Source organism: Mytilus californianus, unplaced genomic scaffold, assembly GCF_021869535.1.
Source record: "Mytilus californianus isolate M0D057914Y unplaced genomic scaffold, xbMytCali1.0.p SCAF_13, whole genome shotgun sequence".
Taxonomy (NCBI): Eukaryota; Metazoa; Mollusca; class Bivalvia; order Mytilida; family Mytilidae; genus Mytilus; species Mytilus californianus.
The window spans coordinates 5,280,712-5,415,003 of record NW_026262615.1 but is presented as its reverse complement, the minus strand read 5'-3'; the positions used below and the strand labels follow the sequence as shown (position 1 = coordinate 5,415,003).

Below are 134,292 nucleotides of genomic sequence, written 5' to 3'. Positions count from 1 at the left end.
AAGAGGCAATTATGACTATATTTTGACAAAAACAACTATATCTTTTGAACAGACGATACATTTTTAGTGACACACATCAGATTTTATAGTTCTCATTTGCCTTTGCGCGATGAAAAATGGTACCAATGTATTCGTTTATAAAATTTTATATCATTTTCTAAATGTTGAATTAAAATGAAGTTAAATAACTGGCAATAAGAAACCACCGCACTAACATGACTAAGTCGGCTCCCTTCATTTACAGCAAACTGATAATTAATCAAACACTCAAGGAGACTAATTAACATCTATCTGTTTGATGATAATATTTGTACCCATGATTCCATAGTTATAAAACGAGATTTGGGAGGACCACCTATGGGGCTTTCCACTGATAATGGGGACATCATGATTGCCTTACTATATAGTACAGCTTGCACACTTCGTCTAGTAATGGACTTCTGGTAATACTAATACATACTTAGCTATATATATTCATTTCTAAATGCCTCAACCAAATCTTTTAAAGTTATAAACAAATTATGTAACTGCAATTTTTGCTCAGTATTGTAAAATGGCAAAGTTTGCTGAACTCAGATATGATTTTAAAATGAGAGCATCATGTTTCATGAAACCCATTCATCTTTCATATAACTCAAAAATAATCTACATCACATATATATGTTTGAATCAGTTATATTTCAACCTGTAGATGAGTGATGCATATTAAAGACTCCATTGGTCCTTATTTTAGGAGAACATTAGTATACTCTACTAATACTCTTCATATTGATATTTGAATTGCTATTTTTTAGGAGCCAGTTGGCACCACATTACATCACGTGACCTGATGATAGATTGGCAGAAACTCTGTAAACATGTGAAGAATCCTCCAAGTTTGTCAACTGAGAGTCCAGATCTGTCTCATAATGTTGCTATGGTAACACCATTACAGGTAATTTAAGCATCTCAAATAAAAAATAAAAAAAAACAATTGAAAAAGTTGTGTTTGACATTATTAAACCGAAAATAGGAATAGCTTGTGTAAATTGCAAACAAAAAAAAGAAATCACCAATTCACCAACATTCCAACTGACTCCATTTTCAGAAAACGACATCTGTAACAAACATAAACTTTTAGCTACCGCTTTACAAGCAGAACCAAATACAATGAAAGTCCCAACTATGTATTGGCTTCCGAAGCTACACAAAACACCTTACAAATATAGATTCATTTCGTCTTCAAGCCATTGTTCCACTACTAAATTGTCTATTCTTCTTACCAGTACACTTGGTACAATAAAGAACCTGATAATAAATTGTTCAAATAAGGCCTTCGAAAATAGTGGAATTAATTACTTTTGGAGTGTCAAGAACTCGTTGGAAGTACTTGATAAATTGCATGCATATATTGGTGATTTTGAATCTGTTCAAAGTTTTGATTTTTCTACCCTATATACCACATTGCCTCACATTCTCATTAAGAAAAAATTCACACACCTAATTAAATGGGCATTTAAAAAGTCAGAATGTGAATATATATGTTCAAACTCTTTTAGGTCATTTTTTAGTAGCAATAAACAAAAAAACTATGTCAATTGGACATGCTTTGATACTATATATGCCCTTGAATTTTTACTAGATAACATTTTTGTTCGCTTTGGAGATTCCGTATATTGTCAGGTTATCGGAATTCCAATGGGGACTAACTGTGCACCACTTATTGCAGACCTTTTTTTTGTATTGCTATGAGTTACAATTTATGACAAAAATCAGTAAAGACCCATCGAAACAACATCTGATACACAAATTTAATAATACTTTTAGATATTTGGATGATATTTTGGCTCTCAATAATGACGACTTCAGTATGTATACTAAAGAAATTTATCCTGTTGAACTTACTTTAAATAAAGCTAATACTAACAATGACCACTGCCCTTTCCTCGATCTTGATATCTATATCATTAACGGAAAGCTTAATACTAAAATATATGATAAAAGAGATGATTTTTCATTTCCTATCGTTAATTATCCATTTTTAGATGGTGACGTTCCCTTGTCACCATCTTACGGTGTTTATATATCTCAACTTGTACGATTCGCTCGTGTATGTAACAATGTTTTAGATTTTAACGAGAGAAATTTATGTATTACTGAAAAATTATTACACCAGGGTTTTCGATATCACAAACTAGTCAAAACATTTACTAAATTTTATCATCGGTATAAGGACATCATTCGTAAATATAGCTCAACATGCAGACTTCTTACACGTTCAGGTATTTCACATCCAATTTTTTATGGAAATATTCTTTATAAAGCACAAAAATGTCAGTATTCACCTCTGAAACTAACAAAACCTTTAAACAGACTCATTAAGAAGGGATATAGTTACGATACTGTTGTCAGGTCATTAAAGATTGCATATTTTGGCGTTAATATTGATTCACTTATAGGGTCTTTGCATCGGCACTAAACACATTTATTTAAAAACCAGTTGTTGGCATGACACGGGTTATGTTCTTCTCATATATGTTATGATGGTATGATACTAAACCCCTAACGGGAAGGATTGTGCCTGATATTCATATGATGAAGACATAATCTTTCAATCAGTTTAATTGAAGTCTGGAGCTGGCATGTCAGTTAACTGCTAGTAGTCTGTTGTTATTTATGTATTATTGTCATTTTGTTTATTTTCTTTGGTTACATCTTCTGACATCAGACTCGGACTTCTCTTGAACTGAATTTTAATGTGCGTATTGTTATGCGTTTACTTTTCTACATTGTCTAGAGGTATAGGGGGAGGGTTGAGATCTCATAAACATGTTTAACCCCGCCGCATTTTTGTGCCTGTCCCAAGTCAGGAGCCTCTAGCCTTTGTTAGTCTTGTATTATTTTTAATTTTAGTTTCTTGTGTACAATTTGGAGTTTAGTATGGTGTTCATTATCACTGAACTAGTATATATATTTGTTTAGGGGCCAGCTGAAGGACGCCTCCGGGTGCGGGAATTTCTCGCTGCATTGAAGACCTGTTGGTGGCCTTTTGCTGTTGTCTGTTCTGTGGTCGGGTTGTTGTCTCTTTGACACATTCCCCATTTCCATTCTCAATTTTAAATACAGTGAGAGTGAAATCTAAACTGAACAGATACACTAAAGAATATGATTTGAAAGTAAAACAGTTCCATTCTTTAGTTAAATACTGTTAAATATATAATATTAATGTTTGAAGGACCTTTATCTTAAACAAAACACACGCAGGGGTATCAATGTACCAAAACAAAACACACGCAGGGGTATCAATGTACCAAAACAAAACACATGCAGAGGTATCAATGTACCAAAACAAAACACACGCAGGGGTATCAATGTACCAAAACAAAACACATGTAGGAGTATCAATGTACCAAAACAAAACACACGCAGGGGTATCAATGTACCAAAACAAAACACATGTAGGAGTATCAATGTACCAAAACAAAACACACGCAGGGGTATCAATGTACCAAAACAAAACACATGTAGGAGTATCAATGTACCAAAACAAAACACATGCAGGGGTATCAATGTACCAAAACAAAACACATGCAGGGGTATCAATGTACCAAAACAAAACACACGGGTATCAATGTACCAAAACAGAACACACACAGGGGTATCAATGTACCAAAACAGAACACACACAGGGGTATCAATGTACCAAAACAAAACAAATAACTGATAACTATGGTAGTAATGTTTTGATTTAAACAAGCAATATGCATTGATAATTGTTAAAACGTTAGCTTTTGCTATGCTTATGATGAATAAGCCGTAAAAGGTTGAGCTAAGGAAGTACTTCTTTAGCTCAGTCGGTATACACGCTGCCTTGTAACACAGAGGTCCCGGGTTTCAGTCCTGGTGGAGACAAGCAATTTTGTAATGAAATTCATGCTCTCCGATTACATTAGCATCAAGGGTCCGAAAACGCTAATATTTGCCAGTCATGACCTACACAAAGCTATTTGTCCTAAACGGCAGATTGGGATTTAGAACAAATTAATTTTTTTACAGAAATAATTTCTGTCATTTCATTGAGATCAGGTTTCTTTTTTTCCCATTTTGCACTTGTTTTTGTTTTGTTATCCTTTTTCTGTAATAAAACTGTTTCTCCAGTATAGTATGATAATCCTGAGGGCCCTCCTAATAACCATATTAATACCTCCAGGAAATATTGGGTGATGATCACTAATCATTTTCTACATGTGATTTTATTCAAACCTACAGTGATCATAAGCTCAAAACTAATATTATAAAGAAATTAAAATTCCATGACAACTTTCTTCATTATTTAATTACTTTTCAGCAAAGACAATCGACAATTCTGTTTAAAATTAAAACTTGATTTAATTTGTGTAGAAAAAAGTAATTTTGCACGAGTCAAACGTGTGCTTTATTTACTATGTAATAGGCATGCATGGAATTGTCTTCAGCAGATTAGACATTTAATCTTAAACTGCAAAATGATTTCATGCTAAATTAAACAAGCACAACAATTATCTGATATATTCAAACACTTTTAAAGGTAATAAAATAAAAAATGCTGTGATTTCCTGTCAGTTTGATAAACAGAATGAATCCATAAAATGAATCCGGAATTACTCTTACTGTAGTATTGTTGTGAAACTTCCGTTTTTAATTTCCTCTTCAAAATCGAAAGAAACGTTAGCGATGTTGGAGAAATTTAACATTTTGAGTCATTAAAATCATTTTAATTTTATACTGTTGCATTCCATGCATTAACTTTTAGAAAAACAGTAAGAAAATTCATGAAGTAAATGTGATGAAACAGTCAACACAAGTTACTTCACAATGATGGTATGAATCTAGTGTGAACAATTTCGACAGTTTGAGAAAAAGGGGCACAACTTTGAAGTCATCTCAAAATGACCGAAATTGTGTGAAATAAATGTTTGGATCCATGATTAGCATACTTTAATTTTGACAGTCTAGAATATAATACATATTCATAAAAAATACCAGATTTAATGATCAAACAATAAAAAAGTATAATTGTTACTTAAGGCGAAGTGTACGTAATTAACTACTCCACAGATTTTTTAAAAATTTTTCATATGGATTCTGCTTGTAAAAATACATCAGAAAATAAAATAAAAAAAGGGGATAACCGTTTTCGTGTTTTAGATACAAGCTATTGAAATCAACAGCACGATACGCCAAAAATATAAAGGATATATAGGATAAATCATAAAAATAGGCAGATATTTTTACTTTATCAAGATTTTCTATTTCGTTGGTCCACACAATTTTTTTAAAAATCGATATACGATTCAAAAATGAGCGACGAATCCATTGGTGCAAAGAAAGTCCTTAGCCACTGTGCTAGTTTTCAAGCTATATCCTGTGGAAGTTTGATTTTTAGCGGAAAAAAATTAAAATATTCGGCGACGTTATCAATGTCTACTGTAACGTCACCACAACTTCTACTCTATAACGCTATTATACCGTACAGTGTCTTAACAAAATCGTGAGTGTGTATAACCCATTTTCCTAATTATTGCAAATGCTTAAGCGTAATCAATTCATAAGAAAATAAACTGACTAATTTTTAAAGATATTTCTGGTGCCAAAAAAAATGCAAATTGGCAAATAGATATACTGCAAGTGAAAGAAAGTTACTGTATAGACTTTAACTCCATCTTTTCTAAATTAGACAGGGTTCCACATCTTTTTTGAAATGCTTGTATTGTTCTAATTTTTATGAATCAAATATCGAGTTTGAAATTGTCCCTGTTAACACAGCGTTGACAGAATGATTCTATACATATCTAAATAATCGGTTATAATATTGGGATCGCGTATAAACGTCTTTTTTAAATCTTATTTCTGCATGTTTGTATTTAAAAAGGGTAAATATAATTTTCTGCATCTTTTCATCCTCACCGTTTTCAGCCCTATTCAAGGTATTGCGCACAAAACCCATTCTATTTGTCAGGTTCACACACGTGCACATGACACAACTCTGCAATTTTATTTTAAAAAATTTCCTGTGTCGATCGCTTTCCCTTTTCTTCAACTACACGATAAAGCATATAATGTTTGCCGGAATTTGTTAAATATCCACATCCAAAACATAAGAAAACTGCATCTGCATATTATCTTGAGAATTTTTATGGCTGTAATAAGGTCAAATTTAAAGAAGAACCCGCATATGAATTTCAGCAAAATAAAACAGATCGGAGTTTTTGATACAACTTCCTGTAGCGCAGATAAAATTCCCAGTGTTATGCCTATGCATTGTGTATATCGTAATGCTAAAGCTTTGTGTATATATAGTGATATGCTATAAATGTACTGGTGTAATGCTATAAATGTACTGATGTAATGCTATAAGAATGTACCAAGGGCGATGTTATGAGAATGTATCCATCCAGTATGATGCTAAAAAAATGTACCTAGTGTAATGCAAGCTTAAGGAGACTGTTCATAATGTAATGCTATACGAGTTTACCTAGTGAAGTGCCATACGAATTGTGCCTGTATACAATGCAAATGAATTGCTTTTTTGTTAATATAATATAAAAATAAGGAGATGTGGTATGATTGCAAATGAGACAACTATCTGCGACAGTTTGAGGTAGATCGGGTGTCTTTTTTCTGAGTGTCCGTTCTGGTCATGTTGCAGAAATACTTTTTTGTTTTAAAAATATTTTACCAAGTATCATTCAATATACAACAAAATACCTAAAACTTGTAATTTAAAGATTGAACTATCAAAAATCAAGTGTTGCAAAGTAAATTTAAATATTTTAGGGATTTTTTCAAGAAAATAAGGCCCGTGCCCCCCTATTTTTATTTGATATTTCAGAAGTATTAATGAAAAGCAATTCTCTCATCGAATTTTAGCCAATTCTATCGTTTAATGTTTCCTCGATAAGGAAAAATTAAGTTTCCCCTATATAAACAATATAAGATAACCCAAATTTCGTGAATTTCAATGTATTATTACGAAAAATATATTGTAATTTCAAATTACATTAACCCAGAAGTCTTTTACAGAAGTTTAAGAAAAAATCTATCGGCGAACATTTAGACACCCCAGCTACCTTAAATGAAATGGATGTAAGCAATTATCATAGGCAACCATACGGCCTGCAACAATGAGAAAAATCCATACCGTACAGTCGGCTATAAAATGCCCCGACATTGTATACATTATTTTCTTCATCCCTCCCCCTTCTTCCCCTACCTTATACTCTTATACTCTATTCTATCATAATCTTCAATTGAGACTTGAGAAGAAAAATTTTACTTCAAAATTGTATTCGCTACTTCGGAATGACACAAAAGCACAACAAAAGAAAACAAATTTCGCTATCCCTTCGAAATTGGAATTTGATAAAGAAAAAAAATAACATGTTCTATTTTTATCATACATGTGTAGTTTCAGTTTCAACCATGGTTCTAAATTTAGATTTTACTTTCCCCAAAAATTGCGGACGGAATAGAAGACACCTGTTTATTTTCTTAACCTTGAAAACAGAGATTTGGATGACATAGATTTTACTTATTCTGAGATAAATGTTATGTGCTCAATTCTTAGTTTCTGTGTAATGTTTTGTGGACGGGAATCTGATGTAATTTTTTTGCTGTTGGCTTTGTTCTTTGACTTACAAATGTTGCACTAGTGGTCAATTACCCCTTAAAATCTTTTATACTTTTTACAAAAACGGACATGCTAACGTCTTTCTAGTTCAACACACAAATTCACATGCAATATAATTATTCGTTACCTACAATTTTACGATACACTGTGAATTTCATTCAAAACTATGGTTTTTCAAAAAATATTGGGGGGTCAATTCTGGTTTAATTTTAATGAATTTGATACGAAAAGAAGCAGAATTGTCACTGGTTTATTTATTTATTTGGTTATAATTTTGTTGTTAGGCGTTTTTACTTTCTGTACCTGCTCCTGTGTGTATAAAACAAAAACAGTGGTAATAGAGTCAACCTTACTCACAATTTTTCCTTTCTTGGAGTATGGGAGATGACTCGCGTAACTACTGATGCACGTTTTGTATCCAAAATTCCGCTAGAGGCATGCAATTACGTATACTTGCCTTAAAGCAAAACGTCTGTTAATCAAAACCAATAGTTCCTTAGTTTGTTATATTAAAAAAAAAATTACAAGATTTTTTATTTCAGATTCTTTATGACACAGAAAACGACCAACCTCAGTATGGCAGAATCAAAGATTCATACTACAGAGGTGATAAGTCATGGATGAATGCCGATAATACCGGACAACAGCAACAAAGAAAGCCTGGACATCCTCCCTCAACTGGTCAAATAACACCAATGAAAAATTATGTCAAAATACTGCCAAAATCTGAATTTAGCCATGGGACACTGCAGATTCAACATTCTCTTTCCCAGAATGGAAATTTAAAGCCGAGTATAAATAGGTCAGCACAAATTTCTGTTAGGGATCAGAAAGTGGACAATGTTGACCTCCCTCCAAGTTCACAGAGCCTCAATCAGCCACAGCAGTTTACACATGTGCAGGGAACCTTTCTTGGCTATGGGAAAGATGGTAAAAAGATAATACTGCTCAACCGGAATACCAACGATGAAAGTACAACAAATGGGTCTAAGTTAGTAAACAGTAACAAGTTACAGATAATTGTAACTAACAACCACTTATTAAATACTGGAGCTGAAAGTCAAAAACCAAAGCAGTTCATATTTGTAACACCCCAGAAAATTAAAGCAACAGATCAGACATTATCAAACGAGACAGTTGTTGCGACTATGGCCAGTGTAAAAGAAGAGAAAGTTCCTGTCACACAAAATGATACAGTAAAGCAAAACATTGAGGTGAAACAGCAAACTGTGGTTCTCAAACCTGAGCAGGGGAAGTTGGTGTCAGAGCAGACGAGAGATACCACAACAAATGGAATCACAATGAGAGAGAAATCAGATGAAAAACAGCAATACAAAGATGAAGCTGAAAAACAAGACCAGAAGCCATCAGTTGAAAGTAAAAAATTGGCAGAGGAAAGTAGAACTGAATTAAAAGACACGAAGAAAAGTAAAACTATTTGTCAGCAATATCCGGTTGAATCAAAAGTATTTTCGGAGACAGATGAAGGAATGCCAAATAAAGTGAAGGACCATTTTGATGGACTGAAGACCAAATTTGACTTGGAGCAAAAAGATGTGATTGGTAAAGTGTCAGTTATAAAATTTAGGGTGAAGAATGCAGGCAAAGATATAACTGATAAAGTGTCAGACATAAAGGGTAGTATGAAAAATGACATCAAAGATGTAAACGGTAACATTATCATCAATTCTGCAAGGGAAGCTCATAACTATAAAAAAAATTACCATGACAACAGCCTGTTTTATAAAACTGGCAATAGTAATGATGCACCTGTGACTAACAGTATACATAGTGAATCATTGGAGCGAACCAAAAGTAAGAAAACCACTGTTAAAAATAGCATGAACTCTGACCTTCGGCAGAAGTCACCAGTCATAACTGATATCAATTGTCCTGCGAAACCTCTTGTATTTAAACAAGCTGATTTGAATACCGACAAAAGAAATTTGATCCAAAACCAGAATCAGAAATCATTCATAGATAGAAAAAAGGACATTTCTCATGTAAAGACAACAAACAGAGCTGTGGTCTTACCCGTGGCTAAGGCAGGATTTACTAACCACTGTAAAGATAAACAGTCCAAGATTGGACAACGAATCATTCAGAGTAAAACTGTGGATATTGTTGGATCTATCCTTAAAGATTCAATGTCAAGTCAGAAAAGACTTGAAAAGTTAACAGGAGGAACATCTAAAAGTAAATCAAGTAGTATAAGTAGAGAGGCACCATACAGGGAAATATTGTTTGACAAAGACCAACAACACCAACGTAATTTGATGGCATTGGCATCAGCTAGTCCGTTTGCTCCTAATAGTCAGAGTACATGGAAATTGCTGAATTTGTATGACAGTCAGTATATTTCACACCTAAGTAAGAACAAAAATCAGATTTCATGTCCAGCCAATGACAAGGAACTTGATCAGGTAGGAAGTCAACAGAAAAGTTTAGTATCATTACCTTTGATATCTAAGAGCTGTGATCTCTTGCCATCATACAGAAGGATTAAGTGTGAAAAGAAAGAAAGACCGAGGAAAAGTGTATCATCTCCATTGTTGGATTCTGAGAAAGCAAAGTACAAAGTCAAATGTGATGATTTGAAATTGACATTTTATAAAATCAAGGAAAAGAGACAGAGATCCAAAGATAATCAGACGAAAAGCAGTGGTCAACACGTTAATAAAAAAGATTTGACTAAAGCTTTGAATCAAGAGAAGACAGTAGATGATGAAAACAATAGCCAGACAGAAGATCAGGTTGGGGTTTCGGGAGAAATAAAATCTGACCACAACAGTAAACCATGCAAGAAATCCTGCAAAGTAGTTAGGGCAAGAACATCGACTGATTTGGCAGGAAAGGAAAATAATATTGATCTTCATAACAATGGAGACGTTAAGGCAAGAAAAACGAAGAAAAAGATTTCAAACAAAAAGAGTGTTAAGATTCAACAAGACAAGAAAACTATTGAAGGAGGACCAGTGAGAGGTATTGTGACAGCTTCAGATTGCTCCACCACTAGAACAGATGTCTGTAGCCTAAAGCAAAGTGACATTATGTCGAAAGAAAATGAGAAAATACTTAAGGAATGTCACAGCAGATGTAGACCCAAGAAAAAGGTAGAAAATGTTGATCCATTACCTGAAGATGACCTCCAGCATATTGATTGGTCATTACAGGGATCTGTTTTTGTTCTAAATAATGACCTTGGGGAAGGAAATCAACACATTCTTCGCAGAAGCTTAAGGTCAATTCTTACTCCAAATAAACCCAAAATACAGATGAGCAGTGATGATGATATAGAAACTGATGAGGCTGACAAGAAACAGCCAAAAACCACTAGGAAGGGAAAAAAGAGGAGAACTAAAACAAAATTTAAGTTAACAAGACCTGTTGCTTGTGATGAAAGCAGTGGAGATAGTCTGTACAATCCACAGCTGAGATCTACATGTGAAGGAGATATTGTAGTTCCACCATTAATGCTTAAAAACTCCTCAGATAGTTCAGAGGATGTTGCGTCACCCAAAACAGATCATGATGACGTCAGTTCTGATGAACTTCCAGATGTAGGAGTATCTGAAGGTGATCATGACCTTAATTCTGTTACTACCGGTAGTAGCTTAGAAAGTTTAGGTGACTCACAGGGCTTGAGTGATAGTAGTGGCAGACTGGAAACCAGTCAAGGAGAAAATAGAAATGAAATCAATAACAACAGAGCAGAAAGGTCAGGAAAGAAACCAGGATGGAAATCTAAAGCAAAAGGAAAAAAGAAAAAAATACAAGTGAAAATAGAATCTGGTTTAACTGAACAAAAGAAAGTCCCTGACAGAGATAGAGACATTCTCAAGGTTAATTACATGGATAAAGTTATAAAAGAACAGCAGAGAATACTGGACATTATCACAAATAAGTCTCTATTGATAAAGAGAAGAGGTGGTTTACAGAGAAATCAAAACAGGCAAACAGGGAATAGTGATGCACTACAGGAACAGGTTGGAACCAGTACAGAGAGTGTAGAAACCAGTACTCAAATCACAAGTAAACACAATTTGCTTGATGAAAACAATAATGATGCCAATATCGAAAGTAAATACGATACTTCAAGTCAAAATGTCAGTGAAAATTCAGTCCGTTTAAATAAAACCACAAGACCAAAAAATTCCTCCAATAAGGAGATTGCAAGAGGAAACCTTGTCACTGATTATTTAACTAAGACTGACCAGAATTATTGGCATGACAGGGAAGGCTGCGATAATGGCACAGAGGACCTCGATGGTAAGGATATGCTTTCTGATCAAAGTCAGACGAACCTTTCTACAATAAATGACAAAACTCCAACATCCCTGACACACCTTTCTGAATTCATAGAAACAGGCATTTCTGATGGATTTTGCGATGCAGATTCTCAGGATCAGACCACTGATCAAGATATAATATACATTATTAGTGATGATTCAGATGGGGAATATCCTGTTTTGCTTGTCGCCCAGGATGACAAAGAGAATATCACACTTAATCACCTGCTTCAGGAGAGAAATATATTTGATTGGGCGAAGGTGGAGTTGTTAGGACGAACTTTGAAAAATGGTGATCCTAATGATACAAGTAATTACTCAAGTCCAGAGAAGATTAATGTAAGTCAACACAACATCCAGGTTCAAGATGGAAATTGGTTACCTAGTGGCTTTGTTAAAACTGAATTTGAAGATAATTCTTGTCCAGATATTGACCATGAGATCACACTGCCTCATACAGTAGATTATACTGACCAAACAGATGACCAAGCACATGAAGGTATTTCTTACTCTGAAACAAGTATTAACAATCTCGAAGAAGATAAGACATTGGTATACACAGAGAATGTTGACAATTTTTATGAGTCTTACTCAGAGGAAGATGTTACATTAACTGTACAGGTGGGAAACAAAGAGAATTCAGACATTGATCCGCTTAATATTTGTCGTTCTCACAGTGGAATTACTGATAGAACAAATGTGTATGAAGGAGAGCTGAAGACAATGTCAAATGTAACAATACCAGCCATTGGTACAAATAGCAGCGTGTCAAATGAAACGGACTCGCTCAACGGTGGAGAGAGTAGCACAACAAATGTAACAGAGTCTACAGTTAGTGGAGATTCCAGTTTGCCAGACCTTTCATCAAGTGCTTTTGATCTTATTAGCAATACATCAAATGTAACAACATCAACAATTATTGGAAACCTAGCCTCATCTGATATTACAAATGATGTCAATGGTGTAGAAGGTAATTTGTCAAGTATAAACATTGGTGGAACCATGCCAGACTTAACCAAAACTAAGATATTCCAGAGTGATTCAGATTTTACTGTTTCATCAGTTGACAGCAGGGATGTTATAAATGAGAATGATGAGCAGATTACCATAGCATTAGATGACAACAACAACAAACATATCACGGTGGATACCAATGGAATCAGGTAGGATGTCAAATATTTTTTGTCTTCCATATACATGTGACAATTATATTGAAGCAAGACATGGTTTATTATTATACACTTCCACTGTTGTCATCGTCTTCAACACTTAATGTTTAGATTTCTGATTGGACTCATTTAATCTTAAGTACTTATGATACATACTGTAAACCAACTAATTTTCGCGTGAGATCTATTTTTGCGACTTTTGCGAGAAGAAAAATAACACGAAAATAATTTGCCCTGAATACGTAAAACTTGGATCTTTCCTATTTAACTACATCAAATATATTTGAAAGTCACAAAATTAAATCACGGCTAAGTAGGAGAGAAATGGCTTAATGTTAAATAAGTATCCCTGAAAAATAAGTTGTTTTACAGTAGTCATACCTACCACACACAAAGTTTGGGGTGTACATAGGAATCTGTCTATATTTCCGTCTATTTGCCTGAAAAAACTTACGAGTCCCTTTGTCCATTCTAAAAGCATACAATACAGTAGCAATGAATGATAGTACTCCATCCAAATTTAACGCGTTGTTTTTGCAACTTTGCTAATGATAAGCATGCACAATACGCAGAAAAATCAACAACATCATTAAATCAGTTATGGGAAATTTTGCCAAAGTCGGCATAAAAGCCAGTATGCAAAATGTGTTTTACATTGAACATTTAAAATCATGGTTTACAAATATTCATAAATTGGTTTCCCATGAAAATAAAAATCCACAGTACTATAATTGTGATTCTCTTGTAATAATGCATGAAGTTATCTCCCTTGTTTTATATTTCTACAGACATTTACCAGATTTTGACAAATCAGGGGAGACAAATAGTGGATTGATTTTCTATGAAAGCTGGACCATTCCATATGTCCTTGTCAATGGATACAAGTACACCATATCAAGAGATGTCCTGCCTCTGGTTAGTAAACAGTGTCAACCAAAATGTCAGATCCCAAAGAATGTCATGAAGAGGTACCCAGGAATACTGAAGACTTTCTGTACATGGGAACAGGTCAGGGTTTATAATAGCATTAAAACAATATTAGATTAGAAAAGGTTATTATAAAATTGTGTACAGTCAAATTTTCAAAGTTGAAATGATGAACAGATATTGGTATAAGTAAAAAGCATGCATTAAAAAAAAGAAAAATATCCTATAATGGAAAACAGACACATATGCTTTAGAAAATCTATATGTTCAAAACCGTTGAAAGAATATACTGAACAAATAATTTGTGCACTGCTACATTGGATTTCATTTACAACTAATCTGAAATCCCCCCAAAAATAAGGTTTGCATATAAAATTTCAACAAAATCTGAACAGGGCATATTATATAATATTAAGGAGATGTGAAATGATTGCCTATGAAATAACTATTCACCAGAGACCAAAGGATGTGAATTTAGGCAACTATAGGTCACCATACAGCTTTCAACTATCAGCATACCCATACTGTATAATAAGCTATCAATTTAAAACAATTCAAACGAGAAAAACCAACAGGCTGATTTATGACAAAACAACTATTTCATCGAAGGGTGACAAACCTGGGATGAGATGTAGCCATGAATTTCCTCGAGTTGAAAGACCATCGTTAATCCATTTATTGCTATTTTCCTGGACAATGTAAATGACATTGGATAATCATGTCATAGTGTTCTCACTCAAGAAAACCCATTCTTAGTCGAGTAACAATTGAAAAATATCACACGAAAAGATCTAGCAAAATTTAAGAAAACAGTGATAAATGGTGCATTTATAAACAATTAGTCTAACAAGGTATACTATCCTTATATATAAAATCGAGACATGTAGATTAGACTATCCAACAGAGTCCAAATGAAGTGGATGTAAGCAATATAGATCACCATACGGCCTTCAACAATGAGCAAAACCTGTACGGTATAGTAATTTATGAAAGGCACCAACATGAGAAAATGTGAAACATTCAAACAAGGAAACAGACAACCTGATCTAAGGTTAACAATTTAAAAAAAGTACCACTACAATAGACATCAACAAACACTGAATAACTAACAAGCTCCTGACTTGGGACAGGCGTATATTAAAGCTGTTTTTGATTTAGGAATAACATTTAATTGTTTTATTATATTCAGGTGTTTCAGATAGATCAACTGATTTGTAGTACACAAAGAGGTCCTGTGCGGACTGGAGAACTGATGCTGAGGTTTGATATGGTTGTATCTAAGATAACAGACATCAGGGCCACTATCAAAGACAAACACAGGAATACAAAGCTTAAAAATAGTCAACTTTGTCAGTACTAAATATTATACTACAAATAAAAATAATTAAGAAGATTCTCTCCAAATGTCATTAACAGTGAAATGAAATTTTATTTTTTATGTCTTCAAAATATTAAATGTTTAAATTGTGGGGGGAAAATGTTTAAATCTCAAATTATCTTTGAGAGACATGGATAGAGATTTTTGTTATAAAACCATTTTTGTTGTTGTTGATTGATATGTGTATTGTACATGTTATATATTTATTATTGTTAATGAAAAAGTCAATTTATTTATAATTGCTATCGAAACAATTTTTTTTTTTTTTTCATTATTGTTATTGAAACATTACAATGATTTTTTCATTATTGTTATTGAAACAATGTTTGTTTTTTTTTATTATTATTATTGAAACAAAGGGCTTTTTGTGGAGCCTGCGACAAAAACTTTTGTCGCAGAAAGCACGACATAGGGATAGTCATATGTCCTTTGTCCTTGACCTCATTTTCATGGTTCAGTGACTACTTTAAAAAAGTTAAGATTTTTTGTAATGTTAATTTCTCTCTTATTATGAGTAATAGGATAACTATATTTGGCATGTCCGTACCTTGCACAGTCTCCATGCCTGTCAGACAGTTTTCACTTGACCTCAACCTCATTTCATGGATCAGTGAACAAGGTTAAGTTTTCGTGGTCAAGCCCATATCTCAGATACTATAATAGGTCTACTATATTTGGTGTATGGAATGATTGTAAGGTGTACATGTCCAACTGGCAGGTGTCATCTCACCTTGACCTCACTTTCATGGTTCAGTGGTTAAAGTTAAGTTTTTGTGTTTTGGTCTTTTTTTCTAATACTATATGCAATAGGTCAGCTATATTTGATGTATGGAAATATTTTATAATGTACATGTCAGTCTGGCAGGTTTTATTTTACCATGACCTCATTTTCAAGGTTCATTGCTCAATGTTAAGTTTTTTGTGTTTTGGTCTGTTTCTTAAACTATAATCAATAGGTCAACTATGTTTGATGTATGGAATGATTGTTAAGTGTACATGTCTGTCTGGCAGGGTTCATTTGACCTTAACCTCATATTCATGGTTCATTGGTCAATATAATGTTTTCATGGTCAATTGATATTTTATAGTGTGTCTTTCTATGTTGTGATGTTACACTATTGTTTCAGGTAGGATGGAGGTTGGCGCCTATAAAAACGTTTAAACCTGCTGCATTTGTTTGCACCTGTCCTAAGTCAGAAACCTGATGTTCAGTGGTTGTCGTTTGTTGATGTGGTTCATAAGTGTTTCTCATTTTTGTCGAGCCTGCCACTTTTGTCGCAGAAAGCTTGTCATAGGGATAGTGATCCGGCGGCTACAGCGGCGGCAGCGTTAGCTAACTTCTTAAAAGCTTTATATTTTAGAAGGTGGAAGACCTGGATGCTTCATACTTTGTATATAGATGCCTTATGTTACGAAGTTTCCATCTGTCACATGTCCATTGTCCTTGACCTCATTTTCATGGTTCAGTGACTACTTGAAAAAAAAGTTAAACATTTTTTGTAATGTTAATTTCTCTCTTATTATGAGTAATAGGATAACTATATTTGGTATGTGCGTACCTTGCAAGGTCCTCATGCCCGTCAGACAGTTTTCACTTGACCTCGACCTTGTTTCATGGATCAGTGAACAAGGTTAAGTTTTGGTGGTCAAATCCATATCTCAGATACTAGAAGCAATAGGTCTAGCATATTCGGTGTATGGAAGGACTGTAAGGTGTACATATCCAACTGGCAGGTGTCATCTGACCTTGACCTCATTTTCATGGTTCAGTGGTTATAGTTAAGTTTTTGTGTTTTGGTCTGTTTTTCTTATACTGTATGCAATAGGTCTACTATATTTGGTGTATGGAATGATTGTAAGGTGTACATGTCTAGCTGGCTGGTGTCTTCTGACCTTGACCTCATTTTCATGGTTCAGTGGTCAAAGTTAAGTTTTTGAGTTTTGGTCTTTTTTTCTAATACTATATGCAATAGGTCATCTATATTTGGTGTATGGAAATATTTTATGATGTACATGTCAGTCTTGCAGGTTCATTGCTCAGTGTTAAGTTTTTGTGTTTTGGTCTGTTTTTCTAATACTATAAGCAATAGGTCAACTATATTTGTTGTATGGAAGGATTGCAAGCTGTACATGTCTGCCTGGCATGGTTCATCTGACCTTGACCTCATTTTCATGGTTCATTGGTCAATGTTTAGTTTTCTTGATTAAGTCTGTATCTTAGAAACTATAAACAATAGGTCAACTATATTTAGTGTATTTAATGATTGTAAGGTGTACATGTATTTCTTGTTTGGTTTATATGACCTTGACCTCATTTTCTTGGATCATGTTAAGTGTATGTGATAGTTGTAGTAAAGCTTTATATTTAGGACTATCAACATAATATCAATGATTAGTAAAGAAGGCGAGACATTTCAGCGTGTGCACTCTTGTTTATATAGATTAGACCTTTGGTTTTCCTGTTTGAATGGTTTTACACTAGTCATTTTTGGGGCCCTTTAAAGCTTGTTGTTCGGTGTGAGCCAAGGCTCTGTGTTGAAGGCCGTACTTTGACCTATAATGGTTTACTTTTACAAATAGTGACTTGGATAGAGAGTTGTCTCATTAGCACTCATACCACATCTTCTTATATCTATTTGGTCTGTTTCTTGTATACTATAAGTAATAGGTCAACTATATTCAATGTATGGCATGATTGTAAGGTGTACATGTATTTATGGCTTGGTTTATCTGACCTTGACTTCATTTTCTTGGATCATGATAAGTTAATATGATACTTGTAGTAAAACTTTATATTTAGGGCTATCAACATAAAATCAATGGTCAGTAAAGTAGGTGAGACATTTTAGTGTGTGCACTCTGGTCTATTATTGTTATTGAAACAATGTTTTTTGTTATTATTGTTAGGCCAAAAAAAAATATATGTCTGTTTAAGGTTACCCGACCGACCCTGCATTTGAGCGCCGACCCTAAGTCATTTTATTTCCATCTTAAAGTGAAAATTAATTGAACTTGTGTCAAAAGCGAAGTTTAGAGTTGGCAATAAAAGAAATCAATTGCCTGATACATCTTAATGTTCACAAACGTGAATATGACAGCTGTTTTAAGGAAATTCATGACTCGTCTGATGAAATAAACACTTTGCTGCCATTTTTTTCCAATCAATAACAAAGGGAATTAATCCTATCATTAAAATATAGGTAGACTTGCCCCATGGACAACTCGGACCACGGCAAGACGGACCACATGACTCATAATCATGTCGCCAAAAATAAAATGGAAATAACGACCTACTTACCCTATTTTTTGTAATGATGTAACCTTAAACAGATATACCGGGTATATTTTTTTTTCGCCTTTATATTGAAACAATGTTTTTTTTTTTTTATTATTGTTATTGAAACAATGTTTTTTTTTATTATTGTTATTGAAACAATGTTTTTTTTTATTATTGTTATTGAAACAATGTTTTTTTTTTATTATTGTTATTGAAACAATGTTTTTTATTATTGTTATTGAAATAATGTTTTTTTATTGTAGTTATTGAATTATGTTCTTTTTATTATTGTAAGTGAAATTCAAATTTATTTATTGTTGGTGAAATAAGGATTTGTTTATTATTGCTAGTCAACTGATGAATCAGTATTATTTTTCATATACCAGTACTTATATTCATGAGTAAGAGAAAACCATTGCATAGAGAAAATGACAAAAATAACTTTAACTGAAAAACATAATGTTAAACCATGAAAATTGGTTTCATGAACTTATCAAGTTTTGTTTCTTTACTGCTGAACTGTGATATTGCTTGTAAAGTTGTTCCGTGATATTGCTTGTCATGTTGTTCTGTGATATGAATTGATTTTTATTGTATTTAACCAAAACTGTTACAAAATGTATTTTTAGACAAAAAAAGAAAAGTTTTATTGAGTTGTTGTTTTATATTCAATTTTAACAATTCAGATTTTTGTGGTAATAAAAATAATTCATGAACGAAATAAGTCCTTGATTTCAATTTTACAATGTCTGGTGAAACAAATAAATTTGTGATGCACGAAAAAAAAACTGACAACGAAAATAAAAACCAGAACATTATGCCTTTTAAATATTTGGTGAATAAGATGGTGGGTGTTCCTCACTTGTTCATCAACTTTGAATCGTGGTTTTGATGAATAAAGGAAATCATGTATAAGTTATTGTGTACCAATCTCAAGGGTTACTGGGGAATAAAAATATGGTCACTACAGGTCTACTTCCGACTGGCTGTAAAACCCTTGCCAAAGTGAAGCATCCATTTGGTTGGGCGGGATGTACAAGTACGTAGCCACGTCCGATCAGAATTGGGACGTTAAATCCAATGCCTCGTGTTCAAAGAGTGCCATGCGCTCTGCACATTAAGAACTGTTGTAACAAATCTTTCAGGGGTCCGTAGGTGGCCTGTTGTAATGCTAAATGTCTATCCCATATCCAATATACTCTCATTTTCCATTGACATTATAAATTCCCCCGACCGTCATCCCGAACGGCCTATATCACAGGATTTAACTTGTATTTACTGCTCATTTGTTCCTGTCTAGAGCATGCATGCAATATTTGCCACTGGACGTTAAGCAACCAATAATCAATCAATCATATCACTGTGTGCCAAGTTGTTTATATGGTTATTATGAAATTTTACGAAGAAAATATTATTACTGACAAAATACACAAATTACGGAAATCTTAATACCTTTTTACTGATTGCACCAAAAGGAGGTTGGCATCTTTGTCAAGATATGTTAACATCCATTGATAATTGACAAATCCTTGATAATTTATATGTGTAAATTAGTATTTTTCCCAGGTTTGGCATGTGACATTTATATTCTCCTTCACACAGTGATAACACCTCACCTACATCCTCTCTTAAACAGAAATTAATGTAATGCTTGACATAAATATTTGTATGGCGTATAACTAGCATTGGACGTACATATTGTCTCTGGCTATGCAAGAGGAATGACATCTGACATACAAATTTGACACAATTATGACGTATAACATGAATTTAACATACTGACAGAATTAAAGAACTTGTATTTATATATATATATATGTAAGTCTAAAGATTTACACAACGGTCCTAATATAAGATGGTGATATACGAAGATGATGTTATAAAATCGTGTTGATAAATATTTCAGCTTAACAAATAGCCTTCATCAGTGTCAATAGTTTTAACAATATTATCAGTATTGTTAAAATTATTAACACTGACGAAGGCTATTTGTTAAGCCCAAATATTTAACAGTAGTAATATTTAACATAGATACTGTTTTGAAACATCAATGACATCTGACTGATTAGCAACATATGTTATGGATACTCTGACACATTAATGACATATGACTGTCTGAAACAGTATTAACAATAGACATAGATACTCTTTGACACATTAATGACATCTGACTGTCTGACACAGTAGTCATATTTGACATAGATACTCTTTGACACAGTAATGACATCTGACTGTCTGACACAGTAGTCATATTTGACATAGATACTCTTTGACACATTAATGACATCTGACTGTCTGACACAGTAGTCATATTTGACATAGATACTCTTTGACACAGTAATGACATCTGACTGTCTGACACAGTAGTCATATTTGACATAGATACTCTTTAACACATTATATATATATAATTACTGACATCTGACTGTCTGACACAGTAGTCATATTTGACATAGATACTCTTTGAAACAGTAGTAACATCTGTCATGGATACTCTGACACATTCTTGATATCTGACTGTCAGACACAGTAATTATACCCCCGCCCATCCGTCAGTCCGTCCGTTCATCCCATGAACATTTTTCGTCTCATCTTTCTCAGGAACTACATTACAAGGATTTCTGAAATTTGGTTTCAGGGTTTATATAAGTCAGCTATATCATGTGATGCATTTTCAGATACATCACTCAACAACTTCCTGTTTACCGTCAAGTATTTGGGCAGGGTTTCATCAGTGAGCAGTAGCTCTCAGTTTCGCTTGTTTCATTTGACATAGGTACTCTTTGGCGCATTAATGACTGTCTGACACAGTAGTAACATCTGTCAGGGATATTCTGACACATTAATGACAGCTGACTGTCTGACATAGTAGTCACATTTGACATAGATACTGTTTGAAACAGTTATGACATCTGACTGATTAGTAACATCTGTTATGGCTATACTTTTTGTCCTTTTTGGTTTATAGCTCTTCATATTTTTAATAAGCTTTGGGTTGTCAAATATTTTGTCTAGATCATTACTGCAATGACATTTAATGTTAAAATGCCCATCTGGTGAAGAAAAATTGGTATCATTAATGTTAGGGACATTCTTTGACACATTGATGTCTCATGGTACTTTGACTTCTGATTGTCTGACAGCAAAAACATCTGGCATGCTTATTCTCTGATGCCTTAATGACATTTGACACATATTCTTGCTGAGACAGTAATGATATTTATAATAATAATGATAATAATAAATTATTTATTTAAAGAGGGTAAACTCAGTTAGTTACAATAAACAAATCTTCCCTGAGGCCCTCAATGATGTACACATTTTAACAAAGTGATGACTTTAGGCATGCATAACATATCCTCTGACACTATTGACATCAGACTTTCATATTTCACAATAATGATATCTAACACACATTTTCTTCCTGAGTTTTTTTGCCTTAGTATTCTCCCTGAAACTAAAATGACATGTCACATATTCTCCCAAAGAGCATTATGACAGAATACAGATATATTTATCTGATACACTGTAAAGCCTCCTCAAGAACATTTTCTGTCTAATTCAATATACCCCACTAAAAATTTCGTACTGACTGAAAGAGTAGTTCTAAACATCACAGGATTAACATTTGTAATATTAAAGAATAAACATTATTTTTTGGCTCAAACATGGAATCTAACAAATTAATTATTTCTCACTAACAAATTTTTCTTGACATAGTTTTCTTGGCATTTGATATTTATGGTCTTCTTCGATTTGTCCATCTCGGGTTTGTAGAGTTTCAGTTGACCCCCCCCCCCCCCCCCCCCAAGTTTGACCTATTGAAACTACCAAAGTTAGCTCAACATCAACTCTGGGTTGAAACAGGTTTAGTAGAGTTACAAAATGGGGACTAACTAAAACGGAAAAGAAGAATATGATACAAAATAACTGAATTTTTACAAAATACAGCCAAAGGAAGGGGCTGTTATGTGAAATTTATTTTGTGAATGTATTTTGGCATTAATAAACTATTTTCGTGTTGAATACTTTTCTGACACAGTAATGACATCTGACACATTTTTCCCAAAATAGTATTGACATCTCACAAATAAATTCTCCCTCACACGGAAATGACATCTGACATAAAACTCTCAGTATTGACATTTTTGATACTAACGAAGATATTTTCCCTGACATAGTAATGACATCTGACATACCTATTCTCCCTGACATAGTAATGACATCTGACATACCTGTTCTCCCTGAACAAGTAATGACATCTGACATACATATTCTCCCTGACCTAGTAATGACATCTAACATACCTGTTCTCCCTGAACAAGTAATGACATCTGACATACATATTTTCCCTGACCTAGTAATGACATCTAACATACCTATTCTCCCTGAACCGGTAATGACATCTGACATACCTATTCTCCCTGACAGTAATGACATCTGACAAACCTATTCTCCCTGACCTATTAATGACATCTGACACACATATTCTCCCTGAACCGGTAATGACATCTGACATACCTATTCTCCCTGACCTAGTAATGACATCTGACATACTTATTCTCCCTGACCTAGTAATGACATCTGACATACCTATTCAACCTGAACAAATAATGACATCTGACAAACATATTCTCCCTGACCTAGTAATGACATCTGACATACCTATTCTCCCTGACATAGTAATGACATCTGACATTCCTATTCTCCCTGAACCAGTAATGACATCTGACATACCCGTTCTTCCTGAACAAGTAATGACATCTGACATACATATTCTTCCTGAACAAGTAATGACATCTGACATACCTATTCTCCCTGAACAAGTAATGACATCTGAAATACCTATTCTCCCTGATCCGGTAATGACATCTGACATACCTATTCTCCTTGAACCGGTAATGACATCTGACATACCTATTCTCCTTGAACCGGTAATGACATCTGACATACCTATTCTCCTTGAACCGGTAATGACATCTGACATACCTATTCTCCCTGACATAGTAATGACATCAGACATACCTATTCTCCCTGAACCGGTAATGACATCTGACATACCTATTCTCCCTGACATAGTAATGACATCTGACATACCTATTCTCCCTGACCTAGTAATGACATCTGACATACATATTCTCCCTGACATAGTAACGACATCTGACATACCTGTTCTCCTTGAACCAGTAATGACATCTGACATACCCATTCTCCCTGAACGAATAATGACATCTGACATACCTGTTCTCCCTGACCTAGTAATGACATCTGACATACCTGTTCTCCCTGACATAGTAATGACATCTGACATACCTATTCTCCCTTAACAAGTAATGACATCTGATAACAACAGTCTCCATGATACATTAATGACATCTGACATACATATACTACCTGACACAGTAATGACATTTGACAAACATATTGTCCCTGATATAGTATTGAGATCTGGCCTAGTAATGACATTTGACAAACATATTCTCCCCGATATAGTATTGACTTCTGACGACCTAGTAATGACATTTGACAAACATATTCTCCCTCATATAGTATTGACATTTGACAAATTTAGTCCATGATATAGTGTTGATATCTGACCTAGTAATGACATTTGACAAACATATTCTCCCTCATATAGTATTGACATTTGACAAATTTAGTCCATGATATAGTGTTGATATCTGACCTAGTAATGACATTTGACAAACATATTCTCCCTCATATAGTATTGACATTTGACAAACTTAGTCCATGATATAGTGTTGATATCTGACCTGACCTAGTAATGACATTTGACAAACATATTCTCCATGACATAGTTTTGACATCTGACAAACATATTCTCTCTTAACACAGTAAGGGAGCTACCATTTGATTTTTAGGGGGGGCTAGGATGAAATTTGAAAAAAATGGGCAGGACAGGAGTTTTGTGTGAAAAAAGGCAGGATGAGATTATTTGCAAAAAAAAACGGCAGGATGACAATTGATGTATTAAAAAAATTCAGGATAAACTAAAAAAAAAAAAAAAAAAGGCAGGACCGAATAGAGTGAAAAATAAAAAGGCAGGACCGAATAGAGGGGAAAATAAAAAGGCAGGAAAATTTTTCATCCTAGCCCCCCCCCCCCCCCCCCCCCCCCCCCTTAAATATTTATCCTGACATAGTAATGGCATCTTGACAAAGTATTGATATCTGACAAACATATTTTCCCTGACACAGTAATGAGATCTGACAAACATATTCTCTCTGATATTGTATGAGATCTAACAAACATATTCTCTCTGATATAGTTGTGAGATCTGACAAACATATTCTCTCTGATATAGTAATGAGATCTGACAATACGTATTTTCCCTGACACGGTAATGAGATCTGACAGACATATTCTCTTTGATATAGTAATTAGATCTGACATACATATTTTCCCTGACACAGAAATAAGATCTGATATACATATTCTATCTGATATTTTAATGAGATCTGACATACATATTCTCTCTGATATAGCAATGAGATCTGACATACATATTCTCTCTGATATTGTAATGAAATCTAACAAACATATTCTCTCCGATTTTGTAATGAGATCTGACATACATATTGTCTCTGATATTGTAATGAGATCTGACAAATATATTCTTCCTGACACATCAATGTCATTTGGCATATATATTATTCAAGGCATAGTAATGACAACTAATATACAAATATTGATGTCTGTTTTGCAGGGTTCATCTGACCGTGACCTCATTTTCATGATCCATTAGTCAATGTTAAGTTTTTATGGTTATGTCTGTTTCTCAGATACTATGAGCAATAGGTCAACTATATTGTGTGTATGGAATGATTGCATGGTATTCATGTTGTGTAGTTAGGATTCATCTTACTTTGACCTTATTTTTTATGGTTCATTGGGTCAATGTTAAGTTTTAGTAATAAGATCTGTTTTTAGAAGTTATGAGCAATAGGTTAACTGTATTTGGTGTATGGTATGATTGTAAGGTGTACATTTCTGTCTGGCAGGTTCATATGACCTAGACCTCATTTACAAGATCATTGATAATGTTAAGATTATGTGATACTTGTAGTTGAACCTTTTATTACAGACTCAACATAAGATCAATCATGATAAATAATACAGGCGAGACATTCCTGCATGTGCACTCTTGTTTTCAAAATGGCCACTAAATTATGTTAAGTTTCAAAGTTGTTGAATTCAACCAAATTAGATATCTAGATAGAACATATGTATCATGAAGTGATTCTAGCTGTCAAAATTTATTCATCTGCACCATTTAAATGAAATCCTTGTTTCACCGTTATCAAAATGACATGGTTTTCAGATTAGTACATTACCGAACTCATTGGAAAATATGTATTTTATCAGGCAACTGATTTCATGATTTGCTTGTAACATAAAATCTGTGGAAATTGATGCTCCAGAATCTTTGCATCAGTATCAATTATTTGATTCTATGCCTTACATACCCCTCGCTGAAATGTCCGCCTTCGAGTTGCAATTTGAATGAATATTTTTCCTGGATGCAGTCATCTAAACTGATAAATTCTTATATTGTAATGGGGGGGGGGGGGTAGGGGTCCCATTAACATGTTAACAACACCTCGATTTTGGCAAAAACAGTTAACAACAAATATAAAATGCTCATAACAGTTATCACCAACTTTAATTGTGACTTAAGGAATTCTTTATGAACACCACATGTTTCAGTAGTGAAGCAAACACTGCTTACTCTTCTAGAACACCTGAGTCCACCTTAATTGGTTTGGGTGGGTTTCGTCAATATTTAAGTTTTTTGTTGGTCTTTTTTTTGCGGATTAGCACTTTTAGTCCTAGATGGCGGGACGCTCATCCTGACATTAAATGGATTTTTTATTTTTCTTATTTGAACATAGGAAAACTACAGTTGCTTCCATTTTGGCCATGGTGTTGGCTATATTTCATTTGAACTACGGTTTTTGATTGCACCCTCGGTTGGTATCTTCTTACATTAAAAAAAAAAGAATAGAGATTCTAATGCAACATTGTAACGTTCATTTTGATTGGATAACGTCACCAATTTTCATGGCATCAATTCACAATTGATACTATGAAAACATACGCACAAGCGCAAACGACGTATGACAAATTTTAAATGTATGATTTGACGTTGTTTTCTGTCAGTTTCATTAGAATGGAGATATTATATTTTAAGCTCCGACGGCATCAATTGATATTTGATGGTCGCAAATACCCGTTTACTTGCTCCGCTACAAGTCTCCAGTAAACTTAATTTGCGATCATCAAATCACCAATTGATGCCATCGGAGCTTAAAATACAATACAGTTATCTCCTAATTCTTTTTTTAACACCTTCAAGAGTTAACACCCCAAACTTTATTCTTTAAATTATCTTTATTACCATCTGTTCGAATCTTTATTTTATTTGCCCCTTAACCTGTGAACACTATCGAGACCATTATGATTGTTACTCGGGATATGACATTAGTATCGTATGACGAGTAAAGAAGACAACAGATACCGATCCTCAATAAACCCATCTGATCTCACTTTGTTCGGATATTACGCGATTGCGTCTGTTTTCCCGGCCTAATGTTTGTCAGTTAATACCTTAGTAACCTTCATATTATCAACCAACTTACAAAGTGGTGAAAATATTGTGATTAAACAAATTTAAAATGATAAAGATATTGCTTTTTTAATGAGCCTTCTAGTATAGTCCCATTGTCTTTATACATCTTTAATTCGCATTCTGATGTGATACATATATGCTGTTTATGTTACTCCTTTGAGGGAGCACCGTAAAGAAAGAGATTAACAGCAAATTTAATGTGATTAGTGTCCATCTTAAAAATTCTTGTAAATAACAGTTAACAGAGATAAATTATTTCAAAAACAGGGAACACTTTAAGTGTCCAGTAACAGATAATAGGAATCCCAACTTCATATAAAACAGTTTACAACATTGCCAATCTTAACAGAACAGATAACAGGCAGTGGGTTGAAAACAGTTAACAGTTCATATATATTTCAAATAACAGTTAACAACACCTTGAAATAGCCCAAAACAGGTTAACAGAAAGGGGTATTAATAGCCCCCCCCACTTTTCTGTAATAGACGCCAACATTCATTTCTTCCAAATGAAGATATATTTTTGCTATCTTACAGACATGACAACCAACATAAAATGTACATACTCTTGATGCATGCAGTAATTGCATATTCTGACTTTGTAATGGAAAAGAAGGCGTATCATTACTAGTAGTTTATTATTATACTGAAGTGACATATGGCAAATGATGCAATTTGATTGTTTACCCTGTTAGGGGATAACAGCTCATATCTCCTCAGATTACAATGGTATAAAATGTTGAAATAAGGATACTCCAGTATAATATATTTGTTATTTTGTCTTAATAGAGGCTTTGGGCTCATATGTCCACTTTGCCAGACAAAACATATCCCCTTTGATGATTCTACAGTGTTTTATAAATAACATATTTCAATGCATGACAAAAAAACCATGAAAAACAAACACTTATCAAATCTTAAACAAACAACATTTAAAGCTGTTCTAGATCCTAATGTAAAGGTTATAGTAACGGTCTATAAGTACTCATATAAGTATCTTAATTGTAACTAAAGTCCTTATATATTTTCTGTAACTCAGTTTGCGTCATTAAAATGTCAATGCTCGATAGTTATTCATTATTCTAAAGTTCATTTTGATAGTTTTAAAATACTATTAGTGAAAGAAGCTCACAAAATCCTGTTACAGTTTAGCACTTTCTGTTAACAATGAAACATTACTTAATACATAAGTTTTCATTCCTTTAGAATGAATTGTGTATATGTTATTGAAATGGTTTGAATAAAGCAGTTTATTATAATAACCATTGAAAACTTTGTGACAGTTTGTGCATTTCACAGTTTTTAATCATAATTAAATAGAATTTATCACTATTTATAATTTTATCTATAATTATGACCACCTACGATAGTAGAGGGGCATTATGTTTTTCGATCTGTGCGTCCGTTCGTTAGTCCGTCCCCGTCCGTCCGTCCGTTCGTCAGTCTGTCCCACTTCAGGTTAAAGTTTTTGGTCAAGGTAGTTTTTGCTGAAGTTGAAGTCCAATCAACTTGAACTTAGTATACATGTTCCCTATGATATGATCTTTCTAATTTTAATGTCAAATTATAGTTTTGATCCCTATTTCACGGTCCACTGAACATAGAAAATGATAGTGCGAGTGGGGCATCCTTGTACTATGGACATATTCTTGTTTCATATATAATTTTAGGTTCATTATATTTGTATAAATGTTTTTGTAGATGTTCTGTTATAAAAAGTTATTTGCCAAAATTATATTTTGAAAGTTTTTATGGTGATTGATTGGGGCGGGGGGGGGGGGGGGGGGGGGGATTGATGGGGGGGGGGGAGGAGGGGGGATATATCAATGCAATTTTACCGAGGAAATATATCAATAGGTAGAAATTGACTAATTGTGATATATTTAGGTACTATTTGAGCTGATAAATATATGAATGGATTATGATTTCGCTGTGAAATATATGTATAGGTAGGGATTTCACAATTATTCAATATATGAAAGGGGGGGGGGGGGTGTTTTTTAAATCCCAGCTGCACAACTGTACCCAAAATCCCAAGTTGAGGACCCCCCCCCCCCCCCCCCCGCGCCCGTGGTTACAGCACTCTTCTTGACGATACTTGCTGTTCTTCATCTTGTTAAGATATTTAAGAAAAAATCTGCCTTTCCTGTAATTGCAACTACATTGTAAAAATTCTACATTGATTAGTCACAAATATTGTAACCAAGCCATTTGAGACCTTGACCCATGTTTGTTTTCTTTGTTTTGTTTTGTTTTGTTTAATTTTGGTAGGGGGTTGGTTGGTGTCTTGCTATAGGTTTGGTAACTTTAAACACAAAGAAATTACTGAAATGGGAAATTGAAGGAAAAAGAAGATATTCAGTAAACAACAATAAGACATAGACAAGACAATCGAAAGAAACTAAGAAGTTATAACTTTAAAATTAGATTCAAGTATATACAAGCTAAATAAAACAGAAATGAACAAATATCTAACAATATTTTGTAATCCCTAAATTGAATATATAGAAAATATTAAATGGTGTTGTTTTTCTTCAAATATCACACCCTTATCAACCCCAGGTTTATTATCTATTTTTGGAGTTATTTACACAAATTTTCTCTAATATTATAAATGTATGAATATAAACTTCCAATACCCTCCTGTCCACTAGAAAAACTGGCTGTTTTTCCTAGTCATTTAATCAATTGATTACAATCCTATATTTGGTATTCTTAATGATTATTTTCTACATTTGGAGCTGTAATAGATATATCAAGACTTTGCTCAATATTTAATCATGTTTATAAACCAATATAAAACTAATATATTACATATAGCTGTGCAACAAACATAACTTTACTGTATGCTGATGTGTTATCCTCTTGAAAGTATTATTTTTCTTGCATCTGTTTTATGTCCTGGCTAAAATAAGGGTCATTATGTTTTTGTTTTTTGTCTGTGCATCCATCCTTCCGTCTGCCGGTTAGTCTGTCCTGCTAAGATCAAAGTTTTTGTTTCAAGGTAGTTCACCATGAAGTTGTGGTCATTTCACATATTCATTATGATTTAACTTTTTAAAATTTTATGTCAAATTATGGTTTTGACCCTGATTTCATTCATCACTGATCATGGAAACATGATACTGTGAATCCGTTCTCAGGTAAAATGTTTTTGGTCAAGGTAGTTGTTAACCATGAAAGTGTGATCACGTCATCAGGATACATACTACACAACAACAGGATACATACTACACATCATCAGGATACATACTACACATCAACAGGATACATACTACACATCAACAGGATACATACTACACATCAACAGGAAACATACTACACATCAACAGGATACATACTACACATCAACAGGATACATACTACACATCAACAGGATACATACTACACATCAACAGGATACATACTACACATCAACATGATATATACTACACATCAATATGATATATACTACACATCAACAGGAAACATACTACACATCAACAGGTTGCATACTACACATCAACATGATATATACTACACATCAATATGATATATACTACACATGAACAGGAAACATACTACACATCAACAGGTTGCATACTACACATCAACATGATATATACTGCACATCAACAGGATACATACTACACATCAACAGGATACATAATACACATCAACAGGTTGCATACTACACATCAACATGATATATACTACACATCAATATGATATATACTACACATGAACAGGAAACATACTACACATCAACAGGTTGCATACTACACATCAACATGATATATACTGCACATCAACAGGATACATACTACACATCAACAGGAAACATACTACACATCAACAGGATACATACTACATATCAACAGGATACATACTACACATCAACAGGATACATACTACACATCAACATGATACATACTGCACATCAACAGGTTGCATACTACACATCAACATGATATATACTGCACATCAACAGGATACATACTACACATCAACAGGATACATACTACACATTAACAGGTTGCATACTACACATCAACATGATATATACTACACATCAATATGATATATACTACACATCAACAGGAAACATACTACACATCAACAGGTTGCATACTACACATCAACATGATATATACTACACATCAATATGATATATACTACACATGAACAGGAAACATACTACACATCAACAGGTTGCATACTACACATCAACATGATATATACTGCACATCAACAGGATACATACTACACATCAACAGGAAACATACTACACATCAACAGGTTGCATACTACACATCAACTTGATATATACTACACATCAACAGGATACATACTACACATCATCAGGATACATACTACACATCAACAGGATACATACTACACATCAACAGGATACATACTACACATCAACAGGAAACATACTACACATCATCAGGATACATACTTCACATCAACAGGATACATACTACACATCAACAGGAAACATACTACACATCATCAGGATATATACTGCACATCAACAGGATATATACTACACATCATCAGGATACATACTACACATCAACAGGATATATACTACACATCAACAGGATACATACTACACATCAATAGGTTACATACTACACATCAACAGGATACATACTACACATCAACATGATATATACTACACATCAACAGGATATATACTACACATCAACAGGATACATACTACACATCAATAGGATACATCATACACATCATCAGGATACATACTACACATCAATATGATATATACTACACATCAACATGATATATACTACACATCAACAGGATACATACTACACATCAACAGGAAACATACTACACATCATCAGAATACATACTACACATCAACAGGAAACATACTTCACATCAACAGGATACATACTACACATCAACAGGAAACATACTACACATCAACAGCATACATACTACACATCAACAGGATACATACTACATATCAACAGGATACATACTACACATCAACAGGATACATACTACACATCAACAGGATACATACTACACATCAACATGATACATACTACACATCAACATGATATATACTACACATCAACAGGATACATACTACACATCAACAGGAAACATACTACACATCATCAGGATACATACTACACATCAACAGGAAACATACTTCACATCAACAGGATACATACTACACATCAACAGGAAACATACTACACATCAACAGGATACATACTACACATCAACAGGATACATACTACACATCAACAGGATACATACTACACATCAACAGGATACATACTACACATCAACATGATTGTTGTAAACATTCAATAACGCGGTTTTACCTTTGTGTTAACGTAACGTCGTTCCCGGCAAAATTGGCAGTTGCCGATTTAGCGTTACGAAATTCCGCCAACATGTGGCATTCGAATAACATCTTTGTTTTCTAACTTGTTATTAATCCTACATTTCTTTAGTTACTTGTATTTATATGCTTTATATTGATAAATCGGTGTCGAGACGTATGAAATCGTGATTGCTTTCTTTATAATCCAATATTTACGTATGTATTGACAGTGATTTATATGATTAACCTTGACCAGTAGCGACCTATTTTCTTACGCGCAAGGATAAGGCGTGATAAGTATTATAAAAAGGGGATTTTCCGAACAGCAAAACGAATTTGAACTCATCTTTACAGAAACTTAATAGGTAAATACTTCACGCACGAAAATCACAGAAAACCGTTAAACATATTGTACTTTCATTCTTTGTAGTAATTTATAGTAATAATAATAATTTCTATTTCTTGAAATAGTAGTTTAGTTGTTATTTTATTTAGAAAACCTGGCTAAGATATTTCGAAAAGCTATTGAATAGAATTTGAGAAATAGACAACCTAGTATGTCTACGGGATCAATGTCTTTAGGAAGGGGAAGAGGAAGGGGATCTCGAATAAACCCACCAAGTAGTTTAGCCATTCCCAACCATGCCATATCATCTGGGAATATGGAGGCCCATTTTTCAGGGGAATCTAGAAACTCTCATGATTATTTTAATGCAAGGTTTAATATCCCTGAATTCAGTAATGGGGAGACAATAGATAAGTATCCAAATATATTGCCTACTTCAATTAATGAAGGAGAAAGGGAGATAACTCATTTGACTGATGAAAATCCTTGTACCATGGATCATACTATCAACTTACCTGCTATAAGTAAAGAAATTGAGAATAACACTAATCCGTTCCTTGTTCCAACTCAAAGTCGAAGTGATAGCGCTTTAATTTCAAGATCAACCAATTCTGATAGTGATGAGCTCACACAATTAAGAAGACAATTAGATGCCTTAAAGAATGAAAATTTTGAATTAAAGAGAACAGCCCAACAAAACAGCCGATACCAAGTTCAAGTCAAACAAACCCTAATCAAAATCTGGACAACACAATTACCCAGTCAACAGAGTATATAGAGCCAAATGTATATGCTGGTACCCATACCCATGTAAACCATGATATTGTTAGCAGCAATATTTCACAGAATCCAGTTCTTAACAAGAACTTGTATACTCAGAGTCAATTTGTGAGCAACACCTATCCTCATAATACAATGCAAAGAAGTAACTATTCGCAAAATACAGTACAGAATAGCCGATATATACAAAATCAAGCCCCGAACAGTAATTTTTCACAATATCCAGTTCAAAATAGAAATTTCCAACAGTATCAACCAATCACAGAGCCAAACTTGTTACCAATGCAGCATCCCAGTAGACCACAGTATATCAATACATCAGAAGTTCCAAGATTTAATGATAATGGACGCAGAACCAGAGTGCCATTCTATAACGGAAAGGATGCATGGAACGCATATATGATGCAATTTGAACTGATTGCGGAAATGAACAATTGGACTCCATCAACCAAAGCCAAAGAACTGGTTACAGCCCTCAAAGATGAAGCAATGGTATATGCCTCATTTCTTACACCAGAGACAAAAAGATCATTTTCAGCACTTTGTGCAGCCATGTCAAATAGATTTGGAGATCATGGGTACCCGGAAACATACAGACAAGAGCTTCATACTCTGAAAAAGTATGATAGAGAAACAATTCAGGAGTATGCTTCAAGGGTCGAGATGTTGGTCAGGAAGTCTTTCCCCACAATTGACACAGCAACACACAGTACACTCAGTGTGGAGTATATGCTTAGAGGATTGCCGGACCAGAGTATTGCTATTGAGCTACTGACAAAAAGGATTACTAGCATAACAGAGGCAATACACCAAGTAACGCTATATGAGACTTACAAGAGAGGTTCAAGAGACAGAAACATCCGTCAGCTTGGTACAACAGAGGACAGTTATAGAAATAATTAAGGGTCCGAAGATATAGAGGTCAGAAAAGTAGGAGGAAAAAGATTTGTAACAGAGGAAAGATTGACTCAGTTTGAAAGAGGAATTTCGGAGTCACTAGAGACAACCATTAAAAGAGAAATGGCAAAGTATTATACACAACAGGATCATGACAGTAGTCCATGGCAAAATAAGCAAGTGTATAGAGACCATACGACCAAGATGAAGAATTCCAGATGCTTTAACTGTAATGAGGAAGGCCATTACATCAGAGATTGTCCAAAAGAAAAGAGAAGCCCCTATCATAATCATAAAGAAAATAGAGGTGGTTTTATAAGGAATAATGAAAGGAGTCAAAACCAAAATGAAGAGTCTTTAAACTGCTAAGGGTTGAGACTATCGACCAAGTGTCAGCCCCTAAACATGGTAAAGAAAAAGTTAAAGAGAATAATTTGAAATATGAAGAGAAACATTGCCAAATGAAAGAGCATTTGGTTGAACCGAAAAAATCAGTGAATACAGCTTATATAAAGAGATCATTTGAAGAAGATAGCCTAGATATACGGGACCTAGATTTAAGCCTAGAGATGTTGTTTGAGGAGTCTAAGGAGATACAACAGAACACACCAGAGAACACACCAAAGGAGGTAATGGGTAGTGCAGAACCGATCAACGGGATAGAAGGAAATATTATCATTGCTCGGGTGACAGCAGCTAGCATTACAGTTCCAGTGGTCATTAACAAGATTGTGACGAATGCAGTTATTGACACTGGAGCAGAGGTGACGGTTCTAAGTGAGAAGTTGTATAATCAGATTCCTGGGAGTAAACGGCCAAAACTAAGGAGAGCAGCAAGAAATTTGGTAGTTGCTGAGGCCAGTAAGAACTTGACAACAAGAGGGATTACAGAGGTGGAAGTTAATCTTGGAAGTGAAACCTTCAAATGGCCAGTTTATGTAGCACCCATTGGAGATAACATGTTATTAGGTTGTGACCTAATTGATGAAATGAATATCACAATCAATCCTAAGCAAGGCTTACAGTTTAATGGTCAGTGGATTGAATGTGAGACTAAGAGACAAACTGATAGAGAAGCCAGAGTCGGAGTAAAGGACACCAATTCTGGGCTTATCATTGACAAAGAAGCGGAAAGAAGTGAGTTCCTGTCAATCAGAGATTCAATAGTAGAGCCGGTAATGGCCGATGACAGAAAACCCATGGTAGCAAGTACGCAGGACATGCATGTACATGTACATATAGGAAATATTACCAGTACAAGTTATAAGGGTACACAGACGGACAAGGTCGATGTCCAGATGTTGCCTGAGCTCTTGCAAGAAGAAAATGTAAATGTTACAGAAGAAAATGTAAATATTAAAGGAGACAATGTAAATGTTACAGAAGAAAACGTTAATGTTACAGAAGAAAATGTTAATATTACAGAAGAAAATGTAAATGTTACAGAAGAAAATGTAAATGTTAAAGGAGAAAATGTAAATGTTACAGAAGAAAACGTTAATGTTACAGAAGAAAATGTTAATGTTACAGAAGAAAATGTAAATGTTACAGAAGAAAACGTTAATATTACAAAAGAAAATGTAAATGTTAAAGAAGAAAATGTAAATGTTAAAGGAGAAAATGTTAATGTTACAAAAGAAATTGTTAATGTTACAGAAGAAAACGTTAATGTTACAGAAGAAAATGAAAATGTTACAGAGGAAAATATAAATTTTACAGAAGAAACTGTAAATGTTACAGAAGAAAATGTAAATGTTACGGAAGAAATTGTGAATGTTCCAGTAACAGAAGAAAATCAAAATATTCCAGTTACGGAAGAAATTGTAAATGTTTCAGTTAAAAAAGAGGATGGAAACTTTTTCTGTCAGGTGGAAAAAATAAGTCAACTGAAAGAAAGTTTCCGTGAAACAGATTTAGACCAAACTAAGAAAGAACATGAGAATGAAAAACAGGTAACTCAAGACACACAAAAAGATTGGAGAAAAAGGAAGAAAAGAGCAGAAGAGGACACAGAAAGAGAAAAGAACAGAAGAGGATACAGAAAGAAAGACAAAAAGAGACGAACCAATAATACAGTGAAGTTGTTGGACAAAGAAAACATTGAAAATTTTATAAACAGTTTATTTATTATATTGAAAGACACAAAACTACAAAATTGTTGACATTATTTATATGTATATTGTTTTATATATCATTGGTACACTTTTATTATTATACGTGTCAAGAATTGTGATATATTCGTGATCTAGTCAACATTGACAAAAACAAATTTTCTTAATTTTAATATTCTATTGAGATAGCAGGTGCTTGATTAGATTTTGTTTAATTGTATCTAATGATTTAATATTTCGCAATTATTTAAATTTCGAGACGAAATTCTATTTTGACGGAGGGCAGTGTTGTAAACATTCAATAACGCGGTTTTACCTTTGTGTTAACGTAACGTCGTTCCCGGCAAAATTGGCAGTTGCCGATTTAGCGTTACGAAATTCCGCCAACATGTGGCATTCGAATAACATCTTTGTTTTCTAACTTGTTATTAATCCTACATTTCTTTAGTTACTTGTATTTATATGCTTTATATTGATAAATCGGTGTCGAGACGTATGAAATCGTGATTGCTTTCTTTATAATCCAATATTTACGTATGTATTGACAGTGATTTATATGATTAACCTTGACCAGGAGCGACCTATTTTCTTACGCGCAAGGATAAGGCGTGATAAGTATTATAAAAAGGGGATTTTCCGAACAGCAAAACGAATTTGAACTCATCTTTACAGAAACTTAATAGGTAAATACTTCACGCACGAAAATCACAGAAAACCGTTAAACATATTGTACTTTCATTCTTTGTAGTAATTTATAGTAATAATAATAATTTCTATTTCTTGAAATAGTAGTTTAGTTGTTATTTTATTTAGAAAACCTGGCTAAGATATTTCGAAAAGCTATTGAATAGAATAAATATCTAGAGACTAAAGGTATTGTAAGAAAGATTGAGAACAATCTTTACAATGATACATACTGCACATCAACAGGTTGCATACTACACATCAACATGATATATACTGCACATCAACAGGATACATACTACACATCAACAGGATACATACTACACATTAACAGGTTGCATACTACACATCAACATGATATATACTACACATCAATATGATATATACTACACATCAACAGGAAACATACTACACATCAACAGGTTGCATACTACACATCAACAGGATATATACTGCACATCAACAGGATACATACTACACATCAACAGGAAACAAACTACACATCAACAGGTTGCATACTACACATCAACATGATATATACTACACATCAACAGGATACATACTACACATCATCAGGATACATACTACACATCAACAGGATACATACTACACATCAACAGGATACATACTACACATCAACAGGAAACATACTACACATCATCAGGATACATACTACACATCAACAGGATACATACTACACATCATCAGGAAACATACTACACATCATCAGGAAACATACTACACATCAATATGATATATACTACACATCAACAGGATACATACTACACATCAACATGATACATACTACACATCAATATGATATATACTAAACATCAACAGGATACCTACTACACATCAACAGGATACATACTACACATCAATATGATATATACTACACATCAACAGGATACATACTACCCATCAACATGATATACACTACAAACCAGTAAAAGTCTGAAATGGCCTATATTTGTACTCGACTGAACTGATTTTTACTCGACCAGTCTGAATTGGTCTGAAATTTACTTGATATTACTCGACTGTAGTCTGAACCATACTAAACAGTCTGAACTTGTACTTGACCAGTACTTAACCATTTTATACGAGTCTGAACCATACTCGACATAGTCTTAACCATTCTCGACCAAGTCTGAACCATGCTCGACCTAGTCTGAACCATACTCGACCTAGTCTGAACCATACTCGACCAAGTCTTAACCAACCTAGACCTATTTTTTGTATCTATCTATATTATTTTTTCATTAATTTAGGAACTGTTATTCATATATATATATATATATATATAAAATGTATATCACATTTAAAATTAAAATAAAACAAGGTGATCAAATTTCTGGTTGGATTAAAAAAATATCATGTAATAAATTAAGTTCGTTAAATGAATTTTCATATACATGATATCATGTTCACATTGATTTATGCATCAAAAATACTATAACTTTCAACCATTATTCAAATATCTTAAATGTTATTCAATTTTTTTTTATCAAAATATATATAAAATAGTATATAAAGCAACTTAATAAATGTTAGAATTGACACCTTTGTTTTGTAAAATCAAAAATTTAATATAATAATAATAATAAAACTTTCATCTTTTTATCCTTGATAACCTTTTAAAAAAGGAAATGTATTCCAAAGTTGCAGTAGAAATTTATTTTAATTAAATTTAAATACGTTTTGTCAAAATTAAAGACATGGCATACAAGAAGCAGTTTAATAAGGTTTAATGGTTTAATTACCTCAGTACAGGTGTTTTACAGGTAAAAAGAAAACCATATTTTCTTAAACTCGTGTATTACTTATCTAGTGAATTCAAAGGCCTTGTTATTTAAGTTTTACAGGATGTTGTAATTTTCAATGGATGTTATTTAAAATTTATTACTCTCTGACCAGGTGTGATCTTTTTAATCAGTGTGTGTCAAGCAGGATATATTACTTTATAGTTTACCCCTAATCAGAAGAAAAATTTTATTCATTTCTTGAATTTTTTATCCCTTTTAAAATATATATATATATCCCAAATTATGAATAGGAATAGATATATTTCTGATATAAGGTTAAACAATGTCAGTGATTTTGTTGGCTGTTGTTACCTCATGAAAAAGATAGTTATATAACTATTGTATATAACCATGAAACCTAAGTACAGAAAGTCACAGGACAAAAAGTCACAGGACAGAAAGTCACAAATTTGATAGGACAAAAAGTCACAAATAATTTGTATACAATTGATTGAATATTTATGAGAAAGATCTTGAAATGTTTACTTTTTATGACACATATTCATTTTACAGTTTAGGAAATTGTTCATAAGACTTAATTTGATAAATAAAGATTTATAAAATATTAATCATGCAAAGGATATATTTCTTGGCACCATGAAGCCATTTAAGTACCAAGACATTGTAACATTTTGTTTTCTTAACAATTATTTGATCATTATTGATATTGTTTCAAGAAAAATACAAAAATGTTTTTTTAAAAATAAGTGTTCTATTGTTCAAAGAAAAATAACCTCAAAACTGAATTGTGACTTTTTGTCCTGTGACTTTCTGTCCTACATTCGTTTTTATTTAGGAATTTAGGAAAATCAAGTTTTGTTTAAAAAAAAAACACATGCCAAACAAAAAGCACCTTATTTTTAATAAGGTTTTATTACCCTCAGTATAGGTGTGGTTTTCAGGTAAAAAAAGTCTTTTATTTAACAAGACTCAGACTTTAAAATAAGATAATTTAACTATCTTGATTTGCCAAATCTAAGAGAATCATGTATTATTAAAGAATGTAAAAAATGTTTTTATATATATCTTTATTTAATTGTGGCTGTTGTCATATAAGTTAAAGAGAAAGTTATTTAAACAATCAAAATTATAAAGAAGAGGTTATTTGGTCAAGTATGGTTCAGACTGGTCGAGTAATGTTCAGACCTTTGGTCGAGTATGGTTCAGACTGAAAAAATAGGTCGAGAGCTGGTCGAGTACTGGTCCAGACTGGGTTAAGACTGTTTCAGACTGGTCGAGTAATAGTTTAGACTATTTTCAATAGCAAAGATAAGGGTCAAGTACTAATCAGTACAGTCGAGTATGGTTAAGACTGGGTCGAGTAATATTAAGTAAAATTCAGACCAATTCAGACTGGTCGAGTAAAAATCAGTACAGTCGAGTACAGATATAGGCCATTTCAGACTTTTACTGGTTTGTAGTGATATACTACACATCAATATGATACATACTACCCATCAACATGATATATTCTACACATGGTCATTATGATGTGAACTTTTAAAAGGTTTTGCCAAATTGCGATTTAGACCATGATTTCCCAGTTTACAGAGCATGGAAATGTGTTTCTGTTCAGACAGCAATAATGTATAACATAATCTGTTTTTAGTAACTATGACCTTGACCAAGTGACATCAAATCAATAGAGATATATTCGACTACCCAAGTAAGTTGCAGTTCCATATGTAGTATTTGAGTAAGGATCCTAAAACCACTGTTCTGAGCAAATTTCTAAAAAATAAGTTTTTCCTTGACTTTAGACATACTGACCTCAAAATCAATATAGATCTGCCTCTTGTTTTATGTGACAAGACCATATATCCAAGTAAGTTGAAATCCAATATGTGTTATTTGATTAGCATGTTAACCCCTTTTCTGCATAAATTAAGGTCTATATCTAGTGCCTAGACCATGACCTTGAGGGACCTCAAAATCAATAGAGATCTTCCTCTCATTATATGTAACCATGTATCCAAGAAAGGATGCAATCCCATATGTAGTAGTTGATTAAGTATCTGCACACATTTGTTGGTCTATTTTTACTTACCTTGACCTTAGCTTTGAGGTATTCAAAAAGAAATCTTCATTATATGTGACCCTATATCCAAGTATGGTTGCAATCCAAGGTGTAGCACATGCATTTGATTAGCATGTGGAAACACTTTTCTGCACAAGTTTCATACTACTTTTAGTAACTACAACGATGACCTTTGACATAGTAACCTCAAAATTGATAGGGATCTTCCTTGTATTATATGTGACCATATCCAAGTAAGGTTGTTATGTGATCTAAAGCATTTGAGTAGGCATCTTGAAATGAAAACGACTGATGGACTGACTTATATGACAGACTGGTTAATAAACTGCTTCGCTGAGCGCAGCTGGATACACCCACAGAGGTCCAACCCTGAACAGTTGGGGCAAAAATGGACACAATATTCAAGCTTGATACACGTCTGAATTTGGATTGTAATTAAATATTTGACATATTATAGGTTTCTGAATAAATGTAGTCAAAGAACTTGAAATTGGTTATATGACTTGAATTGAATTTATATTCAATTAAAGATTTCTTGCTGTTGTGCAATACACTGTGCTGTTGCGCAACTTAGAAAATCTGTTGTCAGACTATAAACAAAGAAAGTTCAATTTCTTCTCAATGTCATATTTGAAATTTATAAAAATCAATCGGGACATTACATCAATAGCTATAAATAATTCACCAAAGTTTCATGAGAACAGCTGAAAGCATTTTTCAGTTTTTGTCCGAAAACTGGAAAATCTCCCTTTTTTTATGAATAAAACCCTGTAACTCGGAAACGTTACATCTAAAATTTATAAAAATCCAAAAGGGAGCTCATGTCAATAGATATAAACAATCCACCAAAATTTCTTGCAAGTTGGTGAAAGCGTTCTTGAGTCATTGTCAGAAAACTGGAAAATCACCCCTTTTTTAATGAACAAAACCCCAAAAATCGGAAATGGTAAATCTGAAATTTATAAAAAACGAAAGGGAGCTAACGTCAATAGATATAAACAATTCACCAAAGTTTCATGCACATTGGTTAAAGCTTTTTTGAGTTAATGTCCGACATGTTGACGACGGACGGACGGTCAATGGTATACCATAATACGTCCCGTAAACGGGCGTATAGTAACTTTAAACCAAGTCAGAAAAAATATGTTGACTACAACTAACTGGAAACTTGATTAGTGTCTCATCAAATAACTACAAATACTTCATTCAATAAGTAAACACAAATATTCAATCTCCTGTGGTAGTCTAGACAACTGCTGTATTTTTGAAAGACAGACAAACAGAAATTGATATAATCTTTGTCTACCACGGGTCATAAAATTACAAATCATTCAAAAATATTGAAGTTGATAATTTTAATGAAATACAAATGAATACTTCAACTGTGACAAGAAGAACAAACAAAAAATTAGACTCAAAATTTATTCAGAATTCATATTGCCCTTGTAATATATATGTACAAATTTTAGGAACAAAACTTACAGCAATTTTGATAAATATAAATATTTAAAACAAAGAATTTCATTGGCTGACTGAAACCAGTGACTTCATTGGCTGGTTTCTTACAATAAAAGCACCAATCAAACCAATCTCAATTTGAACTTTAAAATATAAAACATGATTTTATATGTGCAAACAATGAATCAGAAAAATAAATATGGAACCTTGACGTATCATGTTCAAACAGGCAGCAACTTGGGAGGGAATGTCTGGTGTATGTCAAGGTCATTAATCAAGGGCAAATTCTTAGGAACTGAGATTCTTGTATTTTTTTTAATATTAACTACAGAATACAGTGAATTTACCATGAAGACATTATATTTATAAACTGATGTTTAAATAGACAATTTGGTGTTTTTAACAACTACCCCATAAAAAACAACAAATTTATGCCACACAAAAGACACAAACTGAATTTTCTTTTTTTTTCAAATTTTGCAAGCCTAAAGGTGAAATCTTATACTTCAATATACCATATATGCTTAGAAATCACAGCTGTAAAATTAAAGTAAATTTAGAATAGAGGCAAATTACACAAAATATTAGAAATTTGATGAAAAACTTTTTTAAAGAAATAAATAACATATGTCAAACCTTTGCCAAAAAAGATATTTTAAACAAAGAAGTTATTTTCTACTCACTGGGAATAAAACTATTTTTGGTGTTAAGTTTGCTACATGTTTTACAGTTTTACAAATTGATTGACAATTGTGATCAATAATGGTATCCCACACCTATGCATTTCTAAGCCTCAAAACACCTTTTCCTTGGAGGGGTACACAAATGAGAATTAATTGATGGAACTAAAGGATACTAAATGTACTTTTTTTTAATTCTTGCTATCTTCAATTTACTGTTAAAACTGGATGTATAAAACAGTTTACTGCAATTGTAAAAATAAGCTTTGACATTGAAGACCATATTAATGCACCAATTACAATGCACAAGCTATATTTTTAATTTATAAAAATTTCAACTCAATACAGTTCTATACAAGTGGATATTCAATATCCTTGGATTTTGTTGTACATAAATTTTTCAGGTGTCCAATGAAAATGGACATGGCTTTAGAATCATAAAGTATTCTGGCATATAAATCTGCACTTGCATCTACATATACAATTCATGATATAAATGAAAAAAAGGGCAAAGTTTTTTTCACATGACATACATGTAAATAATTAAAACACAATATGATATAAATAGCTGATAGTTTTGCTTGACAATAAAACACTAAATAATGGGATTAAAACCTAACCACATTCCAATCTAATGGTCATTGGATTGAGTATGGAGTATACATGTCTCAAGGCAAGTTTTAAGGCTATGTAATAATGCATTTATTTATTTCTAGATTTCCATTCTTTTTCTCATAACTTGAGATTTATTCAGTGTCTTCTAAATCTATTTATAGGTTACATATTTTACTTCCCTTGCTTATAAGACATTTTATTTTAGAATCCAGAAAGTAAGATTTGGACACTGTATGATAACCTGTAGATGTCTATTTGTTATTTGTGTTTGGTTGCCGTCTCACTGAAGAGTATCTCATCTTTTTTCGTATGTACATTACATGGATTTCCCCATTTCTATTCGTTCATTAATTTGATTTCAAGGGTATCTAATTTTCAAACAACTTGTGAAATAAATATTAACAAAAATACATTATTTCACTTTGGTTATTTAGTATTAATATATCACAAATAAAAACTAACACCTTACTAGTTTGGTTTTTTTTCAAGTTAAAGGTCAAGGATATTTTTCATACATCCTCTGTCAAGTCAGGAGTAAAGGATTTTTTTCCTTTATATTTATGATTTAAACAGACTACATATTTTGTACTTCTTTTTGTCTAGCATACTAACAATTTTTATGATATCAAAACTAATGATGTCAAATTGAAAATTTCTGCCACTTGAAACAAAAAATTGAATTCCTGATTTCTCCTATCTGCAATGATCAGGATTTAACATACAATTTTAAAAAATGTTGATAATATAAAGAGAATACCTTGGAATGATGAGGTTAAAGTATCTTGTTTACAGTCCCTATTCAAATCTTAATACATAAATAATAAATTTTTAAGAAAATTTTAGGCATATATGCAATGATCAACGTATATTTTCTATTGTTTTTTTCGGGTGTTTTTTTTTCAATACAAAAAAATGCTATTCTTTAATATCAAATTCCTCTAAATATGCAGCTCCTTATATAATTATGTTATATTTATATTAAATTTGCAAAGGGAAGTAATACATGTGAGCACACTTCTGTATAACTAGAAATCAGTTATTGATGAAAATCTACTGAAATTTGTAACGCTAGCCTTATGACGCTAAAATATGAAAAAAGTGAAATGACATGGAGAATCAATTACTGGAAATATAAATGGATAAAAGATGTATTACCCCAAAGTAGCCTCTTCACTGATAGTGACAAATTCCCATTTTCCCTCTATTAAATCATCTGTAATTAGTTTTAATCTTTGAATCATTTATTACTATACATAGCACTAAACTGTGGTGACATATATAATTTATATACACTTTGATAAAATAGAATTTCAAGTATCCCTAATTCTGCCTAAAAATTATTAATATTTCTTTTTTCAACAAAAGCTATTGTGAATTCTTACTTTTCATTCGACAACTACAAAACTTCGTCAAATTAAGAATTTCTATATTGCAAAATCATTTCCCAAAAATACCAAAAATTTAATAAAATGTTTGGAGATCCAGGACTTTCCTGGTACTATATCAGGAAGACATAAGAATTTCTGCCAGGTTTATTATTATGTATTATTGTGTTACAACATTTAAATGTCTTAGTCATTAAATCATTATATGTTTAGCAGTCAAAGTTACTGATACTGACATCATTTTTAGACAAATATGAAAATTAAATGTTTTTCTAAACCATGGATTTGTCTTACTGTTAACTCCTACTAGAGTTCTTCTAATGAATAACAATAAAACATAAGTGTGATGATATCAAGCATATGAAAATACAAAGGGCTGTTCCATAAAACATACATGGAAACCAAGGAAGGTAACCAGATTTCAAGATATACATTTTAAACTTATATTGTAGGACTTTATATTTCACGCCCAACCTTAAGTGTTGAAAATTAATATGTAGTGTGGTTATATATATATATCATGTATATACTCATGGAAGAAGAAATAAGAAAGAAATATGGGTCAAATAATTTTATAATTTTAAACATTTTTGTAGATTATAGGAAAATGTGCTAGAATTTAAGAGTGCTTAACTCAAATGTGGACTTAAACGTAATAAATATAAAAATGTCCATAAATGTGATAGGATAGGCATCAAATTTTTGGGTAGGAAACAGAACTATATTTTTGTTTGGCTTTATCTTTAAAGTGTCTCTCCTTGATAACATATAGGTTTTAATGGAACAGTCCTGCAAATATAATCAAATTAATTTTCAGAACAAATCATCGGAACATATTTTTATAATCAATTGTAAAATAAAAGCAAAAGTGGTAGAATTAGAGAGAACCCTTGTTGCTGCTATATATATCTGTTCTATAAATAAAATAAACAGTATAAAAATAGTTTCACTTCCCCAATTAAATGGTGGATGACATACACTCCACCTATATTTAATCATGTTATAAAGACAAATAATGAACAAATGAGTATGGTTGACACAGGGCAATAATCGCGTTGAACACTTTAAGCTGTGTGTCTGTGTTCAATCACATGACACAGCATGGCTTGTTGTGGCCGTTTCCTTTCTGTTTGAGTCTTGATTTAGGACGGTAATGTTCCAAGAAGGCAAGTTGCTTTGCATTGATTGCTCCTCGCCTTTTTCTGAAAACAGAAATCATTTCTTTAGTATTTAGCATACCTTGAAATCATAGAATCAGAAACATCCATACATTTTAAATATTTTTTTTTCCTCGTTTATATATTTTTCGTAATTAAGTAATCAACTGTTGCTGGTTAGTGTGGTCTGTAGTAATGTCAAATATTTTTGGTCATTCCTGTTATCATCTATGTATTTTATAGCTTTAAAGACTCCCTTACTTCTACATATATTCTTAAATATTACCCTTCAACATCATACGCATCTTAACTTATTGTCAACCTTAAATATTACCCTTCAACATCATATTCATGTTAATTTATTGTCAACCTTATTATTTCTTGACTTGCTGATATTAAGTGACTTGGATATAGAAAGTTTATTTCAGCCTATCAGAGAATATATATAAAATAACCATACATTGTCTCGAAATATAAATTTTATTTGTACAAGGCTTAGAAACAGGTAGAAAGCAAGGCTTTGCAGAGTATTTCTATCCTGTTTTGAGCCGAGTACAAATAAAATTGACATTTGGAAACAATGTATGGTTATTCTTTATATACTGCAACTCCTATAACTGTTCCAAATGAAATATTTAGGGTAAAAACCATCATTTATTTATTTGAAGCGGAAGACGTAAAATTTCCGTGGACCTGTATTGTTTATTGACGTCATAAATAAAACTCAACGTCATAAACAAGGCGATAAACGATCAATGCAATTTGACTGCGCAAATAGCACAGCTGCAGTATATACAAGAATATCACACTTTTAAAGGTGATGTTAAAAAAAAAGTTTTAATTTGTAATTTTTCCGATTTTCTGAATGCGCAAGACTAAGGCCCCTGGTCTTCACTGGTATTATTGGTAAATGAATTGTAATGTTACGTATTAATTTTCAGTCAATGTTTTAGAATAATTCTTATTAAAATGAAACCTTAAAAATATTCACAATAAGAAGGAAGCACTGAGTAAACATAAATTATGATCCTGTTCTAAGGGCATCCTACATGTCAGATATAAGTTTTCTTCAACTTGATCTATTTAACTTTTCCTCATTTCCTTATAAAAAAAGTTATCAAAACAAAAACTTAAATGTCTTCTTCCTCTTCCTGAGAAGTAGAAATGTAGGTAATATCTGATACAGTTAAAACAGCATGTCTATAACTTTATGTTGACTACTAGATGTCATTTGTAGGTAATATCTGATACAGTTAAAACAGCATGTCTATAACCTTATGTTGACTACTAGACGTCATTTGTAGGTAATATCTGATACAGTTAAAACAGCATGTCTATAACCTTATGTTGACTACTAGATGTCATTTGTAGGTAATATCTGATACAGTTAAAACAGCATGTCTATAACCTTATGTTGACTACTAGACGTCATTTGTAGGTAATATCTGATACAGTTAAAACAGCAGGTCTATAACCTTATGTTGACTACTAGACGTCATTTGTAGGTAATATCTGATACAGTTAAAACAGCACGTCTATAACCTTATGTTGACTACTAGATGTCATTTGTAGGCAATATCTGATACAGTTAAAACAGCATGTCTATAACCTTATGTTGACTACTAGATGTCATTTGTAGGTAATATCTGATATAGTTAAAACAGCATGTCTATAACCTTATGTTGACTACTAGATGTCATTTGTAGGTAATATCTGATACAGTTAAAACAGCATGTCTATAACCTTATGTTGACTACTAGACGTCATTTGTAGGTAATATCTGATACAGTTAAAACAGCACGTCTATAACCTTATGTTGACTACTAGATTTCATTTGTAGATAATATCTGATACAGTTAAAACAGCATGTCTATAACCTTATGTTGACTACTAGATGTCATTTGTAGGTAATATCTGATATAGTTAAAACAGCATGTCTATAACCTTATGTTGACTACTAGATGTCATTTGGTTTTTAGTTGTTTGATTCACATCTCATTGACATGTAACCCTCTTTTCCTTTTATTAATATTTATGAAGTCTTCATGCTAACCACAAGACCACAAGCCCTGGCTTGTAAAATTGCTTTCGGGCTTGATAAATTCTTCTCTACAAGCCAACAGAATCCAACTAAAATTTTGGAAAAATTGAGCTCCAGGCTTGTGGATTCAAAAGTTTATCGTGAAGAATTATATATCATTAATGGTTTTTAAAACGAAAGGGAGTTTCCTGGTTAAAATCTTATCGAAGAGCAGCCTTGAGATGAGATGTAGCCCAGACACATCCTTCAGTTTGAAAGCCAATTGATAATCTGTTTATCACTATTTTCCTAGGCAATGTCAATGACGTAGTTTTATGATGTCATACATTCTCTTTCTACTCGACTGAGAAAATTCAATATTACAGGAGCAACGTGATATGGAAAATTATTTGGCACAAAAAAAGATCAAAGGAAAATTTGAGAATATAGGGATGATTTTATTCATATCTACTGTATACATACTGTCTGATGAGTTCTACAGCATCTTCATATAACATTCCACATTCAATTAATGCTAATGCTACCAAAACTGGAGCTCTGAAAATATAAAATATAGTATGAATTATTTAATAAATATCCAGTTGTATGAAGTTCCTTCTTCTTAAGAGTACAAAATGTACTAACTAGCTGGCTTCCTAATGTAGGGAATACAATTATACTTTGCTCTCCAAATTATAAGTACCGGTAGTCTTTCGTTTCTTTGTTCAAGATGATGATTGCTGCCATTGCGGGTTTTTTATTGTGATTTATTTACAAAACATATGGTCTAAATATGCAAAGGGGGGATTTTGTGCGCAACCCCACCTCATTTTCAAAGTCAGTCTATCTGGACCATGTGTTGTTCATTGTTGTCTTACTTTAATTGTCTGTTTTTTTCCTGAGAAGTCAGGTTTTAGTGGTTGATGTGATTTGTGTACTGTGAGGTATTTCAGACAATTATTGATAGAAATACCTTTCAAGTATTATAAATACAACACATGAGTAAATACTTTTGCTCCATACTAGGATTTTCAGATTATTCCAAATTAGTCACTTAGTGTAAGTACCACAAAAATTCTTTTAGACAACATGAACTTCTGTTACTGCTATGGTAAAATGTATTATCGAATGATCTAAAAGATGACAATTTATCAGTTTCCCATGAATAATAATCTACATTAAAATCAGATTTTTACCTGCCTAATCCTGCTACACAATGTACAGCCACACAACATCCTGGTTCCTCTTTAAACCTTGTTTTAGTATTTACCTGCCTAATCCTGCTACACAATGTACAGCCACACAGCATCCTGGTTCCTCTTTAAACCTTGTTTTTAGTATTTACCTGCCTAATCCTGCTACACTATGTACAGCCACACAGCATCCTGGTTCCTCTTTAAACCTTGTTTTTAGTATTTACCTGCCTAATCCTGCTACACAATGTACAGCCACACAGCATCATGGTTCCTCTTTAAACCTTGTTTTAGTATTTACCTGCAGAATCCTGCTACACAATGTACAGCCACACAGCATCATGGTTCCTCTTTAAACCATGTTTTAGTTTTTACCTGCCTAATCCTGCTACACAATGTACAGCCACACAACATCCTGGTTCCTCTTTAAACCTTGTTTTAGTATTTACCTGCCTAATCCTGCTACACAATGTACAGCCACACAGCATCCTGGTTCCTCTTTAAACCTTGTTTTTAGTAGATTAATCCATTCGTCTATAACTTCTCCTGGTGGTGGATTACCATCATCAAACTGCCAGTCCTACAAAACACAATCATCATAAAATACATAATTATCTTTTGTCATTTTATACAGATAGGACTCGCAACAAGTGATGTGCTTTTTTCATGCATAATATAATGAACAGCAAGCATATAAATAATCTTACTTGAATATCTAGAACAGGACTTAAATCTATCCTCTATGCTATTACATCCAAAATCATCCCCAAATCCAAAGAAAGTCATAATAAACACTACAAGGAAAAGCAAACAAATCTACAAAATGACACTGAGAGAAAACCAATGTTATTTAAAGGGAGATAACTGAAGGTGTTACCATATATACTTTTTCAAAAAGCTTAGTAGAAGACTGTACTGGAAAAAAGGGGGGAATTGCATATAGTTTGGGAGCAAGGAAAGTGGAAATATTTAAGTTAGCAGGAGAAACATGTAATTATGTTCCTTTCCTTTAGTGACCTTTTGCTGACTGACCATTCTGATATTAGATAAATATATAAATTATTACCTCCCCTACTATGTCTTAATTCATGTTCCAATATATATATTATTTACTAGTTTTAATACTGAAAGTTTTTCAACTTGAAATTTTAGTTTAATTGCACTTAAATGTTCCTCAGTCATGTCAGTGCAAATATCTTATTTAGGAATCCTCATTAAGGACTTCCATTCTTAAGAATACTTCAAATGAAAGAACCTTAGTGAGCGCGCTCACATACCCCACGTCCCCACATTGTCATTGGAGAAATAAAATAAGTGTAAGAAAAAAAAATTGTATCAAAAAAAAAAATTGAATCATAATTTCCTGTCAATATGCACATCTACGTAGTATGTCCTTATTATCTGAAAAGGTTTCATGAAATTCTGTTGTGTGGTTTGAGAGGAGTTGCGATGACAAAAGGTTGCAGTAGTATATTGGGCAAATAAGTTCAAAGGGGCGTAACTCCTGGAAAAAAAAATTGAATCGTAATTTCCTGTCGATATGCACATCTACGTAGTATGTCCTTATTATCTGAAAGGTTTCTTGAAATTCTGTTGTGTGGTTTGAGAGGAGTTGCGATGACAAACTGTTGCAGTAGTATTTTGGGCAAATAAGTTCAAAGGGGCATAACTCCTGGAAAAAAAATTGAATCGTAATTTCCTGTCGATATGCACAACTACATAGTATGTCATTATTATCTAAAAAGGTTTCGCGAAATTCTGTTGTGTGGTTTGAGAGGAGTTGCGATGACAAGAAACAGGACTGACGGACAGACAGACGGACGGACAGACAGACGGACGGGTCAAAAACATTATACCCTCCGCAACTCGTTGCGTGGGGTATAACAAGGAGTGATTTGAATGTGGAATAATTTTTAATTCTGGAAAATTGATAAGAAATGTTTGATGAAAACTAACCCAACAAAAGGGGGGTAAGTTAGTTCATACTGAAATATCAGTGAAAGTAAAATTAACCTTAACCATGTGTGCATGGCTAACCCTATTCAGTTGGGTTAGTTTTCATCATACATTTCTAATCAATTTTCCAGAATTCAAAATTATTCCAGATTCAAATAATTCCTTGTTTTTAGATCTTGTGCTAACTTGCAACATGTGCATAAAGACTTCTTTCGTGTCTTTCCTCAATAAACCCTCAAAATGTATCCTGAATTTTGTTTTGTTGATCATGTTGATAGTATAATTTGTCATGCATTTTCCTTTATCAGATGACTTTATCAATACTGACATACGCACTAGGATATCCTTGTTTACATGTAATTTCTGTGCACCTTTGTTCTAATAATGACTTTAATGTAATCCATAAACAAGAAGAATTGTTGGACTACCGGTGGACCAGCCAGGGGAACACCTTGGAGTACGGGTAGTTGACCAGCCAGGGGAACACCTTGGACTACCGGTAGTGGACCAGCCAGGGGAAACACCTCTCTATAACAACATCTATTTTCTGTTTCACTTCTATCCAATATAACATTCATCCCATTAAATCTATTCTGGAAATAATCAATAATTTCAATTATCTATATTGTCTTAATCCCTACACCATATACATGAATAAGTTGACTTACTTCCAAGTATAATCAATGTTCAATTTTATTTTGTTTACATTACAACATATTTACATTCAGACAGTCTTATCCTGCGACATTCTATGACAAAAATAGAATTTTAAATATGTCATCAAAACAGTTCTCTTATGTACCAACGCATATTTTGTTTAACTAAATAGACTTCAAATCTTTAATTCAGACAATTTGTGGAACATTTTGTAGTAATAAATAAGAAAGTGTCGCATATTCTGTATAAAATGCTACGCCGGCACAGATTGATACGACTGCAAAGTTCAAACCCTGAACAGTTGGGGCAAGTATGGACACTACATTTGAGCTTAATATAAAAATAAGAAGATGAGGTATGTTTGCAAATGAGACAACTCTCTACCAGAGACCAAATGATATAGAAGATAACAACTATCGGTCACTGTACTGCCTTCAATGAGCAAAACCCATACCCCATAGTGAGCTACAAATGTATAAAAGGCCCTGAAATAACAAATGTAAACAATTCAATCAAGAAAACTAATGGCCTAAAAACAAACAATGAATGAAGAAAAGCAAATATGATATACAGCAACAAATGACAACCACTGAATTACAGGCTCCTGACTTGAGAAAGGCACTTTAGTCGCAACAATTCTAATATCAGGACAAATTAAATCTGGAAACTCCAACAAATAATGTCCTTTTTGATAAACTTTATTATCAACAGAGTACATTTGTACCTTCAAGTAACTTTTGTTTACATAACTTTTTAAGATGCTCATAATGTAGTTTGGTAAACAAAATAAAGACGTAAATTAACATCATCCATTTTCTGTCCGAATTATCAATATAGTTATGAATTTCAGAACTTTTCAAAGTCGTGACCAAATTATTGCTTTAGTTATTTCAGAACTTTTAATACCCATGAACTGTATACAATAGTTTCAACATGCAGGTGACAAATCTTGTTTACATAAGTCTATAATCTCTCATTGATTATCTACCAGATGAAATATATGGCAACGAATTCATGTTATCTGATATCAACATAATATATTGTCCTTTTATGCCGTATAATTATAAATGTAGATTTTCCTTCTGTTGTGAATAGATTGAATATATTTCCCAACTCCAGATAGTTAAGTTTAGATTTCACAATTCAAACTTGTTAGCCAAACATGAGCCTGTTCAAAGAGAGTGGAGATACTCTGCAACTCATGAGCAAACAGAAGGAAAATTTCGATCTTATAAATATGTTTTGATGTTTTTGCTATGTAAAACTTACAATCAGATAGGACAGCAATCATGACAATGGCACTGTTGCCTACAAAGCTTTCAATAACTTAAAATCATAATGAGCTAGTTACCAATCTAGTATCTGGAATTACTGGTCTATTGTGCCAGGCAATTAAATTCACTTGTGGTAAAAATATCCTAATCACCTCATGGCATGCATGGCCTGGCTTTGTTTTGAATAACATTGCCTAACAATGGCCTAACAATCAGACAAAAAAAATCAATGACTGGACACCAAAAATTTTGATAAGATGACTTAAACCACTGAAATAGAGAGAGAGAGATCTTTCTCAAAGTAAAGTTTCCAACTTTTAAAGTTTCATTAAACTTTTAAAACCAATTGCAAGGCTTTTTCACCATATTCAAGCCATTTCCACAAAAAGGTATGTAACAACAATATCTAGAATGAGAGGATATTGTGCAAGCTTACTCTCAGTATTCCAGCTTGTATCTCAGGGCAGAAGGTGCTTAGTTGACTGAAAGGGCACTTAAGCCCAATCAACCACTTACCAGACACTGCTGGACTATGTAAATGACTTTGACACTGCTGGACAATGTAAATGACTTTGACACTGCTGGACAATGAATGACTTTGACACAGCTGCTGGACAATGTAAATGACTTAAACACTGCTGGACAATGTAAATGACTTTGACACTGCTGGACAATGTAAATGACTTTGACACTGCTGGACAATGAATGACTTTGACACAGCTGCTGGACAATGTAAATGACTTAAACACTGCTGGACAATGTAAATGACTTTGACACTTCTGGACAATGTAAATGACTTTGACACTTCTGGACAATGTAAATAATTTAGACACTGCTGGACAATGAATGACTTTGACACTGCTGGACAATGTAAATGACTTAGACACTGCTGGACAATTGTAAATGACTTTGACACCGCTGGACAATGTAAATGACTTAGACACTGCTGGACAATTGTAAATGACTTTGACACTGCTGGACAATGTAAATGACTTTGACACTGCTGGACAATGTAAATGACTTCGACACTGCTGGACAATTGTAAATGACTTTGACACCGCTGGACAATGTAAATGACTTAGACACTGCTGGACAATTGTAAATGACTTTGACACTGCTGGACAATGTAAATGACTTAGACACTGCTGGACAATTGTAAATGACTTTGACACCGCTGGACAATGTAAATGACTTAGACACTGCTGGACAATTGTAAATGACTTTGACACTGCTGGACAATGTAAATGACTTTGACACTGCTGGACAATGTAAATGACTTCGACACTGCTGGACAATGTAAATGACTTTGACACTGCTGGACAATGTAAATGACTTCGACACTGCTGGACAATGTAAATGACTTTGAATATGCACTTACTACAGAATATAATATAATTTTCAGCATTTTTGACAAATTTTATTGGATTGGCACACTCCCTAAAATTAAAATTACTTATATACAAAACCTATGTTCCACCAGAATGAAAAGATAACATGTAGAATTGCACTGGTTCAACTCACAAAGCTGGAAATCAAAGCACGAAAGCGCTGTAAAGGCAGTTAATTACAGGTTGTGTGTATTTTAAGTCCAGTTATATCATTATCTTGCATAGTACAGTGTACTTATCAGAGGTGGCTTTCAGTATTTAAGATTTAGAGTTCTCTAATGATATTGAATAAGTTTTATGAATGTCATATTCTGAGCACTATATGAAGGCGATTGTTCTCACTTGTTTATGAACTAGTGCATAATGTCCAGTTTGTACCTTTTTTATCTATGTTTATAGTCAAATTAGTTATCAAAGGTACCAGGATTATAATTTAATACGCCAGACGTGTGTTTCGTCTACATAAGACTCATCAGTGACGTTCAGATCAAAATAGTAACAAAGCCAAACAAGTACAAAGTTGAAGAGCATTGAGGACCCAAAATTCCAAAAAGTTGTGCCAAATACGGCTAAGGAAATCTATTCCTTGGATAAGAAAATCCTTAGTTTTTTCATTGGCAATCATAACACATCTCCTTATTTATATAATGATCTATATTCAACGACCTCAGGTACAAAAAAAATGTATGTAACTAAACTATGATGGGAAACCTTTGACTTCTTTCTTTATATAAACTTTTGATTTGGTACCATAGAACTATGTAGAGTAAATGTACATTGCAACATGTCAACTCTTTCAACTCCAAGCAAAATTATATTTCCAAGCATAAAGTAATTTATGAATGAAATAAAATGCTTTGCTGGGGCGCAGCTTGATACGACCGCAGAGGTCGAACCCTGAACAGTTGGGGCAAGTATGAACACAACATTCAAGCTGGATTGTAATTAAATATTTGACACAGCATAGGTTTCTGACACAGAATGAAAGTGGTCTAAGATACTTAAAAAAATTTAATTTACCTATTCAAACCATATCATTATTATTTGCTTTTATATATAAATCAGAAATAACCAATTTAAAATGGAAAATTTTAAAGAAAAAAAAGGAAAAAGAATCCCCCCCCCAAATTTTTTGAACCCCCTTATGATTCATCACCCCAAAACTCAATCCCAGCCTTCCCTTTGTGGTATGGTACCTTGCAGTACAATTTCAGAGAGATCCATACACTTGAACACATGTTATTGTCTGGAAACTAGAAAAATGCTTGTTTTTTGGCCCCTTTTTGGTCCCAAATTCGGGGCAATTACCCCCAAACTCAAACCCAGCTTTCCCTTTGTGATATGGAACCTTGAAGTACAATTTCATAAAGATCCATACACTTACACACAAGTTATTGCCATGAAACTAGAAAAATGCTTGTTTTTTGCCCCTTTTTGGCCCCCAATTCCTAAAATTTGGAGGCAATTACCCCCAAAATCAATCCCAGCATTCCCTTTGTGATATGGAACCATGTGATACAATGTCAGAGAGATCCATAGACTTACACACAAGTTATTGTCATGAAACTAGAAAAATGCTTGTTTTTTGCCCCTTTTTCGCCCCTAATTCCTAAAATTTTGAGGCAATTACCTCCAAAATCAATCCCAGCATTCCCTTTGTGGTATGGTACCTTGCAGTACAATTTCAGAGAGATCCATACACTTGAACACAAGTTATTGTCTGGAAACTAGAAAAATGCTTATTTTTGGCCCCTTGTTCCTAAACTTTTTGGGCAATTACCCCCAAACTCAATTCCAGCTTTCCCTTTGTGATATGGAACCTTGTAGTATAATTTCATAAAGATCCATACACTTACACACAAGTTATTGCCATGAAACTAGAAAAATGCTTGTTTTTTGCCCCCTAATTCCTAAAATTTGGAGGCAATTACCCCCAAATTCAATCCCAGCATTCCCTGTGATATGGAACCTTGTGATACAATGTCAGAGAGATCCATAGACTTGCACACTCGTTATTGTCATGAAACTAGAAAAATGCTTGTTTTTTGCCCCTTTTTGGCCCCTAATTCCTAAAATTTGGAGGCAATTACCCCCAAAAATCAATCCCAGCATTCCCTTTGTGATATGGAACCTTGTGAGATCCATACACTTACACACAAGTTATGTCTGGAAGTTACAAAAATGCTTATTTTTGGCCCCCAATTCCTTAACTGTTGGTACCATAACCCCCAAAATCAATCCCCACTTTCCTTTTGTGGTATTGAACCTTATTTTAAAATTTCATTGAGATCCATTCACTTAAACTAAAGTTAGAGTGCGAAAACTAATATGTCTTCGGATGACAACGCCGGACGACGACGACAACGTCATACCAATATACGACCACAAAATTTTTTTGCAGTCGTATAAAAAGGAGTTCTTAATTAAGAAATAAACTGATTCGCTGAGCGCAGCTGGATACACCCGCAGAAGTACTACCCTGAACAGCTGGGGCAAAAATGGACACAATATTCAAGCTTTATACAGGTCTGAATTTGGATTGTAATTAAATATTTGACATATTATAGTTTCTGAATAAATGTAGTCAATGAACTTGAAATCGGTTATATGAATTGAATTTATATTCAATTAAAGATTTCTTGCTGTTGTGCAATACACTGTGCTGTTGTGCAATACTTAATAAATCTGTTGCCAGACTATAAACAAATAAAGTTCAATTTCTTCTCAATGTCATATTTGAAATTTATGAAAATCAATAGGGAGATTACATCAATAGCTACAAAATGTATAAATAATTCACCAAAGTTTCATGTGAACTGCTTAAAGCATTTTTAAGTTGTTGTCCAAAAACTGGAAAATCCCCCCTTTTTTAATGAATAAAACCCCATAACTCAGAAATGTAAAATCTAAAATTTATAAAATTCTAAAGGGAGCTTACGGATTGATAATTTAGTCTTAGATGCAAGATTTTTTTATCAGTTGTTAGTGGCTTTGAACTAGCTGTCAGTAACTGCGAGTACTCTCAGATTTGTACTTAGTGTCTTTTTGTTGTTTGGATGTACAACTACCCGACCACGTCCACTTGTATTTGTATTTATCCATCTGATGAGTTTAGCCTCTTTCAACTGATTTTTATAGTTCTTTCTTATATTGTACTGTTACACCACTGTCCCAGGTTAGGGGGAGGGTTGGGATCCCGCTAACATGTTTAAGCCCGCCACATTCTGTATGTACATGTATGTGCCTGTCCCAAGTCAGGAGCCTATAAAAGTGTAATTCAGTCGTTTGTTTATGTGTTGCATATTTGTTATATTTGTTCATTTTTTTACATAAAATAGGCCGTTAGTTTTCTTGTTTGAATTGTTTTACATTGTCATTTCTGGGCCTTTTATACAATGTAGCTGACTGTGCGGTATGGGCTTTGCTCATTGTTGAAGGCCGTACTGTGACCTATAGCTGTTAATTTCTGTGTCATTTGGTCTCTTGTGCATGTGTGGAGAGTTGTCTCATTGGCAATCATACCACATCTTCTTTTTTATATTTACATCAACAGATATAAAAAATTCACCAAAGTCAAGGTGAGACAACAAAACTTAGTTGTAAGATCTCTGAAATTTTTTACAGGGTACGAGTTTTTCTCATTGTTGGAGATTGTACGGTGACAGTAACACCTGTAACTGCTTTAACCCATTTCTTATGCACTTTAGTTTGATAAACTCACTGAATATCATACCACATCTCCTTATTTTTATATGCATTACAATTTACATGTGCATGTAATTGTAAATATATATATATCAGAACAAAATTCATTGCGTCACTTTTATTTATGCATCCTTTGGCACAATACAAGTTCTAAAATTACACAACATAAAACAACTAAATGTTATTTCAGTTGAAAGTTTTGTTTCAGTTCCATTCATAGGATTTATTAGAATTTTGTATGTTTTGCCAAGTCCAATAATTCGCTCTATGTGACATAGAGATATAGTTGACTAAACCACCAGGTGTCGAATATTCAAGAATTTTCAGTGTTTCTGTTTTTATTTGATGAAAAGATTGCCTGAGCTCTAGGAGCTTTAGGTTTTATCACGGGATATTCTGTGCCGTCAATAATAATCCAAGTTGTAGGAAACTTTAATTTGAAGTTGGATGGTGAAAAATACCTGACTAAACCACTAGATGGCCAAGTGTTAGCCTCACACCACTGTTTAGACATAAAAACAATCCATGTATACACAATATTCTTAACACTAGATTCAATCTAGAATCTAGACAGTTCAAAGTTGGTTGTATGATGCCTCAATTTCATCAAAGTCATAAAAAAACTGATTTTCAACTGACACCCTATCAATTTGAAAATATATGTATCTCAAACAATGTGCTGCTGGACCAAGTGTGGTCAAAACAAATAAAAATTTAGTATACAACTCTAAACCGGTATAAAAATGCATGGCTGTGTCACATGTCTTCATTTCAAAATTCTCTGCTGAAAACATAGGCATTGATGGTGTTTGCGTAATTCCATCTGTAAAGCTCAACATTAGCTCGGCAGTTGGTGGTGGACAGTCATAAATCCTTTCTGCAGTATGAATGAGTCATTGACTTCTTCAGGAAAACCAACTTTACAATCAAAACTTTCCTCTAGATTTCTACTACAATATTCATCAAGTTTAGTTCTTTTGTTTTCACAGGAAACTGCCCTGATTTTTCTTTTTGCGGACGATTCAGTCTCTTGCTTGGTCCAGGAAAATAGGCTGGGAATTGCAGTAGACTTAAGTCTCTGTATGGTGGGTTTGCGCCCTGAAAAAGGTTATAAAACATTAGATTTTTTATAATTAAATGAACTTCCATTAGCAATGTATACTTTGTACTACCTGGCGAAATATTAACTAGATTTAAATTCATTAGAATCTGGATAAAACTATGTTTGCCTGATTCAATGTATGTTATGTAAATCCAAAGGACAAACAATGAGAGACTTATGCAACAAACGTACATTGTTTATACCTAAATAACTATAATATAGATGAGAGCATGTCATTGTTTTGTTCCTGTTAACATTGTCATTGATATTTTTCAAGAAAGTCTATGAGGCATAGCTTATGCATTCCTGTCATTACTACATTAGCATAATTACTGCTAAAATAATTCTCAGTATGATATACCTCTTGTAAGAAATCATTATAATTGTAGCAATCACCAAAAAATCTCAAACAGATCACATTGAATCGTAATCCAAAAAATTATGACGTCTTGAATTACCCACCCCCTTTTATTCTAAAACGATAATTGCGGTTGTAAACAGACTTTGGTTTATTCGCATGGAGATTACATATATAATTATATATTTCACAAAGAAAATAGAGTTTTACCATGAATAGTTTCCTGCACGTAGTCTTTTTCAGTAAAACGTGCCTTGCAAACAACAGCTGATTGAGATGGACTCCACGATATCATCGTGTTCTCGTCCAATCTGCGTATGGGCCATGGCGTTGATCCAACTTTTCCTTCTTTTTAAGTCATTTGGAAATGCATGTCCTCCTCTTAAATGACATCCAGGTACACAACAACAAGTACTTGGCATCGTTAATTAAAAATATAACTGAAATAGTTGCACAGTGCAGAAACCGGAAGAAGAGGAACAGGATCCGCTACCACGGCGCCACCTATTCAGGAACGATAATCTGCTACTTTATATAACTGCGAAAATAACGTTAGACGGATTCACGTGCATAAACAGAAATGCGCTTTAAATTGTATAATATAATTCATGTTCAGTCGACCTTTAATTATTATATCAACGACTGAAATAATTTATAAACATCTAGATTGCAGATAACACTCGAAATTAACCCGAGCTCTTTCCACACGGAATTCAAATAATTCTAGTTTGTCAATCGGTTGACTGCTTATAATGCAAAATACTAATATATCAAAAGTTTTTAAAACTAACAAAACACAATGATCGTTTCTCTATTTCCCAATGTAAATGAAATGAAACAAAAAACATTTTATATCGCAATAAGAAGAGGAGAGAATTCAACATTTCCGGATCTACTTGGAGTCTAATGACCCCCCACGTAGATAAGTTGGATATCGCGGAAGGAAGGATTAACCCGGCAACTAGAAAGGCATTAAAGCACTGCCTTTAAAAATGGTTTGTCATGACTTTAAGATTAAGTTATTTGAGATGGGTGTGCCTAAACCAGTAAATTTTCATTTCTTCAACACCTCTCATTTTACTTTATATTCTCTTACCAGGGTCAAAGAGGAGACAAAATATACTTTATAATTCTATAAAATCAAATATTTCAAATCATATCAAAATTACAATTGAAAGAGGGAATTTATCACAGATCACAATGTCTGTCATGTCTGTATGCAGTCTTCACGATAAGCTTAAAAATTTACAGGCCAAGAGCTCAATTTTTGGAAAATTTTAGTTAGATTCCGTTGGCCTGTAGAGATGATTTTTACATGCAGAAAAGCAATTTTACAAGCTTGGGCTGCTGGGCCTGTGGCTGAGCGTGAAGGCTGCTGGGCCTGTGGCTACATGTAAGTATGCCGATCAGAGAGCAACCCAATGACAATAACAATAAACTGCTTCGCTGAGCGCAACTGGATACGGCCGCAGAGGTCCAACCCTGAACAGTTGGGGCAAAAATGAACACAATATTCAAGTTTGATACAGGTCTGAATTTGGATTTTAATTAAACATTTGACATATTATAGGTTTCTGAATAAATGTAGTCAATGAACTTGAAATTGGTTATATGAATTGAATTTATATTCAATTAAAGATTTCTTGCTGTTGTGCAATACACTGTGCTGTTGCGCAATACTTTGTAATCTGTTGTCAGACTATAAACAAATAAAGTTCAATTAATACTCAATGTCATATTAGAAATTTATGAAAATGTAAAGGGAGCTTACATCAATAGATATAAACAATTCACCAAAGATTCATGAGAATTGCTGACAGCATTTTTGAGTTATTGTCCAAAAACTGGAAAATCCCCCCTTTTTAATGAATAAAATCCCATAACTCAGAAATGATAAATGAAAAATTTATAAAATTCTAAACAGAGCTTACATCAATAGATATAAACAATTCACTAAAGTTTCATAAGATCTGCTGAAGTTATTGTCTGAAAACTGGAAAATCACCCCTTTTTTTATGAATAAAACCCCATAACTTAGAAATGACAAATGAAAAATTTATAAAATTCTAAATGGAGCTTACAACAATAATTATTAACAATTCACCAAAGTTTCATAAGAACTGCTGAAAGCATTTTTGATTTTTTGTCTGAAAACTGGAAAATCCCCCTTTTTTTATGAATAAAACCCTGCAACTCAGAAATGTAAAATCTAAAATACATAAAAATCGAAAGGTAGCTCATGTCAATAGATATAAACAATTCACCACAATTTCTTGCAAGTTGGTGAAAGCATTCTTGAGTTATTGTCCGAAAACTGGAAAACCCCATTTTTTTTAATGAATAACACCCCATAACTCAGAAACGTAAAATCTAAAATTTATAAAAATTAATAGGGAGCTCATGTCAATAGATATAAACAATTCACCACAATTTCTTGCAAGTTGGTGAAAGCATTCTTGAGTAATTGTCCAAAAACTGGAAAATCCCCCTTTTTTTAATGAATAAAACCCCACAACTCGGAAACGTAAAATCTAAAATTTATAAAAAACGAAAGGGAGCTCACGTCAATAGATATAAACAATTCACCAAAGTTTTATGCAAATTGGTTAAAGCGTTTTTGAGTTAATGTCCAACATGTTGACGATGGACGGACAGACAGAGGTATACCATAATACCTCCCGTAAACAGGCGTATAAAAACACATCTAGTGAAAATGAAATTAGGGTCAAAACTCTAATTTGGCATTAAAATTAGAAAGATCATATCATAGGGAACATGTGTACTAAGTTTCAAGTTGAATGAACTTCAACTTCATCAAAAATTACATTGACTGAAAACTTTTACCTGAAGCGGGACAGACGGACGGACGGACGAACAGACAGACGCACAGACCGAAAAACATAATGCCCCTAAGTGGGACATAAAAACATCAAAGATCTACCATAAAAACCAAACTCTCAAAATAAAGAAAAAACAATTAGACATGACATACAATTAATACTATTAATGAGGTTCTTGACTTAGAAAAGGCACACGAACAAGTGGTGGGGTTAAAACTCAAGGGCCGATTCTGGCGGGGGCGTGCAACCCCTCTAAGATTTGCAAAACATGGGTTGTCCTCAGCTTAGTAAAGAATATTTCGCTCATTTTACCCGTTTGCACCCCCCTAACCTAAAATCCTGGATCCGCCCCTGAAACTATCATTAATGTCACAAACAGAGAAATTCATCCACTCAAATCTTAAATACGACGTTTAACATACTTTGTAGGTTGTGTAATTCCCCTTTAAATACCCTTATGAAAACAGTACTACCTAATTGAATGAAGCAGACCTGTTGATGAAAGCAATGTGTTATTAACTACAATAACACTTTGTTTATTTACATCACAATATATCTATGTTGTTTACTTCACAGCTACAAACAGGATGAGACAAACTACCTACACTTCAAATATATACACCAAGTATAAATATTGTTGTAACTTTTACATCTACTCACAGTTTAAATAAATCATGCAAACTTTACAATATTGAAATGCTAACATTCATAAAAGGTTCAAATTGATCATCAAAAGTTCACAATATTCCAATACATTGAAACGAAGGTTTCAATTTCCAATGGTATTATATCATCAAAAAACAAATAAGAGTCATTAGAAAATACAATTATTATAATATACAATATTGTCTTAGCAAGGTAGTGGCATTTTTTGTCTTAACCAAGAGCAATTTTGCAATAGGCTTGAAAAACCATTTTATAATGAAATCCCTTACTAATTAAATCTAAACACGATGTAACAAATCATTACAGAGATCTGTTATAATATGTTTGTTCTAAACTGAAGTTATTTGCACCAAGTCCATGTACAAACAAATGATTTAATGTGTGTGTCATGTGTATTTATCTGTCATTATCCCAAATATCAGCACTTAACCAACATATCATACATTATCGTGTAACTACTCAGACTCCTCACAATTTTTTCCTTCCATTCTCAGATCTTCATTCAAGAAACCTATAAACAATTGTTCCAATTTGCTCTCATTATAAAATTTATCTGAATTTTCATATTTTAGTTTTCAAAAATCTCTTTTTACTGAATTACAATATATATATTAATTTACATAACTGTTAATACAAGATTGTGAACTGTAAATAGACAGAGCCTTTAACCAGACTAAGACTTAAACACTGCATCACTGGGCTTTATATCTAAAGATCTTGATTCTACAAGTCAGTGTACAAACTGTGAAAGAACAGCCATTTCTTTAAATAGATAAACATAATTATCTGTATGATAAACCAAGTTCAGTGGCAAATATTTCATGTATATATATATTCAAGACGAGAATAAGTTAACATTATACTGTTCTATTGGTGGAATCTCAAAATTAAGAAGACCAAGAAAATGGATGGATCAGTTAAGTACAACTGGAAAATGTGGTTCATTAGGTAGGGTTAAAATAACTATTGCTTTACAACAGGAGGTTAATGTATCCCTACCATTACATGTGTAATATAAATTATAATCAAATTAATATGTGTTGTATCTGTAAATGAGATCGTTGCCCATCAAAGACCACTAAATAACATGATCATATTTTGATGGACTAAAATTTGCTAAAACACTTATCTCCTGTCAGTGTCTAAGTTTCCAAGGTTGGTAAAATCAAACAGTACTAATCTATCAGCAGAAAAAATTCATGATGGTACAAATGTAATCTGTTAAATTTGCATCATTCCAATATTCAATTCATTAAAGAACCTTAGTGAGCGTGCTCACATACCCCACATCCCCACATTGTCACTGGAGAAATAAAATAACTGTAAGAAAAAAAAATTGAATCATAATTTCCTGTTGATATGCACATCTACATAGTATGTCCTTATTATCTACAAAGTTTCATGAAATTCTGTTGTGTGGTTTCAGAGGAGTTGCGATGACAAACTGTTGCAGAGGTTTATTGAAGCAAATAAGTTCAAAGGGGCGTAACTCCTAGAAAAAAAATTGAATCGTAATTTCCTGTCGATATGCACATCTACGTAGTATGTCCTTATTATCTGAAAAGGTTTCATGAAATTCTGTTGTGTGGTTTGAGAGGAGTTGCAATGACAAAAGGTTGCAGTAGTGTATTGGGCAAATAAGTTCAAAGGGGCGTAACTCCTGGAAAAAAAATTGAATCGTAATTTCTTGTCGATATGCACATCTACGTAGTATGTCCTTTTTATCTACAAAGTTTCATGAAATTTTGTTGTGTGGTTTCAGAGGAGTTGAGATGACAAACTGAGTAAATAAGTATAAAATAAATAAAATTAGTTCAAAGGGGCGTAACTCCTAGAAAAAAAAATTGAATTGTAATTTTCGGTCGATATGCACAACTACATAGTATGTCATTATTATCTAAAAAGGTTTCGTGAAATTCTGTTGAGTGGTTTGAGAGGAGTTGCGATGACAAGAAACAGGACTGACGGACTGACGGACGGGTCAAAAACATTATACCCTCCGCAACTCGTTGCATGGGGTATAAATATGGAGAGTGATTTGAGTGCAAATAAAGAGTGGTTCCTTATAAATTGGAAGAGACATCACCAACTGATTTTTTTCCCTTAAACAGCCTCTAAATTATGTGAACATATTGTATGAATTAATTGTGTAAGAGAATGGAATGTTAATGTAAATAAACTGATGTCCTTTTCATGTCCTACAGAAACCCTAGCCAAAAATATATAGGTAACAATGTCAATATATGTGTAGGTGGGCTGTATATCATATCATTTGGCAAAACAGGCAGACAGTAAACATTTACATCACCAGCTTAAACTAATATTGTGTACATTGTAACTGCTGGTTTCAATAATCTGTTCAAAATCTCCTGGTGTTCAAAATAAAAATATCAATATCTGGACATCGTTATTCTCCACAAGTTCTAAAAGACCTAACAGCTAACCTTAATTAAAAGACCCGGGTATATCATAATTGCTACGAGTGTTCACCTGAATCTATGGTCTTCGGTACATAATAAATAAACTGTTCAAAAAGTGTTCATACAAAGATATGTCTTCTTTGTATGTAATTTTGAAATGAAAGTACAAATGCTGAAATTAATAAAATGGCAATACTTTAACATTTAAACTAAGCAAAAGTGTCAAAGTCAATAGACACAGATGTACAGGGTGGGGCAATTAATCTTCATCATACCATGAGATGTACCAATGCTAATATAACTGCATATTAAATATCATTGACATACCATTAAGGGTTCCCCTTTAAAACTGACCAAATCACAAACAAATTATTGATGCCACTACCAAAGCCAATGGAAACAGCACACTCATTATCCCCACTGGGACTTCGTAAGGACCGGACACAAATCATCAGAAGTATACTTTATCTCAGACATTTTAAACCTTATACTTTATTTTTACCTGAGAAGTAATATTGATCACAATATAAATTATAAATCACAGCCAGTACTTAAGCACTGGCTATTTATCTATTTAAAGCAAGGCAAAATTAGCTGTGTTAAAGTACTACATGTATCCTCAATTAGTTGCCACAATCAAATTATGTGATGGGCAAATATCTTGATACATTTGCTTATACATCAATAATAATTCGTCACTTGGAACAATTTTAGGTATCAATATTGATTTGACAAAAATAATCTTGACAATTTCATATATCCTTATGAAATTTACCATAATAATAGTTAAAACATCTCCAAATGAAAATGGAGGTACGTTTGTACCTGCCATAGATTCAGGTGAAATTTGTAGCCATATCGATATAAAACCTGACCCCCTCCCCCCTATTTTAATCAGCAAGGACAAACTTGGCACTTCCAGTCTCACTGATAATTTATTTGTATATAATTATCATACTATTCAATGACTTTGTATACATGTGCCCCTCATTCAATGACTGTATATGGTAACGTCTTGATTAACATTACATGACATATTATGTGTCCCTCGTTCAATGACTGTATATGGTAACGTCTTGATTAACATTACATGACATATTATGTGTCCCTCGTTCAATGACTGTATATGGTAACGTCTTGATTAACATTACATGACATATTATGTGCCCCTCATTAAATGACTGTATAGGGTAACGTCTTGATTAACATTACATGACATATTATGTGCCCCTCATTCAATGACTGTATACAGTAACGTCTTGATTGACATTACATGACATATTTAATGTGCCCCTCGTTCAATGACTGTATAGGGTAACGTCTTGATTACCATTACATGACATATTATGTGTCCCTCATTCAATGACTGTATATGGTAACATCTTGATTGACATTACATGACATATTATGTGCCCCTCGTTCAATGACTGTATAGGGTAACGTCTTGATTAACATTACATGACATACTATGTGCCCCTCATTCAATGACTGTATAGGGTAACGTCTTGATTAACATTACATGACATATTATGTGCCCTCGTTCAATGACTGTATAGGGTAACGTCTTGATTAACATTACATGACATATTATGTGCCCTTCGTTCAATGACTGTATAGGGTAACGTCTTGATTAACATTACATGATATATTATGTGCCCCTCGTTCAATGACTGTATAGGGTAATGTCTTGATTAACATAAAATGACATATTATGTGCCCCTCGTTCAATGACTGTATATGGTAACGTCTTAATTAACATTACATGACATATTATGTGCCCCTCTTTCAATGACTGTATATGGTAACGTCTTGATTAACATTACATGACATATTATGTGCCCCTCGTTACTTTTAAAATTATGTAAAATATTCAGACTAAATTTAAATTAAAGTTTGATCAAAAGACTGATATTTAAATAATTATGACAGATTTGCTTTTGTATGCTAATCAGTATGTCCTTAAATACTTGTTCCAGGTAAATCTAGGTCAAAAGACCAGTGGTAATACCTGGCGACAGGTGTGATACAAGGAAGCGTTTATTCATGACAAAGGTTTATATTTATAATCACATTTCATGTTCATGCACGGGATATTGTTTGTAAAAATAAGATATATTATGCAAATTTAATTTTAGACTTACAATTTATATCTAATATTATTCTCTTTCATATTTATAAGTAAAAGGAATGTTTACAATTTATACCCATGATGAAAAGTTTTAAAAAAGTATGCCAAGAATTTAAATATAATCAGTAATAGCAATGACTTAACCTGCTAGGCAATCAAATATTTTTTTTTTCATTTTGAATATATAAATTCATGTCAAATTTGAACCAGAAATGAATGAATGCCCTAACTAAGATAACTTTGCACACAAATAAATTTCATTCAGGCATGTAATAGGATTGATTTATTGTTGGTTGCTTAACATCCAGTGGCAAATATTTCATGCATGTTTAGACAGGAAATAGAAACTGTAACTAGAGTCTTATATACAATTAATACTGTGGATTATTATTTGTGGAATACATATTTTCATGGATTTCAAGGGTAAACATGAACCATAAATTTTTTAATGTTCAACGAAATACAAATTTTCTATAGGTGTATTTGAAGACCTTGTCCTTGGTAAAACCACAAAATCATATCCAGGAAACTACAATTTTTCCTCAATCCAGATAAAATTGGTACTTATGAAAATATATGAATCCACAGTAACCAGGTTTTTTAATAAAGTCTACAGCTAATTCTATATTAGAAAATTTTTGTATTTTTAAATATAGACCCAAAATTGAAATGCCCTGTTATAAATTACAGTTAGTTTGAGGCTTCCTGGGTGTCAGTTAGAGGTCTACAGCATTTTTGAAGCTTTTTTTTAAATTTAGAGCTCTGCTTCTTGCAACATGTTTTTGTGAGAGAATTTATCCTTTTCAATGAGACAATTCTATTACATATATATGTACATGTGTATACAGGTCTCTCTTATATTGTATCTCTGTTGTATGGTAAACAACACCTTTCCAAGAAAAATTGGTTTGTCAATAAATTTAGAATTTCCAGGAAATGTATTGTTTTAAAAAATAAACATGATTTGTACATGAATATCATATGAGTGCCAATCTTTTTTACCATCTTCAACCAAATATTGTCAAATCTTGATACAAAATTATATACATGTACATTTATCTCATCTGCATCAGAGAAGAATTTGCACATCTCTGTTTCACAAAACTGAAACGTACAGAGAATATATAATGGCACCCCCTGTTTCAAGTTCTTAACATATCTGGGACTGTAGCCTAGCATCAGCCTTGACCATACATGTAAAATTCACATCTAAATCATTAATATGACAACCTTACTAGAGCTCTACATATTAAACTTAACATTTTGAGAAACACACTTAGCCAATATTTTCAATTAAACTACAAGGTCCTTTACAAAAATTATATAATCTGGTCATTAAATGACCAGAGTAAATATTCAATGACCTGAATACAAGGTCATTGGATAATAAGATAGGATTAGGTGTCCTTGTGTGTCCTACAAATAGTCAGAGGTACCAGAAGGGAATTCATATTGATGAATGTCCTGAAGACATGGTACACAGTGATACAAGTTTAATATCTATTTTACTTCCTTGATAAATTATCAAAAATACTACAGATGCAATTTCCTCATTCTGTTTTTTGGCAACTGTCATTTTAACCATTTCTTGGAAGTATATATTAAATCATTTGTTTTTTTGGAAAATGTGTGTCCTGTTTTAAATTGATAATGAAACAAGTTTGATTCTATTAATCATAAAAAAGAATAAGGATTTGAAAAACTCGAAAAATTAATTTGTGTAAATTTTGCAGTTCTTTGTGAAATTATATGAATATTTTGCAATATGTTTTTTTTTTCAATTTGATATTTAATATTGAAATTTATTTCCAAAAATTTATTGTGAGGGGGTAGAGGGGGTAACAAAATTTCTGACTTAGTGTTTAGTTGCACTGTTTAATTTCTTTGGGGGACGATTTCTTATATAATTAAGAAACTTAATTATTGAAATTTCTGGATTAACCAAAACAAAAAATCATTAATATACATGTATACGAGATTAATACATTGACTGAATATTAATTTTGAGCTCGTTATTACTATTTCAACTTTTTGTATTATATTATACTACAGTGACAAGAATTGGTAAATCCAGACGAAAGCATATATACATATATATATATACAGTCTTCACGCTGAGTGGCAGCCCAGGCAGCCCAGGCTTGTAATATTGCTCTCGGGCCTGTAAAAATCATATCTACAAGCCAACAGAATCTAACTAAAAATTTTCAAAAATTGAGCTCCAGGCCTGTAGATTTAGCAGTTCGTCGTGAAGACTGTATATATATGTATGTGGTACATTTGTAGGTAGGTAGGGCATGTTATATTTTGCTCCCGTGTTTACCTACTAAGTGTAAATGGAGAGACTTGCAATTTGGTGAAGATTTTCTACCATAAGTGCCAATAAAACGTTAAGATCAGAATTTTGAGGCATAATTAATTGGGTAGGTAAGGGAATCCATAACACAAGTATTTTTATTTTGGCGTAACACCAAATAAATGAAAGCCTCAGACAGACAGACGTAACTGACCGATAGTTGTTAATGGTCTTGAACTGAGTTAAGGTGATTATTTACGACCTACAAGTACTCTACCAGTACATTTTCATTCCTTAGATACCCGTGTCATTGGGTACTTAACAAACATACTAATCTATTACCCTCAGACAGAGAAATACATAACCAAACGACAAAACATTAAATATTCTGTTTTTAATAGGATTAAACTGTGAGAATTCACAGGCCAATCTCCTACTAAACATACAAACAGTTGGTAATCTGACTACATTTAAGTATGCATGGTATAAAAGGTATTGTTACAAACAACAGGAAGCTCCGTGTAATGATAAATACATGTACATAAAACTACTCAGGTAAAGATTCTCATTGCTTCTCTAAGGCTTGTATTTCTAGGTTTATTTCCTTATATAAAGTCTATTCATAAATCTGAATAAAAGAAGTAGTCTTCACGATTTACCACAAGTGCTACGCCCATGGCAAGCAAAAATGTTGTTTGGTCAGCCAAATTTACCTGGAGGCCTCAGAAACCATATAACTTTAAAGAAATTTTATGAAAGACTGATTTTCTGACTTGCTAAACAGAAGTTTTTCATGAAGACTGAAAGAGATGAGGTTTATATGTCAATGAAACAGCAACCAATCAACAAAAACACCTTTACATCTATCAACTTACAGTAGAAAAAAAAGAAAGGTGTCTTAACAACATGTAAAATATATATCAGCCATAAATCAGCAAAAGTTATTAAAAGTTGTGAATAAATATATATAAAAGAATATCAAAGACCTGTCATTGACATAAACAAAACTTCTGAATGACAAAAACCATTAAGATATAAGACAACCATCAACATGTTCAAACATCCTGTACAACCAAAAGGACACCCCACTTTTTCAGGAGTTTGACTATCATGTAGGAGAAGTCCAAAAATGACCATATGTCTACACCAGAGTTAACCCTTGGGATTACAAAGTGACAAAGAGAATGCTAGTAGTTCTTGAAAACAACCCTAAAGCACTTATATTACTTTCCCATGGAAATGAAAATATACATGCTTTTCAGACACAAGTAGCTATATATATAAATATATAAATAAGTCTAAATTGAAAACAACGTTCAAACCTATGATTGCATTGGATAAAAACCGCAATTTTTATACGTGTGCATGCAAAACAAATTTCTTGGTAGAGGGGTCTAAATACAGCACAAACAACATTTCCCAAAAGACCAAAAAAGTGAAAAAGTATATTTAAACAAAACGCATTTGACTAACAGGTCGAACAATGGATGTTCTTAAACCCTGCTGACTGCCATTGGCGATTGCCAAATAAACGGATCACAAGATGTAACAAAATGGATCTTTATTTAATTTATTAATTCAATAATATCAAACAGAAAACAATAAACTTGCGGAAAAGATGGTATACCGCAAACATGAGGTGCAAAAATTTGTACACCATATCCCGATTTCGACAATTAATGTCTCTTCAGTGATGTTAGGAACCGAAAAGGTATTTGGAAGGCCAAATAATTTACCTCAATTTAGGATGGACTCTTGAATTTTAAAGAGTCGAAATAGGATGAACGGATCATAAAAACCAGAAGGCAAATATAATACAAGCCCAAACGAAAAAATATAAATAAGTCTAAATTGAAAACAACGTTCAAACCTATGATTGTGTTGGATAAAAACCGCAATTTTTAAACGTGTGCATGCAAAACAAATTTCTTGGTAGAGGGGTGTAAATACAGCACAAACAACATATATATATATATAGAATCATAAGATAACTTTAAAGCACCTGTGTCTGTTTCAGTATTGTAACCATTTTGGAATTTAATTTTTAATTTTTTCTCTAGATAAGATTTTACTGCTGGACTTAATTTCCTATTCAAAGTTGAACAAGCACTTGAAATGAAACAGGCATACTGTTTTTTCATATCATTTTTTTTTAAGCCTTGTGTTGTAATACATGTGATTGTATGTCTTAAATTATAATTGTAACATATTATAACAGCCTGTAAGCAGTCTTCACAATAAACTTTTGAATCCACAGGCTCAAAGTTCAATTTGACTATAATTTCAGTTAGATTCTATTGCCCTGTAGACCTGATATTTACAGACCCGACATCAATTTTATAAGCCTGGGCTGGTGGGCCAGTGGTTCAGAGTGAAGATTGTGTAGGTCCCTGATTGTCCATAGCAGTGTGTATCCATAGTATTAAAATTTTCTAGCATTTCTCATGGTATTGTAAACAGCCAAATCCAAACAAAAATTAGAAAATTATGCAAAATTTGTAAATCTATTTCATAATATAATTTTGATATCAATCATGACTACATTTTAGCGTAAAAACTTTTGAAATTGTCAAAAGAGGTACTTTCTGAAAAAATTATAATCTCATGAAAACCAGTTTGAAAATGAAATGAGTAGAGAAATGCTAGCAATCACATTGTGAGGAAGGGAAGCTTGCTGTAACTATGAAAGGTGTCAAGCCTTTGAATTTCTGCCTCAAGTGGCCTTCTTGTTTGAGACTCTGTGGTCATAACTCACTTATTGGAAATCCCAATAACCTAATACTTCTGAACAGAGGAGGTTATATACAAATGAAGTATTAATATACTTACAAGTACCCGTATTCCCTGGGCATCAAGTTTCTCTGTTTTATAAGTCGGCTCACATACACGTACTACATCTTTAGCTCCTTTCTTATGCAGTTCCTGAAAATATTTTATAATTTGTTTAACAGTTTATATATTATTTAAGAAGGGCCTTATTCCTTATATACTATTATAATGTATTTATAAAAGATTTTGCACTATGATGAATGGAAATTGCATTCTTTCCACTAGTGTTAATTCAGAAATGTTTGCAATGTGTTATTTTTGCAAAGACTGTGACTGATTAGATTTTTGAAACTTGCATTTTAAATTCTAATTGCATTATTTTTATGCAGGATTTCCTGACATCATAACAATCAATCTTTGTATTTACTATTTTTTGTCCATTGTTCAAAAATTGAAATAATAAACAGGGCTCACACTACTTCAGAATCATAGGGAGAAGTGACTTCTCTTTTTGAAACTAATATGGAGAAGTGGTGAGATTTGAAAGAGAAATGCTCCCTACAATGTTTTTTGATTTTGACTATAATAAAAAGGGCCATATGTATCCTATTTATCTATTTTTTTTATATTTTTCAATGTATACCTGAGTATACAATTAAAGTACATGTAACAATTGTTTCAGTTTATCATTTCTAGTTGCACAATTATATAGGTCCTCTTGTCAGAAACTACTAACTAAATATCTAGTAATATTAAAAAGAACTTTTTTTATATCAAAATGGAAAAGAAAGTAATATATATCAATTAAAAATTCAATTAAAAAACTATTCTGTTTATCATGTTTATGAAAGATTGAAATAATAATTGATAAAAAGTAAATGCACATAAATATTTCTGAGTTACTGTATATTCAGAAATTATTGCGATTTTTTTATTATTGCGAAAAATGCGACAAGGTTATATTCGCAATGATTTAAACTCGCATTTTGAAATTTTTTATATGAATTAAACAAGATTTTTCTCAATATCGCAAAAATTAAAATCGCATTTTAGTCTCAAATGACAAAATCGCAATAATAAATGCACGCAATAATTTCTGAATTTACAGTAACCATTATTTCTGAGTTAACCATTAACTACTACTACTCGGTGGTGTTTAACGACCTCGACTGGCTGTTCGTGTTAAGCCCTCGCACAGTCGGTTCAGTACAATTAGGCATTTGTTGAGCATTGAAATGCTCTTTACAATGGCTAGTAATTGTTATATTGGATTGGAAGGCCATGCATCATGTGCATGGTAACTTGGAATGGCAGGTCATGAATGTCATGGAATAAAAGGAATTTACTGACTGATAAAATGTAGTTGCTTTATACTTAACATCCAGAATAAAAAGAAGATTCCAACATTATCAAACGTGATTGCCATCATATATACAGTGCCAACAAAATAATAAAATTTTGTTTTTCTATTTTTTGACCACAGAAACATGGAATATACATGTATTTGCATTTTAATATGCAGTTTTAGGAAAAGTGCACATCTAAGAGACACCAACCCTAAACCACATCATCAAGGACAGCATACAGTTTACAACAACTGACATGTGCTACATTTACATGTACAATGTATATATGTCTATAAGATAAATCTCTAAATCATCCAAAGTCTAGACTGAATGTGCATCAATCAACACAAAATTCTTTTAACTTTTACCTGTTATTCTGTGATATTAACGACTGACCCTACGTAAGAGGAGTTAAAAGTTTCAGGGGAGACAACTGTTAAAATTATAATATCATTATTACTAGCATTATGGTTGGTTGGTTACCTGTATATTTTTTCTGTTATCTAAGGAATAACTGTTATATTTTTTCTGTCTATGAAGAAATAACATCAAAAATGTGGTGCACACTGAATAACCCACATAGCGGGTTATTCTAAAGTGTACACCACATTTTTTTAGGTTACTTCGAATAGACAGAAAAAACATTACAGTCATTCCTTATAATTTAATTCTAAATTCCATTTTTAAGGAGTAAATCATGAAAAAAACATTGATGACATCATGGTCACATGACAAAATTATGTCTGTGAGCTGATAGACTAAAAACTTTTAGCCAATCAGAAGACTTGTTAAATCTATATAGCTAAAATTATAATATATAAAATAAGGGGATGTGGTATGAATGCAAGACAACGTTCAACCAGAGATTAAAGAACAAGGATGTAAAAGGGAGGGAAGATACATGTACCTAAATGGCAATCAAAAATCAAATATCATAAGGAACAAACAACACCATGGCCAGAGACAACGTTCAACCAGAGACTAAAGGACAAGGATGTAAAAGGGAGGGAAGATACATGTACCTAAATGGCAATCAAAAATCAAATATCATAAGGAACAAACAACACCATGGCCAAAGAGACAACTAAAAAGACAAACAATAACAAAACATGACACAATAAAATGCTTCGCTGGGGCGCAGCTTGATACGACCGCAGAGGTCGAACCCTGAACAGTTGGGGCAAGTATGGACACAACATTCAAGCTTGATACAGCTCTGAATTTGGATTGTTATTAAATATTTGACACAGCATAGGTTTCTGACACAGAAAGAATGTGGTCTAAGAACTTGAATTTTTTTAATTTACCTATTATGGTCCAATGTCCAAAATCAAAATACATGGTTAGATTCAGCATATCAAAGAACCCCATATATTCAATTTTTGTTAAAATCAAACAAAGTTTAATTTTGGACCCCAACTTGGACAAACTTGAAAACTGGGCCCATAATCAAAAATCTAAACACATGTTTAGATTCAGCATATCAAAGAACCCCAAGAATTCAATTTTTGCTAAAATCAAACTAAGTTTAATTTTGGACCCTTTGGACCTTAATGTAGACCAATTTAAAAAACGGGACTTAAAATTAAAAATCTAAATACACGGTTAGATTGGGAATATCAAAGAACCCCAATAATTCAATTTTCGATGAAATCAAACAAAGTTTAATTTTGGACCCTTTTGACCTCAATATGAACCAATTTGATAGCGGGGCCCACAAATAAAAATTCTAAATTCATGGTTAGATTCAGCATATCAAAGAACCCCATATATTCAATTTTTGTTGAAATCAAAAAAAGTTTAATTTTGGACCCCAACTTGGACCAACTTGAAAACTGGGCCAATAATCAAAAATCTAAACACATGTTTAGATTCAGCATATCAAAGAACCCCAAGAATTCAATTTTTGTTAAAATCAAACTAAGTTTAATTTTGGACCCTTTGGACCTCAATGAAGACCAATTTAAAAAACGGGACCCAAATTAAAAATCTAAAAACACGGTTAGATTTGGCATATCAAAGAACCCCAATAATTCAATTTTCGATGAAATCAAACAAAGTTTAATTTTGGACCCTTTTGACCTCAATATGAACCAATTTGATAGCGGGGCCTACAAATAAAAAATCTAAATACATGGTTAGATTCAGCATATCAAAGAACCTCATATATTCAATTTTTGTTGAAATCAAACAAAGTTTAATTTTGGACCCCAATTTGGACCAACTTGAAAACTGGGCCCATAATCAAAAATCTAAATACATGTTTAGATTCAGCATATCAAAGAACCCCATATATTCAATTTTTGTTGAAATCAAACAAAGTTTAAATACTGGACCCTATCTTGGACCAACTTGAAAACTGGGCCCATAATCAAAAATCTAAACACATGTTTAGATTCAGCAAATCAAAGAACCCCAAGAATTCAATTTTTGTTAAAATCAAACTAAGTTTAATTTTGGACCCTTTGGACCTCAATGTAGACCAATTTAAAAAACAGGACCCAAAATTAAAAACCTAAATACACGGTTAGATTTGGAATATCAAAGAACCCCAATAATTCAATTTTAGATGAAATCAAACAAAGTTTAATTTTGGACCCTTTTGACCTCAATATGAACCAATTAGATAACAGGGTCCACAAATAAAAAATCTAAATACATGGTTAGATTCAGCATATCAAAGAACCTCATATATTCAATTTTTGTTGAAATCAAAAAAAGTTTAATTTTGGACCCCAATTTGGACCAACTTGAAAACTGGGCCAAAAATCAAAAATCTAAATACATGTTTAGATTCAGCATATCAAAGAACCTCATATATTCAATTTTTGCTAAAATCAAACAAAGTTTAATTTTGGACCCTTTGGACATTAATGTAGACCAATTTGAAAACTGGACCCAAAATTAAAAATCTAAATACACTGTTAGATTCGGCATAACAAATAAATAAATGTGATCAAAGATTTTACAAATCTAATGCGCCATACTCACTGTGTATCATCGCCACCGGAAATTGGGTACTAACGAAGCGGAGAGAAATGGAAAAAAAAGTAAACAAGGTAAGAATTCATTCAATTTAAAGCATTTCTACTGATTTGACGAGGGTACCGCTTAAGAAATGATTTTCTGATATATAATTCTTTAAATTATTAGGCCGATAAGTATAAAATTAAGACAATATTTTGTGTTATACTCCAAATCTTGCCACTTAGTACCTGAAAATTTCGAGGTCGATTGTCCTCTGTCGCCCCATTGGCAAGATATTCAACTGTTTTTCATTATTTTTCCAGACACGTTTTTAGATTATGATAGTGTGACATCATTTTGACTGAAATCTGTTGTCATAAAGATGTTTTTAAAGAATATGGACCAAAACATTGTTTTTTTATTGTACGGCGAATTGCAGGACGTTGTACGGCGAATTGCAAAATAACAATTTTTGTCTGTACGGCGTCTTGCAATATATTGTAATTTAAAGATGAAATTAATCACTGTTTAGATAATATCAAGTGACGAAATTTTGGCTGTATCAAAGCTTTACCGGCTTACAAATATACAAAATAAACTACTTATCAAATATTATAAAATATATGCCGTTAATTTCGTTCAGAAGTCGTCGTTGCGTACCTCTATTTGACTTTGTGTTTTTAAAGACAAAAAGGTTTTTTTCAACCATATCATCCTAAATTTTTATACATTCATATATCGTTATAATACTAACGACTGTTAGTTATTTGTTGTCAGGGTGAAATTTTGTAAGTTCAATAAAAAAAACGACCATTCATCTTTTGTTGGCGCTGGTTTTTTTTTTAAATATAAACAGTGGAGATGTTGTATGATTGCAAATAAGATAACTATCCACCAGGGTCAAATAAAGAGTATGTAAGCAATTATATGCTATCGTTTGGCCTTCAACAACGAAAAATCGTACCTTACAGTCGGCTATAAAAAGCCCCGACATGAAAATTGTGGAAGGATTCAACAAGAAAACTAACGGCCTAACTCATAACAAAACAATTAACGAAAAATAACAAATATGATAGAGATGAACCAACGACAACTACCAAACTACAGGCTCGTGGCTTCGGACAGACACATAAAGAATGTGCTGGGTTAAATAGATATAGGAAGATGTGGTATGAGTGCCAATGAGACAACTCTCCATCCAAGTCACAATTTATAAAAGTAAACCATTATAGGTCAAGGTACGGTCTTCAACATTGTTTATTGTTTATTTTTAAAATTTCTGAAATGAATAATTTGTTCAAAGAAAAGTGAAGAAAATTCTTTGTTTTCATTGAAAATTAGGAGAAATAAATCATGAATTGTGTTTCGAATTAATTTTCTTGTTTCTTATTGAAAATAAGATTGTATTTTTTGTTTAGTTTAAGTAAATTCAATCAATCTTTTTATTTACAGGGAAAAAATAATAAAAGACTGTTGCTAAGGCTGTTTGGTCTAAACTTAAATGAGTAGATGGAGGGGTAGTGAAAAGGAGTGTATTCGTCCGAATTTTCATTGTTACAGTAGTACATTTTCATGATTACTATGTATAATATTTCTCAGTAAAAGTACGTGATTATTTGTTTTCAAACACACCTTCTCAGTTTTGAAACTTATAAAGGTATGGATCTCGGCCTATCTGTTTGGTTGAATATAAATGTGAATTCATAGAGTTTCAAAATAAACGGTAAGCCCTATTTTTGTGTGTGTGTAAATAATCTAATCTTAAGATAGATGCTAAAACTATGATCATTTTTCTTAATACGAAGAAAAAAGTGCAACTTGAGCACGCCTGAATGTAAAAAGGTGTACCTGACTTATTCGTTCACGATAAGAATTTACCGATTTCGGTATTTTAACAAAACTGTTTACGAAGGCAAATAAATAAATGAACGCTATCAAATCAACATTTAAATTTACGTGGATTTTTTCAAAAGAATTTATGAGTATGCACCATCAGGATTCAAAAATATTTCAACCTGTCGTTATTAGATGTTATTTCATTATAATTCTTTAAACTTACAAGTCGAAGATGCTAGCTTTTGTGAATAGTATTAATAAGTATATAATATTAAGATGACAACCAAAAAAAACTTCATACAAGGTCATCTTTATTCTCAAGTAGAAAGTTTATATAAATAGTTTATGCCGTAGCCACAGCCAGATTTGTATCCCTTGTATCGGATTCTTCTTTCATTCTTTCCAAAAATGATTAATCTAAGGTTAATATTTTTTTTAAATTTAAACAGTGTTAGCCACCGAGCTTGTTTATTTCTTACTATATAGAGATGAAGTTGTTTTTTTAGAAAATTAATGTTCTTTATTCTAATATATTGGCTGTATCTGCCTTTTACAAATAAGACAGTTACATTAATTGAAAAAGGAGACGTGGAATGGTTTTCACTGAGAGGACATTCAAACAAAGTCCAAATGAAATAGGTTTGACCAACTATTGGTTACTATGCACTTCACAATGAACAAAACCCATACCGTATCAAAATTGCCTGATTTATGACAAAATCATAAACAAATATGTCAGGCAGCAACTTACGACAGCCGCTATATTACATGTTCCTGACCAGGGACAGACACATATACATTGAGGCGGGCTTAAACATGTTTGTGAGCACTCAAACATCCCTTAACATGGTGCCGTGGTGTAGCAATACAACATTTGTTTTTGCAGAGAATGATAATTCATTTATATTTCATTTCATCTGAAAGTTGAAAGAAAATTCATTCACTTAATGGTTCTAAATATTCAATGCGGAAAAATTCTCCTGCCATTACCTCCTTCCTTCCCTCCACCCACAACCCATCCCCGAAATGTTCATCACTTATATGCAAATGCTGACTAATGTTGTATGGTTAAAACATTTGGTTGAGGCAATCTAAAGTTTGAGAACAGAAACGACAGCTTTAGCTTTTTTTCATTTATAAAAGGGCATAACTCAAGAACGGTAACAGTGACGCTACCCAATTTATTTACCCAATATAACTTGATCTGTGTTTAGTGGTGATAAACATTTCGTGTAAGTTTTAAAACATTTGGTTAAGGCATACTAAAGTTAGAGAACGGAAACCAATTATTGGGACTTTCTGGACGGACGGGAGAGACGGGTCGGACGGACATGGGTAACATTTAACGCTACGTCAGGGCAGAACAACAGGTCAGTAAAACAGTGACATGCCTTTCCGAAAGTTACAACATTTGCCAGCTTTTGTATATGCCGTATTCATATTGTATACATCAGGTATGTAAAAGATGTAATAGGACTGTGTCCAAGCCTTATATTGTGTATACATCTTAAATGGTGTCAAGCGAATTGTATTTTTATCAAATGCATAATTAGATATTTGAACCTAATACTTTATTTTCTTTAAAAAGACGGCAAATAAATATTTTTTGAAATTAGCAAGTTGCCATACAGTTGAAAACAAGATGCCATACAGTAAATTTGTCAACATGAGCAAGTTGCCGTACCCTAGACTTTATTTTTTATGGTCTATATTCTTTAAAAACGTTCATTTTGACAACAAATTTCAGTAAATATGATGCCACACTATAATAATCTAAAAAAGTGTCTGGAAAAATAATGAAAAACAGTTGAATATCTTGCCAATGGGGCGACAGAAGACGATCGACCTCGAAATTTTCAGGTACTAAGTGGCAAGTTTTTGAGTATAACACAAAATCTTGTCTTAATTTTGTACTTATCGGCCTAATAATTTAAAGAATTATATATCAGAAAATCATTTCTTAAGCGGTACCCTCGTCAAATCAGTAGAAATGCTTTAAATTGAATGAATTCTTACCTTGTTTACTTTTTTTTCCATTTCTCTCCGCTTCGTTAGTACCCAATTTCCGGTGGCGATGATACACAGTGATACTGTGTAATTAAAGATTACTTCTTGAAATTTTTTAATATTTGAAATTTGAAAAAAAAAATAATATTTGAAGAATAATTCTTTTTAATTTCTGAAATCTGAAATGAGAAAAAATTGGCCCCCCACAATTTCTTTTTATCCCCCCCCCCCCCCTTTTTCCCCCAAAAAAATTCTTTCCCTCAAGATATGGTCATAATCTCAATTCAAATTTCCAATGGAGATGGCAACCATAATTACCCATTTAAATTTACCATAGTGCTAACTTAATCATGTTAATCTATTTTATAATAGAATTAATAAAAATATAGTGTCAAATCTTTCATATGGATTTTTTTGTAAAAAAAAAAGATGAAAACATTTGCAGATATTTTTACTGGTCTTCCTTTATAAATATGCATTTCTTTAAAAATATGCATTTCTTTAAACATAATTTAAAAGCAGTGCAAGGGAAGTAACCAAAACGTTGTATTTGGATTACCTCCCTTACACTGTTTTAGATTATCTTTATTGTTCATTAACCATTACTTTATACATAATTTAAAAGCAGTGTAAGGGAGATAATTTCAATGATGTATTTGATTTATCTCCCTTACACTGCTTTAAATTATGTTTTGTACTAAAGTATTTGTCCATTAACCAGGACAACCTTGTTTTTCCCCCTTTTTTGCCCCTAATTCCTAAACGGTTTGAGCCATAACCCCCCAAAGCAAATCCTAACCATCCCTTTGTGGTATGGAAACTTGTAGTATAATTTCAGAGAGATCCATACACCGTTCCACAGTTATTGTCTGGAAACTAGAAAATGCTCATTTTTGGCCCCTTTTTGGCCCCTAATTCCTTAACTGTTGGTACCATAACCCCCAAAATCAATCCCAACCTTCCTTTTGTGGTAATTAACCTTATGGTCAAATTTCAAAAAGATCCATTCACTTAAACTAAAGTTAGAGTGCGAAAACCAATATGTATTCGGACGACGACGCCGGAAGACGATGACGCTGGACGACGACGACGACGACGACGACGACGACGCCAACGTCATACCAATATACGACCACAAAATTTTTTTGCGGTCGTATAAAAACTAAAAAAAAAAGATCAAGCAACACTTGAACCCCACCAAAAATTTTAAATTAAAAAAAAAATGACATAGAAATACTGTGGAACTGTATTGACTGCCCTGATAAAACTTATGTTAACAATACAAATGCATATATATATATATATGCATGTTTAAGATTAAGAAGTTTTTCTAGTTGGCTTTTTAGGCTACTCCATTGAAAATATATTTACACCAATCTTATTCTTTATCAGTCATAATGATATCAGTCGTCAGGAAGGTAACAGAGATATCTTGTTCGAGATGAAGGTTTGGCTCCTGTTTTGGGGTTATATGTATTTACATGTATACACATAATTTTTTATGTAAATCACAGTAACTTTTCACTTTTCCTGAAAAGATTTTCATTTGCATAGATAGCCAAATGGGTAATAAACTATGCACAATAAACACATATACACAATTAATTCAATTTAACAAACCTCTATAAATTTATCCATTGTTGAATCTGTTGGTCGATCCATAATTAGGAACCGCATGTTCTTATACTCAATTTCAGCAGGTTCTGGTCTTCGTGACTTCATGTTTGTCATAGATACAATATTGTTTACGTAATTATATGAGATTGCGTCGCCTCAGAATTCTACGTCAACAAATGTACAACGAAATAAACTCTTTAAAATCGGAACAAAATAAATAAATTCACATAAAACAACGTGAGAACAAAATGTACCCAAGGATGAACTATTTATCCAACGATCTATACAAGGAAAAGCAGAAATGAAAGACTTTCGGCAGAATTTCCCTGTCGAGGAATTTTTCCGTCAAATTAACCCATTCAAAGTAGTGTGTTGATACTGCCACAGAACGTATGATTCAAATAAAGCACCACAGTAAATGACTGTTTAGTTTACACGTGCTGTGCCTGGCAATAGTCCCCGCTGTTTGTAACGAACTCCATAAATGTATGACCATGTACTCCAAAAAACTGAAAAAGAAAAAATGTATAAAAAATTAATGCATATATAGTGTTTATATCAAACTTAATATAAATAACTGAAACTTACAAAATAGGAAACCAATTTGTTGATGTATGTAAATATGTGTTTACTCATACGCTACCTCTCATGGTTCTAAGCAGAATAAATTTACATTCATACATGTACATGTAGTAGGTTTTTTTTCATTAGCTGTAATGTTCTTAATGTTTACACTACAAACTGACACTGAAGATGATTCGAGAAGTGGATGACCTTGGTATAAATTAAGCTTTCATTTACATCACCTTTGCCTATAAAAAGACTAGGTAAACATATAAGATTTTTTAAGTCCAGACTAAAAATCTAAGTCTTCCTAATTAGATTTTTCTATCTGTGTATTAATTGTCATTATATTATCAATTTATCTACAGAATATATATTTATAGAATACCATATCTCTGGTTATTGTGAAGGTAGGCTGTACTGAAGAAAAATAAGCCAACAAACTTTGACGACAATAAGAAAACAAAAAAAACAATAGAAAACAAAAAAACAATGGGAGGATATCGACTAATTACTACATTGTGTGCAGTGTCTGTATCAGATTATTACATGTCAATAGCTTTCCCAATAATACAATACACGAGGAAGATAGCTTTCCCAATAATACAATACACAAGGTGTTCCTTTCGCAAAATCACCTTTAATAATGACACTATTATTTTACAAAGGTATTCCTTTGAAGAATTTCTATCTTATATGATATTTTAATTTACAGTGTAGTGTCACTGTCAGTTGTATCTATATACTTGCCAATTCATGCAGAGTCACAGCATGAAAATAAATTTTTTTATTATCCAATGCAAATATTATTGTTAATCATGTCATAATTTAATTTTTAATAAAAAAAAGTCTGACATGAATTTGAGAACATAATACATGTATATGTTTCTTTTGCAAGCATGCTTAATCCGATTATAAAACAGGAAGTTTGTACAGTGTACATTGTAGTATTAAGATTAACGTACATATATATGTGTTTTTTATTGAAAAAGAAACAAAGTTTTTAACACAGAAACATTTTGATTGCAATCTATCTTAAAGCTCAAACTTTGGTTCATTACATGTACCAACACTTGATTACATAAAATTTCTTCTAAATTGTAAGTACACTGGAACTTTAACATCTCCTTACATTAATAGACTTCCTGGTAGTTTCGGTTTAGGACTTCCTTATTTATTTGAACTATCATACTTCTACAGTAAAACCAGAACTTGTGCTAGGTCTATGTCTTGGTGGGACAGGTTATTTAAATCCAGGTAAATGACACATTATCAGACATCTTCTGTCTGATGCAAGCAGAGGTAACCTTATAAATTCATGTGATGATCTTGGCTTATGAAACACAGATACATGTAATGATATGTAAAATATTGGGTCATTATCCTATATCAACATCCCCATCAGCATGATCAGACAAGATTCTAGTCTTTAAAACACATGAGCAGTGGTCAATCAAGAAACCTTTAAAAGATATGTTTAGTAGGGGAAAAAAAAACATTACCAAAAAAAACTGAGGACAATATTTGATAAAAAAAAGTCATGAAAGATGGTGGCATTTCCTTCAGTCTTGTTTTCACATGTTTAATCAATGTTCAAATACAAATTTCTGAGGATACTGTTTAATTTCAAAGAAAAGACACTCCTCCTACACACACTGTCCTCTGCTATTACAACATAACACTTCTTAATATAGTGTTTTTATAAAAATGTAAATAGGGTACAACAGTAATAAGGCAATGAATTTAAAACTTGGCTCTTTGTAAGACAGTTCCCTTGATTTTCCTTCTGTTATACTAGTGAAACAGAAAGTGCTGACCCTTCTGGACAATATCATATGGTTTGACCCCTGATTCATAGTAGGGTTACTGTTGCTAAATCATCTAGTTTTCAGTGAGATGTTTTCTGGACATGTTAGCTTTTTTTCTTTTTGGCTATGGTATTGTATTGTTAGTTTTAATTTTTGTTCATTTATGGTAATATTGTCTGACTTTCTTTTTGTTCATTTAAGCTAATATTGTCGGACTTTCTTTTTGTTCATTTATGGTAATAATGTCTGACTAAGTGACTTTCTTTTTGTTCTATCATGGTAATAATGTCTAAGTGACTTTCTTTTTGTTCTATCATGGTAATAATGACTAAGTGACTTTCTTTTTGTTCTATCATGGTAATAATGTCTGACTAAGTGACTTTCTTTTTGTTCTATCATGGTAATAATGTCTTAGTGACTTTCTTTTTGTTCTATCATGGTAATAATGTCTGACTAAGTGACTTTCTTTTTGTTCTATCATGGTAATATTTTCTTTTTGTTCTATCATGGTAATATTTTCTTTTTGTTCTATCATGGTAATATTTTCTTTTTGTTCTATCATGGTAATATTTTCTTTTTGTTCTATCATGGTAATATTTTCTTTTTGTTCTATCATGGTAATATTTTCTGTTGTTCTATCATGGTAATATTTTCTGATGTTCTTTCTGTTCGTCCATGGTAATATTGTCGGATTTTCTTTTTGTTCATTAGTGGTAATATTGTTTTTTTTTTCTTTTTGGTCACATGGTACTATCTGTTCTTCTTTCACTTGTAATTTTTTTTTTGCCTTGCCTTTTGTGTTTCTTTATAACTGTATTATATATTGCATGTACTGTATATATATACATGTAGATATTTTTTTTCAAAAATGAATCATTCAAGATCTTCAGCACTCTCTAGAATAATTTATATGCATTTATGTGTATACTGTGTGTGACTCTTAATTCAATGTGTACATGAAAGGTACAATCAGTAGAACAATGGGGTACATTAAAACTGTTGTCAAAATGAACATTTCTTTCTGAAAACTTCGGAAATGATGTAAAAATATAATTAACACTTACCAAACTTAAGAGTATTAATTTCCAAATTGATACATGTATATACTGACAAAGTCAAAGTTGTTGAAGTTTACAAAGTAAAACGCATTTTGTTTCAACCTCTTTAAAACCATGTTTATTGTTGGAAGTTTTAAAGCTGTATTGACGTATTGTGTGAATATGAAACAACAGGAAAAAGGTAAAAGTCATAATATCATCATGATCATGTATATATATTTCTGATCGGAGGTGGTCAATGTGAAATGTCAACGATTGATAACTAGTTAACATATATAATAAACGTTTCACACGTCAGACATTCCCTTCATAAACAACTTCTGACCGTTAATCAACCCTACATTACAAAAAACAAGGGAATAAAGTTCTTTTTTTACTTACATTTACAGAATAAAGACCATTTCATTATCCACAGCCCCAGTTAAAACTTACACTCACATTTTTCCATTGTGAGAAAATGGAAAGAAATGGGTCATGAATGAAGACAAAGATTTAAATCCATTGATACATTCTGTACAGGTAACATACCACCTACTAACATTCTTAACAATCATTTTAAAACCTTCAAACACATTTATCTTTGGTTGAGGTTTTATCTGACAATTCATAGTCCTTCCTTTACAGACCTAAATTAACATCAATCAAATTTTAACAATTGTCACAATTCCATGCAAGTAATTTAGTCTAACAAGTCATTAATAGTTTTCATTTTTCTTATGAATTAAATTTGATGTAAATGCTTTCTATTTGTTTTAAAGTTCGTGATTACCCCACCCATATAAAAAATAAAGAGATGTGGCAAGACTGTCAATGAGACTTATATACGACCACTAAAGATAAATGATGTTGATTTCTGTTTTTTTGTGTTGTTAGTTTGCTGTCACACTGATGTATAGAAGCTGATGATATTTTCTTTTATTGACATCACAGTATACATGTAAGATAACTGTAAAGAACATTGCTGGTAATTAACAAAAGATGAGTGAATATATGAATGCACCCTTGTGTAAATATTGTTACTTAATACATGTAATACAGAGTATATGTGTCTTTTTCTGTTTATTCCATCAGTTGACATGTTAACTAGAAAAGTTTGGGTGTTTTTGCCAGTTACTGAGGCAGTGAGATTTTTTGGTACTAAATATGTACCTTAGACAAGTCAGATGGAATGTTTGTGAATCTTTTATTTTTATTGGCTCTTTGCAAATCTAAACTTATTTTTTTTACTGATCATTTTGCAATTTTCCTGACAGATGAGGAGCATATAGTTAATTATATAGACGTCTTCACTTTTAACCAGATTAATGAACCTTAGCTCCTATACAAGTACATATATATAATGTATATAACCCACAGACACCAGTCACCTGTAAACAAAGATATATTTTCTACGTAGTTTGATAAGAGGGTGGTAAAGGGTTATTTTCGTGCAATGTTTTAAGCCTTTTTATTTCACGTGTTTTGACGTTTTATTTCTCGTGTTTGGTTCGACGTGCGTGCTTTGTGTTTCCCCTTATTTATTTTTCGTGTTTCATGTCGGTACTCCTAATTTCTCATGCTTGTCCCAAATTTCATTAAAAAGTAAACCGGGACTAATTTCAAAGTTAGTCCGGAGATTTTTTGAATTATGTGATAAAAGGATATTAATTGCTATCAAATTATGAATAATATTTTTCTTTCAAATCAGTTGCAACTAGTGGATGCTAAAAGGTGACTGCAGGGTCTGTCTGTCCATTAATAATGACTGCATGATCTCCAAGAACAGCCGCTGAGTAATAACTTCTATTACTTTTTCTTTATTTCTTGTGCTTCGTTTTTTCCAATTTTTATTTTCCGTGCAATGTTTTTGCGATTATTATTTCAAGTGTTTCCGTGTTCAAAGCCCCCTGTTACCACCCTCTGATAATAATCCAATTCAGTCTTCTTTTTTTTTCAAAAAACAAATATATTTGAAAATTTTCTTATTCCAGCAAAATATTGTGCACTTTTCTTCCAATCTCAACAATTTTTCATAATCATGATAATGAAAACAAAAATTTGCTTCAATTCATTTTTTGAAACCCTCACATTCTCACACACATTATAACTAAGATTTTATAGTCTGATTTATTACATTTACATTTTACATTAAACTTGCTATACATGGATGTCCTTTTAACTAGGGCAAACCTGAATTTCTTTGATGTACAGATATCATTCTGTACCAAGTGGTAAGATCACACGATTATTCATGTCACATGTCCTTCATCAAAAAGTCGACATAAACTAAAGATATAGGTGCCACACAATATTGCATTATATACATCATTATATGAAAAATCATGAAACTGTGAACACACACATGTAATCATGGTAATTGTCATTCAAATTAACATAAATAGACCGGGATCTATACATTTTTAAAAGTTAAATCTACAGACATCTTAATTAATTTATATATCTGGTATTTATAATTATATTTAAAAGTTAAATTTAAGGCCATTCTTACATTTTCACAGTAAATGCCAACGAAAGGAAAATAACAATTACTGGTACATGACAGCCAGATAGTGAGATAGTGCACTGCCATACAATGCAATGAATACAATCAAGGTTTATCAATGGACCAATCGATACAACATGCACAACTACACACCACTTGATCCACCTGTACTGCTGTTGTAGAGGTTAATGTCCTCAATCCTATATTGATGTGAAGGAATGTCAACACTTTTCAGCACGACTGGTTATTAAACTATTTGATGTATTTGAGAACATCATGTTTATTGTTGATGTACAAATGTACGTACATGTTCAATAACGTCAACAGTTTCCTTAAAAAAAAAAATGTGGTGAAGTCCTGTACATGTATTTCATAAATTCTTTATCTGTGAAAGAGATTTAAAATGTGGAGTTTTTTCTGATGCAGAATGCGCATTATATGTATGTAGACATATTTTGGGAAAATTATATATCATAATAAAAAAGGGTCTGCATTTTGGGAAAAAAGACAACATCTGCAAGATTTTAGAATCACTTCTGATCATGACTAAATGAATGCTTAAGGTTGAAGGTGATACAATGTACATTGGTAACCCAGAAACATTAAATGTTCCTCTATGTAATATTCATTTATTTTCAAAACAGGGGCACAACAGTTGTAAATGTTCTGAATCCATTAAATTTTAAGTATGAAACAACAACATTATTCTATTCCTAATTATTTGATGCTATCCGTCACTGATCACAGGGATATTCATCATGTCTCGGCTGTCTCCTAGCAGCATTTTTATTCAATGAAAATGTACGATAATCATATATCTTCCCCACTTCACAAAAATTCTTCGCAGACATCTGCTGCTTTTAATTGATCTTGTGTAAAAGATATCACATACCTGGACAAATTTCATTCACAAAATGAAAACATGTTTACATATACTCTGTCACTGTCAGGTAAACAAGACACATCTGTAAGTCACCTGATGACCTTTATCAAAACAAACAAAATGTCCCCTCTAATATCAAATATTCAAACATTTACCAAATTTGTCTATGCAGTGGTCCTTTGAACATTAAAATAAAAGGTATGCAACAAAAATAAACAACCATAATGAAGTTATTTACCTGTAAACATGTGTATCCTTGGAGAAAATAGGAAAAACTATTCATTGCCAGTTGACATTGAAGATTTTCTGTCTTAACACTAACATGACTATAGCAGTCTGCAGCATCAAAATCATTTAGACTTACTACTATAGACTAATGTGATTTATGCTGTAAACATGTACATGTAGTAGATAAACAATGACAGATATTACAACCATTTTTTACAACTCAGCTTACGTCTAAACTTTTCCCTCCATAATCATGCTAATGACGCCTGTAAGTCAGTATATGGGGTACACTTTTACCTCACTTCAAATGTTTTGCCTTAATAACATGTTTCAGACTTCATCAAATTTGTATACATACATGTACTTGGATATATATATCTGACATGAAATTCCTTGATGAAATAATTTTTTCTCTACAGGCCAATATGTACAGAATCTATCTAAAATTTTCCAAAATTGATTAAAAATTTTATCGTGAAGACTATCATGGACATGCTAATTCTTTTCTTTAAATCAAAGTCATACTTTTTTTCTTAGTTTTTATTTTCAATATTGTATTGAAATATCCGAGCAGAAATAAGAACTCTATACTAAAAATAAAAACAATATTCAATTGAATATCAGCTGTAAAGTAGTGCCAGCACTCCAAATCACCAGCAAATGGCAATCACCCTGTTTCCTAGTCCGAGACTGCTCTGATATCTGGCAGCCTTGTTTAGGATTAGAGGCCTTGGGACAGACCACAGTCAATGTAGAAAATATGGAAATGGCAGACCCAGACTTCATGTGCCAAAACTTAGTCTCAAAATCAAATTGATCAATTACAAATACATAAAAGATACAGAGAACAATGTGTTAATTGACAATTTCACTTGTCTGGCACTTGTTATCTACATGTAGGGTAGTAATTTGAGAAGGTACAATGTACTCAGGTAGTAATATTGATCCACCAACTCTCAGTTCAACAATATTTGTTCATTGCTAAAAAGATTTTGCACAAATCAATACATTCATGACATTTACATGAACATTTTTGTACATTACTAGTTAAAAAACAAATAAATTCAGATTAAATATAATACAGATTTGTTTAAATATACAGTATAACAATAATCAGACTTTTCATCTCTAAAAGTGTGGGTGACGTGTCCCCGAAGGCTGTTTAATTATAAGTATTAACTGTGGTTGTACATCACTACATGTATGTATACCATGAATACACTACACTGTACACGAAAATACATTTTTTCCAAAAATCTGGATTTATTCACATTTAGCTGAGAAATAAACAAGGTATCCAAAATCTTCTGTCTAAATAGAATCAGAGGAGAAAAGGAAAAAATTGAATGGTTAACTTCCATGATGACTAACATGACTATTGTTTTTTTCTTCATGTTCATTTTATTCTCTGTAAATGACTCTCAATGTCTCCATTGTATCTATATCAAAATTATGCACTAAGCAATATAATGGGACTTAATAAGTATTTGGTGTAAAGATAAGCTCTTAACAAGAATATATATGTGCCCATGTTCAGTGAACTGTGAAATTAGGGACAAAATTGTAATTTGTCATTTAATTTTGAAAGTTCACCTCATGTAATAATTTCCCACTATAACATTTCTATGGTCAGTGAACCATGTAATTGGGTCAAAACCTTAAATTGGCATATATAATTTACAGCCGATTGCATTTAGTGTGTAGGGAAAGGGAGAATCCTTGATTAGCTTGCTTGTTAGCTGAACCGTGTAGTCATTATTAGGTAAGGTATATTATCCTCTTTTAAGAGAAGACTAGTCCGACAGATAGCCAATTTATCGGTCTGTAGGACTAGACTACTTCGAAAGGAGGGTAGTATATCTGACTTAATAATGACTTCACGGTTCAGCTAACAAGCAAGCTAACCAAGGATTCTACCTTTCCCTACACACACACTCAATACAATCGGCTATAACAGACCACATCATAATGACCAACGTATACTAAGTTTCAAGTTTATCTGACCATGTGTACTAAGTTTCAAGTTTATCTGACCATGCCTTCATGCTAAACTGCCTTAACAAAAAACTTTAACCCGATACAATGTGCAGATGGACAGATCAGAAAACATAAACAAGATAAAGCTCTACTACTATGGTAGGTGGTGCATGACAAATCTTGACCAGTACCATTTGTTGGGTTATTTTCTCGCCCTGGGTAATACTTTGCCAACCAAGTATATATTCATAGATATTAAATTAAAAACCCTAGTTTATTTCCCCTTGTATTAAAGGGAATCTACAGATGTATCAAAAACATTAATTTTGTAAAAACTTGTAAAAACAGTTGTGATAATAAGATAAAAATCACATAATTTGCTTCATTTAGATAAAAAGTCTCACAATTGCACCTAACACTTGCTTCTTTCATAAAAAAATCATAACCAATAATTTTCAGTTGTTTGCAATACCAGTCTACACCAAAATCTAGTACTAGTCCAAAGACCAATATTCTGACAATTTTCTTGTGTGTCAGTCTTTACAAATTTTTTCAAATACTTACTAGCCTAAATAAAATTTTACTAGTCTAGGGCATCGGACTAGTGGCTTACTGTGCAGACTGCAATTCAAGATGGCAAAAGACCCACATAATACTACATGTACCTTAATTATAACTCAGTTAATGTTTTTTTAGAAAAAGGCTGATTGACTTTTGAATTCTGTAAGTCCAGTGGAAAATATTACATGCATATTGATGGATACAATGTAAACATCATACATGTATGAGTACATTTGCACACAAACTTACAAGTACAATGTATGTATTAAACAAGCATTCTGAGAGTATTGCATGGCAATACATAGTCCCCTACCGATTAAAAATCATTGTACTGGAACAAAATGCTAACTTGATCTATAACTTTGCATGGTGTAAACAATATAACAAATATCAAGTCAATATCATCAAGCATGAGGAAAAAAAGTGTGGAAAACTGATTATTTGAACGAATTTTTTAAGTCCAAGGACCATAACTCTGCACAAAATCATCAGACTGGAACAAAATTTGAACTTGATCTGTAACTTGTCCTGATAAAACTATTTACCAATTATTAAATCAATATCTTTAAGCACGACAAAAAAAAGTGGAAAACTGATTATTTGAGTGAATTTTCTTAAGTCCAAAGACCATAACTCTGCACAAAATCATCAGACCGGAACTTAATTTGATCTAGATCTGTAACTTGTCATGATAAAAGTATATACCAAATTTCAAATCAATATCTTCAAACACGTAGAAAAAAGTGTGGAAAACTGATTTGCCGGACTGACGGATGGACAGACAGAGAGAGTGCAAACCTAAACTCCCCTTCAACTTCATTTAGGGGACTAAAAACATTGAAAAAGGGATATGGGGTTTAAAAATGTATAACTCAATGAGACAGGGACACAACAAAAATAACCAAATGAGATTCAGTGTGCAACATATAAACACTGTCTTCAACAACCGACAGTTGTCTATACAATGTGTCCAGCACCAAGTCTACAAGAGTCTAACAAATTTGTGAACCCAATAGGTTTAATCCAATTTATTATATCCGACATGTACATGTAGCTCACAGAAGCAAGACAACTTGCCCCACTGCCAAATAGCCCTTGACCTCTCCATACTCATGAAAAAGAGTTAAATCCTGCTGATACTTACTTCTTTCTGCTTTCAACAAAAAAACTTCTTTCTGCTTTGTTTCAACAAAAACAAACATTTTAAAAATAAACAAGATGCCTAAATCTAAGGTTTTCATCAGTATTCATTTAATTCTTACGAAGAGCGAATTTGTAGGCCTTAATTCAGTACAATTTAATTCTTTTTTTCATAAGTGGGGCAAGTTGGCAGACCTTTACTCATTGGGATTAAACTCCTTTTCATAGTGGGGCAAGTTGGTAGGCCTTAATTCAGTACGATTCAATTGTTTATTCATAAGTGGAGCAAGTTGACAGACCTTTATAATAATTCATCGGGATTAAACTTCTTTTCATAAGTGAGGCGAGTTGGTAGACCTTAATTCAGTGAAATCGAATTCTTTTATATCATAAGTGGGGCTGGTTGGCAGACCTTTATTCATTGGGATTAAACTACTTTTCAATAGTGGGGCGAGTTGGCAGGCCCAAATTAAGTGGGGTAAAACTCTTTTCCTAAATTGGTGAGTTGGTTAATATGATTGGGGGAGTTGGTAGGAAGTGGGGCGAGATGGTTGAAAGTTGGGCTCTTTGGTCTGTGGTGAGTTGTCATGGATTCTAGCTCACTGAGTAGGTTACACCCTGCCTACATTTGTACATGAAAAATTTCAACTTAACTGGACACATTAATCAGCAATATTTGATCTTACTTCTAAATGCTGCTTGCTAAGTAGAGAAGCTACAAATTACCAACTTTTAAATCTTTCAACATTCGTTAGAATAATAGCCTGGGACCAAACAAGAGAACATCCACTCTCAAAACTAACATGCATTTGTAAATTTACCAGGACTCTGCTTGAAAATCAAGGCAGACATAATGGAATTTTGATTTTAACTAACAGTGCTTACCATATGCCAAAAGATCAAGGTGTGTATAAACATGTGCAGATTTTGAAATTAACACTGTTCATGTTCTCACTTTCTGTCACATTTTTGATTTCACAGATGAAGAGGATATTGTGCAACAATCAACAATTATTGAATTAAGGTACCTCATGTAATGACAGTAAATTCCCAGAATGTGAAATACTTTATAGAGACGTCCCGTGGAGTAAAAACCAGAATTGGTCATTGCTGATATCTTTGACGCAAATTGGGACTTTTTTACGTCTCTATTAGTCTCTTATCATGCTAATATAGTAATAACTAAAAAAACACCCAAAAAATGTAAGTTATAGTAGTTATAATACCACTCTCAGTTCATTTTAAGTTTCAAGGTATATTCTGCAATATTTATCTGGTGTTGTGTAATTTCTAAACATAGGAATTTAACTTTTGATTTCGCTTCCTACGCACGAAACACGCACAGGATGAATGAATGGGCAATACACAAATTTCCCATCTGGGATCTGTTTCTCTTGATTGTGAAATAATTTTCAATGAAAGACAAGTTGTCAATTCAACTTACCAGTATATTCCTGCACATTGATCGCAGTCAACGCTTTTACCTCGCTCTTACAGCGAGACGGTACAGAAAAATGGTAAATCTAAATGTTTTCACCTCTACACAACCGCTCAAGCAGTATGGCTGTCAGATGTGTGACGTCACGAGTACATTGGGGCACATGAGGGGTAATATTGATTTACAGATGTGACTAATAACCAACAGTGAGTCACTTGTTGATAAACAGGAACCTAATTATTATGAAGCTATGACAAGTCACTGATCAAAATAAACATTAGGGCAAAATTTCACGAAAATAACAGAGTCGATAAGCATTCTTACATCTTTTTTTACAGATTTTGTTACTCCTCGTGCTTGGCTATAAAGTGAAATAAAAGCAGTTCAAGTACGACCGGGCTTTGTTTTTGCCGCTGAATATACTGACTCATAAAGGGTGAACTCCAAACAAAATGCTATATAGCAATGCGATTACTAATACTGTTTAGCTGGAGTAAATTTCGGTGCATTTTTTTTAAATAAAAATAGGCATAAATTAATCTCATAATATATATACCATGTAGTTATCAAAATGTTGTACCCAAGACGCGAGTTTTGTCCAGAAAAGACCGCCAGCGTCAGTCTAACAATATTGCACAGTACGGATTTTAATTTTAAAGTTTACTTTTACTTAGGACTCCTACGATATTTTTTTTATAATTCCATCATATTGTTTATACACTATTTTCAGAGAGATAACTTGATTCGTTGAACATGAGCCCGACGGTCTATAATAGTCTACATATGCAGCTGCCGAAAGTAATTCAATCATAAACACTAGTGTACACAAGCTGAAATGTCTCGCCCGCTTTACTGCTCATGATCGAATTTATGCTGAAAGTCTTACAGAAAAAGGATAAAGTACAAGTAATTTTAGCATCAATGCACCTTAATTGTAAATGAGCTCACTGGGGTCAGATGTATCAGTATTGCCAGACAGACAGACAGATTTTGCAATAAAGCTTATGAAAATTAAGGTATTAATTGTTTTTGGAGTGTTAAAAATTCCTTAGAGGTTTTAGATAAAATACGTGCTTTTAATTCTGTTGACAGTTATGATTTTCCTACTTTCTACACTATACTTCCACACAATCTTATCAAGAAAAAGTTTTCATATTTAATTAAATGGTCTTTTGAAAAATCTCATTGCAAATTTATTTGCTGTAACTCGTTTAAAGCCTTTTTCTGTAACGAAAAAGGAAAGTATGCTAGATACACTTACTAGAAATGTGAAGATATGATTGAAGCTTTAAATTTTCTCCTGGACAACATATATGTACGTTTCGGCGATAAAATGTATCGACAGGAAGTAGGTATTCCTATAGGCACTAACTGCGCCCCTTTAATTGCAGATTTATACCTGTATTGTTATGAATCTCAGTTTATGACCAAACTCAGTAAAAACACGTCATTGTTACATTTGGTTGAAACATTCAACAATACCTACCGTTATCTTGATGATATATGTTCGTTAAATAATCCAGAGTTCTCTAAATATACTACCGAAATTTACCGAAAGGAAATTACTTAAAATAAATCTAACATAAACAACAGTATAGTTGTCCTTTTCTAGATTTAGACATTTCAATTTCTAACGGGAAACTCCATACTAAAATTTACGACAAAAGAGACGATTTCTCATTCCCTATTGTTAATTTTCCTTTTTTAGACGGCGATGTTCCTTTGGCTCCAATATACGGTGTTTATATGTCCCAACTCGTTCGTTATGCCCGTGTGTGTAGTGATGTCATAGATTTTAACGAACATACTCAATGCATCACTGGTAACTTATTAAGTCAGGGATTTCGTTACCATAAATTACTTAAAACTTTTACTAAATGCTTTCATAAATACAAAGATTTGATTAGTAAATTTGGCTGTACCTGTAGAAAACTTATTAAAACGGTATTTCACATCCTAAATGTTACGGTAAGATTGTACTAAAAGCGCGGAAATCACTATGTGATCCGTGTAAACTCATCGAACCTTTAAACAAACTTATTAGTAAAGGTTGTCTTACCAATGTTGTAATTAGATCTTTGAAAATAGTTAACATTAGTACAAATATCGATTTTGTCATCAGCAAATTAAAACATAACTAAATTTGTATTCTTTTAAAAAGGTTTTTTGGGATGTATAAATACACATCCACGTTCATTTTTTATATAGAGATTACTCTATCTATATATGGCATTATACATATTTATTAAAAGGTTAACTTCTAACTATCCTACTGCCTATCGATACTTTAATTCTTTGCATTGCACAAGTCATGTCTTCTTTGACTGTCCATGACGTTAAAACACTAAATCCCTGGGATGTGTTTTAGTTGATTTAAGTCCCTGATGCCTGATTTTTTATCATTAACTGTTTTTGGCTTTTAACTAGCTTTCAGTAACTGCGAGTACTCTCAAATCGTACTTTCGTGTTAATTTGACCTGTTGATACAATTTATGATGCATTTTTGTTATTTGATATTTACTTATTTATTGTTATATCTCGTCTCACTATTTTTAATATATACCACCTTCGATAAGTGTTTGGTATGACGATTTTCACTTCTGTTCTCGTACTATGAACAACAAAATTTTTATTTTGTAAAAAAATATTTCCGTACACCATGTATACCTTACAACAAAATTATTTTTATTTACCTGTGTACGTTATTTTAATTGTCGGCATTTTGTCCAAAGTTATGGTTGTCTTTCTGTTTTTTTACATCTAACCCCCTTGTTTTATTAATTTTGTATTTACATTGTGTCATAGATCAAATTCATTCGTTCAGTGTATGTTTAATATGTCTTTTGATTGAGATAAGCCATTTCAATTGATATTTTATAGTGTGTCTTTCTATGTTGTGATGTTACACTATTGTTTCAGGTTAGGGTGAAGGCTGGTGTTTTTTTGCACCTGTCCTCAGTCAGGAACCTGATGTTCACTGGTTGTCGTTTGTTGACGTGGTTCATATTAAATATTTCTCGTCATCGTTTTTATACGACCGCAAAAATTTTTTGCGGTCGTATATTGGTATGACGTTGGCGTCGTTGTCGTCGGCGTCGTCGTCGGCGTCGTCGTCCGAAGACACATTGGTTTGCGCACAATAACTTTAGTTTAAGTGAATGGATCTCTATGAAATTTTACCATAAGGTTTAATACCAGAAAAGGAAGGTTGGGATTGATTTTGGGGGTTATGGTACCAACAGTTTAGGAATTAGGGGCAAAAAATAAGCATTTTTGTAACTCCCAGACAATAACTTGTGTATTAGTGTATGGATCTCTCTGACATTGTACCACAAGGTTCCATATCTCAAAGGGAATGCTCGGATTGATTTTGGGGGTAATTGCCTCAAAATTTTAGTAATTAGGGGCAAAAAAAGGGGCGAAAAACAAGCATTTTTCTAGTTTCATGACAATAACTTGTGTGTAAGTGTATGGATCTTTCTGAATTGTACTACAAGGTTCCATATCACAAAGGGAAAGCTGGGTTTGAGTTTGGTGGTAATTGCCCTAAACGTTTAGGAATTTGGGGCCAAAAAAGGGCAAAAAAAAAAGCATTTTTATAGTTTCCAGACAATAAATTGTGTTCAAGTGTATGGATCTCTCTGAAATTGTACTGCAAGGTGCCATACCACAAAGGGAAGGCTGGGATTGAGTTTGGGGGTGATGAACCATAAGGGGGTTCAAAACATTTGGGAGGGGGGGTTCTATTTTAAGACTTTTATGATGTATTTAAATTGGTTATTATGGTTGCAAACTCCATTGGAAATTTGAATTGATATTATGACCATATCTGGAGGGAAAGATTTTTTTGTGGAAAAGGGGGGGAGATGAAAAAAATTGTGGGGGGGGGGGCCACTATTTTTTCATTTCAGATTTCAGAAATTAAACGGAAAATTTCTTCAAATCTTATTTCTTTTTGCCAAAAAAAGGGGGGGGGACTTTTTTTTAGGGGGGGGGGGGTCAATACGCAACAGCATAGTGTATTGCACAAAAGCAAAAAAAATGAATATAAATTCAAATCATATAACCAATTCTAAGTTCTTTGACTACATTTATTCGGTGTCAGAAACCTATTATGTGTCAAATATTTAATTACAATCCAAATTCAGACCTGTATCAAGCGCGAATATTGTGTCCATTTTTGCCCCAACTGTTCAGGGTTGGACCTCTGTGGTCGTATCCAGCTGCGCTCAGCGGAGCATTTTATTTACATAGATTAGACCGTTGGTTTTCCTGTTTGAATGGTTTTACACAAGTCATTTTTGGGGCCCTTTATAGCTTGCTGTTCGGTGTGAGCCAAGGCTCCGTGTTGCAGGTCGTACTTTGATCTATAATGGTTTCATTTTACAAATTGTGACTTGGATGGAGAGTTGCTTCATTGGCACTCATACCACATATTCTTATATCTACGTACGCATCATACAATCATCATTTGAAATACCTATTACACAGAGTCAACCTATTTCTAATAGTATGTGAGAAATAGACTTCCTCAAGAAAACTTTACTTTGACAAATGACAAATGAAACACGAAAAAATCGAGAGCATTGTCAGATTTTAAACCCTGCGACAAGACGGACATGTACACCATACAATCATTCCATACACCAAATATAGTTTACCTATTGCTTATATAGTAACTGACAGATTTAACAATGGAGACATAACATAGCCTATGATTTATGTGCTCAATAATTGAATGGGATGCACAATATGTTTTTTTTTCTTGAAAGGTCCTCAACAGGACTCTGGAGGAAATGAGATGTTGCTTGATTAGTCGGAGTGTACGTAGTAGTCCGTTGGGGGATCATTACTAGTACAGACAAAATATATATTTTGCGCATGCAAATTATTAATTTGATCGCGCGTACGACGTCATTATATTCTGATCACAAAATATTAGATTAATCGAATAAAATGATAAATTAATGTGCGTAATCAATAGTTTTTTTAAAAATGATGTGCGTAATATATTTTTGTATATGGGCCAATAACGGGAATGGGCCGTTGCATGCTTGGTCTGCACGGAAATGGAACAATTTGTGTTTAATTAGTCCATTGTTATTTATTCATTTCTATACCTTTGGAAAAGCTAACAGAATTCCATGCTAGGTTTTAAAGACAATGTAGCACGAAGTACAGTCGCTGATATAATACTAGTAGTATGGAACGACAGGGTTTCAAATCAGCAGGTTAAGGACTGTGAGCTTGCATGTGTGTGCATGAACATGCAGTTGTTGATCCTATTTGTTTGTGCGTGTATACTTGTGTGTTTCACGGTTATCTTTAACACTGTTATATCATAATTGTGTGTTTCACGGTTATCTTTAACACCGTTATATTACACATGTGTGTTTCACGGTTATCTTTAACACTGTTATATTATACTTATGTGTTTCACGACTATCTTTAACACCGTTATATTATACTTATGTGTTTCACGGTTATCTTTAACACCGTTATATTATACTTGTGTGTTTCACGGTTATCTTTAACACCGTTATATTATACTTGTATGTTTCACGGTTATCTTTAACACCGTTAAATAAATATTATTATATAAAAAGTAAAATCATAAAAATACTGAACTCCGAGGAAATTTCAAAAAGGAACGTCCCTAATCAAATGGCAAAATCAAAAGCTCAAACACATCAAACGAATGGATAACAACTGTCATATTCCTGACTTGGTACAGGCATTTTCTAATGTAGAAAATGGTGGATTCAACCTGGTTATACACCGCTATATTATACTTGTGTGTTTCACGGTTATCTTTTACGCCGTTATATTATTATATACTGAGTGCCAATGAAAACGCAACACTTGTAAATTTCAAATATTTTCAAAATATATAAATATTTTTTTTAAAATGATTACCTATATCGGTTTGAAAATGAATCGTCAGACTTCTATCGACAACTTTACGCTTGAATGATTTTAGAAAAAAAAGTTACGTGCTTGGTTACAGAAAAAGGGGGTGAGTCAAGTGCACCGCTATTTTTCGCACGAGTGATTTTTTCATTGTGTGTTTTGGAAAGCCTCGCTTAAGAATTTAACTTTCCCATCCTTTTTTGTAAGCCACTGCAATAAACTAAGGCGTAGATGCCAAGACTTTCAGACAACCAGAGACATGAAGTTTGGGGCATGGTGCAAGGAGGCATTTCAAGTCGTGAAATTGCACGCAGAATGCAGTGTTCAGACTCAACAATTACCAGACTTATCCAAAGATTCAACCAAACTGGGTCTTTGAATGATAGACCACGTCCCGGAAGACAGAGAGCAACTACTGCCCAACAGGACCGATACATTCGTCTTCAGCATCTGCGAGATCGGTTCCGTACGGCTGTCCAAACAGCACGGGAGACTGTCGGCGTCCATAGGAGACAAATTGGAGCAAACACGGTAAGACGCCGTTTGCGTAGCAGTGGATTAAGGGCACGGAGGCCTTTCCGTGGTAACATGCTGACAGCAGTACGACGCCAAAATCGCTTTAGATGGACACAACAGCGTCAGAGATGGTCACACAGGCAATGAACAACTGTCTTATGGACAGACGAATCAAGATTCCATCTTCGCCGTAGTGATGGACGAACTCGTGTGTGGAGGGAACTACTACTCTCTGGTAGGAAAACTGGCAATCCTAGTCAATTATGAATCAATTTCTCAGTGTTGACAGGCTAGTGATACAGTAGATGAACTAGAATACTCAGCAATCGAGACTCTGAAACGGGTGAAAGTTGAGAACTAAAAAAGTACTATATTTTAACACAATCACATGTTCATTTATCTGTCCAAAGACATTAAATGGTACTACCCATGTCTCAGATCTATCAAAAGTCAGTGTTCACATGTGTTTGTATGTCACCTAGTGGATTTTTATGAGAGCCCGGAATGGAATGAGGTGAAGGGGACATTCTTGTATACCGTATAATGTCTAGGTCATATTTTTCTATTCTTTTTATTTCAGCACCCTACTTTTTCTCCAATTTGTTTGGTCATGTTTTCATATTTTGTTTTTTAGCACGCCATTATTCTCTATTCTTTACATTTTAGCACGTCATTATTCTCTATTCTTTATATTTCAACACGTCATTATTCTCTATTCTTTATATTTTTGGCTCATTATTCTCAATTTTGAAACCAAGATCCACACCCTCCTGTACTCCTAGTTTGTAATATTCATTTACTAATTTTAATACTGCTCTGCCGATTAAGAGCTTGACATACTGTATAGATATATCCTATTTTTGAAGACCGTATGTTGACCTCTCAGTATAGTCGTCGTTTTGTGTTGTTGGGTTGCTGTCTCATGACGTAAAACAGAAACCATTTATTCACATAAAATAACCAGCAACGATTTTCATGCCATTTACAGGCCCTATTGTACAATAAATAACGAGCTCCCAAAATATTAATGGCCGCATTGGTTAGTTAAAAAAGAATGAATTTAGGACTCTCCAGCAGAAATTCCTTCCATCTGGTCATCCTGCAAAACTGGGGTGGAATACTGAGGTTAACATAAGTATGCACATTCCTTATCTGTTTGAACTTATATAAGTATATATGTAATATTTAACACAATGAAATCCTAGTATGCTGAATACATTTACACTATGTTTAATACATTTTTCACCTATATAAATGTGTTAAAACTCCAAATGGGATACCTTTCGTTAACCAATCTAAAATATTCTATATTTAGTTACAGTAACATTTTAACTTTTACCTGTTGACCCTAAAATCCTAAAAGGCTTCTTCCCCGTCCATTTATAGTAACAGTCAGTGACATTGACCTTTGACCAATAAATCCTTAAACAACACGCTTCTCCCTCTCCCCTGTACTCTCTGTTTAAATTCTATTCCAATCAAGTAAGGTAACCTCAAGTTACCAACTGGAAACCATTTCCCAAATTTTATTTTTTTGTAACAGTGACCTTGATCTTTACTTAGTTGACCCCAAAATCAAAAGGCTTCTTTCCTTTCCCCATGTATCAAGTTTCATTCTAATCAAGCAAGGGAAACTCAAGTTATCATCTGGAAACTATTTGTTTAAGACACATGGACAGACAAAGCAAGTAGTAGATGACCCAGACATTTTATGGGAACATGATTTTCATGTGAAGTGTAAGAGGGCCAACAACTGGCTTTCCAGTTCTGATTTTTTTCATTTATTTTCCGACCTAAAAGTTCAATGACAAAAGAAAAAAAATGTAGCATTAATATCCCATACAACAGTATATATGTTGCATTTCCTATTTTGAAATTTCAATTTTAGAAAATATATCTATAACATCTAATAGAGGGTCATAATGGGGGTACCTTCATGACGAATAACGGTAAAAAATCTTGCCAAATGACGGTAACGGTGCTTGACGATAAAATGTACATTTTCTTTATGACGATAAAAAAAATCGTCTGATTTATTTCCAAAAATAACGGTAACGGTTAATTTTTTAAAACCTCTGACGAATCACGATAAAATTTTAACCAATTCGACGCTAACGGTAGCCGAAAATGACCTTTTGACGCCTGACGGTAAAGGGCATTCCTACACTCCTAATAGGCCATTACCTCTATATAAACTTTTACATTTCTATTAATATTATTTTGTCGAAATAAACCAATTGTATAGAACTTGTCAAAAACATGTCAATAAAAACACAGGCTTGAAGATTGCTTCAAATACAATTTTTTCCATTACGTATATTTTGTAGGGCCATAACTACCATCAAGTTTTTTCAATCAGCACTAAATTTGACCTCAAAATTTTCATATAAACCTTCCATTCAATATTTCACCAAAATTCATCATTCCAAGAGAAGCTGACGATACCAAAGGGATAGACAAACTTAGAAGTTGAAAACAAACAGACAATGTCATGGCAAAAAACCATAAAAATTACCAAAAGACAAAAAAAGTTTACAAAACACAACATAGGAAAATAAAGACTGAGCAACCCACCAAAAACTGGGGGCCATCTCAGTTGCTCCTAAAGTGTAAACAGATCCTGCTCCACATGTCGCATCCCTCATTTTGCTCATGTCAGTACAAACCCGGAGATAAGTCTAATTCAGTAGGTCATATTCGAGGAAAAGAGGACAGGATTGTGGTTACGACAATTATAACATATTTGTCCTCAGCTGTGAAACAGATATTCCATAATGGTCAACCAACTTTTGATGGCATCTGTAAAATTTTTGAAGGGATGACTTCAACTTCACCAGGGGCCTCAGTGGCCAAGTGGTCTAAGTAGTTATTACTGTAATCACTAGCCAGTCAACACTGAGGTTGTGAGTTTGAACCCCGCACGTGCGGGTGCACTCAACTCCAATCTTAATTGACTAGGATTGTCAGTTTTCCTATCGAAGGTCGTGGTTTTCTATGGTCACTCCATCTTCCTCCACCAATAAAAACTGGCTGCCACGAAATAGCCCAAAAGCGGTGCTTAAAAGTGGCGTTAAAAAACCAAAAAACAATCAACTTCACCACCAGGAACTCTTGGTGCAATAGCTTTTTTTTTTATATAGTTGTGAGAATGATGGACTTAATAAGGAAGATAGACAAATATATAAATAGAGATATGTGTTATGATTTCCATTCAGATAACTACAGTATCTATTATAGAATAAAGGACAATGATGTCAACAATACAGGAAACTGTATGGCCTTCAACAATTAGCAAACACCTAACCTGGCCTTTCTTTAGCTAAAGCTCAGTAGTGCAGTGGGGCACTGAACTTGACAATTCATGTCACTAGAGCCTTCTTTAAATGATGTCTTGTTTTTCATAATAAGACCACAGCTTTTCATAATACACAAGATTCTCTTTTAAATCCATACACATCTAGTAACTTGACTTCATGTGAGATTAACCTATTCCAACTTCCATTCCATTCCATTTCAATAAAATAAAATGACAAATATCCCAGTAACATCTTTATTTCAAAATAATAAATCAAATTGCAAGTAAAATGAGAAAACAAAAAAAAATAAATTATTAAAGTCAGAAAACTGACATGATAATCTTATACAATAACAACATTTATGACATCAAATCTTCCAGATTTGGTATTGCTAATAAAATAATAATATTTACACATATTTATAAAACGAAATTAAGTCATACCAGCTTCTAGCTCAAGATGACATCATAAAGGAAATAAATCTGACTCAGGAAATTGAATTTTTTAATCAATTCTGGGATATTTGATTTTAGAAACTTGGGGCACAAAATTTTTGGGCACAATTTATCCTTATTGTGTTGAGGAAGCATTAAGAAAACAGTAATAAACCAAACAGATTTTTTGTAATAGATAGATTTCCATTGACCTCATTTGATTTCAGAGCTATTTCCCTTTGAAACATCCACAAATACCTTGATAAATGGATCAAGTTCTACTTGTCATAATGGCTGCTTAACTTTAAGAAAACCCCATCTAGTGTGGAGAAAATCTCATCTAGTAAGAACCCCATCTAGTAAGGAGAAAACTTCATCTAGTACATGTAAGGATCTTTTACTAGACTTTCTTGTTTCATCTGTTTAAATTCATTTACCTGTAGTCAAACAAGAAATCAACCAGTTTGCTCTCCCACACGGTAACAAATGGAAATAACTCGGAATCAAAATGATATTAATGGGAAACTATCTATTATGTATGTGTAACCTTTATACTTCTTTTGATCACAGTGATTTGTTATGCTCAAAAAGTGTAACCAGTATTACTCAAAAGGATAAATTGTACATAATACCTCTAAAAAACAGATGTTATGAAATTTTTAAATCCTCCAACTTTGAAAATGAACTTCTCTACATATATTGAAATTTTAGCCACTCAAAAGTTTCATTCACTTGATATCGAAAATGTGAAAACATCGTTACAGATATTTAGTGCAATTCAATTTAGCAAACTAATCATGTTCAGTGCCAAAACAGGAAGAGAATATAGTTACTCTTCTTGATCAAAGCTTTAAACCACTAATACCTGATGACGTACTGGCATAAAAACATGATATGTCAAATCCATCTTATATGGAAGAAAAAAAGTAAATATGTTCATATCATTATTTAGAATGTACATGTATGGTTCACATAAGAGAAATTTTCTATGTGGTTAATTTTCAGTACTGTATCAATCAGTATATAGAATGTGCATGTATTGTTCACATAATACAAATTTTATACATGGTTAGTTTCAGTACTGTATCAATCTGTATATAGAACAAACATGCATGGTTCACATTTTAGAAATATTTCTTGGTTAATTTTCACTAACTCTTTGCCCCACGTAGGGTCCAAATACTTAAATAAGCTGGAGCAAAATAATGTTTTCAATATGTCACAAAAAACAATAAGCACAAATAACAAATGGCAAATAATCTATAATGGAAAATAATACATAAAAGAGGATTTCATTTTTTGCTGCATTTATATGTAGAAGATTCCCTTTAAAACACTTTGACAATGTTCAAACTTTTTAAAACTTTTTTGCACTGATTATGCTGCCACCAATGTTTAGGGTAAGAACTATTGGTTATGTCTTCTTAATGACTGGATGTACAGGTCACATGACAATAAGACTAAGTCAAGAACCAATCTTTTAAATTGTTTTTTTTTCAACTAATTACAGTCCAATTAAAATTTAGAAAATTAAGTATTCAAAATGACAATTTTACATTTGTAAAAATTACATTACGCAAAAAAAAAATTATGCTGTAATTTCTCTCAGTGAGTATTTTAATTTGTCCATGACTGCCAGTGCTTGCAAAAATGTACATAAGCCAGAAAATTTTATGTCTTATAATTGCAAACTTTGTCATTTAACTTTAATTTAGCCTGTGTAAATGCGTATAATCTGAATGCAGCATAAATCAAGTTCATGTGCAGCAAGAATCTAATGAACCTACAAATTACGACAACAATCATTTAAATGCTTAAAATATATCTCAATAAGTAATATTCTACGAGAAAACAACCAATTATACTGTATATAAAATTATTCATGTAAAAAATGAAGTTATTTGCAAATTTATATGGTAATAAATTATCCAATCATAAACACTTGTTCTGTGTGAGTATTTTTACCAACGAAGAAATGATGGGGGTCTGGATGGGATTTACAGAAAGGAGATTCATGGGCATAAAATAGAAAAGAATTGGCATGAAATAGAAAATAAAAGGCAAAAATATAAAGAACAGAGAATAATGGGGTTCTAAAATAAAAAGAATAGAGAATAATGGGGTTCTAAAATAGAAAGAATAGAGAATAATGGGCCAAAAATATAAAGAATAGAGAATAATGGGTTGCTAAAACTTAAAGAACAGAGAATAATGGGCAAAAAAATAAGGAATAGAGAAAAAGGCCTAAAGAATAAAAGAATACAGAAATGAAGACCCCCAAATCAAGACCCTCAATTATCTGTTTATAAATCAAACCAGTTGGAGAAGTTAAGTAACTTCCTACTTCTTCAACATTTTATCAAGATTTTTCCCACATCTACTCACAATAAAGTCACAACAGAAGAACTTAAGTTCAAGTAGTTATGGTGAAGAGAATAAACTTTCCTCTAAAATAAATGACTAGACTAAAATGCTTGGTGTAAATGTATATATACATAATCAACAATAGAAAAAAAAATGTAAAAAAAATATTAAAGCTTGAAATAGAAACAAATAAAAACGAGGCATTAACATATTAAAATGTTAAAGTTAAACATAAGTATAAAGACAAATAAAAATAAAATTTAGAAAGAACTCTTATATTCATGTCATGTCCAATGGTAGAAAGAGTAGAAAGGAACTTCCAAAATCTCTCATACTTTTTTTTCGATATTCTGCATTCATCAAATGGGAAACACCTATAAATAACCCTTGACCCCCTTCTCAAAATAAAACCTGCCTTATGAACTTTTTAGTTTAATTGAATAATGGAACAGCACTTATATTAAACATTATCGATAAAAGACTTATAGACCTCATCGCTATTTGGGAATTTGCAACACTTGACCTGAGAATTGAACTTTTGATTTAAAACAACAATTACTTTTCCTTTGTGGTGTCAGACATTTTCTATTGTGACGTCAAAATTTTACGGGAACCTTTGTGATATCCAGTAATGAAGAACAAATAGCAATTAGGTGTATAAGACCATTAAAACTAAACCTTCTATTAATCCTACCCTTTTCAGCGTTTAATTTGAACATATGGGATTAAAAAAAAATATATAATTAGATATTTTAAAGAATGATGCAGATTTTTTGAAATTCCACTAATAATATTGACAGAAAAAAAAACAATATCATGTTTCAATAAGTAGCCTATATAGTGTGCACTGGATTGACAATTTCCTTTTTAATATTAGTTAATAAAGTTACTAGACAATACACATTCCTGCAGATATGGACAAGGTATGAAAAACAAAAAAATGATTAATATTGTATAAAAGGTAAATCTTTGACATAAAACATGATATATAATTAAAGCACATTGTATAACACACCACAAATATTAACCTCACAATTTATCACAACACTTATCTACAAATAAATTTCTGCTCAATTATTTCAACATATAATTTTAATTTCTATTATGCAAATGTAATTATCTACATATATTCACTTTAAAAGTGACTTTTTCTATGAGTACACATAAAAGTGTTATGAATATTTATAAAATCAAAATAGACCATTAAGCACTTTTCAATAACGATGAACATTTACAACCTTTAAGAACCATGATAACTTTTGAGACATTTTCATTCATTTAAGAAATTGTAACAAATAAATTTCTGCTAAAAAATTCAACTGTTTAATTGTGTTTTTTCTTCATTTCGAAAATTTGTACAGAATGCATGTAAAATAAATCAAACATGGGAGATAACTCAGTAATTCTACAAATCTTCTAAAAAAATGTAACAATTTACAACATCTTATGCAAAACAAAACCTTAAAATCAATTGTATTGAATTTTATACAATACTTTCTAATTTTCAGAATAGAAGTTAAGTTTATAACATTTTGAAAAAAAAGTATTAGTTGGATCCCCAATATTTGATAATTTCATTTGCTGATATAGACAAACAGCTACAACATATCAAAGTTTCAACTACTTTCACAGACAAAAGATAGCACAGATCTGTGTCGAAGGATATAAAACTTTAAATCAGTAATGTGTTTTTAAGGAGAAATTAAAAAAATTTGGAATTTAAAGTTGATACTTTAAATCAGAAGAGCATTAGTTAAAGAACAAAATAAGCTGAACAAATATTGAAAGGTTATGGAACTCCATTTCGAGATAATAAATTAAAAAAAAATGGCGGGAAAAGGCTGACTCGGACTTTTACCATATACTTAGCATTGGCATTATTTGGGTCTAAAGTTGTAAGAAAAGAAATCTAGAATCTGCTTAAATTTGGGTTACCTTTTATGAGCTATTGAAGTCTTATATGAATAGAAAAGTGGGTGAAATGGGGCAAAATATTTTACCCGGTATCGTTGGAAAAAATCCAAGGAGTCCGCACATCTAACAAAAATTCCTAAAATTGACATGACTACATCCTTAAGATTCAGTATCATCATTGTTTTTTAAACATTCTTGTCAAACAGAATTCAAACAATCTGTGTTTCTGAGAAGCTTCAAACATATTTTTGAAAATGATTGACACCAACGTTCTAGTGATTTTTTAAGAGTAATGTCCCTTGACCTGGGTCTATCCCCTTATATAGTCTAGCAAAACTCTGGTATTTATTTAGTAATTATAAATAATGAAAGATCAACCTAAAAACACAAAGTGAAAACATCACAAATGCTACAAATTGTCAACCCCATCTTACAACATACATACTGGCAGGATTATTGTACAATATAAATTTTCAAAGTAAAAAAATATTTACGAAAGCAAAAAATATTCATATTGTGTTATTGATTTGTAAATCTATACACATGGGGCCCATAGTTCATTTTTTTTACATACCCCAGGTGCTTTAAACACATACCAAGGGTGATAAATAAAATTGGGATACTTAATCGCATTGTAATTACTAAAAACACACTTAGCAAAGTAACTTTAATGTCTTTGTCATACAAAAAAAGACTATTAAAACATTAATGCAGCCAGCTTTTTGACTATGAGAAATTTTTTCTTTAAAAACTGAAAATTTCTTTTGTTATTGCAAATCAATTTGAAAGTATAAACAGGATTTAAAGATCTTACAAAAAAAATGTTTTCATTGCACAACCATTTATAATTTTTATAAGGTGATCCTGCATCTTCTTCTAGGACAGGCAACAATTTCCATCATGATTCTATAATTTTACTCAGGTGTTCCTGCATCTTCTACTATAGCAGGCAACAATTATGATCTCAATTCTATTAAAAACATTAATGTTCTGATGAAGTGTAAATACCTGATTTAAATCCTCAACTTACATCAACAACCAAAAACAAATATTGACCTTTAGTATGATTCTTCAATTAATATAACAAGCATCAAACAAAACCTACAACATTGACATAAAACAATTCATAATTAAACAGACAAGAAAAATATCAAAATTATTCTTTTAAGACTTTTTCCTCCACATAATGTCATACCGTTATACTGTAATTTTATAAAAAGGATACATCATTTGTGAATGAAAAAGTTTTAAAGTAAAACTGCTTTCAAAATTTGTTGGTGTAAAGGAATAAGACAATCCTACTTCTATCACTTCTGACACTCTGGATAAAATTTGAATATAATGGCCCAGACCATGGGAAAATTTCCAACAAATCTATGGCTTGCATGAATTATTTCTTAATCTTATCTTTAAAGTGGTCTCAAATTGTAGGAGAAAAATTACAACACTGGTTTAATGTTTTCTGAAAATGGAATTATTGGTTAACAAGTGCAAAGTGCTTAACGTTATTTATAGCATCTGTATCTAAGAATGGTTGACACTAAAAACCAACAAATTGACCTCAAGAACACATATCTGTATTCTGGTTGATCAAAATTGCCATAACACTCCAATAAAATGACTGTACATTAAGAGTATTTGATAAAATATATTTGATACATTACAATGCACATGTATTAATTATTTATTAAATTCCTAAAGCATTTACATGTAAAAAATACATCTATGTATATGAGTGAAAGCAGACTGCATATATTGTTCATTCAAGCTAATTGTAAAAGTACAATTTGTCATTTTATGTTCTGAATTATTCATATCGCCATATGTCAATAAAAAATTGAATGGGATAGAATCAAATATTCATCATTTTACAAAGTTTGTACATCCAACTTTGTTTCAACAACTTCAGTCAGTCTGATGTGAAATAATTGTAATAATAATATTGAAACAATTTGTTATTTATAAAACATTCAAAATTTCCCAACCTCTACAGTTTGGGCAAGTGATCAGACTATTTCCCGACCTCTATTTTGTGGGCTAGTGTTTTCATAATTGGGCGGAATACAAGTTTCGTGATAGCTAGGAGGTCTTTCTTTGCTACAATCTTCTTCAACAGGTGGCGCTGTGGGCTGGGGCTGATTCCAGACACGGTGACTGGGATCTTCATCTGTCAACATTTTGTCTGTAACTTGAATAGGTTCTGATGGCACATGACCATCACATGTTTCCTGGACAGCATGATAAACAGCACTTCCTGTCAAAGTGAAAGTAGACATAATTAAGACAAAGCCATCATAAGTTTCCTTGACAGCATGATAAACCGCACTTCCTGTCGAAAGTGAAAGTAGACATAATTAAGACAAAGCAGAGGGCACATGACCATCACATGTTTTCCTGGACAGCATGATATACAGTACTCACTTCCTGTTGAAAGTGAAAATACACATAATTAAGACAAAGCTGAGGGCACATGAACATCACAGGTTTCCTGGACAACACTTCATGCAGAAAGTGAAAGTAGAAATCATTAGGACAAAGACTCTTGGGTCAGACAGGTAGATTGATTTTAAAAAATCAGACCCTTGGATACAAAACGAATTGCATTGTAATAAGGTATTGATAACAGTGCATTTAGAAGAATTATATTAGCAATCTAAAAGTCATTCCAAGAGCATGCTAATTTTCAAATGTCAATATGAGACACTCATCGATATAATAGCAAATTACACAATTTAACTCTTTTTTTTTTTCTATGCTTTACCTGTATTGATCTGAACCGAACTTTCAATTGCATATATTATCATTAAATACTTGGTAGATCAATATTTGGACAATTTATTATCTCTAGGATCCTTGACAGTAAATATATTATACTTTTCCTCACTTAGTTATTATTTGCTGACAATTGATTAAAATTCCCAACTATAAATTGTAGTTTTCTATTTTGGTTACAAAAAATGTATTTTTCTCGTTTTTTTCCATGACATCTTCAGTTAGTTTTCGACTTATGAGTTTGAATATCCCTTTGGTACCTTTTGCCTGTCGTTTATAAAAAAGGAAGGCAATTTCTACTGATATAACTTTTGATCTTGATTTTTGTAACATAAGGCATATTCCTGGGATTTTCTGGAGTTAAGCATTGTGCACATTGTTAGAACTTTTAATAGGAATTTTTCCTGTATAATATCATTCTTAAAAGCAATTTGATAATTCTTTCTGCAGGTAATATAATAATATACTACTGGTTTATTGCTTATATCAATGCATTGTGAATATAGAGCTACGCCATCAATGAATAAAGTTCCATAACTCCTCAATATCATATCAGAAATTTATAAAAAAAACTACAAGGAGGTTATTTTAATAGATATTGACCAGTCACCAAACTTTCATGAAAACTGCTCAAAGGACTTTTGAGTTATTGTCCAAAAACTAGAAAATCCTCTATTTTTTATGAATAAAATCCCATAACTCGGAAACGTAGAATCTGAAATTTATAAAAATTGAAAGGGAGCTTACGTCAATAGATATAAACAATTCACCAAAGTTTCATGAAAATTGGTTCAAGCGTTTTTGATTGATTGTCTGACATGTTGACAATGGACTGACAACAGTATACCATATTACTTCCCGTAAACGGGCAAATAAAAACAGATATAAAAAAAAAAAATCAATATCACTTCTTTCTCCCAAATTTTCTTTCTCATTTAAAAAAGGAAACAACCCTACCCCTTAACCATGCACTGAATATCAATGATATACATATCAAAACGGTATATTCAGTAATAACATTTTTTCACATTTTATACCCTTGTTTTTCAAGTACTGTAAATTCAGAATTTATTACAGGCATTTATTATTGCGATTTTGTCATTTTAAACTAATATGCGATTTAAATTTTTGCAATATTGAGAAAAATCCTGTTTAATTTGTATAAAAAATTTCAAAATGTGAGTTTAAATTATTGCCATTATAACCCTGTCGCATTTTTCGCAATAATAAAAACATTGCAATACTTTCTGAATTTACAGTATGTATCAAAGTTCTCCTCAAATACTGCAATATGTATCAAAATAATTTTCATACAATATAACCATTGATTTCCTTACCTTGTGAGATACATCACTAATTAATATCATACCTTGAGACATACTCGTCCCACTAGTATCCTAAACTTGTGAAATACATCTCTAATTCATATCATACCTTGAGACATAATCGTCTGAATAGTATCCTTACCTTGTCAGATAATCTCTAATTCTTATCATACCTTGAGACATACTCGCCTCAATAGTATCCTTACCTTGTGAGATAATCTCTAATTCTTATCATACCTTGAGACACGTCCGAACAGTATCCTTACCTTGTGAGATAATCTCTAATTCTTATCATACCTTGAGACATACTCGTCTGCCTAATATCCTTATAATTACCTTGTGAGATAATCTCTAATTCTTATCATACCTTGAGACATACTCGTCTGCCTAATATCCTTACCTTGTGAGATAATCTCTAATTCTTATTATACCTTATATTAAGACATACTCGTCTGACTGGTCCTCTTACCTTGTGAAATAATCTCTAATTTTTATAATACATCGAGACATACTCATCTGACTAATATCCTTACCTTGTGAGATAATCTCTAATTCTTATCATACCTTGAGACATACTCGTCTGACTAATATCCTTACCTTGTGAGATAATCTCTAATTCTTATCATACCTTGAGACATACTCGTCTGCCTAATATCCTTACCTTGTGAGATAATCTCTAATTCTTATCATACCTTGAGACATACTCGCCTGCCTAGTTCTCTTACCTTGTGAGATACTCCTTGGTAGGCTGTTGGCACTTTGGTGAGAGAGAATAGCCTGCCTTTTGATGTACCAGACCAGGAACATGATAAACATTCCCATACAGATAATCACACAACTCAAGATAGCTCCTATTAGAATCAATGTGTTCTGGTCGGGACCGCTGGATTCTTTTTCTGAAACTGAAAAAAATAACTTAAGACAGCTCCTTTTAGTATCAATGAACCGCTGGATTCTTTTTCTGAAACTGCAAAGCAAACAACCTAAAATAGATTCCATTAGAATCATGTGTTCTAGTCCATACCACTGGTTTTGTCCAGGTTTATTTGCTCAGTCTTTAGTTTTCTACATTGTGTTTTGTAAACTGTTGTTTGTCTTTTGGTTGTTTTTCATGTTTTGCTTTGCCATTGTCAGTTTGTTTTTCCGCCTATGAGTTTGAATATCCCATTGGTATCTTTCACAATTCTTTTATTTTTCTGTGTAGTGTATTTTTGGACTGTTGAAAGTTTTTTCAGCGTTCTTCTAACATGGTATTGTCTGTCTTTATTCAACACTTTGTTGTTGATGGCCCTATTTTTCTCTTCCTTTTATTGAAAATAATTAAATTATTAAAACATATTTCATAAATATGATGATGAGCATAGACTGGTAGAAAAAATTGTCTACCTTGGAGACAGAACGGGTTGTCCCAATAAGGCTTCAATCTTATCTTCAAGCATGTAATCTTGTTAGTTGCCATGTTAAAATCCAGAATATATAAGTGTAGTACAAAATCTAATACAAAACAGGATATATCCATATGACATAAACAATCTATTAACCTTAATATACATTTATATTGCTGTTTGGTGATAAGTATTCATCAATCAATCAGATCTTTCGGTGTCCCAGAATATCAATTGAAAAAAATATCTCAATAAAAAATTTCATGAGACCATTCCAAATAACTCCAGAAACACCATAACTACATACCTTTGTATGGGACAGCAGCAGTTTGTGTTGTGGAGCACCTTGAGACAACTATAATTTCAAAGTCATATTTTCCCACCATTGTTGCCCATGTGCCAACTGTATTCTCTAGTCTAATGTTGGCCTGGTTACCAGTAGAACACCAGTCCTTCCTAGTCAACTGGTTGTTACACTGTCCCAACTGTAAGATAGAGATAAGTGTTTTACATTAAATATATACATGCACAATATAAAATATAAATGAACTGTCTAAGAGCTGTTTCAAAATTTATTGGGTGCGAACTTGGGATGGGAGCTCGAGGCACTCAAATTAATTAAATATGGGGTTGCATTTTCCTAAGAATTTTGTAAGAATCAGAAGTAAAAAGGAAATTTTTTTTTTATGGGTGGTCATCAGAGTCCTGAAATATGTGCCTCACATGCCCAACATGTGTTTCATTCTGGAACAGCCCTAAAGACAGAATAGATCATTAGGATAGATATTTATGATATTATGTCCTTAATTAAGAGACAAATCATCTTTTAGTTTCATTTGTAACTTATTTCATTTCTCTAACATTTATATCAGAAAAGAATGAAATTAATGAACAACCAGCATGACCAGTTTCATGTAATTACCTTCTATGAAAATCAGATATCCCTTATACTTCTTGAGGAAAACTTAGGCTTCCTCTTGCTCATGAATGTAACTAACAATTTATCAGAAGTGAGCTTATTTTGACTTTACATGTACCGTCCAAAGATAGGGGAGAAGATACGAAAGGGAAAATAAATAACTTCAGTCAAAGAAAAATAAACAAACACAATCATCAAAGGAAAAGAGGCAAAAAGAAAAAAAAATAATAGTACAAAAAATATTACAGAAAGAACTAAAGATTAAGTAATTTGATTCTCACCAAAAACCAAGGTTTTACTCAAGATTCTGATTTTTTTAATGCCTCCCTAAAGGCAATATTTGTTGTTGCCCTTCTTTCTAAAAAAAACCTGTAACTGCATCTGATTATTAATTGAATAACCTTGTGTGTACATTTACTGCATCAATGTGATTCACATAAAATTTCAGTTAAATATACTTACAACAGCAGGACTAGCAGACCCAAACTTCCATACTCCAGTATCGTAGATAGCAAGCCGTAGATCACATGTCTGTATATGGTAGCTAGCAATGGAGATACAGAGATTGGAGCACTGAAATTTGTCATCATTGGCAATCAGACTGATTCCACAAGCCTTCTCAAAAAATTTATCACCATTGACAGTGATGTAAAGCTGATCATTCAGCCCTAAGGAGTATTGTTGGTCTTCATTGCATGGTTCATTGATTACAACTGAAAATAATACAATAATACAAATTTTTTTTGGTGCTTTAATATGTTAAATGACTTAGTTTAGTGAAGAATAAAAGAAGAAAGTGTCTGAGGACATGAATGCCCCCATTCAAGCTTTGCAATGAAAATGGGAGACTGAAAAAAAGGGCCGAAAGACGGACTGTCAAGGTATAGGTAGCATGAACCAAGAATATATGTGTCCACATCATTATTACCCCTTCTATTAGGGGCAAGGAATCAAAATTCTAGAAAAATTAATGACCATTGCTGAATGAATAACTGACGATTATGAGAAAAAATATGTCCTATCAATTCATTGGATATGTGCTTTCTTCTTGATCATGTTGATTTGATATTATCCTGCAACTCTTTTCTCATAAATCTTGTGAGTCATAACACTTTTTGAAAAATTCAAAAGAACCCAAAAACTAAGAAATGACTATTCATTTATGAATTTTGTTCTAAAAAATGTGTAAACTATAGAATTATTTATGACAAAAGATTCAGTGGTAGATCCAGGGGGGGTTCCATGGGTTGCACCCCCCTTATTTTTTTACTATATATATCAATGCTTTTGAATGGCGAAATATGGTTGGAACCCCCCCTTTTAAAAATGGCTGGATCCATATGTGAGATTTATCATAATTTATAAAAAAAATTATACAGGAATTGAGGAATCACAGAGAGAACACACCAATCATCAAGACCTGACTCCTCTGAAAAGTCAGAAATACAAACAGACAAAACTGAGTCATTTAGTTTGTATACTGTGCACTCATTAATATTCATAGAGTACCAATTTTCCTGGATTTCAAGGTTATATACATGTATGTAAATCACAAATTTTAATGCTCAATGAGGTACTAATTTTTATAGGCTTGTACATGTTGTATGCTGATTTTGGTATACCAGGAAATAAAATATCTGTGAAAAACACATGTACATGTACAATATTTCCACATTTCACGAAAATAATTGAATCCACAGTCTCAACTTCAATTGAATTTTGCTGGATAGTTGTCTCATTGGCAATCATACCACATCTCCAAATTTTTATATATATAGGTATTATTATAATGTGTAATACAATGAGTTATTAACTTACCTGACTTTTGAAAAGCTAAACAGGAAATTATCTGTGCTGCTACCAAAATCAGTACTTCTGTCTCCATGGTAACAACACTGAAAAACATTAAAATATTGATTATGAAATTATATATCTAAACTAACTTTGTATGTTATGTTAGCTACATGTGTCAATGGTTTCATGTACTTACATCATGAACATATATTTTAGGTTTCAGTAAGTTTCCTTTAGAGGTAAAAGTATCAGAAAATCTTTCAATTTTACCAAATGTGCAATTTCAGTAGATGTTTTATGCCATTCTTTAGCATAATCTGTAAATAGAGAACAGACATTTCTGACTGGACCATGTGGACAGTGGTCATCAATCATTGTGATTGTGATTTTTGGCACATACATTTTTGTACATGTACCATCTCAAGCTTTGATGGGTACTTATTTATGACATGTACATGTATGACATCCTGCATTGCATTTTAAGTTGAATTGCCTAGTTCCTGCCAATCCTTACAACTTAACCATTTGCATGTTTGCACAGCAAGATTTGTCTGTAGACTGTACTGACAGAGTAAACTTTGTGGTGTAAATGTCAGCGTTCTTTCATTCCACCATGCGTTTATTCCGGCCAACTGTTATTTACTGGAGACTATTGTATGTAAAAAGTGTGAAAACCATTGTTTATGTTTATGGTAGACTGGTATATTGTTTACATAAATTAATTGGTTAAAATGGGAATAATTTTCAGAGAACCACCACAACCAGTATAATTCATCTGAATCAATCCAACTTTTTTGTTGGTGGATATGAAACACTAGGAATTTTCATCCTTCGGATAAAGTACACTGGTGGAATCAAACATTCCTTGGATAAATAACAATAGTATTTTGAGTCCATCTTTTACATAAATCACCTATGCAAGTTTAAGGTACTTCAAAAACCCCCAAAAAATACCAAGCCCCATTGTTAATATAGACAATATTTATTTGCACAAACACATTTACATTAAATGGTTATGGCATACAGTATTGAGACAATAAACTGACAATAATTAAATTAGATTAGAGTGACAGTGGTATTCACACGAAAAAAAGACTACAAATACGTGTGTATTGACAGTTAACCAATTATTAATGTCCATGAACAAAAAAGGATATCTATCAAAAAATAAAAATTATACAGATGTCCTCAATAAACAATGATAAAGGACAATCATTAATATACTTTGTGGTGATTTTTATAATGACAGGCAAACTGCGATTTAAAAGTGTGGTCATATGCCTCAGTGTTATAGCTGAATGCATTTTAACAAGAGTGCACACGCTGAAATGTCTCGCCTTCTTTACTAATCATTGATATTATGTTGATAGTCCTAAATATAAAGCTTTATTACAACTGTCACATAAACTTAACATTAACCAAGTAAACTAAACATTGACCAATGAACCATGAAAATGAGGTCAAGGTCAGATGAACCATGCTAGGCAGGCATGTACAGCTAACAATTCTTCCATACAACAAATATGGTTGACCTTTTGCTTATAGTTTAAGAAAAACAGACCAAAACACAAAAACTTAACACTGAGCAATGAACCTTGAAAATGAGGTCAAGGTAAAAAAAAACCTGCGTGACTGACATATAGATCATAAAATATTTCCATATACCAAATGTAGTTGAACTATTGCATATAGTATTAGAAAAAGGATGAAATCTCAAAAACTTAACTTTGACCACTGAACCATGAAAATAAGGTCAAGGTCAGATGACACCTGCCAGCTAGACATGTACACCTTACAATCATTCCATACACCAAATATAGTAGACCTATTGCATGCAGTATTAGAAAAAAAGACCAAAACTCAAAAACTTAACTTTGACCACTGAACCATGAAAATGAGGTCAAGGTCAGATGACACCTGCCCGCTAGACATGTACACCTTACAATCATTCCATACATCAAATATTGTAGACCTATTGCATACAGTATAAGAAAAACAGACCAAAACACAAAAACTCAACTATAACCAATGAACCATGAAAATGAGGTCAAGGTCAGATGACACCTGCCAGCTATACATACACCTTACAATCCTTCCATACACCAAATATAGTAGACCTATTGCATACAGTATAAGAAAAACAGACCAAAACACAAAAACTTAACTATAACCACTGAACCATGAAAATGAGGTCAAGGTCAGATGACACCTGCCAGTTGGACATGTACACCTTACAGTCCTTCCATACACCGAATATACTAGACCTATTGCTTATAGTATCTGAGATATGGACTTGACCACGAAAACTTAACCTTGTTCACTGATCCATGAAATGAGGTCGAGGTCAAGTGAAAACTGTCTGACGGGCATGAGGACCTTGCAAGGTACGCACATACCAAATATAGTTATCCTATTACTTATAATAAGAGAGAATTTAACATTACAAAAAATCTTAACTTTTTTTTCAAGTAGTCACTGAACCATGAAAATGAGGTCAAGGACATTGGACATGTGACTGACGGAAACTTCGTAACATGAGGCATCCATATACAAAGTATGAAGCATCCAGGTCTTCCACCCTCTAAAATATAAAGCTTTTAAGAAGTTAGCTAACGCCGCCGCCGCCGTAGCCGCCGGATCACTATCCCTATGTCGAGCTTTCTGCGACAAAAGTCGCAGGCTCGACAATAAAATTGAAATTAAGATTAGTATTAATTTTTTGTATATAGGTATCCCTCAATGATATACCATGGACAGACTGAGAAAAAATGGTATTCATCCTCAATTTCTTGCCTATTACAGGATAGGCAAATGCGTTGATTTCTTTCAATGTTGGTATAACGCCCCCTTTCAATTGCTATGGAATGGGCACTGAGTTTAAATTTACATATATCAATATACGGGGGCCTTTCTCCAATTCGAGTCTTACAAAAGAAATTTAATTTTTCACACTTACGGATAGAACAGTTCATAATTTGATAAGCCTGGTCAAAGATTCTTTGTTGGATAGTATTTATATAATATTTTAAATTAATGGGGTCAAAAGTAAGATGGCCAAAACCTAATTTATTTAACCAGTCTTTTACAATGTTAACTCATTTACTTTGCAATGTACCCCTAAAATTTCCTTAATAAATTTTATATGTAAATGTTCAAATGGATCTGAATCTTTGAACACTTTGCTGACACCCCATATTTCACTCCCATAAAGAATGATTGGGACAACTGAAGTATCAAATAATTTTTCAAGCATATTGCAAGAATTATCTAAAGATACTGTCTTTTTAATATTAAACCAAGTCTTTCTTCCTTTTTCCATAAGAAATTTTTGGAAGGACTTAAATTGCCTGAATAATTAATTGTTATTCCAAGGTAACAATAAAATTTAACGGTCTCAAGATGCTCGTTTTCTACTTTAAAATAATTACAATGTGATTTCCCATTAGAATTGAATATTATTATTTTTGATTTTTGTTTGTTTACATCAAGTTTCCAAAGGGAACAAAATTTAGTTAACTCATTAGGTGCATTTTGAAGCCCTTCTTGGGTTTCTGATAATAAAATAATGTCATCTGCATATAATAATGATGTTAGTTTAACATCTTCTATAACAATTGGCTGAGTGTTTGCATGATCAAGGTCATTTACAAGGCCATTTATTTAGATATTACTGTGGATTCATTTATTTTCGTGGGTACCAATTTTCGTGGATTAGGGAAAAATTGCATGTTCAAGATATTTAATTTCATGGTTTTACCGAAAGTCTGCGTACAAGCCTATACAAAATATGTCATTCGTTGAACATTTAATTTCGTGGTTCACTTGTACCCACGAAATCCACGAAAATTGGTATCCAACGAATAATAATGAATCCACAGTAAACAAAATTGGGCTAAGTACATCCCCTTGTTTTACTCCACAAGTTGATATAAATTCATGGCTAATACCATTTTTTAAATTTAATTCTACATTTGTTTTCATTATACATTGATTGAATGACATTAACAAGCTTGCCTGGAAGTCTGTTTTGGAGTAGGATGTAAAATAAACCCTCCCTCCAGACAGTATCAAAGGCTTTTCGTAGATCTATAAATGCTGCAAAAACTGTTTTTTTTTTGTCTTATATTTATCAACAATTGACTTTAATGAGAAGATGTGATCTGCTGTTCTAGCTTTTTCTTTGAAGCCAATTTATTTTTCCCTTATTAAATAATTGGTGTTTATAAACTTCATAAGTCTGGTGTGTATAATTTTATCATGTTTATTGAATAATTTACCCAAATTAGAAGTCAATGAGATACAAATGTACCTCTATAATTAGAGGGGTCAGATTTGTTCCCCTTTTTATGAATTAATGTGATCAGACTTTTATTCCATAATTTTGGGAAGCTGCCTTTCATAAATACAAAGTTGAAAAGTTTTGATAAGGGTTCTAATAATACTGGCATACCACATTCAATCATTTCATTCATATATTTCCCCTTCAACATGCAGGAGTTCAAATTAACATTTTTCACTGAAAAGTCCTGGACCTTTACAATAGTAAAGTGGAAGGTTTACACCTTAGGATGAAAGGTCCAAACATTGACTTTTGATTGAATCAATTTTAAGATTTTGTGTCCCTCTCACTGAAGCACTTTGCCTATCAGTGTGGGTTGGGTATTATATACAATATTTACAGGTCATGGTTCCGGAATCTTCTCCAAATTGGAGCCAAGGGCAATTGATATCCCATGATATTCTAATTAATATGGAAAATAACTTCATAATTATATGCTGAATGTGCTTAAAAACATTCCAATCATACTTATTTTCGTATCGATTTAAAATATTATTCATTATTTTATTATGGGGCCGGATCGGTTTGGGGCCGGAACGACCTGATACTTTTCTGCAAATGAGACTGGAATTTTCACTCACGTTTCTCGCGATCATATCTTTTATCCTTGTTTAAACTTTGATCACTTCTTTGTCTGACTTCTTTTGTTTACATTGCAGCTACACTCTTAGTAGTCAGAATTTCATCTGCCTTGCACATTTTTCTCTTAGATGACGTGAAGCCAAAGCGAAACAAACTCATGGTTTAACAAAGTTGACAACCACATGCGTTAATATGAAGAACGCGGACCTCAACCTCATCTGACACGCTGCACTATTAATGAACCAGGAAGTACATGTAGATCACTAAGTTAAAAATAAATTGTAGCTAATTCATCGTGACTCATTACCATATCAATTTACAAGTCAGAACAGAAATTCATCATATATGTTTTCTGAAACTTGAAAATTGAAAGTCCGTCAGGTGCAGCTAATAACCAAATCGTAAGTCCAACTGTAAATCTGATAGGTCCTGGACCTTGGACCACTGCTAATTTAAACCCCTGACATATTCAAGAAAACCCTCTTCAGAATCTTATGGGGAGTTTTGGATATTTAACACTAAACCTGGATTAAAAAACCTAGTGCATTTTTGTTGGTGGATATAAAACATTAGGAATTTTCATCCTTTGGATAAAGTACACTGGCAGAATCAGACCACTGGCACTGTACATAAACACGACCATTTTTCCAATTCCTTCTGATGAACCATAAAACCTGAAACTCTGAATTTATACATTATTGTAGGTGGGAAAAGAAGGGTAATGTCTTTTTTTTCTTTTAAAAAAAAAGGGCAGCATGAGTTGTCAGCATTTATATAAATTATAACATGTTATCACTGAGTACTCATCAAAGATTGAGATGGTAAATGATGCTATATGAAAAAAATTGTGAATTTTAGTTTGAATTATTGAATTACTACCTAACATCTACCTCAGTATATGTCAAATGGTGGATTATAGGTGAATTGAGTAACAAACATATAATCTACCAAGTACTGATTATTCCCAACATGTGTAGCAGTTGAATCATTAATTAATTAATCACTAATTTTAATTACCTGCATAAAACTAAATATTATAACCAACATGTATAGAAGCTGCTCATTTTGATGGGTAAACAAAACTAGGTCAGTATAGTGATAAACGTATCTGGTTTCCCCACAAATTAACAAATGGGACAAGGATCTTCTTTATCAAATGTGTGTCCGCTGTTGATAAAATACGTTAAATTTTTGCATTCTTACCCAAAAGAAACACAATTACACCATTTGCTGATATATCCTTTGATATTTGTATGATAATTAACATGTAAATAACTAATTATTTCAAGCTCATCATCATTATCTCCTCATCAACATCTTAATCAATAATTCACGATTATTTCCCCTGGGAAAGAGGTCTAAACGCTGCACCTATTAACGGAGCGGCAACGTCGATCTTTACGGAAACTAATGGGGAAATAACGATGGTTTCATAAAATGTTACAAGATATGTGAAAGTGAAATGTTTCAAGGTTGAAGCAATACTTTGATCTTTATGACTTGGAAAGATTAGCACGTAATATGTCAGCTATTTTATAAATCACATTTATGATGATATCTAATTACAAATGAGGACTTGAAATACGGTACAGTAACAGCGGATTCAGCTAGTCTTGACTGCAAGTTCTCATAAATTTTGACACAAGGGTCTTTGACTCATATGACATTTAAGACAACTTACTTGTGGTGTACAAACTTTTTTTTTATCTCTTATTTCTTATTTACATAAATGATATTGGCGCAAATCTTTATTATTAAACAACGAAAGTACTATATATATTCTCAATACAGTAGTTACACGGTTAAATAGACTATTCGGGCCACATTAATGCTTCTTTGAATCATGCATGCAATGATATTCCAAATATTCAGCCTTTAAGGCTTGACGGCGAGAAATTCCAATTCCACGACGAATACTCGATTTATTGTTTTAATCTTATTAAAAAAGAGAGGCGAAAGATACCAAAGGGACATTCAAACTCATAAGTCGAAAATAAACTGACAACGCCATGGCTAAAATAGGAAAAGACAAATAGACAAACAACAGTACACAAAACACAACATAGAAAACTAAAGACGAAGCAACACGAAACCCATCAAAAACTGGGGTGATCTCAGGTGCTCCAGAAGGGTAATCAGATCCTGCTCCACATGTGGCACCCGTCGTGTCGCTCATGTTAGTACAAACCCGGTAATAAGTCTAAGGTAGCAATAAACAGTTAGGAAAAAATATTAAAATTTCCCCTCATAAATTTTACCATCCCCTTTTCATTGCCTTCTTGCAATATTAAGCTTACTGTTTGTGTCATATATGTGCATATGTATGTAATCAGAATCTTCCATAGATTTCATATCCAGTATATAAAATGGTAAAATAAAATTTCTTTTTGGTGTATCCATGGCAACAATCTGCAATTTTTTGTTATAAAATATAGCAAAAAGGGGGGAAAAGATATCACATATTTCCCCAAAATTTGGCCAAAAGTAGAATTTCAATCACTTCAAGTAATACCTTTTCTGAAACTGTTTACATATATCTTTCAATTAATCCAATGAAAATCATATGTCTTTCGTCTCATTTTTTTGTAAAATTGCGTCAAAAACTTCGTGTAGAAAAAAAGTGTTTGTAAACATTACATTAATTTCTGGACCGATGACCGGTCTAGCTATGAAAATACGGAGAGTCAAACAGAAAATAGCCCATAAAACATGTAAAAAATAATCTTGATGTTCTTATAAACCACCTTTGAAGGCTAAATTAGTACTCAGCTGTCTAAAAATGAATTTTATTACACAATAACTTTCATATTTGAAAAATCCACCGGGGCCAAAATGCGAAACCAAACTCCTAACTGTGTATTGCAACCTTAATAGTAAATATTTTTTTCAAATTCTCCCTTTTAACTAATTTTCTGTGTTCTGCTAGCTAAAAGAAGTAAAATGGCCTTTTATTTTTGAAAATTGGTTGAGTAATGAATATTTTATGAAGGTTAGCAGTTGACACTGAAACGCGACAAAAACTGATTTAAAGAAAGGTGCCAAGTCAAAGTGTAAAATATTGTTTCGACATCAATTTTTGGCAAAATGTTAAAAACTATACCTCTTTTGTCAGTTTTTTAATGTTGAAAATCTTTATAAGACCTCTGATGATGCAAAATTGTACAAAATTTAACAATTTCAAGCATGAAAATGTTAATCTTTATGTTTAATGTATACCAAAGACTTGATTAAAAAACTTGGTAATGGGGAATCAATTTCTTACAGCTGAATCAACTATACATTTAATATATGTCAAAATGTAACATGAAATCTTGATAAAAATAATGAATTGATATATTCGCAAGAAAAAATACAAAACATTCAATACTTAGGCTACTACATACTGTGCAATCCTTCAGAAGCAAGGGTTTAGCAAATAGAGTACAATTATAAGCCTTGTGTCAAAATGTCTAATTTTGGTTGCTAAGGACTGTAAACAATAAAATTGACATGTATTGTCATTCTTAAACACTTAATCCCCTCAGAAGTTGATTTAGAATCTAAATATCAATATATTTGTGGTATGAAAAGTCTTAAATTATACAATTCTGAGCTTGGTAAATATGCCATAAGGTAGCAATAAACAGTTAGGAAAAAATATTAAAATTTCCCCTCATAAATTTTACCATCCCCTTTTCATTGCCTTCTTGCAATATTAAGCTTACTGTTTGTGTCATATATGTGTATATGTATGTAATCAGAATCTTCCATAGATTTCATATCCAGTATATAAAATGGTAAAATAAAATTTCTTTTTGGTGTATCCATGGCAACAATCTGCAATTTTTTGTTATAAAATATAGCAAAAAGGGGGGAAAAGATATCACATATTTCCCCAAAATTTGGCCAAAAGTAGAATTTCAATCACTTCAAGTTATACCTTTTCTGAAACTGTTTACATATATCTTTCAATTAATCCAATGAAAATCATATGTCTTTCGTCTCATTTTTTTGTAAAATTGCGTCAAAAACTTCGTGTAGAAAAAAAGTGTTTGTAAACATTACATTAATTTCTGGACCGATGACCGGTCTAGCTATGAAAATACGGAGAGTCAAACAGAAAATAGCCCATAAAACATGTAAAAAATAATCTTGATGTTCTTATAAACCACCTTTGAAGGCTAAATTAGTACTCAGCTGTCTAAAAATGAATTTTATTACACAATAACTTTCATATTTGAAAAATCCACCGGGGCCAAAATGCGAAACCAAACTCCTAACTGTGTATTGCAACCTTAATAGTAAATATTTTTTTCAAATTCTCCCTTTTAACTAATTTTCTGTGTTCTGCTAGCTAAAAGAAGTAAAATGGCCTTTTATTTTTGAAAATTGGTTGAGTAATGAATATTTTATGAAGGTTAGCAGTTGACACTGAAACGCGACAAAAACTGATTTAAAGAAAGGTGCCAAGTCAAAGTGTAAAATATTGTTTCGACATCAATTTTTGGCAAAATGTTAAAAACTATACCTCTTTTGTCAGTTTTTTAATGTTGAAAATCTTTATAAGACCTCTGATGATGCAAAATTGTACAAAATTTAACAATTTCAAGCATGAAAATGTTAATCTTTATGTTTAATGTATACCAAAGACTTGATTAAAAAACTTGGTAATGGGGAATCAATTTCTTACAGCTGAATCAACTATACATTTAATATATGTCAAAATGTAACATGAAATCTTGATAAAAATAATGAATTGATATATTCGCAAGAAAAAATACAAAACATTCAATACTTAGGCTACTACATACTGTGCAATCCTTCAGAAGCAAGGGTTTAGCAAATAGAGTACAATTATAAGCCTTGTGTCAAAATGTCTAATTTTGGTTGCTAAGGACTGTAAACAATAAAATTGACATGTATTGTCATTCTTAAACACTTAATCCCCTCAGAAGTTGATTTAGAATCTAAATATCAATATATTTGTGGTATGAAAAGTCTTAAATTATACAATTCTGAGCTTGGTAAATATGCCATAAGGTAGCAATAAACAGTTAGGAAAAAATATTAAAATTTCCCCTCATAAATTTTACCATCCCCTTTTCATTGCCTTCTTGCAATATTAAGCTTACTGTTTGTGTCATAAATGTGCATATGTATGTAATCAGAATCTTCCATAGATTTCATATCCAGTATATAAAATGGTAAAATAAAATTTCTTTTTGGTGTATCCATGGCAACAATCTGCAATTTTTTGTTATAAAATATAGCAAAAAGGGGGGAAAAGATATCACATATTTCCCCAAAATTTGGCCAAAAGTAGAATTTCAATCACTTCAAGTAATACCTTTTCTGAAACTGTTTACATATATCTTTCAATTAATCCAATGAAAATCATATGTCTTTCGTCTCATTTTTTTGTAAAATTGCGTCAAAAACTTCGTGTAGAAAAAAAGTGTTTGTAAACATTACATTAATTTCTGGACCGATGACCGGTCTAGCTATGAAAATACGGAGAGTCAAACAGAAAATAGCCCATAAAACATGTAAAAAATAATCTTGATGTTCTTATAAACCACCTTTGAAGGCTAAATTAGTACTCAGCTGTCTAAAAATGAATTTTATTACACAATAACTTTCATATTTGAAAAATCCACCGGGGCCAAAATGCGAAACCAAACTCCTAACTGTGTATTGCAACCTTAATAGTAAATATTTTTTTCAAATTCTCCCTTTTAACTAATTTTCTGTGTTCTGCTAGCTAAAAGAAATAAAATGGCCTTTTATTTTTGAAAATTGGTTGAGTAATGAATATTTTATGAAGGTTAGCAGTTGACACTGAAACGCGACAAAAACTGATTTAAAGAAAGGTGCCAAGTCAAAGTGTAAAATATTGTTTCGACATCAATTTTTGGCAAAATGTTAAAAACTATACCTCTTTTGTCAGTTTTTTAATGTTGAAAATCTTTATAAGACCTCTGATGATGCAAAATTGTACAAAATTTAACAATTTCAAGCATGAAAATGTTAATCTTTATGTTTAATGTATACCAAAGACTTGATTAAAAAACTTGGTAATGGGGAATCAATTTCTTACAGCTGAATCAACTATACATTTAATATATGTCAAAATGTAACATGAAATCTTGATAAAAATAATGAATTGATATATTCGCAAGAAAAAATACAAAACATTCAATACTTAGGCTACTACATACTGTGCAATCCTTCAGAAGCAAGGGTTTAGCAAATAGAGTACAATTATAAGCCTTGTGTCAAAATGTCTAATTTTGGTTGCTAAGGACTGTAAACAATAAAATTGACATGTATTGTCATTCTTAAACACTTAATCCCCTCAGAAGTTGATTTAGAATCTAAATATCAATATATTTGTGGTATGAAAAGTCTTAAATTATACAATTCTGAGCTTGGTAAATATGCCTTAATAGTAAATATTTTTTTCAAATTCTCCCTTTTAACTAATTTTCTGTGTTCTGCTAGCTAAAAGAAGTAAAATGGCCTTTTATTTTTGAAAATTGGTTGAGTAATGAATATTTTATGAAGGTTAGCAGTTGACACTGAAACGCGACAAAAACTGATTTAAAGAAAGGTGCCAAGTCAAAGTGTAAAATATTGTTTCGACATCAATTTTTGGCAAAATGTTAAAAACTATACCTCTTTTGTCAGTTTTTTAATGTTGAAAATCTTTATAAGACCTCTGATGATGCAAAATTGTACAAAATTTAACAATTTCAAGCATGAAAATGTTAATCTTTATGTTTAATGTATACCAAAGACTTGATTAAAAAACTTGGTAATGGGGAATCAATTTCTTACAGCTGAATCAACTATACATTTAATATATGTCAAAATGTAACATGAAATCTTGATAAAAATAATGAATTGATATATTCGCAAGAAAAAATACAAAACATTCAATACTTAGGCTACTACATACTGTGCAATCCTTCAGAAGCAAGGGTTTAGCAAATAGAGTACAATTATAAGCCTTGTGTCAAAATGTCTAATTTTGGTTGCTAAGGACTGTAAACAATAAAATTGACATGTATTGTCATTCTTAAACACTTAATCCCCTCAGAAGTTGATTTAGAATCTAAATATCAATATATTTGTGGTATGAAAAGTCTTAAATTATACAATTCTGAGCTTGGTAAATATGCCATAAGGTAGCAATAAACAGTTAGGAAAAAATATTAAAATTTCCCCTCATAAATTTTACCATCCCCTTTTCATTGCCTTCTTGCAATATTAAGCTTACTGTTTGTGTCATATATGTGCATATGTATGTAATCAGAATCTTCCATAGATTTCATATCCAGTATATAAAATGGTAAAATAAAATTTCTTTTTGGTGTATCCATGGCAACAATCTGCAATTTTTTGTTATAAAATATAGCAAAAAGGGGGGAAAAGATATCACATATTTCCCCAAAATTTGGCCAAAAGTAGAATTTCAATCACTTCAAGTAATACCTTTTCTGAAACTGTTTACATATATCTTTCAATTAATCCAATGAAAATCATATGTCTTTCGTCTCATTTTTTTGTAAAATTGCGTCAAAAACTTCGTGTAGAAAAAAAGTGTTTGTAAACATTACATTAATTTCTGGACCGATGACCGGTCTAGCTATGAAAATACGGAGAGTCAAACAGAAAATAGCCCATAAAACATGTAAAAAATAATCTTGATGTTCTTATAAACCACCTTTGAAGGCTAAATTAGTACTCAGCTGTCTAAAAATGAATTTTATTACACAATAACTTTCATATTTGAAAAATCCACCGGGGCCAAAATGCGAAACCAAACTCCTAACTGTGTATTGCAACCTTAATAGTAAATATTTTTTTCAAATTCTCCCTTTTAACTAATTTTCTGTGTTCTGCTAGCTAAAAGAAGTAAAATGGCCTTTTATTTTTGAAAATTGGTTGAGTAATGAATATTTTATGAAGGTTAGCAGTTGACACTGAAACGCGACAAAAACTGATTTAAAGAAAGGTGCCAAGTCAAAGTGTAAAATATTGTTTCGACATCAATTTTTGGCAAAATGTTAAAAACTATACCTCTTTTGTCAGTTTTTTAATGTTGAAAATCTTTATAAGACCTCTGATGATGCAAAATTGTACAAAATTTAACAATTTCAAGCATGAAAATGTTAATCTTTATGTTTAATGTATACCAAAGACTTGATTAAAAAACTTGGTAATGGGGAATCAATTTCTTACAGCTGAATCAACTATACATTTAATATATGTCAAAATGTAACATGAAATCTTGATAAAAATAATGAATTGATATATTCGCAAGAAAAAATACAAAACATTCAATACTTAGGCTACTACATACTGTGCAATCCTTCAGAAGCAAGGGTTTAGCAAATAGAGTACAATTATAAGCCTTGTGTCAAAATGTCTAATTTTGGTTGCTAAGGACTGTAAACAATAAAATTGACATGTATTGTCATTCTTAAACACTTAATCCCCTCAGAAGTTGATTTAGAATCTAAATATCAATATATTTGTGGTATGAAAAGTCTTAAATTATACAATTCTGAGCTTGGTAAATATGCCATAAGGTAGCAATAAACAGTTAGGAAAAAATATTAAAATTTCCCCTCATAAATTTTACCATCCCCTTTTCATTGCCTTCTTGCAATATTAAGCTTACTGTTTGTGTCATATATGTGCATATGTATGTAATCAGAATCTTCCATAGATTTCATATCCAGTATATAAAATGGTAAAATAAAATTTCTTTTTGGTGTATCCATGGCAACAATCTGCAATTTTTTGTTATAAAATATAGCAAAAAGGGGGGAAAAGATATCACATATTTCCCCAAAATTTGGCCAAAAGTAGAATTTCAATCACTTCAAGTAATACCTTTTCTGAAACTGTTTACATATATCTTTCAATTAATCCAATGAAAATCATATGTCTTTCGTCTCATTTTTTTGTAAAATTGCGTCAAAAACTTCGTGTAGAAAAAAAGTGTTTGTAAACATTACATTAATTTCTGGACCGATGACCGGTCTAGCTATGAAAATACGGAGAGTCAAACAGAAAATAGCCCATAAAACATGTAAAAAATAATCTTGATGTTCTTATAAACCACCTTTGAAGGCTAAATTAGTACTCAGCTGTCTAAAAATGAATTTTATTACACAATAACTTTCATATTTGAAAAATCCACTGGGGCCAAAATGCGAAACCAAACTCCTAACTGTGTATTGCAACCTTAATAGTAAATATTTTTTTCAAATTCTCCCTTTTAACTAATTTTCTGTGTTCTGCTAGCTAAAAGAAGTAAAATGGCCTTTTATTTTTGAAAATTGGTTGAGTAATGAATATTTTATGAAGGTTAGCAGTTGACACTGAAACGCGACAAAAACTGATTTAAAGAAAGGTGCCAAGTCAAAGTGTAAAATATTGTTTCGACATCAATTTTTGGCAAAATGTTAAAAACTATACCTCTTTTGTCAGTTTTTTAATGTTGAAAATCTTTATAAGACCTCTGATGATGCAAAATTGTACAAAATTTAACAATTTCAAGCATGAAAATGTTAATCTTTATGTTTAATGTATACCAAAGACTTGATTAAAAAACTTGGTAATGGGGAATCAATTTCTTACAGCTGAATCAACTATACATTTAATATATGTCAAAATGTAACATGAAATCTTGATAAAAATAATGAATTGATATATTCGCAAGAAAAAATACAAAACATTCAATACTTAGGCTACTACATACTGTGCAATCCTTCAGAAGCAAGGGTTTAGCAAATAGAGTACAATTATAAGCCTTGTGTCAAAATGTCTAATTTTGGTTGCTAAGGACTGTAAACAATAAAATTGACATGTATTGTCATTCTTAAACACTTAATCCCCTCAGAAGTTGATTTAGAATCTAAATATCAATATATTTGTGGTATGAAAAGTCTTAAATTATACAATTCTGAGCTTGGTAAATATGCCATAAGGTAGCAATAAACAGTTAGGAAAAAATATTAAAATTTCCCCTCATAAATTTTACCATCCCCTTTTCATTGCCTTCTTGCAATATTAAGCTTACTGTTTGTGTCATATATGTGCATATGTATGTAATCAGAATCTTCCATAGATTTCATATCCAGTATATAAAATGGTAAAATAAAATTTCTTTTTGGTGTATCCATGGCAACAATCTGCAATTTTTTGTTATAAAATATAGCAAAAAGGGGGGAAAAGATATCACATATTTCCCCAAAATTTGGCCAAAAGTAGAATTTCAATCACTTCAAGTAATACCTTTTCTGAAACTGTTTACATATATCTTTCAATTAATCCAATGAAAATCATATGTCTTTCGTCTCATTTTTTTGTAAAATTGCGTCAAAAACTTCGTGTAGAAAAAAAGTGTTTGTAAACATTACATTAATTTCTGGACCGATGACCGGTCTAGCTATGAAAATACGGAGAGTCAAACAGAAAATAGCCCATAAAACATGTAAAAAATAATCTTGATGTTCTTATAAACCACCTTTGAAGGCTAAATTAGTACTCAGCTGTCTAAAAATGAATTTTATTACACAATAACTTTCATATTTGAAAAATCCACCGGGGCCAAAATGCGAAACCAAACTCCTAACTGTGTATTGCAACCTTAATAGTAAATATTTTTTTCAAATTCTCCCTTTTAACTAATTTTCTGTGTTCTGCTAGCTAAAAGAAGTAAAATGGCCTTTTATTTTTGAAAATTGGTTGAGTAATGAATATTTTATGAAGGTTAGCAGTTGACACTGAAACGCGACAAAAACTGATTTAAAGAAAGGTGCCAAGTCAAAGTGTAAAATATTGTTTCGACATCAATTTTTGGCAAAATGTTAAAAACTATACCTCTTTTGTCAGTTTTTTAATGTTGAAAATCTTTATAAGACCTCTGATGATGCAAAATTGTACAAAATTTAACAATTTCAAGCATGAAAATGTTAATCTTTATGTTTAATGTATACCAAAGACTTGATTAAAAAACTTGGTAATGGGGAATCAATTTCTTACAGCTGAATCAACTATACATTTAATATATGTCAAAATGTAACATGAAATCTTGATAAAAATAATGAATTGATATATTCGCAAGAAAAAATACAAAACATTCAATACTTAGGCTACTACATACTGTGCAATCCTTCAGAAGCAAGGGTTTAGCAAATAGAGTACAATTATAAGCCTTGTGTCAAAATGTCTAATTTTGGTTGCTAAGGACTGTAAACAATAAAATTGACATGTATTGTCATTCTTAAACACTTAATCCCCTCAGAAGTTGATTTAGAATCTAAATATCAATATATTTGTGGTATGAAAAGTCTTAAATTATACAATTCTGAGCTTGGTAAATATGCCATAAGGTAGCAATAAACAGTTAGGAAAAAATATTA

At 32.5% G+C, this 134,292-nt stretch overlaps 2 protein-coding genes across 4 annotated transcripts; both read right to left on the bottom strand.

Annotated features, from left to right (window-relative positions):
- Positions 1-42,754: 42,754 nt before the first annotated feature.
- On the bottom strand, positions 42,755-95,479 carry LOC127723072 (protein tyrosine phosphatase type IVA 2-like). Of its 2 annotated transcripts, none has more exons than XM_052229514.1 (6): positions 95,332-95,479; positions 83,190-83,695; positions 73,474-73,566; positions 50,304-50,434; positions 49,145-49,219; positions 42,755-46,686 (listed from the first exon to the last, which is right to left on the bottom strand). In XM_052229514.1, exons 2-6 carry the CDS (start codon positions 83,298-83,300, stop codon positions 46,572-46,574), a joined length of 525 nt encoding a protein of 174 aa, XP_052085474.1. In that variant the 5' UTR covers positions 83,301-83,695; positions 95,332-95,479; the 3' UTR covers positions 42,755-46,571. The 2 variants fall into 2 exon arrangements, with proteins under 2 accessions (XP_052085474.1, XP_052085475.1); XM_052229515.1 differs by lacking the exon at positions 95,332-95,479 and adding an exon at positions 86,998-87,155.
- A 9,808-nt stretch (positions 95,480-105,287) lies between these two features.
- On the bottom strand, positions 105,288-124,219 carry LOC127723068 (uncharacterized). 2 transcript variants are annotated; one of them, XR_007991838.1, is made up of 7 exons: positions 124,079-124,219; positions 117,979-118,055; positions 116,623-116,873; positions 115,549-115,726; positions 114,582-114,758; positions 105,854-112,013; positions 105,288-105,816 (listed from the first exon to the last, which is right to left on the bottom strand). XR_007991838.1 is itself a non-coding variant. In XM_052229509.1 (6 exons), the coding sequence occupies exons 2-6, from the start codon at positions 118,043-118,045 to the stop codon at positions 111,766-111,768; spliced, it is 921 nt and encodes a 306-aa protein (XP_052085469.1). In that variant the 5' UTR covers positions 118,046-118,055; positions 124,079-124,219; the 3' UTR covers positions 105,288-111,765. The 2 variants fall into 2 exon arrangements, 1 of the variants encoding a protein (XP_052085469.1); XM_052229509.1 differs by having other exon boundaries at positions 105,288-112,013.
- Between the last annotated feature and the right edge of the window lie 10,073 nt (positions 124,220-134,292).

What these genes read in the sequence shown, in the direction of transcription:
- LOC127723068 (XM_052229509.1), bottom strand. Translation starts at nt 118,045, where the DNA reads ATGGAGACAGAAGTACTGATTTTGGTAGCAGCACAGATAATTTCCTGT. An exon ending in TTTAGCTTTTCAAAAGTCAG is followed by an intron (nt 116,874 to 117,978) that starts GTAAGTTAATAA and finishes TATTATTTTCAG; the next exon opens with TTGTAATCAATGAACCATGC. An exon ending in GGTCTGCTAGTCCTGCTGTT is followed by an intron (nt 115,727 to 116,622) that starts GTAAGTATATTT and finishes TCTATCTTACAG; the next exon opens with TTGGGACAGTGTAACAACCA.
- LOC127723072 (XM_052229514.1), bottom strand. Translation starts at nt 83,300, where the DNA reads ATGACAAACATGAAGTCACGAAGACCAGAACCTGCTGAAATTGAGTAT. An exon ending in TGTGTAGCAGGATTAGGCAG is followed by an intron (nt 49,220 to 50,303) that starts GTAAATACTAAA and finishes TTATATTTTCAG; the next exon opens with AGCTCCAGTTTTGGTAGCAT. An exon ending in GCTGTAGAACTCATCAGACA is followed by an intron (nt 46,687 to 49,144) that starts GTATGTATACAG and finishes TTCTGTTTTCAG; the next exon opens with AAAAAGGCGAGGAGCAATCA.